Source organism: Tripterygium wilfordii, chromosome 3 (genome assembly GCF_013401445.1).
Source record: "Tripterygium wilfordii isolate XIE 37 chromosome 3, ASM1340144v1, whole genome shotgun sequence".
Taxonomy (NCBI): domain Eukaryota; kingdom Viridiplantae; phylum Streptophyta; class Magnoliopsida; order Celastrales; family Celastraceae; genus Tripterygium; species Tripterygium wilfordii.
The window spans coordinates 1,470,281-1,586,493 of record NC_052234.1 but is presented as its reverse complement, the minus strand read 5'-3'; the positions used below and the strand labels follow the sequence as shown (position 1 = coordinate 1,586,493).

Below are 116,213 nucleotides of genomic sequence, written 5' to 3'. Positions count from 1 at the left end.
TACTAGATATTGAAATTTATATAATTGACATTTTAATCAAATATGTTCACAACCCACTCCACCTATAAAAAGGAGAACCAGCCAAACAACAAACACCACCAACAAATAGTTTTTAACATAGACAGATAGTGTATACCACCAAACACATGGCCATGTCTTCTACCAACCTTGTCACTGTTCTTCTCCTCCTCATCTTCTCAGGTCTGTGTAATTTTGAAATTAAATTTTAGATTGATATATTAATTGTTTTTTTTTTATTTTCTAAAAATGGGTTTTTTTTGTTGTTGTTGTTGTTGTTGTGCTGTGCAGCTACATTGATGACAATGGTGCCTCAGTCAGATGCAAAAGAATGCATAGCAACAATCAATAATATGAAGAGCTGTGATGCTGAACTTTGCCATCAGAAGTGCCTGCAAGTTACCCATGGCGCTACCGATATCGAGTATCGGTGCGAGAAGACCTGGATTGATCATTACTGCTGGTGCCATTGGTTTGGATATTGTTCTTAATTACACCAACAACAACAGACCAAAACAAATTATCAATTTGTGAGACTTCATAATAATAATAATAATATTGTTTAGTGGATATTACTGTTTTACATATTATATTCCTGCTTATCCAAGTAAGACATATAATATATACCATATCGGTGAGACACAGATCTTCTGTCCAAATTGTATGTAATATATATGACACAAAACTCACCTTCAAACAATCAACCCGGTATTTTTCTAGGCTCAATGAGATGAGCTTAACTTAGTTGTTGGGCTTTAGAGAAATAAATCGTGAGAGTAATATGAAGAATTCACGGGAATCAGAATCAAAAAACGAACAATATGGTTGATTTTAGAGGGTGAAATTTTTAACATTATCAAAACAAAATATTATATTCCTAAAACACAACATACACCCAAATCGACCTATTTTGCATTTGAAACAAAGTGATTTGTAAGTTTGTGGAAACCAATTAGTGTTCTATATCCTTGTAAAGCTATTATGAAATTGAGTGTGGAAGTTTCACAATTTACAAAATGAAGTAATTTTTTTAAAAATACACTTGTCAAAGTTTAAAATTGACGTAATATAATGAGTATTTTTTTTTTATAGAAAAGAGGTCGTAGATTAGCTACATGACTCATTCAATATCATGTGATAAATAACTCCGCAACAATACATTTGTTACCACGCGCTGGGTTTTGACCCAATTTATCCAATCGTCATATGAACAATTTCCGTGTGTGTGGACATGTCAACCCGAGTTTAAACCTATATGGGATATTCAAAGATAAACTTGTATGGTATACTAAAAAAAAAACAAAAACTCCACAATCATCAAATGCAAGAGACCCAACAAAAGTACAGATGTGGGCTTCCTCATCATTTGGGCTTGTTTTGGAGATTTTGTAGCCCAAGAGAGTACTCATGGGCCAATCTATTGTGCGTGCGTAGAGGTAGAATGATTTGATTGGGCTTAATGACGGGTTCGGGTTCGGGTTTAGATCGACCACGCCTGCCTCTTACGTCCCCAGTCCTCGTTCTCTTCTTAAGTTTTTGTTCAACACTTCGACTTCCAAATTCTCAAAAACCACAGACGCGCTAATCATTCTCTCTCACGAATTCACGATGACTGACGAAGTATTGTAACTCTATTTCTCTTCACAGTCAGGTGCACCAGCCATTCTCTAATCCTCCTGTTTGTTTTCTTGGAAAAAAAGTTAGTTTTCCTGGCGAAGGGATAATGCTTAGTCCGCGGAGACCTAGGGTTTTAATCCGTCTCCGTTTCTACTGATTCGCGTGGACTCGTTATTTTGTTTGTTATTCATGTATACTCTGTTACGAATGCAATTATGTTTTTGTATTTTTCGTTTAAATTAGTAAGCAGTTGCCTAAAATTGAACTCTGTAGTTCTGGTTTGTTGGGCTGTAAAAGCGAAAAAAATTTCAATCTCGTGAAATTATTTCTTCGTATAGTGATATAAAACAACAATCAAAACCAACTAATGTAGGGTGTATACCTCTTTAAAAGGTTTGTCTTTTAAATCGCAGGCTTAGTTGTTGGCACGAGAGGATTTTTGGGGATGGGGACAAATTGTGGTGATGTGAGAGGGAGACTGGACTGATTTTGTAAGTGGGTTTTTGGTGTAATTGAATAATGTGGGCTAGGGGCTCTGTACAACTTGGATTGATGTTCAACTAGAAGTGGAGTGTGTGGACTTCATGGGACCAGCATGAAACCAGGACTCTATCAAATATTTTTGTTTTAATAGTTATTTTGTTAATTTTAAATATGAGGTTATTTGGATTTTGTCTTCTTTGAATATGTGTTACAGCTTTAACTTCTGATAACTAAATTTGATTCCCTGGCCTGGAGTTTGTTAGTATTCGCTTGGATTTTGGCTTGTCTTATAAAGATAGTGAATAGAACTAGGGATTAGGGAGCTATAAATTTATTTTCTTATACCAAGTCTATTCTTTCTAATTTGTGTAATTTAGATTCTTATATGAGTATATCCCACTATCACATGTAGATTGAATAGTGGCATCCCCTGCCTGGTTACCACAGAAATTGCAGTCTTCTTGAGTCTCCATGTCTGGTCCACCGCGAGGAGGACCCTCTAATGGTTCTTCAATGCCAACTGCTATTCCTAGTGGAAATGCACTCATATCGAATGGTTCAAGTGGTACCACTAATGATTCTATGCAAGAATCTGTGCAAGTGAAATTTCCTAATCCATCTGGTCATGTGGTTCCAGGACCTTCTTTCTCTTACAGCGTGACTCCAAGAGGCAACAGTGCCAGTGGAGGGTCTCAGCAGCCATCATCTTCTTCTGTCAGTACCGCTTTATATCGTTTATATTTTTAAATGTTGATACTTGATGGATCATGTGGTACTTATATCTAATCTTTGCTGGTATCTGTCTTCTTTAATATTGGTTGTTAACTCAAATCTGCAGGTGTCACCCATAATCATTTATCCTCAATCTTCTACCTCGACTTCTTCTACTGGGCCGTCTTTCTCATTCAATTTCCCACAAGCCAGTGTAGGTTTCACCAGTAACCCACAGTTCCAATCTATGATGGTAACGGTCAATTCTTGAGTGGGATTTATGTTTCATACTTTCATTTATTAAAGTTTTCTTCTTAAGAATTAGGAACATATGAAGGCATTGGACATCAAAAGATGCATCTTTTTTGTTAACTTATCTTTTGAATCTCTATGTTGATCACAGGATGCATCAACAGTTATTGCACATGCTAGCACTGTCTCATCAACATCAACCATCTTACCATTAACTGTTAATGCTTCTTCCAGCTCTACAGTGGCTGTATCGACGACTCCTAACTTGGGCTCTGCAACCTTATGGACACCAACTACCCTATCTTTTCCTGTTCCTCCTAGACCTTCTGGAACTCCTGGGATACTTGCCCCCGCTGGATTAGCCTTTTCTACAACAGTCACGGTTCCATCTGCAATTTCGGTTTCCTCCTCATCTGTCTTGAGGCCCAATATGCCAAATGTTCCTAACTCTTCTAATCCAGTTGTGCCGCAGCCTATATATCCTGCCTATCCATCTTTACCTGCTATGGGTGTTTCCCCTCAGGCACACTGGTCATATCCTCCTCAGATGGGTGGCGTTCCTAGGCCACCGTTTCTTTCGCATCCTGCTGTTTATCCTGGATCGTTCCCTTCACCGGTGCATGTCATACCTCTTCCTTGGGTTCCACCATCTGATTCTCAGCCGCCTGGTGTCACTTCTTTGGCGATTGCAGGTTCAACTACTGCTGCTGCTTCTGGAAATCAATTCGCAAGCCCATCAGGAATGCAGCTGCAGACAGAATTACCTCCAGGAATTGGTACGCTCAGGGTTTCATGCTAGATTACTGATCAACTAACAATGTAAGGGCTGCTTGTTCATCGCTAATATTTTGTGGATTTGATTTGTTCTTCACAAAATATTACTTTTTTGTCCCAGATAACAGGAAATTTGTCCATGATGCTGGCATTACGGACAGAGTTGTTGTAAATGAACAAGCAGAGGCCTGGACTGCCCACAAAGCTGACACTGGAGTTTTTTACTACTATAATGCTGTAACAGGACAATCAACTTATGAGAAGCCTCCTGGCTTTAAGGGGGAGGTATGCATTGTTAACATGTTATTCCGTTATGTTTTTTTTACTGTCAGATTGTGTTGCTTGTCATTGAGTTTGCAATTTCACTATAAGAGATTCCGTTACCTATGCTTGTATTCTTTCAGCCATATAGAGCCTTTTTGATGCAGACTCTATTGATGGTGCTTTTTTAATCATAATTAAACCTCAATTATTTTATATATTTTTTTTTTGGGATAACAGATGTTTTAGTTGTTTATAGCGTGAGAGAGGATTTGAACCTTCAACCTGTTTGCGAACCTAGGGAGTGGCTACCACTAGGCCAAGAGCTCATTGTTTTATTAGTTGATGTAACGATTTCTTTTCCCAAGTCAAATCACCATTTTGAAGATATCCAACAGATATGAAGATATGATTATTCATTTCGTGTACATGTAGGTCTCTTCGCCTCTTATAAATGGTGGGGAGAAAAAATTGTAGACTTTGTTCTATGTAGTGATGGTGTTGGCATGCAAATGGTGTCTGAGTTTATGTTATCCTTCTTTGGCGCCAACACTTGTGTTTAAAGCTTATGTTTTGCTTTTATTTCTTGTGCAGTCTGACAAGGTATCTGTGCAGCCAACTCCAGTTTCAATGTAAGTTTTTTGTTTTTTTTTTTTCCCCTTGTGTTATATATATGAGAATTCTCACATGCGCACCAACTTTACGCACTTGTTTTTCAATCATAGATGCGGCGGGTCCCACTGCAAATGTGTGGCCCCCACTTTTGTTGCGATTTATTACAGCCATTGGATTTCGAGTGCATAAAGTTGGTGTGCATGTGAGAATTCCTTTCTCTCTCTCTCTCTCTCTCTCTCTCTCTCTCTCTCTATATATATATATATATATATATATATATATATATAAAGCCCCTACCTTTTATCTGTTTGTTAGTCATGCAGTCAATTTGTTCTTCTTTGAGTTTATTTTCATATCTTCATGTGCTGTTGAAGGTTCTATATGCTTGTGTGTTTTTTTTTCCTCTTTTCGTTTTTTCCCAGGAAAATACCAAATTTACTATTTTTCTGGGAGCTGAAAGAGTTCTTAAGCCACAATTTCCTTTCATCTGTTGCTTGTGAAATACAGATGATCATGGGACTGATTAGACGCTGCTACCTATTGTACCTAAGGGAATTCCCTACCTTAAGAGGGGCCTAGCGAGAAGGCATGGAATCCAAGAGAATCACAACTAGACAAGAATCAGTCATGCAGTCAATTTGTTCTTTTTTTGAGTTTATTTACATATCTTCATGTGCTGTTGAAGGTTTTATTTTTGTGTGTGTTTGTTTGTTTTATTTTTTTGCTTTTTCCCCCCTTATTGGAATTTACTATTTTTCTGGGAGCCAAAAGAGTTCTTAAGCCAACTATCAAGGATGACTCTCACACTTGATTCTGGTTAAGGCTATCTTGTTTCTTTCTATCCAAACCCTCCAAGAAATGACTAAAGGAATAGTATTAAGCTTGTTTCTTTTCTTCCATGATTGAGGAAATGAAAACCAATCTCTGTGTTCCCTCTCTCTCTCTCTCTCTGTTATTATTGTTTTTGTTATTGTTGTTATCATCATTCCTGTTGTCGTCATAATATCCACCATTACTTGGCTGTTAAGACGTGATGCAGAAGTTCATTTCTATCTTGAAGTAATAAGTCCAATGTTTGCTTACTGAATTATGTCATGGGTTCTGATGTGCAGGGAGTACTTGGCTGGTACTGATTGGGCACTGGTTTCAACAAATGATGGAAAGAAATATTATTATAACAGCAAAACTAAGGTATTGTATTGAAAAACTTGAATTTGATCTGGTAGTCCATTCTATATAACTTGGCATGGAACTTCAAAAACTGTTTTTGTTGCAACTTGCAAAAGCCATCCCAATGTGTCGATACTATATAGGTTACATGGTTTATGCTGACTTGCTGTATATGCTTTTACTGTCTAGCATATATAAATGCATTATGAGTTTTTTTGTTGTTTTAAACTCAAAATCTTACTTCTTACATTTCCTAATCAGTGAGATTTTTTTTTTCCCAAAAGAAACAAAAAGAGTTCCAAGCCAGTGCAAAAGTAATTTAGTGCTTGAAAAATCTAAATGATCGAGAAAATCCTCCAAGTATACTAGTTGCGCCTAAGTAGAACCAAGGAAGCTATATCAGAAACTCCTTCCTGTCAAACAATCCCCCATTCTTTCCCCTCCACTCTGGCCAAAGAGCAGTGGAAGGGTATCTGTATATACCTTTCAAAGTCCACAATTCAACTTCAGTTGACCATTACTATAACACATGGAACTCCCATTATATTCACCCCATCTCCTGCAATCGTCTGATCCAACTACAATGCGGAAAAAAGATTCGCCTTCCAGCTCAAGCACTTGGGATAAATATTGTTTCAATTTGGCATTGCAGCCTTTGGCAAGTGCTAGTCCTTGGGTTTGAAACTCACCTCCCACCTAAAATATTAAATGAAATGTTGCACGTGTTAGGACTCGCAAGGTTAAGTCTTCCCCTCACACAGGAGGTGGCTTTTCAAAGTGATATGTATGTGTGTGTATGTGCATATGTGACTATATATATAAAGATAAAAATATAATCTGTTCGCTCAATTCTTTTTCCCTCTTTGAAGACTGTATATGTTGAAACTTTTCTACCATGTTTTTTTTCCATGGCAGAGTTCGACTTCAGTAGGGGTTAACACAAAAGGCACTTCTTGATCAACTTTGTCTACCTACTTTTGTCTTTCAATGATATTCTGTTGAAAATTTCTCCTGGTTTTGTAATCTTTTCAAGAATTATGGGGTATTATTGATCTAGCGTAAAAAGCCCTTTCTTTGGCATTGTTCGACATTTTCCTTTTTCTTTAAGCACATCCACGTCCATTATTATTCAAGTAAAAAAACTTGTGAATATCACCTGCTCCTCATCTTTAGAATTTCTCAGGCAATCTATATTCAACATCACACCTCTCATCTCTCATCGGGCACTTCTAAGCTTCCTCATGAAATCTACTTTTATGTAGATTGGAAAATGGTTATTGCTTTCATCCCTCATAATTTTTTGGTCTGCCATGGAGAAGGAAAGTAAGGAAATTTGAGTGGAAGAACTAGTTACCTATGTTGATTGCTAGAAAAAGTTGGCTTGATAATCTGTTTTTCTTGGTTTGATAATCACTTATTCGGAGATAAGCTAGAGATGTTATTGACTTAATAGACTTTTTGTCTGGAAAAGTGGTTTTTGTGCATGGGTTTGCAGCTGTGTTCCTGTTAGCATTTTATCAATAGAATAATCTTGTTTATTCACATGGTCATTACTTTTACTATTTTGACCTCTTGCATTTAAACAGATATGAGTACTAAAACTTAAATAAACTTCTGAAGTTACCACAACTATAACTATAAAGACGAATTGGATGTTTCTTGATTTTTTATTTTTTTTTTTGCTCTTGCTCAGTTAAGCAGCTGGCAGATTCCAGCTGAGGTGGCAGAATTGAGAAAGAAGCATGATGTTGAAGTATCTGGTGAGCATCCAGTGCCAGTGTCAAATACTAGTGAATCGACTGATAAGGTATCTGCTCCGCTCAGTTTGAGTGCTCCTGCTGTTAGCACTGGTGTTCGCGATCCCATAGCTCTCAGGAACCCAGGAGCACTGGGATCCTCCTCCGCACTGGACTTGGTAAAAAAGAAGTTGCAGGATTATGGAGCTCCTATTACTTCAGCTGCTCCATCTGTTCTAGCTCCAACTGCAGCATCAGAATTAAATGGCTCAAAGGGAGTTGAGGGTGCAGCTATGGGCTTGCAAAATGAGAATAGCAAAGATAAGCTCAAAGAAGCTAACGAGGATGGTAATTTGTCTAACTCCTCTTCAGAGTCAGAGGATACAGACAGTGGACCTACAAAGGAGGAGTGCATTATCCAATTCAAGGTATTTGTTTCTGTTGGCTCAATAGGAATTGATAAACTTGGATGTACTTGTTTGCTTTAGTCTCAGAAAAGATGAATCTATCCATTAAAAAAAGATGAATCTGAAATTCTTGTTATTCAAAATTTGGAAATTATTCAACATCGGTTGTTTGTCTCGTTTCTATCTAATTTTTTACTCCAAACTGCATGTTAAGAATGCATGGTCTATCCTTTTCATTAATTTATGAATACTGAGGGGCGTGATGATGCATGATCTATGTGTATAAAAAGGAAAAGAAGCAGAGGGAAAGGAAATTATCTTGGTATCTCCTCAAGTCTCAGGGACTTGAGATTTTTTTGTTTGAGTAGGAAAAAAAAGAGACTTGAATAATATTATAATGAGGCTTAGTATAAATTGTCTATTTGCATATATATGCAGTGCTTGTTTTTGAATGGTTCAGCTTGAACATTGAATTTTGCTGGCAATGTGCATCTTTAGGGGTGCTGGGTGAGGATACTAAGAGTGTGTTTGGTTAGACTTTTGAAAACAATTTTTAGTTTTTGAAAATTAAAGTGGATGTGAAAATTCATTTGGGTGTTGATTTTTAGAAATTGTTTTGTAAAATTGAAAACCAAAAGCCAAAAAACCAAAACTAGTATTTGATGTTTTCTAAAATTCTTCTCTCTTTCCTCTTTCCTCTCTCTCTGCAGAATCCTCTGCCAAATGAATTTTGTTTTCAGTTTTATTTCTTAAATTTGTTTTCAAAATCTAAACTTAAAATCAGTCTTTGGAAACATAAAAGCAAAAGCATTTCCAAACACAGCATAATGCTCTGGATTTTGTTTTTTGTTTTCATGCTAATGTAATGTATACAGGAGATGCTAAAAGAACGAGGAGTAGCACCATTCTCAAAATGGGAGAAGGAACTGCCAAAGATTGTCTTTGATCAACGTTTTAAGGTTTGTCAAAGTCTAAAAGGTTCTGGATTTTTGTATGAAATTATGGGGCCTGAATTTGTGGGTTCCCCCTTTTTTGTTTTGCATTCTAGTTTTCTTGTATTAAGGAGAACTATTTTTCACTCAATTCCTAGGCTGGTATTTGTCATGTGTCAGGCTATTCCAAGTCAAGCTGCTAGGAGGTCTATATTTGAGCACTATGTGAAGACACGTGCAGAAGAGGAAAGAAAGGAGAAGCGAGCTGCTCAGAAGGCTGTAATTGAAGGTTTCAAGCAGTTATTGGAAGAAGCATCAGAGGTCTTAGATTGTCTCAATATGGAGTGCCATTTATGTCATTCTTTTAGCTTTGAAACCATGTGGTCTTCGGATTGTCTTCTGATCAGACTTTTATTTCCAGGAGATTGATCAGAACACGGATTATCAAACATTCAGAAGGAAATGGGGAAGTGATCGACGGTTTGAAGCCCTGGACCGCAAAGATCGAGAGCATCTGTTGAATGAAAGGTATGCCTACAAGAGGGGAATATAGCTTGAGAATATAATCAGCATGCACATGTGATCTTTTTGCGGTAAGTCAGCCTTCACATAATGCATTTTGACCCATAATCACTGTAGGTGGTGATTAGTTCAGTCAGCTCATTGAATTCTCTGGTTAGACCATGGGCACTTGGTTCACAAACCTAGCAGGTGGTGTGGCTGCTAGGGCTTTTGTGAAGAGCACGTAGACATATGACTTCTACTAACTTATCAGTTCTTTTTCCATTTAGCTGTTAACATTCTCCACTGCTTCTTTACTTGGAGAACATCTGTTTAATAGGTTCCTTCCTCTTCCTCCTCCCATCCCTTGTGATTTCCTACCATAAAAACCTTTTGTTTTCTTATCCTTAATTTTTATAATAGATCATTGAGAAAGTTTTGCTACATGATCGCAGTTGATTTTTATCAGCTCATATTGTTTCTCTGAAGAGATGGGAGTTGATGCGTTTGTAAAACCTGAGTCGAGTTGTAATCATATCCATGCATGAGAATCCATTTTATATTGAATCCACTGGCTGCTATCTTGTCTGTACACTGTTGTAGATTTTGCACTCCCAGGTCAGTTGTCCCCTTTACCTTCCACATAAATATTCTTCCATTCCTCAAGGCATTTTCCCCATAATATTATAGCTCTATAATAAAGATTGTTCATCCTATATTTTCTTTGGGACAAGATGAAATTAATCATGCCTTGGGTATGAAAACTTTTTCAATCAGCTCATCAGTGCAGCATGGCAGAGAACTAGTGGAAAGATCTTTGTTCGCATTTATATGTACTGTTTGATGGACAAGAACTGATTGTACTTGGTCTTGGCTGCTTCCATTGTAGAGTCCTTCCATTGAAGAGGGCTGCTGAAGAAAAGGCTAAATCAATTCGTGCAGCTGCTGCCTCGGGCTTCATGTTAATGCTTCGTGAGAAAGGAGATATAACTGTTCATTCTCGATGGTCCAGGGTAAGTGCTATTAGACAAATCACTGTAAAGGAGATATAACTGTGATTCCCTTCTAGCACTCCTATTCAATAACGCCCAAGGCTCTCATCCATGGCATGGGTTTTAGTCGCTAAGACCGCAGTGTGGTTACAGATAGCTGGTTTAGAATAGTAGGGCTTAGAGAAGGTCGCCCCTTACTCCATTCCTTAATCAGGAATAGCGAATAGCCATCACTGAAAGGAGTAATTTAAGAGTTGAACCAGTGACTAACAGGGAAGACCTCATGTCGTATATCAAAAAGAAATGAATCAAGAAAGTCATCGCTTTTGCCCGCATTCAGTCTTAGTGGCGGTGCCCGCGCCATTTCCTATTGCTTGCTCCATTATTCCCTCACTGGCACATGCTCCTGCATTGCCTCTCACCCATCAACAAATGAATGTGTTGCGACTTACTTAATGAACGAATCTTTTCGATCGAAGCAGGAGCATCTTCTATGTTAGTGAACCTCCGAAATATCGTAAGTGCAATTCTGTGGGCAAAAAAAAAAAAAAAACAGGAATTACTGGTGGGGTGTCTTACGAAAAATGAAGAAAAGGGAATAAAGATAGAAGTGTTTATTAGCCATTTTAAGTTGCACAGGAGCTCTTTGGTGAGAGAATGTGTCAACATGAGAACTTTAGCTGACTTGTTATACTGCTATAGGCAAAGTTTTCCATTTCTTTTTGGTAGTACAATGCTGCTGAAGATTGTGATGATATCTTAGAAGTACTTGGTAATGTGATAATGAGGTGTCACTTTTTACTGCAGCTAGATGCACTGTGTGGTTAAAAGTTTATATTTGAAGGTTATGCACCAGAAGTTTGTGATGCTTTCATTTTTTTTTGACCTTTCTTACATACGATTATGTATTAGATCACCCATGGGGGTTCATGGTTTGTGCATTTGTAGGTGAAAGATGGCCTGAGGAATGATCCAAGATACAAATCTGTTAAACATGAGGATAGGGAGGTTTTATTTAACGAGTATATTTCCGAACTGAAAGCAGTGGAAGAGGAAGCAGAACGGAAGGCAAAAGTGAAAAGGGAGGAACAGGTAAATTTTTAATAATTAATCATGTCATTATCATGGCTCTTGCTGCTTTCTTTTGCTTGGGCAGTGGTTACAGTTGTTGTCACGACGTGTAACCACTGTAAATGTGGTGGATTATGTGACTAGAAAAATATCTATATAAATTATGAAGTCTTATGGTACTGATTATTTGCTTGTGTCTTGACTGATTTCTAGGAGAAACTGAAAGAAAGGGAGCGTGAGTTGCGGAAGCGGAAAGAAAGAGAAGAACAAGAAATGGAAAGGGTGCGACTGAAAGTCCGTAGGAAAGAGGCAGTTTCGACTTTTCAAGCTTTGCTCGTGGAAACAATTAAAGACCCTCAGGTACTATTTTGATTGCTAGCAATACCATTATGGGTATTATTAGACTGGGAGAAGTGTCATTTTTCCCTATGTGTTAATTCACATGAATTAGTTTCATCTGGAAGTTGATATTCATATGTGTGACGTAATTTGCTTGGCCAAAAAAGAATGTGGGACCAAAGTTTGTGTGGTTTGAGATGGCACAAATACTTGTTTATCTGGTGGTTCTGGCTAAATATTAAGATCATTAAACGCCTGCTACGGAGACAAGAAAGATATGGAAAGTTATTTTTTATTATCATGGGAGAAGCTTTTCTCTCCTCAGGAGCAGATCCTTAAATTTAACCTCACTGTGGCACAATTCAGAAATACTAAACTTAGAAAATTTCGGCACTGTGTATCCCCTGCCTTCTATATCCTAATTGCTAAACGATGGTACGTTTACAGATGTAGCAACACAGTTACCATTCTTACGCTTACTCTAATATCATAGTAAATAATATGCACAGTGTGCTCTCGTGCTTGGAAACATGTTATAAGCATCGTGGCCTTATTGGAAGTTAGTTCAGTTTATGTCTGTGGCCTTAATTTTTTTTTTGTTTCACACTCTTTTAATGGGAATTCAGCTTTGGTTCTACATAAAGCAACTGATGTGTTTGTTCACTAAATTAATATATGTATACATTTTGATATTTGGTAGGCCTCTTGGACCGAATCAAAGCCTAAACTTGAGAAGGATCCTCAAGGACGTGCAACCAACCCTGAATTAGATCCATCTGATATGGAGAAGATTTTCAGGGAACATGTAAAGATACTGCTTGAGGTAACTCTGACTTTCTCATGTTGTATGCCACTCAGCTACTGATTATGTAGCTTATGCTGCTTGTACACTGCAAATGTGGTTGGATATCATGCTCAAATCTTGTTGGGGAAGTACATCTTTAGTTTCTTATTGTGTTCGGCGCAGGAATTAGAAGCTTAGGATGCTAACCTATATGCTCTAGAAACAATTTATAGGCATAAAATGGACGTCTTATCACCTTCATGGATACTAGTCATACTACTCACAAGGGTAACGGATGAATTTTTCGGATTTGTTGGTTAAATTCATTTAAATAGTTAAATTTTCTGGGTACTTAATTTTTGGACTAGAATTTTACATATTTCATTAGTGAGTTTGGGATACTAGCAGATTTAGATTTAACTTTATGCTGCAGTTTTTTTTAAAAAAAAATTATTTTTGTGTATGCAGACAATTTCATTATACCGTATCAGTATAACGGGAGTCAAAACAAATAGAGCAGGGTATGGAGTTAAAGATTTGTGACCCAATTATTATCGAGGGTAAACAACAGAATTATGGCCAGTAATCTCTAAGATCACACACTGCACAATCAGTTGAAGGTCACTTGTGCTGCTGTCTGTAACTTCTGAACTCTTTTTTTTTGTTTGTTATGAGTATGAACTATGTTAATCGGTTCATATTTATCTTAAAGAGAGTTTATGTAATTATTAAAGGCAATGCCCAAAAGTTAAAGATCTATGACTCTAATTCTGAAAAATGTCCTGTTGACAGAAGGAATTTGCTCTGTGCTAAACCCATTTGAATATAACAATGTCTTGGTGGAATCAATTCTCTCCACTTGAAGCAATTTACATATTATAATACCATAATACTGCAAATGGATGTGTCACTTTTTGACTTGAATCTTCTCTTGGCATTTTTCCAGCGATGTGTACACGAGTTCAGAGCTCTACTAGCCGAAGTCATTTCAGAAGCAGCTGCCCAGGAGACTGGAGATGGAAAAACGGTTCTTAATTCATGGTCGACTGCTAAACGCCTCCTTAAACCTGATCCCAGGTATACCAAGATGCCAAGGAAAGAGCGGGAAGCTTTGTGGCGTCGGCACTCTGAGGTGCTGTTGCGTAAGCAAGAGTCAGCGGTTGATCAAAAAGAAGAGAAGCATTCAAATGCGAAAGTGAGAAGTTCTGTCGACTCTGGGAGGTTCCCCTCAGGGTCGAGGAGAACGAATCAGCGAAGATAGCTCGATTGCCCCAGAGATTTTGTTCTAGGTTCGTGTAGCATTTACAGAATTTTGCTTGTCATTGCTTTTTAATATCAAGTAGCTTGGCGCTGATTTACATATTTCTGAATGTTGTATTTTATCATGCATCATCAGATGCCACCATTGGCATTGTCATCTTTTAGAGCAAATCAATGGTTTCCATCGATCATTACATTTTCAGTAAAAATTCTCGCTGGACTTCTTGATCATGTATCAGCGATCTAGAACTGATGCATGGCTAGATTTTATCTAACTGATCTTTATTGTATAAATTTAAAATCTCTTCAAATCAAATTTTTAGTGGCCAAACAACTTTTTAATATTTTAGGTATCAGTTGGCGGGTAAATCCTACATTGAACATTACAAAAGAGGACAGAACAAACCCTAGTGAGATAAAGAAGATGTCCAACAGTCTAATAAACTGCAAAAGAAACTTTTGGTACATACAGTGATATATATACATAAGCAAACTAATAGATGCAAGATTTAATATAAAGAACTTGAAAGTCCGGAAGCAACATTTCAACATTCATTTGCTTAACAGAGATTTTCAAATCTCAATCTGCAAGGTATTCTAACCTTAAGCCCTGGTTGCTAAGATCTCACTGTTTTTGGAATCCATTACACGTAACAGTTCCTGAGGCTGATCAATTCTTTTAGTTTCTAATATTGTCTGAAAAATAGCGGTGTCATCAAATTCCCTTAGACTAAGTTGGGGTTCAGCATCTCTTATACTCTCTGGAGTTGACATTATGACGGACCTCTAAGTAAGGGAAGTATAAGCAGGTGAACGCCAGGTGGCGAGATAAACCAACAAACAACCTAGATTTACGGTGGTGCATCAGCATGGTTCTGCAGATGCCAAGAACCCTAATTCCTTGAGACCAAGATTTAAGACCGGTTTCTGGACCATGTTTCTCAACAAGAAAAGCCATAAACTTCTTAAGCAGCTCTAACAATCCATGAGGAGGTATTGTATCATTTTCGGCAATTCTATCAAATATTGGGAAAAGTAAGAAACTAATTTATAGTCTATTTTAACTTTTGGGAGCATACGCTCATCAATTATCTGAAGTAGGCGCTCTCCCAACCAGAACTGCTTTTGGCAGCATAACAAATGATAAATGAAGGCAACTACCACAGGTACAAGTCTCTGAAACTCTAATGTCAGATCCACCAGCATCCCCTGAACACCACATAAACTTTATCAGAGATTAAGGGGTTACCTCACACATAAAGTCATTTTCAGCACTGAAGTCTTGTATTTAAGCACTTTTGTACCAGTTTTAAATCACCCCAGGAAAGAGTTAAAATCTAGGGAATTGTCAGACAAGAGGAAAAAGTAGAAACAAGTGCTTAACTCATGATGAAAAGTCTATACGATAAGATGGCAAGGAATAGTCTCTTCATGAGATTAGAGCACATGGATTGCATGGAAAGAAAGGAACAGACTGGTCTCATGACGGAGAAAGAAAACATACATTGGAGGGATGAAGGAAGATGATTACATGGTTCATAGGCCTGGTTTAAAGATGCTTGTGAGATGGGAGAAAGATGAATTTTTTGATGCAACTGAATTGATATTTTCTAGAATCATACTGATGTACATAGGAAGCAACCATTCGTGCCCTTATTAACATACATTAGATATTTTTGAGTTACAAAAGATTTTGACGAAAGTTTTTTCACAACTGAGCCTTAGAAGTATGTCAACAGGTAATGTCATAAACTAGTTAATGAATTCACCTCCGAATTGGAAAGTTCTCCACAAGATACCAGCCACATAAATACAAGAGTTCAACAAGGAGCTCGTTCACTTGCAGAGTAATATCATAAGTGATCATTCCATGAATAGTTGAAGGTTTCCAGCAGTGTTGAGTGGAGTTGAAAAACCCTTCTTACGGCATTATTGTTGAATTGCATGCCTCAATGCAATGGTTTAGTGAAGTTATTGTACCAACATTTATGCACGAGATTTCTTTTGACTTCAACTCATCTAATAAGGATAATGTAGGGAGGGGATGGAATGGTGTGACGTCCATCGCCTTTGCCACCGCCGTGCTGGAAATCGTCGATCAATGCCTCCCAATCGAGCGAAGTCGTTGGCTTCGGAGGCGGTGGCTTATCGGTCATGATGTCGTAGTCTGATGCCATCAAAAGCTGCCATTCAATTCAAGTCATCACAGCGAGGCCCTAATTCAACCAAAGCCAAAATGCATCTTAAAATGAAACCTAGAAAGCACCACAAAATCAAACCTTCAAAAGCTTAAAAACCACACAACAGCGACGCACCTCTTTCTTCATATCACCTTTACGAGCCAATACAGCAGCAGAGAGAAGCCTCGGCAACCAATCAAACTCTGCGGTCTCGATTCTCATCGTTCTGGAAGCTTGCAGGGCGCCGCTGATGTGGGTAGGTGGGTCTGTAAGAAAACTGTCTAGAGGAGGCGGAAGAGGGGTTATTGGTGGCGGCGGAAACGGCGAAGGAGAGAGGGTCTTCTTTGTCTCTATTGCTGCTTGACATCATATTGGAAGTGAGAGAGAGTGTGAGTTCCAGCGGAATCAGAAGCGAAATGTGGTAGTGGGGAAGAGAGATTAAAGAGAGAGTGTGAGTGCCGTCGAGACAATGTGGTAGTGGAGGAGAGAGATGAAAGAGAGAGGGAAGAATAGTGGGGAAGGACGGAAAGAGTACATGTTCGCGCTGAGAGTGCCACTGCCATTAGCCCACACCGTCGGAGAGCGGTTAACAGTTACACAACGCGCCGTTTTAATGTTGCCAATTTTCATTCTTGTCCCTAATTTATATTCCCTGTACAATATGTCTCATTTTGTTCATTTCAGCCCTAAAACTTCCGGTTCCGCTACAACCATCGCCGAGCGCAAGATCCTTAAAATGGCGTCGTTTTGAAGGAACCATATGCTTCTGCCTCGCAAAGGCGTCGCCCAGATCAGCCATGGCGAACAATGAGATATCTGCTGAGGAGTTGGCGGTGGGGAGATGCGTGACTGGCACAAAGAAGCGTCAATGTATCATGGTGACGAACCGGCGGTAACACCCATGACGCTCTTCAATTCTTGACGCCAGTGAAACGTCTCCTGGGAGGGTCCCAACTGATTTCTTTAACGTAGGGACTGCCCGGTTCTCCTTTCGATTACCTTTCGGTCTCCAAGTCCCTGACGGGCGGGAAGCCGTCCGCATGAAGAACTTTGATAACGAGGCTACTGCTTGGCCCAGTTTTGAGCTTCCCAGGAGCAGGAGGCCCTAATGGTTTTGAGCTTGTTTCAAGATTCTGTTACAACAATGGCAAAATCTCAATCACAGTTTCAAATGTGTCACTACTCCATTGTGGTGCAGTCTTTCTGGGTATGATTGAAAAGGTCACAACTTGCAATCTCTTGCAACAAACAGAGTGAGTCTTTCTTTGCATATGCAGATTCAGTTGGTCTTATAGAAAAAGCTCATTTGTGCACTATTAGCAAAGATTGCCTAATATTCAGACACCAATTTGATTCCTTCTTCTTCCTCATCTTCATAATCTCCTGAAACTCCATGATGCAGCACACACCCAACCAAGCTCTAGCATGCATGACGTGGACAACACTGAACCAAGGGATGATTCTGGTAATAGGGGAAGGACCACGTGACCATCAAAGACTTTTGGTCCTCCTTTGGTCCTTTGCGTGAAGGATTGTCTATGTTTTGGCTTTCCTTCTTTTGTTCTCTGACACTAGTGTTTGTAGCCGTTACTTTACCTTTTGCTGTCTTTATCTTCTCATCTGTTTAATGGTTTCTCTTGTAGCCGTTGTGGCAGTTGATGAATCAGTAACAAATCTCACGAGAGATCGTAGTAGCAGAATTAATTATGTTTGTATGCAAAAATCCTTTAAGGTTATCTTGTATGGCTCTGTATGATCCTTTGTTGATCTGGTAGCTTGTATTCAGGGTCTTCTTTCTTCACTCAATTGGTTTGAGTTATTCAGTTCCTACGGGGGCTGCACCAAGTGGTATCAGAGGAATCGGATCCTCTATGTGCACTCGGAGTGGTCGGCCTTATTTGGCTTCCACCATGTCTGCTCAAGTCAACGACGAGGCTCTGCTGGAGCTTAGCCAGCAAATTCAAGCTTTAGGAGACCAATTCCAAACTTCAATCCAAAAGGTTTCGCAACGGCTCGATTTGTTGTCTGTCGGTGGGAGTGACAAACCTTCCACTTCACATGCGGGCCCTGGCAATACCTCTGCTGCAGGAGGCAGCCGCCTCACCTCTCTGGAGGAGCATACTCCCTCTTCCCATCGCAATACCGGCCGGACTGGTTCATACTACTTGGACACCACGTTCCAGCAGCGTCGAACTGACCCGGCAGACGATGTTAAGCGTCTCATCCGTGTGGACGTCCAAGAATTCTGGGGCGACCTTAACCCTACTACCTTTCACGACTGGCTTATCTCGGTTGAGGATTATTTTCGCTGGTACAAAATGCCTAATGAATGCAAGGTCGATTATGCAATCATGAAATTAAAGGGGAGCGCTCGTATGTGGTGGCTGAATATAGAGGAACAAGCTTTGCGTTTGGGACGGCCAACGATTTCTGAATGGGCTGAGATGAAATTTCGTCTCAAGGAGAAATATATGCCTACCGACTATGTTGATGCAATGCTACGTGAACTCTGGGGTTTCAAGCAGGGGTCCACTTCCGTTACTCTGTACACAGCCCATTGGCAAGAGCTCACCATTCGAAGCCAAATCATCGAGCCAGAAAGACAGGCAATCGCTCGCTATATTGCTGGCCTGCGTGAGGATATCCAACATGAACTTTTATCTCTGTCACCACCATCTGTTGATGCTGCCTATCAGGCCGCTCTTCGCATGGAAGCACACCTTGCTCGCCAGAAAAGGCCATGGGTGTTTCCCGCTTCATCATCCCCTCCGCCAGCCCGAGGTAATGGTGTCAATTCTGGTTTTTCTACTAATGGCTCTACACCTTTTACAGGCCAGTTAGCCCCGCGCACCGCCGCTCCAGCTGAAGGTCGCCGACGAACAAGTGACGCCAGTGCTGGTAGTTGTTTTCATTGTGGAGGGAAAGGTCACTTTGCTGTGGTTTGTCCCCACAAATCTACTAAATTAGGCCTAATCTGTGAAGGCGATTCCACATCCCCAGATAATTTGGCCGAGGTTCCCATCGTGGAACCTGAAATCTCTGTCACGGAGGAGGAAACATTAGAGGCCTCCCAGCTACCTAGTTGTGTTATTCAGCCCCTTCTCCTGGGGGCAGCTTCTGTTTTAGACAAAGGTTCTTGGCTACGCACATCTATTTTTCGTACTCGGTTTGAAGTTGGCACCAAGGCTCTTGATACGGTGATTGACAATGGAAGTGGCATGAATGCCATTGCAAGTGGGGTTGTGGATAAATTGGGTCTTGTCAAGGAACCCCATCCCCATCCTTATCAAGTTAGCTGGGTGGACTCTACCACCAAACCGGTGGACTCTCGTTGCCGTGTACGTTTTTCTTTGGGTCCAACTTATGTGGATGAGGCCTGGTGTGATATCATTCCTATGTCGGTGTGCCAACTCCTCCTTGGGCGGCCGTGGTTATTTGATAGAAGGGCGTTGTATGACGGCTTTCACAATTCTTATTCGTTTATCTTCAACGGACGACTCATCACCTTGAGTCCGCTACGACCGGTACCCACGACAAAGACAGATGTTCTCACTATTTCGCATCTCTCAGAGATTCCTCAGGATGTTCCTGCTCTATTTCTTCTGTTGGCCAAACCATGTCAACCTTCTTCTGAATTCGCTAATTCCACGACATCTGCAACTCTTCAGAACCTTCTTACTGAGTTTCAGGACCTCATGCCTGAGGATCTTCCGAACAACCTTCCGCCTTTACGTGAAGTGCAACATGTTATTGATTTAATTCCAGGCTCGTCCTTGCCTAATCTTCCAGCATATCGACTCACCCCAAATGAACACTCAGAGATGCAACGCCAGATATCACAACTGTTGTCAAAGGGTTTCATTCGTGAAAGCCTATCTCCTTGTGCTGTGCCAACTTTACTTATTCCCAAGCGCGATGGATCTTGGCGTCTTTGTGTCGACAGCCGAGCGATCAACCGCATCACTGTCAAATATCGCTTTCCCATACCCAACTTGGATGATGTACTAGACCAATTATCCGGTGCTTCTATCTTCTCTAAGATGGATCTACGCAGCGGTTACCATCAAGTTCGAATTAAACCGGGTGATGAATGGAAGACTGCCTTCCGCACAAAGGATGGGTTGTTTGAATGGCTGGTTATGCCTTTCGGTTTGACTAATGCACCTAGCACTTTCATGCGCATTATGACACAAACTTTCAAACCTTTTATGGGAAAATTTCTTGTGGTTTATTTTGACGATTTGTTGATTTACAGCCACAATGAGGAAGAACATTTTTGCCATCTACGTGTGGTGTTTGAGACTCTGCGATGTCATTCTTTTTTTATTCATAAAAAGAAATGTTCGTTCCTCCAAACTCGGATTAACTTTCTTGGTTTTGTTATTTCTCAGGAAGGACTTGAGGTGGACCCCGATAAAACCACGGCTATCTCATCTTGGCCTACGCCCACGTCCTTCACTGAAGCTAGGAGCTTCCATGGCTTAGCCTCATTTTATCGACGTTTCATCCGTAATTTTAGTGCCATCACAGCTCCTATTACAGACTGCCTTAAAGGAAGATCTTTCAAATGGACTTCAGCGGCCGCACGAGCGTTTGACCTTATCAAGAACAAACTCACATCAGCTCCTGTTCTTCATTTGGCCGACTTCACAAAGCCCTTTGAAGTTGCATGTGATGCCTCCATTATGGGCATTGGGGGGTTCTCAGCCAAGAGGGCCATCCCGTGGCTTTTTACAGTGAAAAGTTGTCGGACATTCGAAAACGGTACTCCACTTATGAACTTGAATTTTATGCTTTGGTCCAAACACTTAGACATTGGAGACCATATCTATTGCACAAGGAGTTCATATTATTCACTGATCATGCCTCATTGAAATATATAACCACTCAAAAAAATTTAAGTCATAAACAGGCTAGGTGGGTTGATTTCATTCAACAATTCACATTTGTGTTAAAGCATAAATCGGGTATCGAAAATAAGGTTGCTGACGCTTTGAGTAGGCGTGTGCATCTCTTGACTACTTTTTCTGTTTCCTCTACTGGTTTTGAATCGATTCGTGAGCACTATGCCTCCGATCCCGACTTTGCTACAATCTGGGCAGATCTCACTAATGTTGTGCCCAAGGACACATCTAGCTCTCTTTTTGTTTTGCAGGATGGCTATCTTTTCAAGGCCAATCATCTTTGCCTTCCTCAAGGCTCTTTTCGCGAGTTTGTGATCACGGAACTTCATGCCGGAGGGTTGGCAGGTCACTTAGGACGTGACAAGACCATAGCACTAGTGGTTGATCGTTTCTTTTGGCCGCAGCTCCGACGGGATGTTACTCGTTTGATCCAACGATGTCGTGTGTGTCAACTACAAAAGGGAACCAGGACAAACAGTGGGCTCTACACTCCTCTACCTATTCCCCAACGGCCATGGGATGATATTTGCATGGACTTTATTCTTGGGTTGCCTCGTACGATCCGCCATCATGATTCCATATTAGTTGTGGTTGATCGTTTCTCCAAGATGGCCCACTTCTTACCATGTGCGCGAACGTTTGACGCTTCGCATGTTGCCGCCCTCTTCTTTACTGAGGTAGTCCGTCTTCACGGCCTGCCCAAGTCTATCACCACTGATAGAGATGTCAAGTTCATGTCCTACTTCTGGAAAACCCTTTGGATGAAGTTGGGCACTAAGCTTCAATACTCCAGTGCTTTCCATCCCCAAACGGATGGCCAAACGGAGGTCACTAATCGTAGTGTCGGTAATCTCCTTCGATGCTTGGTGGTCGATCATGTTACCTCCTGGGATTTAATTCTTCCACAAGCTGAATTTGTTTTTAATAATTCTATTAATCGATCTACGGGTAGTTCTCCTTTTGAAATTGTTGCAGGGATTAAGCCTAGGACTCCCATTGACCTGCTGCCTTTGCCTTCTTTTCAACAACCCAGCGGTGAGGCTTTGGAATTCGCGTCTCATATCCACCAGATTCATGCTGAAGTCAAACGAAGATTAGCCATCAGCAATGAGGCTTACAGTACTTCGGCAAATGCACGTCGTCGCCATGTGGAATTCCAGCCGGGTGATCTGGTGTTCATTCGTGTCAACCCAGCTCGCTTTCCTTCCGGTTCAATTCACAAGCTTCATTCTCGTCGGGCAGGGCCTTTTGCTGTTCTCAAACGACTTGGCGCAAATGCTTACCTCATTAATTTACCTCCTGACCTTCGTTTCAGCCCTATCTTCAATGTGGTTGACCTTACCGCTTGTCATGAAGACTTCCCCAGTTCCCAGTCTAGTGATGCCAATGAACCCCCCACTGTCAATCCGACCATTCCAACCAACGATCACCACACATTACCTACTGCAGTTCTGCCTCCTCCTGTCCAATCCACTGCTCTAAATGACTCACCTTATGTGATTATACAGCGTGACTTTGTCCCCACTCGGCGTGGGGGTTATTGGCGATACCTTGTCCTGTTTCGTAATCGTCCGATTTCTGATGGCGTATGGCTTACTGAGTCTCATCTTCGCCACTTTTATCCCGAACTCCTCCAGCAATACCTTCAGATATACTCGACGGAGTCGAGTTCTGCGCAGGCCGAGGTAGTTGATGCAGCACACACCCAACCAAGCTCTAGCATGCATGACGTGGACAACACTGAACCAAGGGATGATTCTGGTAATAGGGGAAGGACCACGTGACCATCAAAGACTTTTGGTCCTCCTTTGGTCCTTTGCGTGAAGGATTGTCTATGTTTTGGCTTTCCTTCTTTTGTTCTCTGACACTAGTGTTTGTAGCCGTTACTTTACCTTTTGCTGTCTTTATCTTCTCATCTATTTAATGGTTTCTCTTGTAGCCGTTGTGGCAGTTGATGAATCAGTAACAAATCTCACGAGAGATCGTAGTAGCAGAATTAATTATGTTTGTATGCAAAAATCCTTTAAGGTTATCTTGTATGGCTCTGTATGATCCTTTGTTGATCTGGTAGCTTGTATTCAGGGTCTTCTTTCTTCACTCAATTGGTTTGAGTTATTCAGTTCCTACGGGGGCTGCACCACTCCATCTGGGTCTAGGTCTTCATCCTCAACCAAAACCACCCCTGAATCAATCAAAGCCAGTTTCATCCACATAACAGTGGACATTGATTATTGAAAAGGTCATCAAGATATTAGGGTCAAAGCAAAGGTGCCCTAAATTCAATGTCAGGGTACAGTGGCCTTGCGGACACAGCAGTTTATGGTGTAATTTGACATGTTTTCATAATATCCAGATAAAAATAGTTCTCATAACAATCCATGTATTTTGAGTTTGTTATTCATGTAAGAGGAAAACCTAACAGTTGCAACACTTGGTCATTGCTCATGCTCATGTTTCTGCAGAGCCAACTTTGGAGCAAGATAAGTAACAGCTGCAACAGCTTAGGATATCCTGATCGAACGAAGAAGAGAGCGAATAAGAACCCTATAGAAGAAGCAAATAAACAAAATTAGAACAAATTTCATTGATGGCCACAGCAGAAGAAAGAACAAGAAGAATATCGAAGGAAGAAAGAACAAGGGGGAAATCACCAGGAAAAGAAAGGAAAGGAAAAGATTACCTCAATAGCACAGCATTTCTGCTCTATCGTTTCAGCTCTTCGCGGATTCTTACCAGAACTGTGATAGCATCATAATACACCATTGAATATTCCCAGTTTCGTCTTACAATGTCATATAGACCCCAAATTGCAGCTAGAAAAGGTCCACAGTGACATGTTAGTAATTAAAAAAGAAAATGTGAAATGGCGCATGTATTTTCAAAATTTTCATTCATCCCATCAGGACAATCATGTTACCTTCTGCACTGGCTCTGAATTTTGATGGACTAAAGTCGACACAAACACCGATTCCACGCACAGCTTCCTAATAGAAGCAAAAAAAGAAAGGAAAGAGGAGTAAAGATGACTTTATGAGCATGAGATGTCATGGATAGAAAGCACCAAATTGATTCTAGACTTGAGAAACCTGTTGAAGGACTATGTTCTCGTTGTAGCAAGCTTTGAAGAGCTGCGGAAGATACAAATCATAGTACCTGTCAAAGGAGTACATTGAAGAAATATAAAAATCTATGTAAGGCAAATTTTGTGGGGGAAGGGAAGTACATACTTGTGTGCGAGGTCTTCATATTTCTGAATAACACTAGTAAAAATGCCAAAAGCAATCGCCCTCTCTTTCGCTGTTCTATCGTCACCCTGCATGAAGGATACCAAGAAAAAAGAAACATGAATCTACTTGAAGAGAAGATAAAAGTATTCGTAACAGTTTCTATACAGAACTTAGGATTCAGCGTGAACACTGATAAAATATTTGATATTCATAGTCTCTTTCGCCTGATGAACAGCTTTAATTTATAAGACTGTATCAGATTATCAAATATTTATTGCAGAACATTAGTCCATATACTGTGTAGAAGCGATCAGATGTACATAGTGCTAGTTTCTTTCTTTGTCCATTTTTTCCCTTTTCAGTGGCTAATGGTGCCTGCGATAAAATTTCCTTTATCATTCAAAAAAAGTATACGTAAAGAATCACGTACAGATGAAGGAGCTGGCATTGCAAAATCTTGATTAATCAACAAGGAGAGAAACTTAGTAAAACAAAGAAACATCTTCAGGCACAGAGATTGTTACTGACCCACAAGAGCATCATTTGTGACAGATTCTGATCTAGGAAAGGACGGATTTTATCGGTGAATCTGTCTATCAAAGTGCTCAAGCAAGTACCAATCTACATCAAAAAGAGGAACAAGATTAGTCATGCGTAAAGATGTAAAAGTACAAGCTGTACACAAAGCAACATGCTATGTTTTAGAGAAATAGGAGTTCCAAAAAACAAACTTGGACAATGTTGTCTTCTTCCGTATGTTTAGCTTCCCCATTAACATCCCTTATTTGTAAATTTCTCTGCAAATATGTGATCAATGCTTGCTCCATGGCTTCCAAAATCAATTTGAACTGTGCAATAGTGAAAAGCGATCCTGTGATCTGTAAAAGAAAACATATGAGCAATTACAATGACTCATAGTCATAATGCAGTATATAAACCCGGTAACATATGAGTTCTAAAAAGGGAATAAGGAAAAGTTAGGACACATGTTGAATGCAGTAAGAAAAGTCCTTTGAGTAACACAATTGGTCCGAAGCCCAGATAAAGATGAAAGACCATGGTTGGTTCGCAGCAGTATACAAAACTTTCCCAAACCGTATGAACGTGAATACAAACGGAAAAAATACTTCTTTTATTTTCCATTTGGATTCATGTATCTGCTACAAACTTTCCAAAATATTCAGTAGTAAGGATTTAGTGTGGTGTGCTGATATGGTAAGAAACACGATCACAAAACTTTCCGAAATATTCCGTAGTAAGAATTCTCAGCATTCAAGACCATGTACATTCCATTTACAATAATTTACTATTTTTTCTTCGGTCAAGAATATCGCATACCTCTATGCATTTGTTCAGTGACGTTAACATTACTGCAGAATTGTCTCTGTCTCGTTCCTGCAAGCGAATTGTAACTTCAACGCATAATAAGTTAACTACGTACATTTCACATATATTATACTGAAAAAGATAACACTAAGAATCATGGAAACGCCATAGAATGGTAAACTGTGAGTTGTCATAGTTGCAAGGTATACATTGCCTAGAGCTTCCACCAAAGCCGGAATAATGACGATGACAAACTTTTGAGTGTATGATGCTATTTTTCCTTGAGATTTGAATGAACTCAACAGCTCTGGCATAGCTGCAATGCATACATATATTTCATATGTTGTAATCAGCAAATAAGCTTTTGAAGACCACTTAATAAGGGCAACGGATAAATGAAAAATGAAGCTGACCTGATGCAGAAGCCTTCCTTATTTCAGGTTCTTGTCGAAACGTGAGCAGAGGAACCAATACGTTTCCAGCCTGGATCACATTCAACCTCATTGAACAAATTTCGTCGATTTTCAGCTAAATGTACCGAAAACAGTGAGGGAAGGAATTAACTGACCACACGGGCCCATGGGGAAAACATCTCCTTCAAATGAAATGCACAGGTGGATAATAGTATGCATGCCATGGTCTTCTCCCTTAAGCGATCCATGTGCACTCTAGAAGATATATATTGCCTTTAGTTAAAATTCAAATGTTCTACACATCAAAGACAAATCTGTTTTCCATACATCGCCGCCTTGGACCCGAAAATCCAAATATACACGTTCTTAGACTGATGGCATATATTTGTATACAGTCACTTACATACAGAAGTACAGATATAGAGAACACAAAAAAAAAAAAGAAGTTTTAAGTACAACTAATTTTACTTGGTCTTGAGTTGAGGGAAGATACGATCAGTCACTTTGTGTAAAGAAATCTTAGGAATTCACCCTACTAGGCAACATGTAGGTATTCACCGTAGCACAGTTACTTGGCAGCATCGAGAAATGAAACATAAACTAAAATTATTCACGAATACAGAGTTGATTGGAAGAACTAAACAATATGATATTATGGAATATCGATACTAACCTCGGACTAACTGACAATTCTTGAGGGTTTAGATGAGCAGAGTTAAGAACAACAGGCATCAAATCTTGAATATGAGAAGCGACATCCCGCTGTAAGCATTTACACAAGTGCACCCAGGCCTGTACCACAAAATTAAGGATTTTTCACATAGACGAATATAAGGTAGAGGAGCTGGTTATATTAGTCATTTAATTTCACATACTTTGAAGATGTAGAATCTGGTCACATAATGTGTCTGCTTCATTGATTTCTGCACTGAGATAACAACTCTGATAACCTAGCATAAACAGAAATTAAATGAAGCTATTAAACGTTAATAACATTTTAGCTCAAGAAAAGTCCCCGTTCTGAAAAAATTTTGGTCTTGGGTAAAAAATAGAAGTTACAATCATTTTCATTCTGTAGAATTTGACCAATACAACATGATAACATTGAAAAGTAATGTGAATGTAAAAGAAAGAATGCTTAGTTTAAGCTGTTTTCCTAACTACCCTTAAGGATTCCTAAAAGAATGCTTAGTTTAAGCTGTTTTCCTAACTACCCTTAAGGATTCCTTTAAGCTTTTGTTTCCATTTCCATTGAACCTGAAATGAGAACTTATTCTTCAGTCTTACAAATAAAAAATCGCACTCAGAAATCATCTTCGTTTAAGGATAGTTTCGTTATTTGATTTAATACGTATTATTCTACGTCAAGACCTAAATTCATACCTCCTTAGGAATTAAAAAGTGTATTTATTACTCAATTATAAGATATCTAACTAATTTGTTCACTGGAAAAATATGACTTGTAAATAATGATATGATACCAATGCCACATCGATAACTAACTCTTATGACTTATGAGATTAGAACAGGATTCGGAACTATAATAATCTGACTGAATGGAAAACATTTCAAGGAAAACAGTAGAAGGGGAATGTAAAGGTTATGTCATTGTAAGAACTTCTTGAAAACAACCACGTCTAAATATTTCATTTCCAGGCTTACCAATATATAACAAAAAGAATATATTTGACAAAAGAGAGCTGACCAACTGAAAGAAATTGCAATACCTTCCCTCTTAAGGACTTGAAAGTTGAAACTACAAGATAATTTCTTGGTATGAAGTATGTTGAAAAGGTTATTGACTGGTTCAATATGAGAGGTTATTAATTCACTACAACAGAATACTTGTGCGCCCGTGGTCAAAACTGCGTTCAACAAAGAAAGAACAGCAAGCGGCCACACAACCAAGCTAAGTAGGCGAGGCTAATTGATTGAGCGAGAAAGAAGAAAAAAGATGATGGAAGTGTTAAATGCATCAACAAGTGGGGAGTGATATATGCTTAAGTAATGCAAAGATTGTATCCCTTTATGTCGATGGTGTTCTAAGTCAACTTCTCTCTAATGCCGGCAAAGAACATTGAATGATAACGGAGGGGAATTTCATATACCATAGAGGTACTCCAAGAGGTATCTTAAATTTTGACATTAATGAAATTTTACTCAATGACTTACACATATGCAAATATTATTGGACATGCGGAGATTTGTTGTCTTGTTTATTCTAGGAAACTAGATGATTTTTGGTGGAGAGTAATGTCATGGCAATCTAGGTTGCAGAAATGTATTACTTTTATCTCACATTGAGGCCAAGTCTATGGCAAAGACAGAAACTTGTAATGGAAGCTCCTCGTTCAAAAAAAAATCCCAACAACAACTAAGATTATGGAAGAAAGGTTATAATCTATTTTGAAACTCTAAGTGTCAACTTATGAAACCATCCAACATTCCATTCAAGATCCAAGCACATTGATGAGCGATACCATTTGACTCAATATATTGTACATGAAGTTGTAAAGATGAAAAGATCCACACTAATGAGAACGGGGGAAATAAGATGACAGAAGAAAGTTCTTGGATGGAGGAAGACCGTGAGCTTGTTAGAGTCTCCCACACAAGATTGGAAGAGGTGATTTGCCATTTGTGTCCATCCCGTGTTGCGTGTTAGAAACAAAATTCTAACTCATCAAACCAATAAAGTACTTAAAAGGAAAGAGAGTAAGTGTTTTCATCATGAAAATGTCTAAAACATGTAGTTGGTTTTCAAGAATAAAGAAAATAGAAAGGCTCGGTTATGTGGCATGTGAAAAGAAAAAAAGAGGATGAAAGAAGAAAAAGTAAATAGAGATTGACAGAGTTTTGTTTGAGGTTCAGAAGAAGTACTCAACTCCGTTCGAGCTCCAGATTCCTAGGTCATCTCCAAAGAGTTGGTTCTCCAATTGCGCTGACTGGTTTATCAATGTTCGTAAACGTACTACGTTTATTATATACGTTGAGTGGTGGATTTCATTGAATTTGAACGACAATCTCGTGGTTTTTCAATCAGAAGGTCTTGCACATTAGAAAAAAATCTGATGCTTGTGGTTTGTATCTGTATGTTTGATTAATTGGATATTCTTTTTCTAGTCCCACAAAGAGAAGAACTTGAAAAATAACTTAATCCATTTGGTTATTGTGTTCTTGGTTACATATTTTTCTAACACCACCATCCATCCATCCCAATGACAACAAAACAATAGAATGTGATTAAAAAAAAATGTCACCTCCTTAGCAAAAATCTTGAATTTTTCCTTCCCAATTGCAACTGCTATGCACCCAATGCAATCGGCGTTCTTGGCAAGGAGCACCCCAGTGCGAACACCAGTTAAGTTAAACAAAAGCAACCGACGCATAACAGTCTTGTAATGCTTCTGGAAGTAGGCCTGCGTATACAGTTATGTGTAAATAGTAGGCCAAAAAAATAAATTAAAACAGCAGATGGATTACTATGATCCATATGAAAAAGCACCTGTGACGAGCTGGCAACAGATGCTAGCGCTTCAAGTGTCGTTTCATGCAATTTCTTGTCCTCATTCTGGAAAATGCAGATTGCCAAAGTCAACCAAATAAAATATTGGATAGAACTATGATCCTTTTACCCATTAGCTCTGTCTTTGGCGATTTGATCGAATAGGCATGCATTTTAGCAATGCTAAAATAAATAGTTACATAAAGAACCAAGGAATGTTTCATATGCACTGATATGGAATCATGATATCAATGATTACCTTCAGAAGTGCAAGTAGATTCTTCACTGTGTCACCCAAGTAAGGAGATAAATCATCAGGTGTAGATTTCAGACAGAAAGTACGGATGGCCTGAGCAGCTCTCACCTGTACATATATATGTTTTTAATGGTAAGTTACTAAATGAAACATGTTGTGATAGCATATATATATTGGAAGAGATATTATTTCATAATGAAGACAGTGAATAATTTTACGATGTAAAAAAGCCCTCTTTGGAGAATCACCTGAAATGAAGACCACTGAAAATTACTGACAGTTGCAAACCTCAACTTCCATAGCATCATTAATCACATTTAATGCGTTGGCCACTTTTCAGCGGAAAAGATGACTATAGCCTATAAATTCATACCTTTGCCCATTATCTGTGTTAAAATGAATGCAGAGCTAAAAATGGACAGTACCTACTACAATACAATACTTTCCATGATGCAGTGCACACGATGCTCAAGATTTACGTCAACTCATTGAAGCATGTTAATCATAAAATAAAGAATAAACTTAAGTTGTACATATGAAGCATTGAATCCTAAGATCCTATTGTTCTGAACAAATAAGCAGCTGCACCTACATTGAAGTATCATCGTGGAAAAAGAAAGGCAGTGGAGAGAAATATTCATACGATATTTATGGATGTAATGCATGAAAAATGAATATCATAAATGTAATCGGACTTGGAAATGAATCAAGGATAAGAAAAATAGTGCTCAAAGTTGTTTGCATTTTCTACATAATCTACAGCAATAGAAACACGTATACCTGCAGATGTGGATTCTGGCTATCCTTTGTTACTGCAGAAAGTGCTGGCAGAATTCTGTGATGGTTTTGAACATGAAATTTCCGTCTAAGGTTCAGTAATGCCTCGGTGGCATTTATTGAAGCCAAGCATACTTGAGGATGGAGATCTCGTAATGATCTCAAAACCACTGTCCTAGCTTGCTCCACATCAAGGTGATCAGTGATTGCCTGACAAAAAAAATGCTAGAGATAAAGAGCATTGCCACAAGAACAAAGAGGATATCTGGATAAATCATTTTCCAGAAGTATGACGGCTCAACCAGTTTAAACCCTTGTCAGGTGGCAGGAATCGACAATTAAGCCTGTACAAGACCCTCCCACTTAATAATGATATTCAATTCGGCATGGCTAGGCAAGCATGTTTAATATAGAGCCAATAATGTATTTACAAATTTGTTCTTGTGTACCTAAAATCGAAAAATCAAGAGACAACAAAAACTGTTCTAACAAGAGCAATTTAAGTAGAGAGGCAGCTGGCTACCTCTCCATTTTCGTATGAACGATTTTTCCTGAGGTTGTTCATATAAATAGAAACTCTTTTTCCTCATCAATGCATGGAGATATAGTTCTATCTCATCAGAACTTCTCAAAACCTACATCTCTTCTAACGAAGTGGAGGAGTAAAGAACTAGAGTTGAGCAACGGTAACTCTTAAGATTTGGAATCCACCAGAGAAACAGAAAAAATTCTATAAAGAAAAAACTGATAGCTTTATTGAATAGCAGAAATTGTCTCTGGAAAGGCCTAACCATTCCTTTATATAACACAACAATCCTAGTAAAAACGAGGAAAGCAACCTGTGGCATCTTAACATTACGATTGCCTGTGTTGTATTCTTGAAAATTGCAGTCACTCAATGACACTAAACGGTATAGCGAAAAGGTTTAGATAACTTACATAGTGAAGAAATTTAAGAAAATAAACCTTATAAGTGGACAACAATCGAATGTGCAACCATGTTGGAGGATTTCAATCCTCTTATGTATCTTAACTAGACTCTTACTGTTTCATATCTAAACAGATAAGACAAGAACCTTTTAACCATTATTTTTATGTTAAGGATCTAGTAGGTTGGGTAGCTTTCACCATCTTTTTTTCCCATTTGGATTTTCTATGCTTCAAATCCGATAGGATCATAAATTTCTCTATACACCGATCACTCACTATAGCAGATTTTTGATTTCCAACATCTACTTCAAGTTTTGGCTAGACCAAATTAAGACTGTGGCCACCTCTCTCAAAATAAATTAGATTATTAACTGCACAACAATAGAGCTCATATAGTAAACTAATAAGAAGCTAATCTACTTTAAAGGAAGAAAAAAAAAACCGATAACATTACCTCTGAAAGTAGTTGAATAGAAGTAATTCCAGCATGACGCCTTTTCCAGTCCGGGGAAGCTACAAACTGAGCTATCAGCTCAAGAGCAACAGGCACACTTTCATGCTTACTCACTGCAAAAGTAACTTGCTCCAAGCAGGCAGTCCCAACCCTATAACTTTCTTCATCAAAAAATTCCTCACCCTTCTCCGCCTCAAGATCATTTCCATTGTGGTCATCCGAGATATTTGATATCATTTCAATCAATGTAACAAGAAATCTGTTGAATTTATCAGTAGTCAAGCTGTTCAGCATTTCATTTATCTCATGCCTCCATTCTTCAGTAAGCAACAAAAAAATATCCAGAGCCACGGTCGGAGCCCCCTCTCCTATGCTATCCATTTCTGTGACCCCAAGAACCAACTCAAAAAGAGAATTCACTTGTGTTTCATAGATTTCCTGTTCATCCTTCACCAAGTCAACCAACTTCTTAAGACTCATTTGTATCATGTCTCTAAAATCTTCATTTATTGGTCCAGATAATGACTTCCTCATTGAAATCAAGAGGTTACTGATCCAAAAATGGTCATCAGGCTTTTTCAGTTGATGCATGAAAGTTACCGATGCACCAAATGCCAGTGTTCTAATTTCAGCATTCATTGAATTCAAGCATCGCAATATTGACAAATATATAGTGCCAAGATAAGGATTAATAAAACCGACTAGGTTCTTGAACAATTCATGGAACATCAAAAGCCCCAATCCTTGTTCTTCTGGAGTCTCTGAGCCGAGGCGCGAAACTATAAAATCAAGCAGCTCACGCCTACCATCATTTCTGGTCTTAAAGTGACGAAAGGCTATCTCAGAGATGATCTTGCACAAAATGCGGAAAACGGGTTTTGAGTCCTCTTTTGCAAGTAAAGGAAAAGCATCTGATTTAAGCTCAGAGAGGATCATGTTGGAGATGGAAGGCCAAGAGGAAAAGTGATGGTGAGGGGGAAGGTCTTGAAGGAGTGAGGCTGCAAAGATTCTGGTATGAAATTTAAAAGAGAAATGAGAGATGTGTAAGAGCTTTAAGGACAAAGCACTCGGGTAGTTTTGCCTGCAATATTTCAGCAGGGTTTCTTGTTGTTTGTCCTGTGGAGGGATAATAACGTTGTTGACAAAAGTCTCCATTGAAGAATTATCAGAGGATTGCAGAAGCTCTCTCGCTTCCTTTTGGAGATTCTCATCTGAATTCTTTTGGAGATTCTCAGTTGGATTCCTATCTGGGATTTTCCGTTTCTTTCTAGGAGGACAAGGGGGTCTTCCCCCTCTTGGACGAGAAGAGGGTTCTACTGCCATTTTCTCAAGAATTTGTTCAGAGAAAAAGAAACGATTTTTCCAAGAAAACTGAAATGGGTGCTCCCAAGAAAGGATTTTTTCTGGAGGGTCTGTGGTTTGGGGTTGGTGGGTGTGATATGGGTTTTTTGAAAGAGAGGGAGATTTAAGGAAGTTAAGACAGTTGTTGTTTGAATACGAGGAGACTTTGAACCTTTGCGGACAAATTTCAGACATTTAACTATTTAAGAAACCAAGAGGGGTATGACTGTAATTTCCACTCTGCCACAAATGATAATCCAGCAAAGCAAACCGAACGTTATCAACCCGGTCTTTCCTTTCCAGTGCACAAATTGAATGCCCAAATACAAAGCACACAACAGTCAAATATCTACAAATTAAGAAGGAACATAATATGGCTGATCCTTCAATGCATTTGGGCATCATTGGATTTAGGGTTTCTATTGCAAGAAAAAGTTGCTAGAGCCATGAACCTTGCACCCAATTCAGTTCTTGTTGCGATTGAAAAATGGGTTTTCCAATTCTGTCAAAATTTATGGGAGCTACACTGAAATTCTTGATGACCCATTTGTTGATGTTGTTTATATTCCATTACCCACTACTTTATATGTTCAATGGAAAGAAGAAGAAAGCGTTTGTTGCTAGAGAAACCAACTGCTCTTGATGTGCGTTTTGAAATTCTGGGCCCTTGTAATAATTACTTTTGTTTTTGTTGATACTGATCAAACAATCGAACATGAAACATGTGAAGAGACTGTATTATCTGTGTGGTTTGGCATATATACTAGGTCTATTAACTGCTGAATGAAGATTTAACTTTACAAGGTAAGTTATCCAATACCAGGTTTATTTGATTTTTTTAAAAAAATAAATTCATGTTATTTTCATAATTTAGATATGGAAGAATATGTGCTTTTAATTATAATACTTGGCAAATCATCCCCTGTTACTGTTTTGTTTTGTTGAAACTTAGCAAACCATCAGAGATTCAGAGCATGAAACATGTGAAGAAGCTGTGTTTTCTGTGTGTGTTTTGGCATTATGTAAGAAGATATAACTTTACTAGGAAAGTTATCCAAGGTTTTCTTTCTAAATCCTTAGTAGTATTTAGTTTAATAGACAACAAATTCCTTCTAGTATATTGACTTACATTTCTATACCATTTTATTGATAGGCCAGTTACAAAGTTGAGGGATCATAATTTAGAACTACTGTTATTGTATTAGAATCATTGTTGTCCAACTATTGATTGCTAATGATGCTGGTTAATTGCTGCAATCTTGCTTCACAGATTCACAGCACATCAACTACTGCATCAACCTTTGAACTTTTCGAGAACGACGTAAGAGTGAAGCCGGATATGGACCAGTCTTGGAGCACTTGGTGTTCTGGCATGGTATTGCAATGGAGCCATTTTGTGCCAACATCAGTAACTGTTTTGTTTTACCTGATATAGTCAAAAACTCAGCTGGAGTAATCTTATCTTATCTTGCACTGCCTCCTTCCATTATTACCAAGTGGACAAAAATACATTTGCAACAATTGATTGTTCTTTCCTTTCCCACAGGTCCATGGACTTGGCCATATCTGGTTCGAGTTGATCGCTGTATCTCCATGACTATACAAAATCCCATTTCAAGAGAATTCTGCTTCGTTCGAGTTCACAGTAGGGAAGGTTGAAGTCGTTAATGAGCTGCCTCAAGAGGCTTTGATGGTGCAAGAGCTGGAAAGGATTGTCCAGAACATCAAGAATTCCGGCGGCCGTCCTGATACCAAATGGCCAGAGATCAGCACAAAGACTCAATTAGTACTTGGTGCAGTAAAAAGATCTACAACTGTTTGTTTGTAACCATTTGGCTTATGAGCTTATTGTAAGAGAATTCAGCATATATATATATAACACTCGTATCATTTGTAGTTTTGTAGTATAACTTGGTACCTGGTTTTCATTCTTTATGTAAAAATTTCTGCTTGTTATTTCCATTAATAAGAGTTTGTAACTATCATTACAAATGTACTTACACAAATAAACACTTGTACTATATTTGTTCTGCCACCCAAGGTGACTTTATGACATTGTGGATTTTCTCTGGCATTCTCAAAACAGATTTTTTTTTGACAGTTATGGGTGTGAACATTTCAATACTCAAGAAAATCATTGAATTCTAAGTAAAAATCACAAGAATTACCCAAAAAGTGACATGTTTGTTAACATCTATTCACTTATTTTTGGTCAAAAACTCTATCACAAAAATCAGGGGTTTTACATACTTACCCAAAGATTACATCTTCTACCTAGGGTATGATGTTTTTTGGGGTGGGATTTGGAAAATTCCCTATTCCATGCTGAAGAAGCAGCCAAGGACTTCTTAATTGGAGATGAACTGGGCTGTGTTTTTGAAGGATGCCTATGATGAGAATGGAGTTTTGATTAACAAAGGCCCGCATGTAGTTTTCAATGAGAAGTATGCTGATAATCTGACTTATCATGTTGTTATAGTTTGAATGTACAATCTATAATTCTATTATATTATATTCTATTATTTTATTTAACATGCTTGATCATGTTAAAATTTAGCATCCTAATAATATACCTTTATATAGATGATTTATAATGTTATTACTGTAATTAACTTCTTTAATTAAATAGGTTGAGTACCCCTAAACCCAACATCAAAAACCAAACTTGATTCTATATTGTAATGAGTTTGAAAATCAAAACCAAAACCGTTTCCAAACCATATAGGATCAGTTTTTGGATTTTAAATGAATCGGGTATCATATGGATAATGCTCGGATTGGTTTTTTATATAATCCCTAAGATAACTCTTGTTGATGCATAATTTATTGCTCTACAACTAAACCAAAAACTCTTGATTGATCTAGTGACTACCTACTCTTTGAGATTTGAGGTGGGTTCCCGGGGTCTACTGTAAAAATATTACAGCAGCCCACACTGTAAAATGAATCAAGGGTCGGATGTTGTCTATAATAATCCAACGGCTCATATTTTAAAAGTCCAGAAATAATATATTTCTTTTTCTCTCTCTTCCCAATTCCCACAAACCAATTTCTCTCTCTCATCACGGATCTCTCCCATTCATCGACGGCCAGAGGAAGAGTCGAAGATCCCTCTTCTCCCTCATCGAGATGACTCGTGCCAAGGAAACCAAGCGAAATCGACAAGGAAATCGAGGAGAAATGACGATCTTCTACATCATGTTCGTCTCCCTCAATCTCTTCGTGCAGTGGTGGGGGACTGCCATGAGAGTGATGGTGGCCTTCTAAAGCATGATGCAAGGGGGAGGTGATCTTGTTTTGATCTCGGTAATACATCTATCTCTTTTATTTTCTTGTCAAAGTTTTTTTTGAATTTCCTGAAAGATACCAAATCAGTTTCTGCAAAATTGGTTGATCTATGGATTTTGCGAACATGGAGTAATTAGGGATATTTTTAGACTCTCTCTTTAAAGCCCCAAAAAATAAATCAAACACTTTTTTTCCCTCTTCAAATATAATGAGAAAAAAAAAACTGGGAAAATATTTCCACTTCCCTCTTTAATAACTCTTTATATTCTCTTTGTATGAATGTGAGATGTTTTAGCATTCCCATCTCAAACGAAATTGCTAAGAAATTGCAATATCTGTTTCTAGCATTAGTCACCTCTCGTTGTCGCGATATTGATTCAAGATACTGGAACAGAGTCTCTGTTATTAATTTTCAGGTTCATAACCACAACAACGACCTTTCTTATTTGCTCATACATGTTCTAAAATTGTTTTTGTTTGTAGCAAATATTTTAGTTGCATTTGTTTTACCCAATTTTTTGTTATTATTGTAGTATGGATTGTTCGGAGAATGGTCTTGAGGATGCTGATATAAACAGTGCTTGCTATTTCACTAGATAGTGGAAGCAAATAGTTTATATGGAAGCAAAGTAGTTTATCTGAGGGGAAGCAAATTCCTCTGTAGCATCACCAATGCATATCAAAATTTTCCAGCTTCAGAACATTATTTGGCCATGATATCTTTACATGGAAGTTTTGGTAAGCTAAGAGAAGCAATGGAGCATATTCACAATATGAATGGGTTGGGTCTTATAGATGTTTTCAGATGCTTGTGCCTCTCCATTATACCTATGCATATTATTTAGATTTCTGATTCTAAAGGAATGTAAAATATCTGATAAGTTAACAAACTACTCCATTTGGACTGCCGTGCTAACTGCATTGGAATGTTTGCTTGAATTGGAACCTGGGAATACTTGTGCTGGCAATCCATGCATTGAGAATTTTGTGCTTAAAAAGTGACTAAGCTTGACAAACTCAACCCAATGCAAAGTCTTATCTGGATGCTCGTAAGTTCTGTTTAGCCAGGAAATGAACAAACTACAGAGCTTATAGTATTCACCAACAAAAGGGAATTCATTGTTAATACAGTTTAGTATAAATGGAAAATTATTCAGAAATCAAATACAGTTTAACCCCCAATTACTCCATGTTTGCAAACCTGGAAACAAAATCAAACTCAAAAATCAAATCAACCCTATAAACAAATTAAACAAAATCAAACTCAGAAATCAAATCATTCCTGGAAACAAATTAAACAAAATCAAACCTAGAAATCAAATCAACCCCATCAACTAAATCAATCCCATAAGAAGATGATGCAGAGGGCCAAGAGATCAAGGGAGATGAAGATGATTTGGAAGGCCACCATCACTCTTATGGCAGTCCCCCACCACTGCACGAAGAGATTGAGGGAGACGAATATGATGTAGAAGATCGCCTTTTCTCCTCGATTTCTTTGTCGATTTCACTTGGTTTCCTTGGCACGAGTCATCTCGATGAGGGAGAAGAGGGATCTTCGACTCTTCCTCTAGCCGTCGATGAAAGGGAGAAGCCGTCGATGAAAGGGAGAGATCCGTGATGAGAGAGAGAAATTGGTTTGTGGGAATTGGGAAGAGAGAGAAAAAGAAATATATTATTTTTGAAAGGGAGAGATCCGTGATGAGAGAGAGAAATTGGTTTGTGGGAATTGGGAAGAGAGAGAAAAAGAAATATATTATTTTTGGACTTTTAAAATATGAGCTATTGGATTATTATAGACAACATCCGACCCTTGATTCATTTTACAGTGTGGGCTGCTGTAATTTACATATAAAAAAGGGAAAAAAAACCAAATGAAAATCCGACCTGCCGGATTCGAACCAGCGACCTAAGGATATCTTTCAGGCTTATGACCCACTACAGTCCTCCGCTCTACCAACTGAGCTAAGGTCGGTTGTACTAGAGCGATGAAGAATATTGCTTAAGTATTATAATGATAAGTATTGTAGTATTGGGAACCAACCTCTGTAATTGCAATGGGCTACAAGATGGTAAAAATCACAAGCAACAAACCGTAATACTTTGTAATTGTTACTCTTTCGATCAAAGCCTAATATTACTATAAGTCAAACATGAGGGGACTCGACTATGTTTTTTTTTTTTTTTAAAAATACTACATAAAAATATGTTTACGGTGGAAATCAAATTTTGGACACATATATACATAACCCAATCGATTGTCAATCAAGTCATCTTAATAGTTAATATTAGCAGAAGTCGAGAATGGGAGATAGCCTGGTTGGTCAGATTGTCTGCCCAGGACCTTGAGGTCCAGGGTTCTATTCTCACCAGGGGGTTTGGGATTTGAGTAGTTTTCCATCCGCTGTGTGTGGCCTGTGGGCCTTTCAAAAAAAAAAACGGACTCTTGGCAGTAAGAGCACTTTAGACAACTTAATTGTAAAAAGGTCATGGACATTTTTAAAATTGTAAAAAAGTGCAATTTAAGGGTAATTTGGTCATCTGACTTAAGATATTTTTTAGTTTATACCTATAATACCCTCCTCTTTCTTCTTCTTCTTCTTCTTCTCCCTCCAACTATCCAACTCTAGTGTGTCCTCTCTTTCTCTCATTCTTCTCTACTAAAAGTTATCTCCTTCTTTCTCTCCTTCTTCTTCTTCTTCTTCTTCTTCTTCTTCTGGTTCTCGATCTGGTTCTTCGTTGTCTTCTTCTCCGTTTTTGGCCGAGTTCCTCCTCTCTTCATCTCCTTCTTCGTCGTTGCTCAATCTGGACTGCGTCGAGTTGCTCTGCTTCGTTTTTGACAGATCTGGACTATGCTTCGTTGTTCAATCTGGGTTGTGCTTTGTTTTTTTGCAGATCTGGACTCTGGTTCGTTTTTTGCAGAGATGTATCGCTATAGTATCACTATAGTATCAATATAGTATCACCAACACCAAAAAACCACTAAAATGATGAAACTAGTATGCATACTTCATCTTCCTAACTACTTTTCCTTTCTTGATTTTCTTTTCTTGGTTACCTCTCTTGTTCGTTTTGAAAAAACATTTACAAGTGCAGAGATGTATCACTATAGTATCACGAACACAAAAAATTCATTAAAATGATACAATTGAACCAATATGCATACTTCTTCTTCCTAATTACTTTTCATTTCTTGGTTTTCTTTTCTTGGTTTGTACATCTCTTGCTCGTTTTGGAAAAACATTTACAGCTGCAGAGATGTATCACTATAGTATCACGAACATCAAAAATCCACTAAAATGACATAATTGAACCAGAAAGACATGTAATGCTATCAAATTTACATTCTAACATTTATATCATCATTTTATGAGCCAAAAATATAAATTGAACACTAAATTGGATCTTCTATTTAAAAGTATCACTATTGTATCACAATTCGTGGAGAGAGAAAATCAAAATTGAGGTTACTTTGGTAAAAGATGATCCCCAGTGTACTTTTTTAAAAGGATATTTTAGTGATTGTACTTTTTTACAATTAAGTATAATCTAGTGTACCGGCCTCCAAAAGTCCCAAAAAAAAATATTAGCAGAAGTCTAATTCATATGATAATTTGCCGGATATCAATATCACAAAAATATTAGCAGAAGTCTAATTCATATGATAATTTGCCGGATATCAATATCACCAAAATATTAGCAGAAGTCTAATTCATATGATAATTTGCCGGATATCAATATCACCTTTAAAAAAAAAAAATATTAGCAGAAGTCTAATTCATATGATAATTTGCCGGATATCAATATCACCTCCGGCATGGCTTAACGTGTGTGACCTGTGGGTCTTTCAAAAAAAAAAAATTTAGAAGAAGTCTAATTCATATGATAATTTGCCGGATATCAATATCATATAAGATACTCGGGTTGGACCACCTTTGGCCAGGGCGGGTCCTCAAAAAATTGTTTCCATCATTATCTGACCTGGAGTGCGCGCTCTCTCTCTCTTATATGTTTATCCGCCTCTCGTCGGAGCTCTGGCTACGTTTGCCGGAACCCGGCGATTGCAAGCCCTAATTCAGTTCTGGTGTCAGTTTCCTCGAAATGGAATTCTTGTAGGTTTTCTCTTGCTCGAGAGCGAGGAGAGAAAGCCAGTCATTAGGATTTCAAGGAGAAGGAGAAATGTCTCGCCAAATGACATCTTCTCCCTTTCACCAATCCAAGAGACTCGACAACAAATACGTGAGCCGATATCTTTTTCTGTTCTCGGAATTGTAACTTTTCTTGTGGTTTTGTTTGGTTGACTTGAAAATCGAGGGAAATAGAAGAGGAAATGGAGATTTCCCTTACTGTTTTCTGATACTTTTATTGTTCTTATTTTTCGTGTTTTCTTAGCAATTGCGGGAAAACACGAAAAATGGAAAAAAGTCCAACAGCTTTTGTTTTTGTTTTTCCCCTTTCAATGTCCCCACTTCTTAGTTCCAAGTAGCAAGAAGCCTATACATTATTGTTTAAGTGACTTCCTTGAGTGTGGTTTTGTATTTACACATGATAACTTGTCGTAGATACTTGGAGATGAGATTGGGAAAGGGGCATATGGTCGAGTTTACATAGGCTTGGATTTGGAGAATGGAGATTTTGTTGCGATCAAACAAGTGTCATTGGAGAATATTGCTCAAGAGGACCTCAATGTCATCATGGTTCAGTTTCGACATCTTTTTTAATTTTGTTATACTTTCATCTTAGTTTAATTTTATGCTTTTTTATCACTTGAATCATGGAAACACATTCGTATTGCTGTTTCCTAATTGTGAGATATAAGAATAGAAGAAACGACATTTAATAATTTCGTGAGATGATATTTCACATGAACAACTGTGCACAAGGCTCCCATAGTGGGCGGGGTTGAAGACAAACAAGATGTACGCAGACTTTACCCCACATAATATGTGGAGGGATTGTTTTCTGGAATTGAACATGTAACCTCTAGGTTGCACTTCTACAACTTTACCACTGGGCCACACATTTTTTTTCTCTTGTACGATATTTCACATATTTAAGAAAATATTAATCCATGGGCTACTTTAACCTTTATTTTAAATATGCTTTTAGTTGTAACTGAAGGTGCGCAACTCAAGATTGAATAATTTATTTGTTGGTTTAGGTCAAGTGTTATTGGATAACTTACTGGAGTAGCAAAGACATATCGTCAGGTGAACCATTGGACTCGAAGTTGAATTATTGCTTCGAGAATTGCTGTTTTGTCTCATGTAGAATGTGTGGGGGAAAGTGCAAGGTTAGGTTATGTAGGGGATAGGCCCTTAGTTGATGAACTTAAAGTTATGATCATGGGGACCTTTTCGTTATGGTGAATTCTTTATCTTTTCTGTTTCCCTTTTTCTTGAGATTTATAGGTCTATTGAAGTGCTAATTCCCAAGACTCGGTTCTTCTGATTTTAGATTGGGTTAGTCAGGTAGAATTATGTAGAGATAGTTTGTATCGGATATATATGGATATTTGGGTGAAAGTAGGGAAAACCCAAGCTCGATTAGGGTTTAATGTGGGAGTTGAGTTGCAAAACGATTTTTTTTGGAATGCAAAGAAGATTTTATTAAGGCTTCAAGGAGGTGCAACCGGAGATAGAGCTCCAAAAGGATTGATCAGAGAAATCAACTCTTTAACAATTTCAACAATCCAAAACTTATACTTGCTCTCATGATGATAGAGTAAGTGAGTAACTCTGTCGGAAGTGGGTAACCCCATAAAAAGGAAGCTCTTTCTATTTATTTGTATTTAGTTACTATCGCGCTCCTCTCTAGTACTTCCTTTAGTAAATGCCAATCTTACTGTCTTGGGAGTTGGGTCATTCAGGTGTCGACTTAGGGTCTTGAAAATGTTGACTCTTATATTGTGTAATGTACAACAAAGACTATAAATATTTAAATCTCGTATTACATTTTTTTCCTAGAAACAACGCTTCGCATTGCAGGGTAAGGCTGCGTATGTTTTCCCTTTGTTGACCTCACCTCCATTGCGGGAGCCTTGTTCATGGGAGTTGTTTACCTTTTACCTTCATTACCTATTTGTCATGCTGTTTCTGTTCTTATTTTTTTGACTGAAAATTTATGTTATTAGATTATGATCTAAGTACATCAGATATTTTGGGATATACCAGTGTTTTTCCCCATTTAGTCAGATCTATTTTTATGTTTGCTGGTAAAATTCAATTTTTATCGACCCTATCTAAATATAGGTTAGATTCTAGTATTGAAGTTACAGGCGTTGCGAATTCAGATGAGAATGTTATCATGTTTGAACCAGATCTGTCATAGTCTTATTTTGTAGGAATACTATCTTATAAAAATGTACTTTTACAGTTTTACTTCCATAGGAAAAAGAACTTATTTTTTACTTTTACTGTGTAAGTTTTGACTCACCAGTTACCGTTTCCCTTTTGCATACACATATATACCCATTTGTTTAATACTGAAGTACTATCTTATAAGAAGGAATTTTACTTGACTGTATAAGTTTGACTGACAAATGGCTATTTTCTTTTGCATACACGATCTATGGCTGGATGCTTAACGTTTCAGCAAGAAATTGACTTATTGAAGGTAGCCATTTCCATTTCTGATCACATTTCCATTTCTATTTTGTTTCCGTTTTATGCTGTTGATGTACTTAGCTGATGCTTTACCTGGAGTTGGGTTATATCTTAATCAGGGACCTCTTTGGGATAATCTAACATTGTTTTACTGTTGGGCTTTACCCGCCCTTATCCATCCATGTTCGATCATTTCCCAATTCGTCATATTTTGGAATTTATAATTTCTGCCCCTGGAAAGTGGTTAACTTCAAATCTTTGACAAAGTTAACAATATATACATAATAATTGGGATGGAATTTACTGATCAAATATTGATTGTACCTTCCTGTTGTCGCCATGCCTTTGTTTTGATGTGCTATTATTTGACAACCCTCTTGACTGTTGATGTCAATAAATTTAGACAACTTTGGAATACTATCGCGGCTTTAAAAACTTTATTTTATGCCATTTGAATGCAGAATTTGAACCACAAAAATATTGTGAAGTATCTTGGATCACTGAAGACGAAAACTCACCTTCACATTATTCTAGAGTGAGTGAACTGACATAGTTTCACAATGTGCAATTTGGCTTTGGTGCAACACGGAACTATGCTTTGATTACTCATTCTTTTTTTTTTTTCCTGTAAATTTATTCTGTAGGTACGTGGAGAATGGTTCACTTGCAAATATAATAAAACCGAATAGGTTTGGTCCTTTTCCGGAATCATTGGTTGCCGTGTACATATCTCAGGTATGATCATTTTGTTTTTTCTCCCCTGCTTTGTTCGAGGGCTCACTTTTATTAGTTCATGCTAATTACTTATGGAGCAGGTTTTGGAAGGCTTAGTTTATCTGCATGAACAAGGTGTCATCCATCGGGATATCAAAGGTGCAAACATTCTTACAACCAAAGAGGTATGCTAGTCGAGCATTTTTTTCATCTTTCTTTTTAAAATGTTTTTTGGTGGTAGCTTGTGGAACTACTCTTGCAAGTGACATTCTAAAATGGAGGGGACTGGTTCATGTTAGCTAGTGTTACATGTGCAAGAACAGTCGGGAAGATGATCATCATCCCTTAATTCACTGGGCAGTAGGCTTGAAACTATTATTGAGGGTCATGCCAGAGTACATTGAAAACCTTCTACTTTACCAGAACTCTGGTTGCCCAAGCAAAAGCAAGAGGAAAACTTGAATGGCAGCAATTCATAATGTGTTATGGACCATTTGGAAGGACAGAAACAGGAGATGCTTCAACAACTTAGAATCACATCATTGTAAAAAACATTGTTGTTGAAACTTTAGTTTTTTGGCTCGACAAAGAAAATTTATCTAGTGAAGCATTATTAAAACATTTCCCTATCCTTATTTCTGCTGTTTCTTGTTTTCTCCTGTGCATCTTTCAATAAAATTGCTTATTATCTATCGAGAAAAAAGTCATCTCTACCATCATGTGTGCTCGTTTGTACCTTAGCTTGTTTGAAAAGCATCATCCTGATGTTCCATGCATGGTCAATTCTCCTTGTTAATCTATTATGATGGTTGTTTTAGGTTGTGCATCAACGGTTTTCTTTTGGCTGGTCTCCATGAATTACTGGTTGAATTTTTTTCAGGGTCTCGTAAAACTTGCTGATTTTGGTGTTGCGACAAAATTAAATGAGGCTGATATTAATACTCATTCAGTTGTTGGGACACCATACTGGATGGCACCAGAGGTAAGTGTTCATAGTTGTTTGTTGGTATAGTCGCTAATTTTGTTTTGACAATTGGCATTTGTATGAGGTGGACCAATCATTTTTAGCAGTTTTTTTTATGCAAGGTCTTTCAAACTATACTGATTGGTTGTAACATAGATTTAGGTAGTGTCTTATGAGTGGTGATTTACTGTGCCTTCTTTTGGTTTTTGAAAGCAAATATGTAGTTATAGGTTTTTTAAATGTCTGGAGAAGTTGCACCTGGTGTAGAAGGCTCTCATGGTGGTTGTGGGGTCTAAGAAGGGAAATCATATGCATTCCTACTCATTTGTCCTGCATTTGAGAGAGGTTGTCCATGTGGTTGGAAACTGTGATGCCTAGACTACGGAGTGGACTTACTTTAGCTGTGATATAAAGTGCCATCATTTGTATTTGAGTTTACATGAAAATGGATTTCTATTTCATTTAACTCCCTAATTATTTGGCCTTTTTTCTTTTTCTGTTTCCTGAAATTTAAATGTAACTTTACCATTTCTCATTTTAATAATATATTGAGCCAGGCATAATGAAATCATAAGGTTTTACTATCACATCCCTTCTTTGCCTGGGCATGGATTATGCGTCTTTGCATCCTCATTACCTGGGCATGGATTATGTGTGCATGACTAAGGTATATGTAAAAAACAATTAACTATTCTGGAAATATGAGATGTGGGAGATGTTTATGATGCGTTTTGTCTGGTATCCACATGGCCTTATGTTTATGAAACTGATTTTCAGATTATCGAATTGTCTGGGGTTTGTGCTGCTTCTGACATTTGGAGTGTTGGGTGCACAGTGATTGAACTTCTGACGTGTGTGCCTCCTTATTATGATCTTCAACCTATGCCGGCTCTCTTTCGTATTGTTCAGGTTTGCTCACATTCTTCTCTGTTACTGTGCCTCATGTAAATTACAATAAGTTATTTTGACTTTTTTCCACCATTATTTCTTGCTTATGTGGTCATTGGTCAATGTTCCTTAGTGCTGGAACTTCTGGAATCGTCAGAATGTGCTTGATTTTCTTTCTGGACTCTGGAATAAATTGTTGGGCTGGTTGAATTTAATTTGAGAAAATATAATAATATGTTATATGTGTAATACAAAGTCTAGATGGCCCTGATCAATAATATTTTATATTTCTTTCATTTCCGGAGTACTGATAATTGTAACACTTTTGGGATGAAGAGGAATGTCTCTTGCAGATCCTACAATTCTATTTTGAAAAGTTTTCACCATTTTCTCTTGCTTGTGTTGCTCAATGTTTAACTTTTTTTTTTCCTGAGGGGGATAGAACCGCAGTATGTTCTGTTTCATTAAAATTGTTTGGTCTATTGAATACAATAGGAAAATTTGTGAGAATTTATGCTATAAAAATTCTAGATGACCATGATGAATAACTTTCTTTTTTCTTTTTCTTTTCTACCATTGTGTCTTTATATGCCTGCTAAACGAGTTGACCCCTACGTTGTTTGTCATAAGAGCTTCGATGATTCTGGTGATTTCAAAAATTATTATTTTTTATTCAGGATTTGCATCCTCCACTACCTGACAGCTTATCTCCAGACATTACAGATTTCTTGCGCCAGTGCTTCAAGAAGGTAACGTGGATAGGTTCTTTTCTCAGTGTACGCCTATGGCATTCAACAAAAACGAGGAAGTATTTATGATTGAATTTAACTTTAAATGATAACTGTCTCGTCTCACAAACTACTCTATGGCAGTTGAAAAGGAAGGTCAAGATGGATGGAAATGAATTGTATAGTATTTTATGAATGCAATGTGATTAAAAGCTAGAAAACAACCAAACCTTTTAGTATTTTATTCTTCATTATTTATCTTTCCTACATAGCTTTGTATGTTCAGTTGTGTGGATTCAAACCTAAACAAGTAGGTATAAGATTTCGTTTTGCTTTTGCTTTAGAACCACCCATGCGAACCTTCGTAGGGTAGTATTGTGAGAGATTTCAAATACTCAAGTAATTGTGTTAAGTGTGAGCTGTGAGTTCGATGTTTAAATGTGAGTAGATAACCTTGTTGACACCTGATGAGAATTATGCAGTTTGATAACGTTACGACTTCCATATTTCAGGATGCTAGGCAGAGGCCTGATGCAAAAACTCTGCTGTCTCACCCGTGGATACAAAATTGTAGGCGTGCTTTGCAGTCACCTCTTCGGCATAGTGGAACTCTGAGGTCGATATATGATAAGTATCATTTTCTTATTTTGGTTCTTGATGTCGGGCAATTCTACATAAAAAAAATTATTCTTCTTTTGATTTTTTGATCTTGTTCATCTGCTCAAACCTGGCTCTCAGTCTCTCTCTCTGTCACGTTAGTTTTTGAAAGTTGGTCGTTTTTTCCTCTCTTATTTTAATTGACCTGACTCTTCTCTGATATGGCACTCTAAGAGTTTTGTAAGCCTCTTTGACACCACAGAGTTTCTTTTGTTTCTTCAAGGCATTTTCAGTTAGCTGCCTGACATGGTTCCTTTTAAGATTGTAGTATAAGTGATTTAGAAGATGCATTTCCTTTCTTTTGAATCTATTTGGCAGAAACATAGAGGAAGATGTTCCTCTGGATGAAGAAACCTCAAATGGAGATAACCGGAGCACTGGTGGAAGCCCTCAAATGGAGAAAGCTGAAGAATCGCCCTTGAATTTTGAAACTGTGAGAGGATATTACCGTCTTTTCATGTCTCAGAATTTGTCTTTGCATTGCTCTACTTATTGGGAAATCTCCATTTCAGGTTTCAAACACAAACTTATTGTCAACAAAGGTTACTGATGTGATTGAGTCTACTAAGGATGAAGTTTGTAATGGTGATCTTACTGAGGAAAATACCAATAATTTAGAAACTGATCTTCAGTCGGATCAAGTTCCCACCTTGGCTATCCATAAAAAGTCGTCTTTACATGACTCTAGTATATCTGACAATGAAGTGGTGGCTTCTCGTGATCGGATTGAGCTTCAAAAGGCAACACACAGAGATGATCAGGTTGAAGTTCTTATGAATGTTGAGGTGGAATCTTCTAATGCAGGAAGGAATAAGGTTGCTGTAAAGCATGGGGGAAAAGGAAGTTCTATAGAAAATAGCGGATCATTTGGTTTCAGAACAAGAATTGAAGACGATAGCTTTCAAAAGGTAATTCAGGGTTTTTGATGGTACATTCTGTTGATATGTGGTGAATGTTTGTGTAATTCTGGGTTTTTGAGATTATTCACTTGTAATCTCTATGCTATCTGCTGTTGCATCTTTGCACAATGCACATGTGTTTGCACGTGGCCTGCATCCATCTTGTTGTGTTACTAGGAGCTTAATTGTCAATTATCATGACATTATCATGTGCATTTTGACAATCTCTTATGTTGTGCATTGTTGTGTTTCATTTATCTTTGAGCACATAAAATTTTTTTTTCCTTTATTTTTTCATTCAAAGGTTGGGAAAAAAGCTTGTTTCTCGATTTGTGTTGTGATATAAGGTGTTTTTCTGGGGCGTTTGTCGATTTCTCTATTGAATATGGGCTTTTGTGGAAGCTTTATATGTAAATCATCTATGAGAGGTAGCAAATAGCCAAGGGTCCTATTTGCTTTCTTGAAGTTTTCAAAATAGAGTGAGAGTCTTTACTTGGGTAAACTTCCATTTTAGAAGGTGGAAGGCATAGCATACAGGAATATGGCGGCTAAAGTATAATCCCTGATGAAAATGTCAGATTTTAATGAATTTAGAATCTTGAATGGAGCATGACACTCAACTGTGATTTGGCCTCCTTGTTGTACATAAGAAAGTGATATTAAGGTGAAGGATTTTGCTAGAGTGCAATGCCTGCATCTCTAATTTTTCAGTGAATTTTGAGCAGATTGCAGTTTCTGGCCTTGGTAGCCTGCCAAAGCTGAGTTGCAATATCACTTTCTTATAGTTTTACATGTTTACAAAAATTTTGCACAACGCACCAATTCTATGTGTAAAATTTTTTTTAAAAAACTTCAACTGCAATCTTTCGGTGACGAAAATTGTTTGGATTTGTTAAATTTGGCTCATAAGTCGCACATACACTCTATCTAAAAGGACCTATTAGAGAGAGGAGAGGGTACCACAGTAATGCACATATTATTCACCCAAACTAGATGATTATCTCTTAACACTCTCCTCATTTGTGGCCATGGCCCAAGAAATGGGTAGAGGTAAAGCCATCTATAGAATTAAAATGACATTTAGATATTTTTCTATCCGTCTTACCCTATTTTTGGTGTTTTCCCTATACTTTTTGCTTGTGGTACTTCTTACGTTAATTTATGTTTGTTGATTTTTACCTATCACTAAGTATGATTTATGTGAGTCTATCTTTGAAGACGGCGAAGGCAACAGTGACCTTGGGAGGAAATGGTTTGAGTAGATTCAGCGACACTCCTGGAGATTCTTCGCTGGATGACTTGTTTTGTCTGTCGGGTAAGAACCTGGGCAATCGAGCAGCTGAAGCTTCAACTTCTGCAGCAACATCAAATGTGAACCAAGCTAATGCTAGTGTTGCTGAAGCTGACAAAAATGATTTAGCGACAAAGTTGAGGGCTACAATTGCGCAAAAGCAAATGGAGAATGAATTGGGTAAGACAAATGATGGTGGCAATTTGTTGCGGCTAATGATGGGTGTTCTGAAGGATGATGTGATTGATATTGATGGTTTGGTAGGTTAAGATATGATGTGTCAAATTGTGAAGTGTGTGCTTATTTGTTTGCTGTTCTTAACATTGATCTGTAAGAGCATTGCTTTGTTTCACAGGTTTTTGATGAAAAAATGCCTGCAGAAAGCCTATTTCCTCTGCAGGTAACATGGCTTTCTTCTCCTTTTTTATGGGCGATCTTTAGTGATTCATTTTTGTCAGTATATGCATTTTGGACTTGCACTTGTGATTTGTATTATGATTGTTATTTGCTTTTCCTACAGAAATTTATGTGATGCTTGTTGAGAAGGATGGATTTTCAGACTCATTAAGTTGTTTTTAGGCTGATAGTAGTTTGCTTTGTTACACGCACGAATTTGATGGTGTCATAATTTCTTCTTGAATATTATTTGTGGTTGACTGTAAATTCACTACAAAGCAGCCTCATGCATGTTTAATCATATGGGTTCTATGTTTTAGCTGTTAGCTACAGTTGTGTGTACAAACTGTTTTGATCTGTGAAAATTGTCCATGCTTGATTGCATACATGGTTTTATTTGCCATCTCCTTTCAACTGAAATGAAATCTACCCGCTTTTCTTTTTCGTATCCTAATCTCTTGGCCTTATTGACAAGAATTAGGACTGACCTACTTCTAACATGCAAAAACAAAATGTCTTACCGATCTTCACTCACTCTTCCAGTTGATATGATGCTCCAGGTTCCCGCCTTGCATAAATCGTACAGATCTGTATCTGGAATATTGATTAGTCATGTTTATGTTTTGACACACTTTTTTTTGTGGTGCTGCTGTCCATTTGTGCAAAACAAGATCTTAGACATTCTCGCGTGGACAACTGCAAGGAAATGTGGTTTTTATTTTTTATTTTTTTAATGATCTCAAGAGGCAAACATCATGTTGTAAGCAATAGATTACCTTAAGAGTTCATAGACTTTTTTGTCTTGTTCATGAATCATTCGCTCTTTCTAAGTGGGTTGGCACAATGACACTGTCTTGGAGATCCTAGGCAAAATTTTGCACATTTAATATCTGAAAGGGACCACATTTAATCTCCTTGAACATTGGGGAATCTGGCATTTTGTTCATCAAATCAATGGAAAATAAAGTGCTGTGGGTTCTTATAATGGTTAAGGAAAGAGAACGTAGGTTTTGCGCACTTTTTGTTACGTTTGTACCATGTTCTCTAGAAGTTCGCTCATGTATGTGCCTTCATTGCCTTGCAAGTTGCAACACCATAGGCGCGTTTTGTGAGTTTAATCGTCACTCTTTCCATTCTGGGATGTCATAATTTTCATTGCGAAGAAAGTTAAAGTCATTACTTTTCTGTGTAGCCCTTTTGGAAAAAAACATTAAACATAAGATTCATTGAAATCATTTATCTTAAGTTGTTTGCATAAAAGATCATTATGGTATATGATCGATATCCATGTCTTTGTGGAAATTGAACTACTCGAATGCCAATGCGATTCAGAGGAGGATTATTTTTTTAACTGAATGGTGATCAATATAAAATAGACTTTAAAATGTGGTAAATTATTCAATTGGAACTTGAGGATAATATCTTCTTGCTCCATTGCACTAGTAATCTGATAATTATACAGTAACGAATAGTCAAATGCGTGCATGCTTGTCGTTTCTGGTATCTGCAGATTGTTGTAGCGTCGGTGTGTTGGTGAGGTAGAATGTCGGTGAAGTAGGTGGTGTATTTACAATAGTGTCTCTATTATAATGATGTGTTGTTGTAATAATATGTGTACTATTCTATATATGGCTGTATTATGTGCAGCGATAAGAGACAAGGAAATAACCCAACTGAAACACTCAGTTCACTCCCGTGCTCTCTCTCTCTCTTCCTCTCTCTCCCTCCCTCCCCTTTCTTTTCTTCTATTTCATCTCTGTCTGCAAATCAACTCAGACGATTTCAAGAAAATCTGGTACCATACTATGGACTATTCTAGCAAATACTGGAAACAGTTGTTTTAATTAGCGTACCATGTGCTTTCTCTTTTCTTTGCTTGCTATATTTATTTCTTACTACTAGGAGATCTTAATCTATGGGGTTTTCTTCACTGCCTTTTGCTAGTTTTTGTTTGATATCTTTTTTGCTTTTCTTATCAGGGCTTAATGATGTTCTGAAACCAAAACTACTAAGTAATTTTTGTACTTCATAAATGTTTTCTTTAATACATACTGTTAAGCGTATGGCTGCCCAGTGTCTATTGTATGGATCAAAAAGATTTTGGAAAGTAACTGTGGGAATGATTAGTTAGAGCCCGATAATTTATCGTTGTTGTTAATTAACTTGGAAAAGTTGTAGCATTATTTTGTTTTTGCTTGTTAGGCTGTTGAATTCAGCAGGGTGGTTGGTTCACTAAGACCCGAGGAATCAGAGGATACTATCGTGTCTGCATGTCATAAGCTAATTACTATCTTTAACCAGCGCCCTGAACAGAAAATGGTTTTCATTACCCAGCATGGTTTGCTTCCTCTAATGGAATTGCTTGAGGTTCCTAAAACAGGTGTAAGTCATTCAATAGGTCTTTTTTCCTATAAGTAAATTGCTTACATCATTATTAGCTTTAGCATGAAACATTTTAGCAGCATATTATGAGAACTGAAATATTTCTAATGCAGGTAATGTGTTCTGTGCTTCAACTTATAAATAAGCTCGTAAAAGATAACACTGATTTCCAGCAAAATGCTTGTCTTGTTGGCTTGGTAAGTTTTATGTGTACTCAATTTTATTTTTTTTTGTAACGTCAAAGAATGCTTAACATTCTGTGGCGACTGCTATATTTTCTTTCCTCTTTCACTTGCTTACTGCATTACTGGATGTTACCTGGGAAATTTGTCCTAATTATTAGAAGATTCGTTCCTGGAGGAAAGCTCTATTTTAAACTATTAGGTTGTACAGTAGGTCAACTTTTTCTTTTTTGCCTCATATTTGATGAACATGGTAATACTGGGCAGTGGCTTGGAGCTCTGTCTCCGTTTTTTTTTAGTACAGTGATTGAGTTACACTTGCATGGATGTCTTTTTATTTATTTATTTATTTATTCCCTTTTTTCCTTCTTTTGGTCACTAAGTAACATGTTTTGTCTTTGTTTTCTTTGTACTCTGCATTTTTTTTGTTTAATACTCGTGTCCTTCAATTGATGTCCCTTCAGCTTAAGGACACAATTGTCATTTCTATTGATGTGCCTTTGACGTGATAACATGATTATAATCTATGTTCTATATAGTTTTGTTTATTTGCAAGTTACATGACAGATTCCTGTGGTGATGAGCTTTGCGGTACCAGATCGTCCCCGTGAAGTTCGTATGGAGGCAGCTAATTTTCTGCAGCAGCTTTGCCAGTCTAGGTTAAGAGTTTGTTCCATATGTTACCTTCTCTCCAGTACAATAGCAAAAGATGGATTTGGACTTAAAAAGGTGTATTTTTCCATGCAGCTCCTTGACGTTACAGATGTTCATTGCATGCCGTGGGATACCTGTCTTGGTTGGCTTTCTGGAGGCTGATTATGCAAAGTTCAGGTTTGTAGTTCTCTGATCTATGAAAGGGACATATTTTGTTAAGGGTGTGAAAAATTCCTCATGTGTGTCATTTTGGTTGGCCATACAATACAAGCAAAAGTTCGCTAAAAAGTAAAATCATAGCTGTTTTAAGCTTGCTTTAAAAAGGAAAATTCCCTTACATGTATTGATAGGCTTATTCTTAATTGTCATGAAAAGAGAAATATGTCAACATGTTTGAATACTTGTATGTGGTGGCAGATAGTAGATGCTGTAGATGTTCGTAACTTCGTAGAAACAAAAGGTGGTTAGCTTTTACAAGAAGTAAACATGACATATTTCTTTCAGCGTGAAATTAGTAGCAGACTGTATTCATTACTGAAGGATAAGATTGTGAATCTGGCATTAAAGGGCAATTCTTACTCTGGAAATTAGGTCTTGTATTATTAAGATTCTTAACTGAAGTAAATGTTTGTAAGAAACTTTCACATTTGTAGCGCCACTTCAGTGGTTAGCCTGTGCTTCTGGCACATCATTTAGAAACTCATCTCTAATATTTCTTTGTGTTGTTCCTTCTAAGATATCCTCCTTTCAGTTTCCTTTATTTTTAATGTGTGTGATGATTCAAATTTCACATCCAGAGAAATGGTTCACCTTGCTATTGACGGCATGTGGCAAGTCTTTAAGCATCAGGGATCAACTCCGAGAAATGATTTTTGTCGAATAGCTGCAAAGAATGGGATATTGCTTAGGCTTATAAATACTCTTTATAGCTTGAATGAGGCTACTCGATTAGCATCAATATCAGTTGGTGGTGGATTTGCCGTTGATGGTCCTGTACAACGACCACATTCAGGTCAATTGGATTCCAACCTTCCTATTTTCGATCAGAATGAGACAACTCTTTCTGCTTCCGATCAGTCTGATGTTCTTAAAATCAGGAAAGGAATAATTGATCCAAATGGTATACTGGAACCTTCACGGACTTCGACTTCAAGTTTGCAAAGGTTGGATGCCAATCAAACAGAGTCCCGACATCTTCCCATGGACACTGATAGGTCTCAATCTAGCAATGCAACGTTGGAAACTTCAGCTGCCAAAGAAGTTCCAGACCCATCACCTTTGGATCAGACTGTGAGTTTAGGAACTAAGGAACTGTCAGCTCCTATATTTAAAGAGCGGGATACTGTAGATCGTTGGAAAGTTGACCCTTCTCGAGCAGAAGTTGACCTTAGATTGCAGCGAGTCCCTAACTCTGGTAGTAGAACATCTATAGATAGACCACCAAAATTGACAGAAAGTGCATCAAATGGCTTTCCTTCTAGAGTAGCGACTCAACCAGAACAAGTGCGGCCTCTCCTAAGCTTGTTGGAAAAGGAACCCCCTTCTCGACGTTTTTCTGGGCAGCTCGAGTATGTACGCCAGCTACCAGGAATGGAGAGGCATGAAACTATACTCCCTCTACTTCATGCATCTAATGAAAAGAAAACTAATGGTGAATTGGACTTTCTGATGGCAGAATTTGCAGGTATTTTGAATGCTGCCCCATTATTTTCTTTCTGGAATTGGTGGAAATGTTAATATATATTGCCCTCATTTTCTGATCAATTTTGTTTGCTGTTGGGATTGCAATTTTCTTGGAACCTGTGTTTAAGTTTTTCTATTATTTGGATCTTGTTAAGATTAGTTGAATGACAACCCGATAAGTTAACTTGTTGGGTTGGGGCATTTCATATTATTATATACATATTCTAACACTCCTCATGTGTGAGTTGGGCAATCCGATGACCCTACATGTGCATAACAAATGAGGCCCAACACTATGACTACTCTCACACAAGGCCCGTACATGGTGCAACAACAAACACACATAAAGGCCACACTTGGGGCAACAACAAATGGGGTTTAAATTGCGGAAGCTAAGTTTTGAACCCAAGACCTTCTGCTCCGATACCATAATAAGATTAGTTATTTTGCCATTCAACCCAATAAGTTAACTTTTTGGATTGGGGCATTTGACATTATTATACATATTTTAACAGATCTCTTTTCCCCTAACTGTTTTAGTGTTTTACACCATTCGATTTATGATGGTTTCTCTTTTTCTCCATGGTCTGTTATGGTTTATTGATTCGAGTGTTGCAGACTTCAGATCCAATTTCATTGAGGATTCTGAATCTATTTTTTTTCCATTTTTACTCCTTACCTAAATAAAGAAAAAACACCTTTTTACAAAATTTTCTAATTTTTTTTCTCTGTTCTGTATTTGTGTTGTATTTCTCGAGGTCAATGACATCTTTGTATGGTTGCACAGAGGTATCTGGACATGGAAGGGAAAATGGAAATTTTGATTATGCATCCAGAATTTTACACAAAACAGTGAATAAGAAGGTTGGACCACTGGCTTCTGGTGATGCTGCTGCCTCCACACCTGGTATTGCATCACAAACAGCGTCAGGGGTGCTCTCTGGTTCAGGTGTACTGAATGCCAGACCAGGGAGTGCAACATCATCAGGATTACTTTCGCACATGGTAGCAACAATGAATGCAGATGTTGCCAGGGAATACTTGGGAAAAGTAGCTGATCTTCTATTTGAGTTTGCTCAAGCAGATACAACTGTAAAATCGTACATGTGTAGCCAAAGCTTACTTAGCCGACTTTTCCAGATGTTCAATAGAATAGAACCCTCTATTCTGTTAAAGGTGGGGGAATCTATTTTGCTGAGTTTATCCAAATCTTATTATAACTCACTGCTCTTTTTAATCATGTTGCTGCTTATCAATTTACAGATACTAAAGTGTATCAATCATTTGTCAACTGATCCAAACTGCTTGGAGAATCTTCAGCGTGCAGATGCTATCAAATATCTTATCCCAAACCTTGAACTCAAAGATGGGCCTCTGATATCCCAAATACATACTGAGGTCAGCCTTCATAGCTTACCTGCTTTAACAGTATATTGCATGGCACCATACCATATGGCTTGGTTAATGCCTCCTCTTTCTTCCTGTGGGGGACAGATCCATAAGTTGAATACCCTGAACCAGTGGTTTAAAAAAATCATTGCATAGTCACATTCTCTTGATGTGTTATATGTTTGGGTTTACTTGTTTAAGCATATGACTATGTTTATTAAAAACTGTTAGAATATATTAGTATTTGGCCCACCCCACTTGATGTAATACCATTAGGGTTTGTCTATGATGCTATAAATAAACAACTCTCACGGTTGTGAGAGTAAGACCTATTCACTATTACAACAAAAACATATGGCTGGTTTGAGAATGTTTTTTTTCTTTCCATATCCTGATCTACAATTGAGACTTTTATGTTTGTGTAGATTCCCTTTTATGATTAATTATCACCTTTTTCTCTTTGTGATAATGGATAACTTTATTGGTTTATTTTTCAACTCACTAAACCGATGATGACTTCATGTTACTATTTTCTTTTGTAAGTTTGTGCTGAATTTCAGTTCTTGTTTTGTTCAGTTATATTCATTTGCTAGAATAACTGTACAGAAAACATTGTCTGCATTTATAATAAGTTTTGTTGACATATGCTTTTCTTAAACTGATGTGAATTTAATTAACCTTTTTTTCCTCCTTAGCATGTATTTCCTTAGTTTTGTAATATGTTGTATTGATCTCATGGACACTGTAAAGTCTGTTTTTTATTCATTAGTGAGTAAATTTTTCTTGAACAGAATTCTACTTTCAGCATATTTAGACCATTCAGTTGATATCAGAACAATTTTTATCCTTCTGGTGGAAAAGGAAAACTATTGTAGCGTAGAGGATACAACTGGCACTCTGCTATGAAAACTTTCGCTCTACCATTATCCACTGTATTGTGTTAGAAATTTTCTTTGTTTCACGAAAAAACATATGTACACAATAGCTGTAAAGCAAAAGCTATGGTAAATCCTGCTAGATTAATCTGCATTGAATGTGCTGATTGCTGAATAGTTGATCTTTTACATGTATAATATGTTGTTTCATTTTATTTTCTGTAGTTTTGTTCTGTGAGTAAATTCTTATATTGTTGCATAATTTTTGTGCTCTGAAGGTCCTCAATGCGCTATTTAATCTATGCAAGATTAATAAGAGGAGACAGGAACAAGCAGCTGAAAATGGAATTATACCACACTTGATGAATTTTATTATGTCTGATTCTCCATTGAAACATTGTGCATTGCCTCTACTGTGTGACATGGCTCATGCATCTCGTAATTCAAGAGAGCAATTAAGGGCTCATGGTGGTCTAGATGTGTACTTGAGCCTGCTTGATGATGAGCTTTGGTCTGTAACAGCATTGGATTCAATTGCTGTTTGTTTGGCTCACGACAATGACAACCGCAAAGTGGAACAAGCTTTGCTGAAGAAGGATGCAGTTCTGAAGTTAGTGAAGTTTTTCCAGTGCTGTCCCGAACAACATTTTGTGCATATATTGGAGTCATTCCTGAAAATTATTACGTATGTACCCTCGTTGCCCTTTATATCTTTCACTATACAGGATGTAGGTCTACGTTAGAATCAGTGTACTGGTTGATCTCTGCATTCATGGTTATATGCCAATTACTGAGCATATAAGATACCAAGACCACTAATTTTGAGTGATTGTCGTTCTTGCTTGTTCCCCTGTATCTTTCTCACTTGTTACCCTACATCAGGCACCCAGCCTTCTTGCAACCCACTGGTTTCATCTAATAAATCAGGTGCTTTCTTTAGAAAAGTTGTTGACTCATGCAATTTTTAGATACCCTTAGATATCCTATAATCCATCATTTTATGATATAGGGAACAGGTATCATCGTCTCATTTTTGGTTTATGTACTTGCCTTTTGGCATTCATCTTGGAATGCTTTGTACTACTCACTCCTCAGTAGTATTTACTTTGTGTTTAAACTTGTTACTTTGTCAGCTTGTTGTTCTCTTTTCCCTCTTGGCTTGGGGATCAGACTGAATCTTTTGTATGCAGGAAATCATCTCGGATAAACACAACTCTAGCTGTTAATGGGTTGACACCATTACTCATCTCGAGGCTAGACCATCAGGACGCCATAGCTCGTCTTAATTTGCTGAAGCTTATTAAGGTGAGAGATTATGTTCATCTTGGATTTCCGTTTTCTTTATTTTGTATGTTGTACTTTTTTTTGTGTTTTTTTTTTTTTTTTTAATTTCATCTGGAAACTATAATGCAGTAATGCGGTCCAGTATTACCATTTAATACTTCGCCAATGTTGTTATACTCATTGGATGGTATCATATTGATTGACGCTTACTTTTCAAGGGTTGAGAAGCTTCTTTAGGTCGCCTAAGTTATTTCATTTAGGAAGTGAACTTGAGAAGTTCAGCTAGTTCTATGGAATTGTTGGTGGTTGAGTTTGTTGTGGGAAAATGTTCTTTATCTCTGTCTCTGTCTGTCTGTCTCATTCACAAGTTCATTACACTGATTTGGGTTTGTCTTCTGTTTTATTATCTGTCTTCTGGGCTACGATTGATGACTTCGGTTGGACTTCCATGTCAAACGAGTTCTTTTAAACGTATTTGGAAAACATATTATGCTTCTTGTTGTTTTTTTTATCAGTTCATTTTAAAATATTTTTAATTGTTTATTCTTGTCCCTGCCATATTTTATTCAATTTCGCATTGAAAGTTGGGTAGAATCTTTTCCTTTTTCCTTGCATAATCGTAGGTGAGAAGTGTTGTGATGAAATTTTTTTATGGCAGGCTGTTTATGAGCACCATCCTCGACCAAAGCAGTTGATAGTAGAAAACGATTTGCCTCTGAAACTTCAATGTTTAATTGAAGAACGCAGAGATGGGCAACGATCTGGGGGCCAAGTGTTGGTTAAACAAATGGCTACTTCGCTTCTTAAAGCACTTCACATTAATACTGTTCTGTAAATTGATGTGTTAAATTTTCTTCTTCCCAGTGTGTGTATATGCTTTTGTTTTGATGCTCCCCACCCAGGAAAGAAAAGGAAAAAAAGAAAGCCCAAACAAAATGCGTAAAGCATTGCATATATATAGTTCTTTTGGAAGAAATGCTCAAGTTTTGCAGATGTACTCTCTCTCTCTTTTCGCTTTTTTATTTGGGGTTTATATAATTTGCTTCACTTGTTTTTTATTCCCCGCTAAGTGAAGGATGCATCAGCAACAGCATTCGGCAGCCTGAAACTGGTTTGTTTTGGGTTTTAGAGTTTAGAGTTTATAAATAGTATTTCATGGCTTGGAACCTTATTTTTTCCTTGTCATAGCTTTTTGTGGTTTCTGCTGCTTCTCACACCCCTTCTTAATTCTGGTGGACATTCTTTGCAAGAAAATATATCATGTAACTTTTGTTGACGGCCTTACATAGGAAACCCAATTCAGTGTTGTCCTAATCGCTTTTTGAAATGGGGAGGGGATCGGAAAGGTCTTTTGGTTGTCCTAATCGTTATTTGAAATGGGGGAGAGGATTGGAAACTTGATCATCAAGGTGATATAGATCATGTTATCAATTCAATAAGTGGTTCGGATTTGGTTGTTCGAGTCAAAGCAACAAGAGATAATGTACGAGGTTGTAACGTATTAAAAAAAATAATCTAGCTACTCTGTTCCTTTATCTACATGGTAATAAGAAATAAAAAAAAAAGAAATAATCTAGATACTCTGTTAATCTCTGTACATGCAAGAAATAAATTTATATTTTTTAAAAACATACATATAAATGAATTCAACTATATATTTGTTTAAAATAAAAATTAAATTCATACACACGAAAAAAAAATCTGTGAACGTGTTAACAGACTTGCAGATAGGAGGTACGCGACACAACACAGGGGTTCGCGAATCGTGGGTTTTTTTCGGAGGTCAGACAGAGACAACGGCTCTTGCGTAGGGAAACCCTAATTCCGATGGCGGCTGCAGCGACAGCGAACGTGGTGCCCGCGGGGAGGGCGGCACGGAGGACGATGGAGGATGACAAGTTGGTCTTTGAGACGTCGCCTGGTGTAGACCCGATTATGAGCTTCGATAAGATGGGAATCAAGGATGATTTGCTTCGTGGAATCTATGCATACGGCTTTGAGAAGCCCTCCGCAATCCAGCAGAGGGCCGTCATGCCTATTATTCAGGGCCGAGACGTCATCGCACAGGCACAGTCCGGTACTGGCAAGACCTCCATGATTGCCCTAACTGTTTGCCAGACGGTCGATACAGCTAACCGAGAGTAATTTTCCTCTCTAGTATTTTGTTCCTTTTCCTTTATGGTTGTGAAACCCTAATTTGTTGTTTGTACTTTAAGTTTGATGTTTGTTAATTGCATGGTCCTTACTTTATTAACTCAAAATCAAAATTATGTGGGGTTTTACTGTGAGCGTTTCCTCCGAATATTATTATGTTGTAGTTGTGAGAAATTCAGTTAGAATGGCACCAAGGTTGTGCAATGCAATTATAACCATCTATATAATCCACTCAATTACAATAAATTAGGCCCCTGCCCCTTGGCTCATCCCTACGATGCTACGACAAACCCAGTACATTCTGTCCTGTCAGTTTGAATAACTTTTTCTAAAATGTGCTAGTAAAGCAATGTCTTTGGAGGGGCTCTTGCCCAACTTGATTACGGGGCTTCTAGTGGAGAACCTGATTTTGATAACCTTAAATGTATTCCTTCTGCTTTTATGACTTTTTAAACCTGGTTTAAGTATTTTACAATTTGTACCCTTCAGAAAAGTAATTTAGAATTTGAGGTTTTGGCATGGTTTAGTCTGTAGAGAACAGGGATGAACAGAGGATGTAACAATATTTTGGGTCATGCAGCTTAATGTTAAATATGTTTACATGTCTAGTAGGCTCAATGTGAAGGTTCTTGCAAAAATAGGTGGAGAAGGGCTTCCATATTCCTTTGTTGTTATTTTATGATTTATCACTCAAAGTATGTCAGTCATTTTTTAAGCAGGTCTGAGTATGCCAAGAAAGTAGAAGCAAGTCCTTATGGTCCCGTGTTTTGCTAAATTATGCAGGGTCCAGGCCTTGATAGTGTCACCCACTAGGGAACTGGCATCTCAGACAGAGAAGGTAATATTGGCGATTGGCGATTATATTAACATACAAGCACATGCGTGTATTGGTGGAAAAAGTGTGGGTGAGGACATTAGAAAGCTAGAACATGGAGTTCATGTGGTATCCGGAACTCCAGGCAGGGTATGTGACATGATCAAGCGGAGAACTCTACGAACCAGAGCCATTAAATTATTAGTTCTGGTGAGTTCACGATTTCCTTAGTCTCTCTTTCACAGAGTCTTTTTCGTTCTGTTTAGACATCTGAATCACTTTCAGAAAATTGTGCATTTTTGTTCTGTTAAGACGTGATTTATATGTTCGTTTTTGGAAGACTGGGCTCAATCTATCCTTAATACTTTGTAATTTGGATTTTCTGACAGGATGAGTCTGATGAAATGTTGAGCAGAGGTTTCAAGGACCAAATTTATGATGTATATAGATACCTTCCCCCAGAGCTTCAGGTGCTCTCTCTCTCTCTGATTTAATTTTTGGTTGAATTGGTGGCTTGTGTCATTATTTTTTTAAATCACTGCCCTGTTTTAATTAAAATGAGGAAAGCATCCGAGGTTATTTATTGCTTTTCTGTCCATTGTGCTTCTGTGTTTAAGGAATAATGATGCTTTTGCCACTACATTCGACTTATCTATGTGTGAATATCATATTATTTTAGTTTGTTGGTTACTTGGTTTGTTTTCTTGTTTGCTATTTTCTTACTTTGTGCTGATCGAAAAAGCAGACTTTTCAATGGTTTAAATTAAAATTTTCTTTCCGAGGAAGTGTGTGTTTTACTGGTTTTGTTTTCTGTTTATATATTGTGCTCTTCAATCAACCTTTCCCATTGTACTTGTGCTTAGAGGTTTTAACAGAGCATGGGAGTTCGTAGGTTGATTCTTTTCTGAGCTGGTGATTTTGTGCAATGAAATTAAGTTATTTTTTATTTACATGCTTCTGTATAAAGTAGTTTTGATGTTTTTGACAGCTGAAAGTTGTGTGAAACTTTGTTCTGCATGTGGTGACTGTTGATTTAAAAAATTTGGAGCCTTTGTCACAGGTTGTCTTGATCTCGGCTACCCTTCCACATGAAATTTTGGAGATGACAACCAAGTTCATGACAGACCCTGTAAAGATCCTTGTGAAACGTGATGAGTTGACTTTGGAGGTAATTAATGATTTGAACATATGTTCTATAAGCTTACTTTGAATGCAAATCTGAGATCCAAGATAAACTTTTCTTTACTTCTGTTTTATTGATGACAGGGCATCAAGCAATTTTTTGTTGCCGTGGAGAGAGAGGAGTGGAAGTTTGATACTCTCTGCGACCTTTATGATACCCTTACAATCACCCAAGCTGTTATTTTTTGCAATACCAAGCGTAAGGTAATAATACTCTTTGCTATTATTATCTTCTTAACTCTTTAGTAATGGCATGGATAAATAGAAAACATCTTCCATATGGTATTGAAGACATTCTGATTGAGATTTAATGTACCTAATTGAAATTTGGTACTAAATTTACATATTGGATGGAGTAGAAACTATATGTCAAAGAATTCACATGTTTTGCGTATTGTAAAGTATTCATTAGAAGTGTTATATAATATATTTGACTTAGAAAAGAGTGCTTGAGATTTTTTTTCTCTTTCTTGATGTATTGTCTTGAGAGTAGCTATGTGTTGCTTGTATGCACACGGTTCAATATCTTCCTTTGAGCTTGAGCAAGATTCCGGTATACGATGTGACATTACTTATATTTAGGAAATAGAAGATATTGACTTGCTAACTGGGCTATGGTTGGAAAACTGAGAGAAAAAGTTTACGTTAGTGAAGCAAGTGTTCTTTTGTTGAGGATATAATGTTGCACGGCCGCACGGGTTAGGGAAGGCAATATTTTTCATGGATTTCTTTGACATCCCGTTGTCATAGTTTTAATTTTTGGTTTTGTGTTGCAATGATCTTGGATTTGATTTTGTATTCTAATCTTTGAATTATTAAAATTCCCACTGGTGATACAGGTGGATTGGTTAACTGAGAAGATGCGTAGCTATAACTTTACCGTATCATCAATGCATGGGGACATGCCACAGAAGGAGAGAGATGCCATTATGCAAGAGTTTCGGTCTGGGGCAACCCGTGTCTTGATCACCACTGATGTTTGGGCTCGGGGTCTGGATGTCCAACAGGTTAGTCATTTTTCCCCCCTTTTATTTTGCCCTCTTTCCTTTTTTCTTCTACTCCTTAGTTGCACCTTAAAAGAATTTCCTGATGGCCTCTGCCAATCTGCCTTCTTTTGCGATAACTGGTGTTGATTGGCCTTGTCCTGATAAGGGTGGCCTTCAGCCGTTCAAGGTTTTTCAATTGATTGAATTTCTTAAGAAAAGTGGTGTAACTTGTAAGCCTTGAGAAGTCTCGTGAAGAAGCACAAAATTTATGCGCTCCAGGAAGCTCTATTTTACTGATGTTAATAACAATTATTCAATTATATAATATTGTATCATTGAAGTTGGATTAGGTGGAATTCTTTCAGCAGTGGATTTGTTTTCTAGATATATTTGATTATGAATCTCAATTTTATGACTTTGTGCTTTGCACGTGCAGAGGTGTTTATTTGTGCTCGTGTAGGCTTCTAGAGGTTTAAAGCATTTCCAATATAAGGAGGATGTATTAGGATGGTGATGTCTAAGCATGGTTCTTACTTCTGTGAACTTCTCTTTGTTGTACTGTTCAGGTTTCTCTGGTGATCAATTATGACCTTCCCAACAATCGTGAGCTTTACATTCACCGGATTGGTCGTTCTGGTCGTTTTGGACGCAAGGTATGTATTATCGTTTTTAATTCTTTTGAAATGGTTCTCGCACTTGTGAGTTGCTTCATGTGCTCCTGTCACCTATAAAATCTATGGGCTGATTTTTCTTTCATGATTGGGGAATTGTGGCTTTTACAATGTTTTGCAGGGTGTGGCTATTAATTTCGTTAAGACTGATGATATCAAGATCCTAAGAGATATAGAGCAGTACTACAGTACCCAGATTGATGAGATGCCAATGAATGTTGCTGATCTGATATAAATGTTGCTGGTGATCACTTATAACTGTTAAGTAGATCGAGGGTGATGAAGATTTGTGTGGTTGATGTTTGCGGTTGCATCATCGTTTTTCTTCATTTGAAAGCATGGAACCTTTTTTATGTGAACTTGTGATCATATAATGGTCTACCAACTTCCACAATTGTCTGCTAGCTTCACTTTAATACTCTTCTTATCAGTGCCTCAGAGGTTAATGCCGCATTGTTTGCTAAATTAGTAAATACGAGTGTCATAGCTCATGTAAAGGTACTTCCACTTCTTTAGTTGGATGTTATTTTTGGCAATGTGATTAGAGTTGCACGTAGTGTGTTCCTGTTCCTGCTTATCCAGAAACAATGTTACTGTTTTGATTCGTCTAATTTCCAGTACGTTGAAAATAGAATAATGTAAGTTACACTTCTCAAACAGTCTATAACGGATGTTGTCTTTGGATAATAATACATGAACATCATATCTAAGAATCATCACAAGCAATAAGATTGTCCTCATGATTAATTATGTAAATCTAGATTTGATTAAGCCACACTTCATTTTGTAGTTTATGTCAACATTTTTGCCAAGGATTGAAAGTAAGATACATACGCTCACATATGAATAATCATAAGCAAACACAAACAAAAATGTATGATATCCTTCATCATCATCAAAGCCTTTATCCCAAAAGTTTAGGATCGACTACATGAGTTTGGATGATCTCCTTCAAAAAGTGGAAAAAAAAGTCGTGATGAATTAAAATACCTGTTGAGAATTCTGGAAATTGGAATCAGCCAGCCAATGCTTTAATATTTTCCCACAGCTTTCTTGACCTTATTACCACTAAACACATACACTACACTACTAGTAGTAAGTAGCAGTAACAAGTTCAAGAAAGCCGTGGAAAAGCATGCAAGCACCACCACCCTCACCACCTCCTCCTTCTCTTCATCTTCTTCTTCTTCATGAGAGAGAGAGCTAGTTTCCATCATCAAACAAACTAAAGAAGTTTCATTTTTATTTTTTTGTTGGTCTTGAAAATTGTTTGTTTGTGGTTGATTTTGTTTTCCATAGAATGAGGGAAGAGAGGGACAAAAAGGGTGCTCTGATATTGGGATATTGACTAACTGACTGAAATCATGGATTGGCGAACACGTTTGAACTGAATTGAATAGGATCGCGCGGCTGCTACAGTTCCCCATGACTGGACTTTTTAGTTCCGATGACAATGCGCACCGTTTCCGGCCTACCCGCCGCGTTTTACGCTTGACGATTCCTCGACTCAGTCTTTGCAGTGCAGGTGGTTCCGAGTTTCGCTGCTTACTCTTATCCTCCAACCACCCCTTTCTTTTCCTTCAAAAATAATAATCTTTTTTGTTTTTTACTTTCATTTTCTTTAAAATTTGATTTCATTATCTTTTTCTTCGGATTTTTGAAGAGTTCGTAAGAAGGTTTGTTAGGTAAGGTTCAAGAGTGTGGAACATGTGAAGTCCACAAATCCCAACTATTGAGTAATGATAGGGATCCCCACAACTCTATTAAGTAATGATAAAGATCCTAACAGCTAATATTTCAATTATCCCAATTGCTGAGTTGTACGAGCATGATTTCACGTGACATCATGTGAGACATGTGAACTCCGCGAATTCAATTGAATCTTATGTGTCCAACTCAATAGTTGGGATAACTAGGATCCACGAATTCAATTGGATCATATGCGTATAACTTAACAGTTGGGATAACTAGGATACCAAACTATTGGATGTTTATCATTTTTCTCTTCTTTTTTTTAATCGAGAACAACACTATAGTTTGTCATTTGTATATTCGAGATGAGTCTAAACTCGGGCAGTCAAAGCTTGCGTGCATAAAAGTTTTTCAGTTGAACATTGTTTTTAGTGAGAATTGAACGAAGTATCTCCCAAGTATATAGTTTTCCCCCGACCACTAACTAATGAGTTGGCTGGAAATTATGTTTCTCTTAAAGACTTGCCAAAACATTTGGAAGGAGTGTTCACCTGCAGTTCCTAGTAATGAATTCAATTCTTATGGTAAATTTTTGTGGGCAAACTTTTGAGGGGTTAAATGGTTGTAGATAGGGATGAACAAAGAAAATTTTCAGAAAGACAGAATCCAGAGATATAAATAATTCTTTGGCATTGACAAAAGCATCACAAACTATGAAATTAGATGAAGAGTGTGAAGGAAAACCAACTGATTTACAACTTCTTGAACATAAATAAACTTTCCTGCTATCAATCCTTCATTTTAAGCAAACCCAGAAAATCCAATACATAGAAGCAAACAACAGCAGAAGAAACCATAAGCTGTATTTTACAAAAACCATACCAAACCAAGAGTAGCAGTATTACTAATTAACCACTCAAGAAGCCATCAACCTTGGCGTTAACCGATCGAGATAAGAACTTCATGCAGAGAGGAGGCTGAATATTTAACAGGGAGAGTACAGCAGCAGGAATTCCCCACAAAGAATCACCACAAATCAGCCCCGACGCCACCGCTGGTGCAAAGTCAGTGGCCTTCTGTTTGTTCTTATACTCCCACAGAAATAGAATCAGACTCCCAACACACATGTCAATGGCAAAGTACCCACCAAGGTAGAATGGAATAGCCAAACACATAGGACTAGGAACAAACCTATAGAGCTTGTATTTGGTTTCATAGCGCTGTAAAATATCGCGAACAAGGTTGATAACAATGGCACCAAAGAAGAATCCAATCGATAGTGCAAGGCAATTCTTTGGAAGCTTTGAGACACCCTCTACTCCAAGAAGGGCAATGCCACGATAAATTTGTCCGTAGGGTGCTGGATAGGTACCGTTGGGGTCTCCAATCGGATAAGCTTTGTAGAATATCCAGAAGACTATAGGTGTTTGAATAACACCCATTGCAGTACCACAAACTTGGCTAAAGAACATAGAGCGAGGGGACGAAAGGGTTAGATATCCTGTCTTGAAGTCTTGCATTAGATCAGATGCTGTGGAAACAATGCTCATCATCACACCACAAGCAGCGAGACCAGCAAGAACACCACCATGCTCGAGTCCAACCCAAGCACTGAAAATGATGATTGCAAACTTTCCATAGTTGGAGGCGAGAGACCAATCAGAGAGGCCACATCCATAGGCATTGCAGAAGGCTAGAACTGGAGCAATTGCATAAGCAACCAATATGTGATACCATTTTAATCCAGGGAAAATTGTCGGCACAACGAATACGCAAATCAAAACAAGAACAAGGTACCCTAGACCAGCTGCCCATATTGGTATCTGGTCCTTCAAGAAGTACTCAGTTCTTCTTTGTTCATCATAGTTTACTATCTCAGTGCTATGGTCTGAAAATTGAGGATTAACGGTATTCTCACTGGATTTTTGAGTTGCAAGACTGAATAATGTTTTGATTAACATCGATACTGCATGGTATAGACCATCACCAAGCATCGTAGCAATAGCGATAAAAACCTGTAAGACGAAAGAATTTGATAAACGGTTAGGGAATCATAAGGAAGGTTGAGAAAAGGTGTTTATTGTGATCAGGAAAGGCAATTACCCTGTATCCTTGGATGCCATGGAGACTGCTACCACCTAAGCCAGCTTTATACCAGCTACCTTCCTTTTTCTGAATCAATGGCCACATGATTCCCCATGAGATAACAGCTCCAAGAAGCAAAGAAACGTTTACCATGTAAGGGCATATCATTCCAACCCCAACATATGTTGATGAGAAATCAAAGTAGAACCTGTTGAATGAAATCAATCAATCAATCATAACACATTGATTATCAATAACATATGCAGCTGTGTGGTCTAGCATGAGAATATCAACTCTTAGTATGAAAACAGAAATTTCAATACAATTCAACTGGGAAAAGAAAAGTCGCTAGCAAAGAGGAAAATGAGGGAAGAAAAGACTTACCTATGGGCATAAGCTTGTAGACCAAAAGTAGGGAAGCTAGCAAATCCACAGTCATCGCTAGCCGTAAAGAACCATTGGAAAAACGCAAACAGAAAGCTAATAGCAAAGGTCTTAAACAGCATAAACACTTGCTTCCTGTATCCATCACATTAAGGAATTACATAAGTACAGTAGATGAAAATAAGAATTAACACAATTTACACTATGAATTAATAAAAGGAATGCATATATACTTTGCTAGCTTGGCTCCTTTGGGTGTATGGAAACTGTTGATTAGGTATGCAGTTGCTGTTCCACTAGGATAAGTCAACTTGTACTTGAGGATCATCATCTGCAATTCATTTCAATTCATGCATTGAAATTAAATTATAGTGTAATTATCTCAAAGAGATGTTAATTGACACAAATATATACATATATTTATTTTCATGTATCTATTCTCACCTTTCTGAGGGGCACAATGGAAAACAAGCCAACAAAGCTGACAACAGCCAGAAATCCATACATCCAACCAAGGGAGAGTGCCTTCACATTATTTGGGGTGTTTCCTTCATCCAATTGCGCCGCGACCTTTGGACTCATGCCCAGCAAGTAAGAAGCAGTACCACCTATAATTCAACAAGCTAGGGTTAGCACTTGGATGGACAAGCAGAATATACCAATATAAGTACTCAATTGAAATAGTATCATATTTTTTGGCAATTAAGATTTTATTTCTTAGTTTTAGAAAACCAGTAAGAAAAATTTATAAACTCCTACATGCAATGTCATAGCTTATAATTTACAGATTATAAGTAAATAATCCACAAATAATATCAAAAAGGTCTCTACTTGCTCTCCTCGTCTATACATTTTTCGACTATTTGTTTCAGTTTGAGTGATAATTTGGGATTGATTTATGAGTGTATATTGTGATGTTGCAAAAAACCACCAAATTTGTGCACAACATTCGATAAGAAAATCCATCAACATTCAAAACCCAGAAAATTTATACAGAAAACAAGATCAAAGTGACAGAAAACATACTGCTAAAAGCAATCCCAGAAGAGGCAACGACACATGTTTGGATGACAGTGTTTTCCTGCCTTGTGAAGGGCTGTTTCAAGAACCCAACTTTCCCAAGAAAAGTAGTCCAAGACTTGAGGATTGCGAAACCCAATAGACCAGCAGCAACGTTGAGAGAGGGTATAACACCAGTTGTCAGATTAAGCTTACACACAATGAAATTGAACACAATGCTTAACACAAAGCTTGTGACCATTGCCCTTAAAGTGATCTGCTTTGTCCATGAAGGAATCTCTGTGCCCTTAAACGCATCCTCCACCATTATCCGCCCTCCTTTTCCTCCTCCTCCTCCTCCATCGATTCCATCCACCGTGTTTCTCTCCAAATCTTGTTCTCCATGCCTCCTCCTCTCCATAGCTCTCTCTCTCTCTCTCTCTCTCTCAGTTTTTGGATCTCTCTGTGAAACTCTTGATCTTCTCAACCTTGTTATGAGGTATTTGTACTCGGTCTCTCTCCGAATCCGAATCCCTCGAGGATCCTAGCAGTTGCTGACTTGCTTAAAAAGGGTACCAATAAATTGCCAGCTATTACTGATTCACAAAAACCCAAATATATGGGGTATCATTCAAAAGTTGAAAACTTTTTATTTAAGGATTGAGAGAGTTTTTAGTGCAAAGTGTGCAACTGTTTCATACAATTTCACAGGGTCTCAACTACTATATATAAGACAGAATTCGACTTTATTAGGGAAACTCAATAGCTGTCGTATGGAATTCTTCTTGGATCACAGTTGTCATATATGATACAGAATTTATTAGTGTTTATCTCCCTATTTTTGGTCATTCTATTTCTATCTAAATTCTAAACAAGAAGGAAATTAAAATTACAAAAATAAAGATAGAATTCAATTTGAATTTTGAAATATTGTTTCCATGTGTATTTCAACAATTGCAATACTAATTCACTCCATGAATAAAATAAATAATATATTTATCTTATTATGAAATAGTTAATTATTTAAAACTTGTCGTTAGTCATTACAAAAACGTTTTTCTTTTTATTGCATGGTTAATTGAATCTTAATTATGTGCAAACTATAAGGCAACCAGCTGTCTACAATATTAGTCCATACAATTAAATTAAGCTACTAAATACTAATATATGATACCATAATTAATGGCTTAATTGCTACACATTGCTTTAATTATGGTTTATCAGCTTATTTTTGGATGTATTTGATTATGTGATTATGCCAAATGACTAATGACAATGAAGAACCCACCTGAATCTATAAAAAGAAGGTCTTGAATTCAATGGTTTTTGGGTGGGTTGATTTTCATTATGGTCAATGTACGTAGTGCAATTGTAAGTTTGTAACATGTGTCTATTATGCGTTATCAAAATACTAAGTTTTGACGGGTATTATGATTATAGAAATTTTACAATATATGTCAAGTATTGGTAATAGTGATTAGTAAAAATAAATAAATAAATAAAAACTAAACTAAATATTATCATATAATGTGAATATAATTATTAATTATTAAACTATAAGGGTAACCAATCCGGTCATATGTAAGATATTATTTATTTTGTTTTTTGGTTACATACTTTTTTGTTAGCTGGAAATATTGCCCTTAATTATGTTCCCATGACAGCAGTGTGAATTGAAACCATATCTTCTGAGAAGGAGAACTTAATCAATCAATAAATAATTACCTAATTAGTATGGATTGAAATTCACAGACATAGGTAAACATTTGTAAAGAATATATATATATATGTATGTATGTATGTATGTATGTATGTACATGTATATGTATATGTATAAGGAAACTGTATGGGACAGACTACAGAGAGTTATTGTGTTTCTACTTTCTACAGTTCATGCATGTAAAGCTTTACGGTTTATATGACAAACGACAAATTCTGAATTGGTCATGTTCATTGCATGGCGTGTGCATGGTGTGTTCCAAAATATTGGGTAAATATCTTTTAAATTCATAGTGTCTTGTGCTGGGCCATATCTTTTAGCCCAAACCTAATATACCTGTATTCAAAGGGTAAACTTTATTTGCACCTCATTAAGTTATAGACGGTAGCACTACACGTCCATAAAGAATTCATCCATAAACTTACATAATTGATGTGGCATGCCACATATGCAAGCTGACATGTCAATTTCAAAGAAGAGAAACAATACCTAATTTCACTTGTAACTATGCGTGACAGAGACATCATTTCAAATTTCGAGAACCCTCACCTCCCAAATCTTTTTGATGAAGCTCGAAATCCACTTCCCAGATCAAAAATCCGTGTTTCGCGAGTGATTGAACTTCAAATCGGAGGCAACATTGAAGAGAATATTTCGACAATCCGTACTTGTTCAAGCGACCTACGTGAGGAATTTGGTTATCTTCAACCCATGAACCAATAGCAACTTGATTGGTTCAAAGAAGCAAGTTTAGGGAAAACCATTACATTGCGCTCTTCTATGGATCCTATTTTGAGCGTTTATTGATTTGCATGCTAGTGTGATGACGTTTTTCTTATTAATAGGTTTTTGATATCAAATATTTTTGTGATTTTCATTTCTTAAAAATGATATTACGAATATTTCAACATTCTTATTTTGCTTAGTGCAATCAAAATGATATGATTACATTGTGACCATTTGCATCATATTAGATAGGCTCTCTGGCCAATCAAAATGATATATTACATTGTAACCATTTGCATCATATTATGTTGTGCCTTGTTCAAATGGGACAATGTAACTAGTTATAATGTCCAATAGAAACAGCGTAATAAGACATTGCCTCCACTTGACACAAAACATCTCAAAAAGGGATTGTCTTATTACATTGTCAAGTTGCAACAGTGTAACTAAATATCAATTTTCAATTGAGACATTGTACTACGACACTTTTTCCATTTTGGACGACTCAAACAAACTTGACAGTGGCTTATTACACTGTCAAATTAGACAATGTAACTATTTACACTGTCCAATTGAAATAGCGTAATAAGACTCTATCTCCACTTGGGACAGAACATCCCATAAGGGGATTGTCTTATTACATTGTCTAGTTGCAAATAGCATAACTAAATATCAATTTTCAATTGGGACATCGTACTAAGGCACTTATTTCCATTTTGGACGACTCAAACAAACTTGATAGTAGTTTATTACATAGTCAAATTGGACAATGTAATTATTTACATTGTCCAATTGGAATAGCGTAATAAGACATTATCTCCACTTGGGACAAAGCATCACAAAAGGGGATTGCTTTATTGCATTGTCTAATTGCAAATAGCGTAACTAAATATCAATTTTCAATTGGGACATCGTACTAAGACACTTTCTACATGTTGGACGATGCAAACAAATTTGACAGTGGCTTATTACACTGTCAAATTAGACAATGTAACTATTTACACTGTCCAATTAGGACAGTGTAATAAGACACTATCTCCACTTGAGACAAAACATCCCAAAAAGGGGTTGCCCTATTACATTGTTTAGTTGTAAATAGTGTAACTACATATCATTTTTCAATTGGGTCATCGTACTAAGACACTTTCTCCATTTTGTATGATGCAAACAAATTTGATAGTGGTTTATTACATTGTCAAATTAGACAATGTAACTAGTTACACTATCCAATTGGGAGTGGTCTTTCATGTGCAGCAAATCAATGACCATAACCCAAGGTGCTCGTTAGTCTTGTCTCTTGCACCACCCCTCACACAAACCTAACAACCGGTGGTGGGCTCATCCATCCATCTCAAAATCAACTGCACACCCCTCCACCCACTTTAAGCCAACCCAACCCTAGCATCATTCAATGATGTCTTAAACATCACCAACCACCCCATCACCTTCTCCTCCTTCTCCACCACTTCCTCTCCCCCTCTTTTTTCTCCTTTGCTATCGTGTGCCACCTACTTTATATTCCAACCTGGACCATTACTACCTCCACCGCAATCACTTAGTTCTTTCCTTATCTTTGTCAAACAACTTCGCCATCCTCCACCTCTCATTACCCTACTCAGTTATTGTGTGGTGCTAATGTGAGAGAGAAGAAAGAGAGAGTTGTAAAAGTAAAAGCATAACATGATGAGAGAGAAGGGAAAAAAGTGGTTAAGCTTTTTAAATTTTTATAATTCAATCTAGGTGGCATCCTGAGTTGGCTTGCCACCTAGATTATGTAAATTTATGGACGGAAAATTTATGAACATATATCATTTTAGATTTATAAATACACTCCAACTTTGGTCAACTTACTTTTGACCATATATTTTTCTAGGTATTGTATTTCTCACACCTTACCCCAAACGAAACCTTAGTGAGCTGAGACTTGTGACATTCAATTCTTGATCTAAACCTTCCCCGATGTCCTTTGCCTAAGGAAACTCGTATGGATTCTATCGAAAACAACAAATCAATATTTTTTTGGGGATAGACTTGGAGCGTTTCATCTGAAGCATGAACATAATCACCTTTGTTCCGAAGGCCTAGAGAGTTCCTTTTTTTTTTCCAAATGCATATCTTTAAGTGACCAAAATGAAATCTTTGGTATTTTTCAGTGACCAAAAGTTTAATTAACACTTAGTTTATTTAATGTAGGAGTCACTTAAATTTTATTAAACTTGGACATTTAAAAATTTTCTAAAAATAATAAATAGAAAGTATGTAAGATTTTGATAATTGGATCATGTACTTTACTATTGAATATGTTTTTTTAAAAATAACATGTTACATATTTTACATCCAACGGGTTAGAATCACTCGAATTTTTTTAATTAATTTGATTTTTTATTCAAAAAAATGCAACATTAGATTCAAAATCTTTGATATTTATTATTTTTTAAATTTTTTTAAATACAACATGATCAATGGCTCAATGCCACGTACATAGGTAAATATTTATAGAGAATATATATATATAAATTCTCTTATGTGGACAATCACAAGTTATATTAACTTACGCACCTCAATTTCAACATTGATTTGGAAAATGTGAGACCCAAAGCAATGATTTTCACTTGTCATTTCACTCATCTACACCCTCAAAAAAATATACGTGAGTTAATATAACTTGTGGACCAAGCCTCTGTATCAACAGCCCACAAGCTCACCACAATCAAATAGCAGAAAACTCAACAATTATCAGGTCCAAGCCCAAAGTTGCAATCCCAGGGCCAAGTTATTAGGCCTAGGCCCATGTAAACAATTGGATCATGGCCCAAACTATTAGGCCCAGGACCACCCAAGTTTACAGACCCGGGGCCTGCAACGACGTTACCACTCACCAGGTTATAAAAAAAAAAGGGCATGGACTTGATGAATAGATTGGGTCCACTTCCAAACAAGATCAAATTGCTTGCATTTTTATTAATTATCTTTTCAATTCTAGCTATATATATATATATATAGCTAGTACAAAAGGGTATTATTCTACATGACTTGCATGAATGCATGCATATGATCATGGCAATTATATTACTTTTTTCCGGAAGTCCCACAGATGAAAGTGATGAGGAGGAACAACGTCGTCTGTGATGATTTTCATGTTTAATTCAGTCTGTCAATCGATCAATCTCTTCTTTGTTTATTTGTTTTTTTGGTATGTATATAACTAATTAATTTGGAGATGTATGTCTTTAGTCCTAATTAACATGGTATTTATACATAATACTGATGAATAATATTGGGCTTACTTACGTGGAAGCATTATCCATCCAACTAAGGTTTGCCTTTTTGGGATGCCATGCCTTCATTAACTTTCCTTTAGTTAAATTATGTACATATTTCTAACTACTATATATATATACGCTATATATGTAATCTTCTCCAAATTACTTTATATGCAAAATTTACCATCAGTGAATATGCACATATAGCTAGTACTACTTCCCTTTTTTTTTAAAAAAAAATTAATTCTTATTTGCGAGACAAGGCCCAAACTATTACAATCTTGTAATGATAATGGGCCTGATACAATACAAGGCCCAACAAAAACATAAATCTTTTGAGGATCCAGTTTATCCTCTTTTATGCCGGTGTAATGAGAATGGGCGTTATATGCCGGTACATCTGTATAAGTGATCGAGGTGGCAGAATAGACACGGTAGACGCATAGTTTGATCTGCACTGCTATCAAGGTAACGTAGTAGATATGGTAGACCTAAGAAGCACGGACACTTCCCATATGAAGCCATCTGGGTGTCGGACACTTTTCGGATACCGACACGCCTTGGACACGACTCGGACAAATATGATGCGAACATATATGATCGATAAATCAATGAGGATTGGGCATACGAGGGCAGTTACTTTATGGGCTGGTGGCTGTTTGAGCTTATTAGGCGTACTTGGGCTTTTCAGGGCAGGCCAAGTTGTACTTGGGACCACGGGTTTGTGGTTATGGAAGATTGGAGAGTTCCGCAATTCTCTATAGTTTACAATTTTCATTTAATGGTGGCGAAAAAAGTCAAACAAGTTTTAAAAATTAAAAAAAAAAAAAATGGTGTGATAATGTGGTAGACCTCCCAAACCAAAATAATTTGATTCAAATTGTAAACTCTAGAATTTTAAACAAATTACGGAGCTCTCAAATCCGATTATGAGGAATATAATATAGTCTTGCCAAGGGTTAGTTGATTCGCCAGCTATGGGCTTATGAGTAATGGCTTTTATATTTGTGATTTGGGTTGGGCTTCCTTGTGCTGTAGCTGTTTCACTGGGCTGAGAATTAGGGCCTGGGGTGGAATACAGGCTTCCTGGGCATGTACTACAGTACTACGTAGTCTTGATTTGCTAGATTTGGGCTTTTAAGTTTGGATTTGGGCTGTAAGTCCTTTGAGCTGGGCCGTCCATCTTCCTTCTGTTTATTTCCAAGAGGCTCTGCATATGTCCTACCTTTTGGATATTAATTCCTGAAAACAATTCAATCACAGACTACTACAGATTGCTGATAATTACTCAACCAAATCTGAATAAATATTTCATATTAGTGCTAATATACATAGCATAATCTAAGCTCCTTTAAATAGGAAAAAAAATTATGCTACATAACACCCTACACCAAGAGGTCCGTCTCGCTATCTGGAAAGGGTTGAGATGATTTTTCGACCCCTTTTACACTAATTTTTTCCCTAAAGAATTAATTAATAGCTTGCGAGATCAGTTTCAGAAGCCAAATGGTGCACTTCTCCGGCTTCCACCTTCTCCATATCGCTCATTCCATTTCCTCAATTCATTCACGCTTGTCGCATCATAAGACACTGATGGACCAACCTGTAAGGGGAAAAAGGAAAACGGAAATTAATGAGCTTCTACACTGCCTCAAACAACACAGCAGAAAAAAAGTTGTTAGGAGCACCAGGAAAAGAAACGGATGGTGCAAAAACAAAAACAAAAACAAGAACAAGAACAAGAACAAGATAAACACCAAAAGTTGAATCATAAGATTTTAAATGCAGTAAGGGTTTGTGACAAACACATTAACTAAAGCATCACTAACTTGTCTAATGCATTCGAGTCGGAACTATTCCACTAAAGATGGGATCCAAAGTAGGGTTAAAAAAAATTAATTACCTTGGCTTTTGACTGAATGAAATCATCCACATTCAGAGCCCTTAATGCTTGTGATACATTTTGGCCTCCCTGTGGTGTAAAATAAACAGATTAAAAAAGCGGCAACTAATGAGACAGAATGATTGATATAGCCATATGGTGACTCAAGACAAATCAAGCAGCCGCATGGTACAAGAAATCTAAAGTTCAACCCTCTTCATGAAGGTGGATGGACATTCTCATAAGCACATCGTGATTTTGAGTTGACAACTATAGTTTGAAATGAGGACCTGAGTTAGGTACCCAATGAACCAGACATGGATTGAAATGAATGACGTAAAAAACTTAAGGACTATCAGGAATTGAAGTAGTGCTTCACTACCCACTAACACATGCAAAAGAACTTAGATTGGACATTCAAAAAATTACCGAATACAATTACGTCTAAGATCCAAAAACGTACCTTGTCTTCTTCCTCTAAAAGTTCTTGAACTGGTCTATAAGCTGCAGCAATACAGAGGTTCTGCAAAACAGAAGTATCAAAAAGCATGAGAAATTGAATATGTAACATTTCATATTTGACATAAAACACCAGGTCATTACCTTCAAATCACTACCAGAATATCCCTCGGTTGCATTTGCTAGTTTTTCATACTGAAACTCAGTGCCTAAATTCTCTTGTGCAAGAAGTATTTTCAGAATCTTCATACGATTTTCAGCATCCGGTAAATCCACATAAATCCTAAAAGAGAGCCCAGCATAACCCATCAGAGACACCATCCATCTCTATATAATAGATATGCTGAATGAGGCATTATTAATGTTTAAAAACAATATATATACGGCCAATTTATGTTAATCCAACCCGCGGAGGTAAAAAGAAAGGGGTAAAGAACACTCAAGCACATGGCTCCTGCAGTGGACTGGCTCGGGAAAAAACACTTCCTTTGGAATATTACCTTCTCGGTAAGCGACGAATGACAGCATCATCAAGATCAAATGGTCTATTTGTAGCACCCAGGATGAGGATTCTTTCACTGTCTTTTGACCTTAATCCATCCCAAGCTGCCATGAATTCATTCCTCATTCTTCTAGTAGCCTCGTGCTCAAAAGCACCACCACGAGCACCAAGCAAACTATCAACCTATAAGCATAACTCAACATAGAAAACAAAATTCACTTAACAAGGCATAATATTTAAATTGGAATCAACTCCAGGTGATAGGCACAGAAGAAAAAAATGATAAGAGGACAGTACTATCACTGATATATATAGACGTATATAGAACTTTAAGCATGGTAAAGAGAAGGCCAAATGGGGATAATGTCAGTAAGTTCTCAACTGTTCCCCAAAGTTTACTAGCATCTCTAACAAATATTAGTTTTAAGCTCAGCAATATGAAAGTGTTCAATAATCACATTATGCTAATATTTCATCTGCCAATGATGAACAGTTCTGAACAAGTCAAAAAAAATTCTGAAGAATAGAGTGGCCAGATTGCAGAAATTTCCATAGAACACCATCAAAATATTTCACCAGGACACGAAAACTTATTCAGCAATCGTTGCATTTCTAAATTGCATTAAAATGTGGAGGAAAATTTACACGATAGACAGAAGTTTGCGAACAATCTTATGATATTCTATGAACATCGTATCTAGTCACAAAGCATATAAGCTTTTCAAATCTATTGCTCGAGTGAAGGATCACACCAATATCCTAGCATAACATCATCTGTATAATGTTGAAGTTTGTTAAGGAAAAAATATTAAGCCAAGAATATGATCTTGTTAGGGGCCCTTTGAGTGCCAATAATCAAATGCTAAAAAAATTTCAATATGTAGGACATTATGAAATTTCACCAATATAAGTTCGGCCAATCCTATTTATATTTAGTCAATTTCTAGAAGGAAGAAGAAACTGCAACTTCTCCCAAATTAGTATAAGGAGAATGTTAGATCAAATAAATAATGATTTCCCCTCTGTTGGACCCAAAATAAAATTTTCCCTGTATTTATTTATTACCTTACCGGTCTTCAATGCTTTCACAAATAACATAAATATTGGACCTAGAGATTAAACATTTTTTTCCAAATAAAAGAAGCTCACCTCGTCAACAAATACAATGACAGGGGCCAGCTTACTAGCAAAGGAAAATAGAGCCTTGGTAAGCTTTTCCGCATCTCCAAACCACTGCATCAGGAAAAAAGAAAGTGAATTTACGTCCACAACAGAACAAAAGAAAAAACTGCCTTGATGCGCACCAAGGGGGTGCCACCTGAAACAGTACAAGAAGAAGAAAACAAAACAAAACAAAACAAAAATCCATGACATTGCAGACAACATTATCTTGATATGAAAATTGAACCCAGCCATATCATCATTCCAAATTCCTAATTTTCGTAGAGTCTAGAAAGGTTTTAAGTTCTTGCTCTAATTTGCAGGAAATGTGAAATTCCCCACAAAGGCTGTGAATGTGTGTGCACTCCAGACAGGCAGACAGCATAGCCAAAAATGTTCAGATAATCAGAGTAAAAAATTGATTCCTCAACACGAATCTGGTGTAGAGTAAAAATACAGGCACATTTTTTCGGGTAAGAAAAAGATCTTAAAGACATCAAGGACCATTTCTATAACTTCAGTCTGAAAGCCAAACATTTTTATAAAAAATGGATATTTTTCTGCCCACCTTAGATGTAAGAGTTGAACCAGTTATACTGATGAAGTTTGCCCCTGCTTCTGCAGCAAGAGCCTTTGCAAGAAGGGTCTTCCCTGTTCCTGGAGGTCCAAAAAGTAAAACTCCTTTGGAAGGCTGCAAAATACATTAAAACAATCACACACATAAAATGCAAAGAATGAATTAAGTATATTTTGCAACATCATCTGTAGAAAGATCAAAAATTGTACCCGCAACAAATTCCCACGAGAAAAGAGCTCGGGTCTCTTCATTGGAAGAATAACAAGTTCATTCAAAGCCTTCTTTACATCTTCAAGTGCACCTACATCAGCAAATCTGACACCAGTTTCACCAGGAGGCACAACTGCAGAGAGAAAGTTGCTCTCATATTCGCCTTTTGCAAGGTTCTGTCAAAGTAATACATTGGTCAGTGTAGGGAAAAAGACTTGAAAATGTTACAGGCATTTATAAAGAATAATATATCACAAACCTTTAAACCATGTGAGGGTTTCCGAGAAACTGTTTCTTGCTCCTTCAGCCTCAAAATTGCAATTTCAAGGCTAAATAAGATAAAAAATCTCAATCAACTCCAAGATCATATAAATTCGACCAATAGCATAAAAGAGTGCACACACATGTAAATACCTTGCACGAGGCAGAAACAATCTTCCCCCCTTTATAGACGGAAGGAGGCAAGATGATAAGTAATGGTTTTTTGCCCATCCAACAACTTTCTCAGCTTCTGGAAAAATACATACACAGGAAATTTTAATGGCAAATGGCAATCAAAGAAAAAAAATTTGCATCACCAACTTTATAGAATGCTTTAAATCTCATGAGAGTGAAAATTTTAAAGAGGATACTCATGCTTTTCAAAAATAACCATCAAACAAATGCCAAGAAGCGTAAAACCCAACAATCGATATTTTATGATTGTAGCATGTTAAAACCATCAAAGAAACTTCCATACATGAAGTTTCTTATTTTTGATTGAAGATTATGTGAAGTAATACAATAAAGGGAAAAATTTATCAAACACCCTAACTTCATAGAACATTACTTCGTTTTGTCAATATAACGCCATCTGAATTTACATATAACAGGTCCATGCATGACAGCTCATGTTCCTCCAGTACCTGTATTAAATAACTACTTGTCATGAATCTCAAAGAAATTGAAGTCTGATAACATGCTGTTATTAATGAAATACAAGACCCAAAAGCATAGTAAACACAAGGTTGAAAAGAATAATGTAAGTCCAAGATTTGTTAAGAAGTAAAGCTACCAAAAAAAATGCAATTAGAGAAGCTTAACTCGATACCTTATGTAGTTCATTTAAGTTGCTCCGTGATATCACAATTCTCCTGTCTTCTTCAAGTTGTTTATTAAATGTTCTGAGCAGATGATCTTCCTGCAAGAAGCAAATATGTTGTGTCAACTGTTACAGAAGTTGCCAGGTAGCAACTTTCGAAGGATTTGTCTTTTGACAATTTCAGTATAAGAAGGGCTCATGAGATGATAATTGACTAGGCAGTGAAGAACTGGCAAGTTGAAGTTCGCACCAACAAATCCATTAAATGAGATGGGGGTGGCACGGATCACAGAAAATGTCAGGACAAAGACAGTTAGCATAAGTTAGAAGGGAATTTACCTTTGGGGGGTAAACGCACAAAACATTGGTAAAGAGACTGTATAATTCATTGTCATCAGATCTCTTTGTTTCTTTGAATCCCTCGGTAAGGCGCTTCAATGAGAGAGGCTGGAAAGTAAAAGCAAGATATACTCAACCCATTCAATAATGACATATGACAAACAAGAATGAACACTGTAGTAAAAAAATATATACTACAAGTGAAATGCACCAAAAAATTTTTCCCAAATGCATCCAATGGTAAGAAAATCCACAAGCGTTACCAGCTTAGCAATGCGACTGAAATTCGGGAGTATCATTGTCTGCTGAACAACAAAAAAGAAGAAGGAAAAAAGAAAATTGGTTACATGGAAAGCGAGGAGGTGGTGGAAAATAGGCATCAAGATTTCAAAATGTGAAAGGCTGTATGCACAAAGTTCTAGAAGCTTACGAAGTTCTCTTTCTGCTTTGATTCTGTATCAATCTTATTCTCACCACAAATTAAAACAACAGGACCAGACAAGCGGTCAAATATTTCCTGCACTTTGTGAACAAAATCCCTACGATTCGACTTAGGAACTGCCCTGGACAACCATTGTGAAGAATCCGGAAAATAGACAATAAGAGGTTGCATGGTTTCCACAACCTGCAAGCAATGAAGAAGACAGTATGACAACAGCTAACTTAAGTATCACAGCCAGGTGTAATAGGAGATGAAACGCAACTACGCAAGTAGAAAGACACATACTACAGGAAATTTCACATCAAACCAGAGAAGGCAATTTGCATTATACCTCGCAAAGAGCTTCCATGGCGATATAGCAATCTTCTTCCTGAGTGTCAAGATCACGATCAATATCCTTAACTGTAGATGAGAAAAGATGATAAGCTCATCTTTATCATATTGAATTTCGTGAAAAAAGCATTGCATAATGTCAACAATTAAAATGAGAATTCAGATGAGCAGATTTTTTTAATTTTCTTTTCTTGTTTCTATCTGGGGTAAAAAAAAGAAACCTGTACCACTTTCACAAAGTTCTGACACAAAATAAAATTCACACTTTTTTCAGTTATATTGAAAGAGTACATTTTCCATTTTCCAAATGGCACAATAAAACCAGAAACCTTGCTTCAACAAAGCACTAGAAACCCTTTTAGATAATAAATAGATAAAGCTAGAAATTGATGCGGTCAAGGATAATGGTACCACATGCTAACTTACAATCGTCTCCAAGAAACACACAGAATAGCATCTTAAACAATAATCACAAAGCAGAAGCTAAGAATGCATCAGAGAAAAATGACAGAAACATTGAGAAATCAATTACAGCTAAATAAAGGGAAAGATAGAAAATACTTTCTCTAGTATTAATTTCACATGCAACATACATAGATTAATATTAAAAGACCACACAAAATGAAAAATGCATTTCATGCCATAGTTTGGCACAAGCACGTATTTACTTGAGTTGAAGCATTATTCCACTGTCCACACCGATGACAATTGACAACCTCAAACAGATTCTGGACTTCTCAAACATTCTTTAACCATGTAACCAAGTTATGAATAATAAACATGCAATTACTCTGAAGACACGGATCTTAAATAGTGTTCAAAAATAGACAAGGGAACCTATAGCAAAACATCAAAGCAAAAGAAGAGGGTAATCTTCATTTAAAATGAAATAGGCATTTCATTTTTTTCCAAATGAGAAGTATACCATCTATCCAATAAGCTGATGCTTTTGCAACATGCTTCTTGGTTTTCTCATCCCCTTCTTCATTAGCTTTGCTCTCATCATCAGTATCCAAAATAACAGCAACTCGGTCTTCCTTAACCTCATACACCTCCCCTCTCTGTCCACTAGATAAGCATCTGCAAATGTGCCAAATGTTATAAGAGAAACTCTTGAGAGGTACAACCTAGTTCAAGTGATTAACAGAAAGTTGTTCAAGAGCTGTCATGAAAGGCACATCGAGTTCCATGGCATCCTAGATTACAGGATAAAAGTTAACACCACACATCATTCATACAACCTTTTTCATTTGGACTACCCAGAGTTAGATGCAATCTGAAAAACATAATAGAACCAATAATTTTCCAGAGCGGTTGAGCCTAGCAGTAATCAACTTACAATACTGATCCGGGATAATGCATTGCAATTTTTATTAGATGGCCGTTGATGAGAATCCACAATGTGCCATGTCATACTATAAATTCTGGTACTCTTGATGCATAATATTGCACTCAGGTTGCTCTGTTAATTGTACCGTGATTTTGCATCAGTAAACTAACAAACATGTATTGGTTTCTTCCCAATTAAACTTTTCAAACAATTAAAATCATGATAAACTGTTCACCCCCAACTTTGTATTGTCAAGATAAAATACACACCAATTAGCATGTTGAGATCAGATACATAGAGGAAAAGACGCCAAGTAAGATTGTAAATGGCAACAAGAAAAAAAAGACACTCACTTTTGACACCCATGCATCTAACAAAATAGTGACCAACTAAAAGCAGGGTTTTCTTGTTGAACAACACCAATATCATATATAATATCATATATAACATCAAAGTTACAATCAACGGAAAGAGCTCATCAAATCGAAGAACTTGCCATTTGCTTTCTTTGTAAAATGCAAGTGATTCGCTAACTATCAATAAGCCGTCTAAGTCTACCAAAAAAAAAAAACAAAATGAGAAGAAAAGGATCCCTCAAGTCATCCAAACTGTCGGTGAAAAACTAAGAAGGTTATGTCATAAATTTATTCTAAACATATCAAAGATAAAAATAATTTACAGAGACCCTTTTAGCAGAAAATTTTGGAAAAGCTGTCCATGAAGTGCTCTAGGTTATTGAGATGCACACCATACCTTGGCACTTACAGAAAAATGTGCATAGAGTAAAAAAAATTATTGACTTTAAACAAACGTGTATATCGTATAAATTATTGTCTTCCCAATCATCAGGTTTCCAAAGGAGGCATTAGATTCATACTTCGTAATCTCTGCATATGTATGTTCATGACCACTAATTTCATACACACTTGAAGTAAAATTGGAAAGAGGTCTTTTTTTTTGTTAAGAAAATGCCACCACTTAAGAGTCTGAGTGTAGTCATAGCCTCAAGTTCAGATTAATAGGTTGAGCATAATTAAAGGTCATACCTTTCCCCAGAAATCTAAACTCAGAAGAACATGAATCATCAATGCTGATCTGAAAGGGACAGTGAAGTAGGATGGACTCATCCCCAAAGGAGTCCTATTGTAGCTTTTCTTATAACTAAATATGACGGACGTGTAGAATAAAGAGGTTTCAAGAATGGAAGGTGCTTATGGTTTTTAAAACAAGAAGCCCCCAAAAATCGGATATAGTTAGATAGAGATGGGGCCACTTAAGGTTTTCTTGCAGCATGGTAATGAATGGTTTCGAGAGTTGTTTGGAGGGATTACTCAACTGAAAATGAGAGACAATATGTGAAGACTAGGGTGTGTATTTTGGCATACGAATAAGAAACGGATTTGGAGTGGATATGGAAGAAAAGTTATTGAATGGTCACGAACACTAGTAATCTGACACCATAGCACACTAAGACCTAAAGAAGAGAAGAAAAAGAACAGTAAGAACAGTAAATACCAATAGCTTCAGTTTTCTGAACAAAATTAGGCACTCAAATTCTTACTCAAAGTATAACTTGTCAGAAAAAAACATAAATATCCAAAAGCTCCCAGAGCTATTGTTGACTCTAAGAGCACAAGTGATTCTTAAAGAAGCTCAGTTACTAAGCAATATAGACTCCTAAGCTAGCAAAAGTATAAAATTCGGAAACTCCTGAAAAACACTCAACACCACTAAGTTACTAAAATGTACACAACACATGTTGGCAGGTTTGCAAAGAGGCCGAAAAGCTAACGAAATATATATATACCCATCCCGGATGAAACAAGGAATTAGTTAAGAAGTTAATGTTGATGTCAATTATGCGGTCATCTAGCTTTTAGGAAAAAAGGTAGGACCGTAGGACATATGTCACAGGAATCGTACTGATAGAAATACATGTATGTAAAAGTTACGAAATGCTAACCATGATTACTCATCCACTCCCAGATGGACCAGAACCAAAATTCAGGGAACAAAAAATTCTTAAACAGAACTACATGGTGGGGAAAGCCCAGACATGACAATCTTTTCAACATTTAAACTATATGATCCACCAGCCAGGAATATGGAATAAAAAGGAATCCATTAGGAAAATCGTGAAGAAAATGAACTCAAAGTTTCTCTTAAAAAGAAAAAGGTATGAACCAACAATGAAATCTGGGGTTTGGAGAAATGCCAAGAGACAGAAAGGCATTCAAGAGTTTCTCTTCCATGCATACAAACCCACCTGCCATGAATGATACTATAAGCATTTCTTGGACCATCAGACGTTGGTATCTTCCGCAAAGCGACCCTGTGATGCATTGTGTGTATGAATATTACCAAGCGTGAAGTTTAAGTGCACTGGGAGGATGAGTTATGCTAGAGGGATCTAAGAAGAAAGCTGGCAATTATGACCATCCTAAGAGCATGCTTATCATTTCCTACAAATACTCAAGACCAAATCAAAAGAGTAGCTTACCCTCAACCCCACCAAATAGAAAATATACATAATAATGACCAAAATCAGTAACTTTGCATAATCGAATTTCCAGTGTTTCCCAAATAAGAAATAACCGCTTGGCAAGTGAAATGCGCATGACACTAGAACAGAATTTGTAAGAATACACATAAAACTCAAGAAAGCAAAAAGAAACAAAGTACACTCCTACAATGCCATTCAAAATCTGAAAGAGCACAGCGAAAATAGAAGTAACAAGGCATAAATATAAAAAAAACTTGAACAAAATGATTTAGCAATCAGCAACAAGAAACAAGCAACCCCATAAGATTATCTTGTAACAGGTGAAGAAGTATGTAATTTTCTAAACAAAAATTACTCCAAAACAAGATATATCTAATATCTATTAAGAAGAAGAAAGAGAAGAAAAAGAAAATAAATCCGGAAACCTGTGATCTAAATGTTTGACTCAGGGGAGGGGTCAAATGATGATGATGCAAAATTATACTGCTAATCTCAGTTAAACAAAGAGTTTCCGTTTATGTTTCTTTGTGATAAATAAATCCAGAAACATCTGATCTAAATGTTGAACTCAGTGGTGGTGTCAACTAATGATGATGCAAAATTATACTACTAATCTCAGTTAAACAAGAAGTTTCCGTTTATGTTTCTTTGTGATAAAATTTAAATATAAGATTTTCCATATATACGACGAGATGGCTTATTCCCCAACGAAAAATTGGATTTACAGCAATTTTATTTACCTAGTGCGTATAGGGAAAAATAGAAAAAATAAATAGCAAACCCATCAAAAAAGGATGAAAGGAAAGCCTTTCAGATTCATATTTAAATTAAAATTTCATGATTCATCAACAGACATGATCATGTACACTGCACACAGATATTCCTTGAAGGAAATTCCCGTAACACATATACCTCAGAAAGGATTACCTATGGAAAAAAAAAAGTAAACAATAATGTAAATAAAATAGTACCATAATTATAAAATCGGAAGATTAACGTTCTCAGTATAGTCACATCAATATGATCACTGAATATTAACAATCCGTCATTCACTTGGCACATATTGTCCATGAAAGCCCATAGTAGAAAAATGAACAGAGCTCAACTTCTTCAATTCAGACTACTCATTTGATGAATTTATACGATTAATATCTATTTTTTTCTATTCTTAAAATTATTACATCATAAGTTTCCAGATAGATTCTATGCATGCCCCCCTCTCCCCTTCATTTTTTTATAACATGTGTTGAGAGGCCAAATATACTAAGTACATCAGATATAGACAAGATTATTAGTACCTGTTATCCGCTTCAATACGTAAAGAAGGCCCAATGTATTTCACACGATCTCCTGCAAAAGATTATAAAACTATTAATTAGGAGACAAAGTGTGAAGGAAAAAAGATAAGTGTAACAGTAGTATAGACTGATATCCAAAAACCAAAATCATTACAAGCAAGCAAGCAGTTATCAGACCATACCATGCTGCCAAAAACAAACCAAATGCGCCTTGGTTTGAAAAATGTTTCCTGTTTCATCTTCTGTTTTTAGATAGTGAAAAAAAAATCTTTTTATCATTAAACTGATTTTATTTTCTAATGGAAAATAATTTATTCAAAAGGCATCATGGAGGCAATACAAATAGCCTGAAGAAGATTGCTAGTAGAACACCAAATCCTTAAAGTGGAACAATTAGTATCAGTAAGGAAAACTGCATTAGATTCCTCTTTCTCAAAGGCTCTCCTATTCCGCTCCTTCCATAAGCACCAAAAAATGGCCATAGGACCAGCTGCAGATTCTTCATTTATCATGAGAATCATTTTCTTCTGAAGAATGTTTTCCAATGAAATGGCTTAGCAGAAACAAGGAGGAAGAGTTGTTTTAACTTTTAAGTATCTTTTCATTTTTCAGGGAATTGAAAACAGAGAACAATTGTACTTTTTAAAACCAAATGAACTCCAACTCTCCGAAACTTTCCTGAGCATTTTTTTTATCCTCGCTAAGTAACTTAAAATGACATGTACAAGCATGTAACCAATTGAAACTACTGCAAAACGGTAACTGCCACTTCTCTCCCGAACCACACAAACATCTCACAAGCGCCTAAATCACCACAATAAAACACACTCACAGCTGCAAAAAATTATACTTCCATGACAACTACCCCACCCAAAAAAAAGGTAGCAGAAATTAGGTTAAAGGATATTTTACGCCAGATATCAATGATTGGGGGTGAGAAATGAAATAAAATAATATAACCAACTAAAACAAAACAAATTACCCACATTCCAATACTTCTGAACAAGCCAAAACCTCATATTCATGCTTTCTCTTTAACTAGTGCCAAATAAAACAAACAGTAAAATGTCCTCCACATAAATTTCGCTTTTCCTTCCAGATTTTAGCTGAATAAAGATGTCTTCACCAGGAACAATCATATTCCCAAGACACAAGTTCGCTAGAGAATGAAGGTGAAAAAAGACATAGGTAGTCATATTTCACCTTTCCTCAGTGGCCGCTTGGGGTTGTTTGAAGCCTCAACAGTCTCTGACTTGGTGGATTCAGAATTCTCAGGTTCCCCAGAGACCCTCTGCCATAAAAGTAGTTTCAGAATACAAAATTAGGTCATGGTTTATGGTCAATCTCAGGAAATTATCCCTATGAACTAACATGAGTGTCAAGCCTGTTAACATTACAAATTTACAATAAGAAAAAAAAAAACACTCTGAACTTGGGTTGGAAAATGTTATGTCTCATATATGTTATGTTTAAGCTTATTGACAATAATTAACAGCACATATGCCACAAATCATTTCAACTCAAGGATACTGAATGACAAGTATATCCAAAGCATGTACTATTCCTTTATGGCCCCTCAAAATGCTACTGAAGGCCAGCACATTTAGTTTTTGTTATCCGCCAAACAACTACCAACCCAGAATTCCCATAAACTTGACAGCCAAATCAAAAGATTTTGAACTGTCTCCTCTGCAGCTATGCAGTGGCAACTGTCAACCATAGTTTCCCCCTCCTTTAAAGGTTCTCAAGAGTCAAAATTCTATCCAAACTAGCTTCAGATGCAAAAAAGAAACTATAACAGAGGCAATATTTTTCCAATCAGCTTGCAATGGAAACGACCCCTCCCCACTAGCCCTTTTCTTGAGGGTGTCCTGATAAACTATTTGATATCAGAGAAACATCATTAGCAAATTCAGTCTAACTGTCTAACTTCAATGGGATGCCCCACCATACATCATGCCAGAACAAAATGGTATCTTCATTGCATGTTTTAAATTACAGGACAGAAAGAAATAAGCCATTCTTTCTCATCCTTTTCCACAAAACCACCCATACAGATCTCCAACCTAATCTTATCACATGATAAGATAAAAATAACTACATCATCCATCATTAAATTCAAAATAGGGAAGGTAAATAATCCATCATTCTGCTACTACTGCTAGTGTATGGAGTTCGAAATTTCATTGAGAACTGAAGATGTAAGCGTAAGGAAAACTTTATTGTATTATGGAAGTACAAAGAGCAAAGAGGAGTGCTGTTGCAGCCAAACATGATACTAAAAAATCTGTAGGCAAGCAATTTTGTCTACATAATGCCCCACTACCTCCCTCCCACTTCATTGTTGATGCAGAATGGAAGTAGAAGGATTTCCAAAGCTAATTTGGATTTAATAGAATTTCAACAATATCGTAATCGTAGACTCTACGGTTATTGTTCTTTCTTTTCATCCATCCATAAACACCCAAAACCCCAAAATCGCTATTCACATCACTGTTCACAGCAATTTGAAGAGTAATTTTCTGATTGTACAGAAACTTCAAAAGTTGTCATGCATCAATTTGGCATCAGAGAGGTTGAACCCGCATTGAAGTGCATAAAATTGAGAGGTTGATCCTAGCATCAGATTACATGAAACAAAGGTATGGAAAGATTAAGGCTTTTTGAGTATGTTAAATCCAGGATGTTAGGGTTTGAGTATGTTAGTGATTTCCATGGAAGAGTAAACCCAATAGATTTTCTTCTGTGGCTCAAGTCTGTGAATGATGTTTTTATTAATGATTCTATTCCTGAAAATATAAGAGTGCGCTTGGCGAAGTATAAGCTTAAAGGGACAGCTCAGCGTGTTGGTACAGTGTTGAAGAAACACTACATAGAACTGAACAATCACTGATTGATACATGGGATGCAATGAAAGTTACGAAACAAAAGATAAAAGAGCAAAATCGGTCTGGTTTTAAACGAGAGCAAGTACTCCAGTTTAGACCTCAAAGCTGTTTGATTCCTCAAGCCAACAGTTCTTGCTTCCCTGCAACAGAATATATGCATAATATATCCTAATAATGAGAACAGCAACTATTGTATTGGCAATTTGACCAAGAAAGAAGTTGCCAAAGCTAAAATTTCCATCAAGGATACCGAGGGAATCCATCTAACTTTGATTGTCTTAATGGCAAAGAAAGAAGGATAAAAGTTCTGGAGTTGATTTCAAAAATTCCTACCAACAACAACATAATAAAGGCTGAAAGTGCTACAAAGGTTGAGTCTAAATAGGTCAATGAAAAGCAAAGTCTGCCAACTAAGCTCCCTGAGGAAGAGTTGCCACTTAAAGTTCTTATAGTAGAAGAGTTTGACATGCAAAGTAAGGACACCAGTGAATTTCCTACCTTAGCAGTAAGGAATGGGGTTGGATCTGAGAAGGAGAGAGTTTCTGCTCAGTCAAGTACAGATGCAGTTCAAAGCCCGTTTAACAACACATCTATTATACAATTTACTTCAATTGAGTTCTTAGTTCCCACAGGACTCAAGACAATGCAACTACTTGATCTAATTTCCCATTATTAATATTGATGTTTCCAAAGCAGCAAGAGCACTCCAAGCATGTTCTTTCAGAGCAACTAGTGAAAGTCCGACGTGAAAGTCTTCCACCACTTCGACAATTTAAAACTCGAGGAAGAGTTTTTCAAATTGGGGGAGAATATGCAAAATGGAAGTAGAAGGATTTCCAAAGCTAATTTGTATTTACTTGTATTTCAACAATACTGGTATAATAGACTCTAAAGGTTATTGTACTTTCTTTTCATCCGTCCGTAAAAACCCAAAGCCCCTAAATCACCGTTCACAGCGATTTGAAGAGTGACTTTCAGATTGTATAACAGCTTCAAAGTTGTCCTACATCAATTGTAGCTCTGGATATATTAAATAAGAAACACATAGTTGACATACCTCATTCAAGCCAAATAAGCATCGCCACAAGTCCTACAGAGTTCTCAGTACTTCAAACAAACCTACCTTCTCAAAATCTTCAGGTTTGTAAGGTAGCACAAGCTTTTTAAGAGCTGCTTCAGCAGTTTCAACATCTACTTCATCATCATCACTGCAATCTGTTCTTCCCTCATTACTGCTTGTCAGTTCCTCTTCGTTGCTTGCATCATTCTCATCATCAACCTCCGACTCTGAAGTACATTCCTCCCCAGACACAACATTTTCATCATCTGATTCACCCTCAGCTGTGCAATCCTCACCAAAATCCTGTACCAATGTTTTAGAACTTGATCAAATAAATTTATATTGTGCATCATAAGTAAGAAAGTCTATAAAGTAGTAAATGTGATAAAAGTATCAAAATCTTACATATGGAGCAAGGACATTGCTGTCAAGCACCAGCAAAGGAACTTTTAGATCTCGAGCAAGTGCTCTAACTAATCTCTCCCGATAAAGTTCACTGCCTACAAGTGGCATCATCATACAACTAATTAACTCAGAAGTCATATGCAATTATTCATGTTTGGAGTTAAATCCACCATCTATATTCATTGCTTTGATCACAGACAAACAGGGATTAAGATGGCGGGTCAATGACTAACCAGGACAGCTCTGAAGCAATATCCGTCCACTTGAAGATGCCAAACGAGCACCATAGGAAGTAGTAAACTTCTTATGTTTCAAGTGCGAAGAGGTGCATTCTACCAAAAGACTTTTGGCGTGTTCACTGTAAAAATAAAATGACAGAAATTAAGTTTAACGACAGGAAGAAAAAAAAAAGGAAAGGGACAACAGAGTTAGATAACAAATACTGTACTGGTAATTACTTAATATAGTAAGGGAACGATTCCCAGGAAACATGTATTTTCTCCCACGGAACAACACTGCGCAAGAACTCGTTTTTGAATTTTTCACGTCGAGTAAGAAAAGGAGATTCTTTCTTTTTCCTTTCAATGGTGAGCTTTTCATTATTCAGCCATTCCTTCTGATCCTGTTCCCCAAGTTGAGCATGGGAATTGCAATTCCTCGAACTCTCCCCCCCATCTGTCTCCCGCCAAGTCTTTCCTTTGTCAAAGTTAGCCCCTTCTTTCACAGGCGTATGCTTATCCTCACTTGCATTCCGTCCATCCCCTTCCGAGCTATAGAAACATAACTGGCTATTCTTCAACCCCTTATCCAATCTTCCTTGCAAGATAGCATAATTACTTCTTGAAGCAGTGGTTTGAGAAGAAAAGGCAGTCAATATGTGCCTGCGGATCAAACCACCCCGAGAAGAGAAATTTCTTTCGGCTATAGTTGCATGCCTTAAAGATCGAGAGCAATCATGGTCCACAATATTTGGCCGAATCGAATATTTAGATTGTTGAAACACTGAACTCCATCTTTGATCTTTACCCCTTATTCTCCTTGCATACATTGCAGCTTGCTATTCCAATCCCCACTGCATCAATAAGTAGTCATATGTTAGTTCAAGAATCAGTTTCATAAAATTCAGACTGCAGGAATGAAAAATATAGTTTCAGCTACTGATTTATGTTTCTTGCACAGACAACAGATTGTTATCAAAGAATTTGCACCCGGGACTCGATTACTAACATCAAAGTGGGAATCCTTAAAACAATCTAAGCATACTTCAACCTAGGTGGATAATTAAGCTTATCAAGCCTAAGGCAGACAACGATACAATAATATCCCTTCCAATCAGTTTTCAACAATAACTCATATCTAAAAAACCTAAATTTCATTCCCTGAGTGGAATAGCTATCGTGTTGCAGACAGAAATCATTGGTGCCACATCAAAAATTTCATAATGAATTGTTTAAACACACACATGATCATGCATAGCAGTCAACCTCTGTCTCTGTTACCTTCCTCTACTTTGACAGCAACCACGCACAGAGAACCCAATTATAACTAAACCCTCCGATTTCACACACAAAAAATCGTTCTTGTACAAAGCATTGGAAGGATACAGACCTCTTCCTAGAAACGATTGCAAGAGCTAGTGCCTGTCCATGGGTATCAGAGAGAACCAAGACGAGAATTTCGAATGAGAGAGATTTTAAAGTGGGAACGATAGATGGCGGAAGACAAGCTCTTCGCAGGACAAACAGAGAGAGATAAGAGATCTGGGATGTTCTTAAGCTTAAGAGTGCACGCGAGCGACAATAGGGCGGTTTCAGTTCTGCGTTTTCCGCAACGTTTGTGGATGGTCTCTGTTGTTCGTCGAGATTGAATGTGGGTTGGATTATTCGGCCCAAAATTGAGTACAGGCCCAATAATTTTAGTGAAAATTTAGTCACACCCCATTATTTACCATACATACCCCGACTTTAATTGACTTTGCATTGACCGGGTCTTTTTTAAGAGCTCCACTCCTCACACCTCAAAAACACAAAGAAGAAAATAGAGTCCACGCCTCCTTCACCATGAGAAAGCTAGGGTTCAAAGTCGTATCAAATCTCACATCCCTTATCGCGTGTCCCACTCGTGTCGCCGTCCCTGGACCATCCTCCTTCACCGCTCTATTGAACACCATTGGTGGCTGCGCCTTTTCCCATCGTGTTATTCGGATGCGGGGAGAACTGGGTGTACTTGTTGAGGGAGACGAGTGCCTTAGAGTTATCTAGAGGAGGCTTCTTCGGTGAAGTGATTGGAGATGCATGGGGAGCGGTCTCAATCTCCTAGTCATATTGAACCATCTGGAGGTACTGTTAACAAGGGGTGTCTTTATAAAAAAAAGGGGGTTGAGACTAAAGCTCTCCATAATTTTAATAGCTCAACCCAAAATTCTCAGATTGGCTTATGCTTGGTAACTCTTTAGGTGACACATGTTGTCTCCTCATTAGAGGCGTACTTTTAGTATTATCAAAGTCGAACGAGTAACTAATAATCTATTTATATGACGACTCATATAGTCCAGTGATTTCATCGAATAATATGGGTATCAAATGAATTGTAATTGCAATGGAAACAATCAAAACATATATATCTGTTAATATGTGCTCCAAAGCAAAAAATACCATAATAGAAAAAGAAAGGGTCGGCATGATTCTATAAAAACCAATTCAAATAATCAAATTGAATTCATTTGTACCGAGATGTTCTAACACTGCTTACTAAGAGTTGCGTGTCTACCACTTCATCATAACGGCATGCTATAAATCATAATAACCAATCGTCTTCTGTCTTTGAGTCTAATCACGCGTGCATTCATTGCTTGCTTACGTCAAATCTTCATCCTTTGAATCAACGACGCTTTGATCTTCCATTTTTCAGGTTCGTTTTTGTCGAATCACGCATATATTCACTTTTCTTGCGTCGTATCTTTGCTAATCTACAGAGCGAGTGTTACTATCTTTTGGTGTTCAAGGTTTAGATTTTCATAGGTTTTGTCTGTTTCAAATTTGGAGGAGCTCATACAATCGAAGATGATGTTAACCGATTCCAATAGAAGAATACATCATGTTCATCTTCATTCCAACAGGTATGATGTCTCTGACTTCACACTGGAGTGAACTTCCTGACAAGGGTTATTGGGATTTTGTGCTCATGCACATTACTTGAATCAGCCATGTACCAAAATTGGATTATTTTATGAGTGTTGCTTATGTCCTTTCGGAATATATAGGATTGAATTCAGTGACATTGAATTTTCTAAGATTCATAATTGAATTTTCTTCCTCCATCTGTTGTTTCATAAATTTATTTATAGTAATATTATGTATTACCCATGACCTTCCATTGGCTATACTTCATTAGGCTTCTATTTACATTATTGAAGGTCAGCACTGTAAGAAGTTTTTGCACCAATAGAGCATGAAATTCTTTTCCCTTTTGTTCTCCTTCTCTGTGGTCAATATAAATATAACAATCGCTAATCCTCTGCAGGAAATCATATTGTCAACTATATATTTTATGAGTCATTTTTACTGCCTCATGTTTCTATTCAATGTTATTAAGCAAAACCTTCTAAAAATAGCCAACTTGAATTTTTCTAATGTGAAATTACGTTTAACAAAAAAGATAAAACCAAGCTTAAATATAGAAATAGATGGTTGACAGTCTAATTTTTTTATCCCAATTAGAAAATTTTCATTATAAAATATAAAACATCTTAAAAACGAACAAAATTTTTTTTTTTTTAGATTTTTTGTCTAATTATTATTTTAGGATTCTACAAAAACTTAATAATTAGATAATTAAATAGATAATTAACTATGAAAAGTTCAGGGTGACTTTTTGTATAAAGTTTTTCTTAATAATATTGAATAGGGACATAGAAATTTTGAATCCTCTTAATGTAGATATGTATATAAAATGCTTCGATGAGTATCTTGTTTCATAATAGACAATTTTTTATTATGCTCCGTTTGTTTGGAGTAAAATTAATATCTCATGGAAAATATATCTCAATGAAATAATTATCATGGAAAAACAACTAGTTAGGTTATAGTGTTTGGACAACAAATTTGTTAATATTTTCTATTGTTTATTTGGTGAAAAACATAAATTTGAGGTACAACATATCAAACACATGGTGTTCACTCTAGAAGAACCGAAATTAATAGTAAAACTTTTATTAATTACATAAATAATGAAGTCGGAAAACCCAATAAGAGGACTAATTGGTAATTAGAAGGTTTTAGGCCGTCTAAAGTCATAAAACTGTGATTTTTGCGAGTCAGAAGTAAAACCATTAAATTAACGGCGTTAAAAAAGTTGGTTTCTTTTTTTCCAAGTCTCAATTTTATTAAACTTCAAGCGTCGTTGCTCTCTCTAGCTCAAAATCGCCTCCGTCGCTGTTCTCTCCGGTCACGGCAACACAACCCGTCTTTGTTTCTTGTAAGTTTCAGTATACTTAGATCTGGAACAAAATTCATTGTGGGAAAAGTTTTTGATACGTTCGCTAATACTCGATTAGGTTCGATTTGTTTCGAGTTCAATTTTATATTTCAATGTCTTCGTGGATGTATGAAGGTTTTTAATTTGCTTGTTCTTGTTTCTCCTTCCACTTCTTCGGAGCCGAGATAGAAACTTAGGTTTATGATCGTCCTTAATAATATTTCGATTTTTTGATGCATTATGTCATTAGCCTGACCCACCATTGCAGATTTTTTTTTCCTGGTGATTTAAATTAGGTTAAGTTTGTAAATAGATGCCATATTAACCCGATGTTACTTCTTAGTACACTATTCTTGTAGTCTTTGGCTTATTAACTTAGTGTTTGTGTTAAATCATATACCTTATGAGTCGCTTTCTTCCATTCTGTTTGTAGATATGTTTGATATTAAAGTACCGCTGCTATGGGGCTCCCTCCCAAGGGTGGATTCAGCTTTGACTTTTGCAGAAGGAATGATATGCTTGCCCAAAAGGGTGTCAAGCCTCCTTCTTTTAGGAAGACTGGAACGACAATTGTTGGTCTCATTTTTCAGGTGTTTATCCTGCTTGCTTAACAGTAAATATTGTTGCCGTTTGGATTTTCTTTTATTGAAGTTGATTGGTTGGGCATCCACTTTAAAGTGCAGTGGTCCTTCCCTTCCACACCTCTCTGGGTACGGACCCTGTAAAAGGAGAGCTTCGCGAAACTGGCTCGTCTCTCCACATCCTCTTTCAATCCGAAACCCAACTTCAAACCAACCATAACTCTCGCAATCCTAGAGACCCACTTGCGCCAATGCCAAAGTTTCAAGCTTTTCCATCAGATTCTCTCTCAGACAATCCTTACTGGCTTCATCAAAGACACTTACGCTGCAAGCAGAGTCCTCAAGTTCTCCACTGACTTACCTTTCATTCCCATCGACCACTCTCTCCAAGTCTTTACTCACATCGAGAACCCAAATAGCTTCATCTATAACACCCTCGCCAGAGCGTATATTCGGAGAAACTCACCTCAAGAAGCTATGTATTTGTATAAATTGATGATGAAGAATAATGTGGGTCCTGATAACCATACATACCCAATTCTAGCTAAAGCTTGTGCTCTTCGGTTTGCCGAGTTTGAAGGAAAATTGATACATGGTCATGTTTTGAAAACTGGTTTTGAATCGGATGTTTATGCACAGAACACATTGATTAGCATGTATTCTGTTTGTGGGAATGTGATTGATGCTCTTAAATTGTTTGATGAAAGTCCTGTGCTGGACTTGGTTTCATGGAATTCCATATTGGCTGGGTATGTTCATGTTGGAGATGTGGATGAGGCCAAGTATATATATGATCGGATGCCTGAAAGAAATGTTATTGCTTCTAATTCGATGATTGGTTTGTTTGGTAGCAGTGGTTATGTTACCGAGGCTTGCAGGTTATTCGAGAACATGCCTAAGAAAGATTTGGTTTCATGGAGTGCTATGATTTCTTGTTTTAAGAAAAATGAAAAATATGATGCAGCGTTGGTTAAGTTTATTGAAATGATTGGTAATGGAATTACAGCGGATGAGGTGGTGGTTGTCAGTGTTCTTTCAGCATGTGAACATTTGAAGGCTGCTGAGGCAGGGAAGTTGATCCATGGTTTAGCTGTGAAAGTTGGGGTTGATTCATATGTTAGTCTTCAAAATGCTTTAATTAAAATGTATTCAAGTTGTGGGGAAATAATGGCTGCTGAATGTTTGTTTAACGGAGGTTACCTTTTGGACCAAATATCTTGGAATTCTTTGATCTCTGGGTACATGAAATGCGGGTCAGTTGAGAAAGCCAAGGCATTATTTGATTCAATGCCTGTAAAGGACATTGTGTCTTGGAGTGCAATTATGTCTGGTTACTCTCAACATACTCGATTTTCGGAGACTTTGTCTTTGTTCCAAGAGATGCAAGTCAACCGAATCAGTCCGGATGAAACAACTTTGGTCAGTGTGATATCAGCTTGTACCCACTTGGCTGCTCTTGATCAAGGTAAATGGATACATGTTTATTTAAGGAAATATGGCCTAAAGATTAATGTCAAGCTGGGTACAACCCTCATAGACATGTATATGAAATGCGGCTGTGTGGAAAATGCATTGGATGTTTTTGATGGGATGGAGGAAAAGGGGATTTCTACTTGGAATACTCTTATTCGTGGCTTGGCCATGAATGGATTGGTATACAAGTCACTCCATTTGTTTTCTGAGATGAAGAAGCATGCCATAGTGCCTAATGAGATAACCTTCGTGGCGGTACTTAGTGCTTGTCAACAAATGGGATTAGTTGACGAGGGGCGTCGTCATTTTAAGTCCATGATTGAAGAGTTGGGGATGAAACCTAATGTTAAGCACTATGGATGCATGGTTGATCTGCTAGGACGTGCAGGCTTCCTAAAGGAAGCAGAACAACTCATTGAGCGTATGCCTATGTCGCCAGATGTGGAAACTTGGGGTGCACTCCTTGGGGCTTGTAGAAAACATGGTGATAATGAGATGGGGGAGAGGGTTGGAAGAAAACTTGTGGAGCTTCATCCAGATCATGATGGCTTCCATGTTTCATTATCCAATATATGTGCTTCAAAAGGTAATTGGAATGATGTACTCGAGATTAGGGGCACGATGATGCAAAATATGGTGAAGACACCAGGTTGTAGCATGATTGAAGTGAATGGAACAATTCATGAGTTCCTTGCTCGAGATAAGACTCATCCTCATATAAAGAAAATAGAGCATATATTGGATGAGATAGCTAGCAGATTGAAAATGGAAGGTTATGCTCCAGACACATGAAATTTCCCTTGACATTGATGAAGAAGAGAAAGAAACTACTCTCTTTAGGCACAGTGAAAAGCTCGCCATTGCGTTTGGGCTTATCACTCTTGCACCGCCTACCCCAATAAGAATAATGAAGAATCTACGAATCTGTAATGATTGTCATATAGTGGCGAAATTCGTTTCTAGGGTTTATAATCGTGACATTGTGGTGAGAGATCAACATCTCTTTCACCACTTCAAGTAGGGTTTTTGTTCATGTGTGGATTATTGGTAACAACATGAAATAAAATTAAGAGACAATTAGTTTTATTTTCAATTCTTTGGTATTCTTAGAACCAACAAAGTATTGAACTCGTAATTATGATATTTGTTTGTCGAATCAACAAATTTAAGTATACTTGCTCCTAATATTCGTGTGTCGAATCAACATATCCAAGTAGCAAATCTTGCATCACGCTACTTTGCGTCACGGACTTTGGCCCTTTTTCTGGCAAATATGCGTCACGGACTCTGGCCCTTTTTCTGGCAAATATTTTCAATGAGTTGGTCTTCCATGAAATGTCTTTGATTTACTTGTGTGATGACTTAATCGAGAGTGCCTTTGAAATTAACTTTTTAGATGGGAAGTACCTCCGTTATCTCATTGGGTGAAATATGGTAAGAAATTTATTTAACGCCCGTAAGATGCAATTTCTTAGTGAATTCCGACTTCCAAGACACTCATATATGAGAACAGTGACTTGGTTGTCAGAATTTTGGCTGACTCCCATATTAGTTAACCCCTGTGAGTCACGAATATGTTGTTTGCCTGTTTCTTTTCAAGTTGCAGACATGCAAAAGCTATCCGCCTGAAGAAAATATTGGCATTTTTCAATGAGAATATGCTCTTGCAACATTTTACCCACTGATAGAATTTTACTTTTTTGTCTAACTTTTGCAGTTTAATTTAGTCAAACTATGCGTGTAGAACTTTTGGGGTTAGTAGTTTATAGCAGCACAGAGAACTGTCACTTGTAATGCCTTTGTTGAGCTATTATAAGTGGTATAGAAATGATTCAGGATTTACTTTGGTAAAGTCTATTTCAATACATGGAAAAATGATTGAAAGTATGGTATAGAAATGACTCGACTGTTATAGATTCAGCAATGGGTATGTATATATGAATATATGACCGAAAATGTGTTCTAGAAATGATCTTTAACTAATTTATGGACTCAGTATTGTGTGTTTTCCAATTTTTACTACAGATAGTTATGATTCAATGTGGCAAATGACTCAAAATGCTGTGCAGAAATATTTCAAATATGACTAAATGATCTGAAATGTTATAGAGTAACTAGAGTTTTCCCTAAACAAGTTCACATCCACCTTTCAGTAGAAATGAAACTCTTGGCAGCGAAAAGGAGCATTGCATGTTACAGTAGCAATTGAGAAGAAAATTTTAATAATGGGTGGCACTAGATTCATTGGGGTGTTTTTGTCAGGACTCCTTGTCAAAGAGGGTCATCACTCATCAGGTATCACCTGTCTCTCTTTAACATTGGTGCATTAATTTTTCAGATGTCAATGCTCAATGATTTTGTACCTGGAATAAGTCTGCATGTACGTTACTAATGTATTCTGGCAGGTAACCTTGTTTACTAGAGGTAAACCACTGGTCACTCAACAGTTGCATGGCGAATGAGAATCCGAATTTGCTGAATTTTCTTCCAAGGTATTACGCTATTGCCAAATAGTTGTGTCTAGTTCAACATGCTTTCTTGAAATTCAGCTTCTTCTAGTTGACGTAGTTTTTCCAGTGAGGAAAAAAAAAGTACTACCATGTGCCTATTAGGCTAATGTTGGTTATTTGTTATGGGTTGCTAGATCTTGTATTTGAAGGGAGACGGGAAGGACTTTGATTTTGTGAAATCCAGTCTCTCGGCTGAAGGGTTTGATGTTGTTTATGACATTAACGGTGTGTGTAATTTATCTGCCAATTTTTCTGAACATTAGCTAGGTTTTCGTTGTTATTTTAGGATGAGAGGCAGTTGAAGTTGAACCCATGCCCACAGCCCACCAAATCTGGAACAGTAAGACCTTAGTATAATCATTCCCTTTTTGATATTTGAGTCCTCTGGCTATCTCATGAAATCTAATATTCTGTTAAATACCAGGTTCTTGTTAGTTGGATTAAAATCGTTGATATTAACCTGAGTACCTGATACTGATAGTAGTATACGACTTTATAATTGAATGCTTGCAGCATTTGTTTGCATCCGTTGACAAAGCAAAGCACCTGCTCGGATGGAAACCAGAACTTAACCTGGTGGAAGGTCTTGCCGACTCTTATAAATGGATTTAAGGTACATACAGGAGAGAAGCTGATTTCTCTACAGATGACATGATTCTTGGCAAAAGCCTTGTTCTTCAGACCTAAAACTTCTGTTCTCCTCCTTTTGTATTAACTGTCACTCAAGTTGCCAGTTCTTGACATACTCCCGCAAGTGTGGATGTATCTATATCATATGATTTTTGTTTCATAAGCCATAAACAGACAAAAAACTACTTCCATTCCACCTACAGAGCTTCAACAGGTTATTGAGGTTTTTCTGCCCCGACTCTTGCAATTTGTCCTGTAGTTCAATGGTGGTACAAGTTGTGGTACATGTACGTTCATTGGTCGACTTACTGATGCATGCACCTTCATGTTTTTCTATTTTGGCACTCCTCTTTGTATTTGAATCCATTGCTCAAATCCGGTCCAATCTCCAAATGCACACTCCGGCCCAAGACGAAGTCAGGTCCGGTCCCAAGTGGGATTAAGCCCAGTCCAAGAATCAAACACAAACACAATGGGAGCAAACGTGAACCATCAGTAAAAGATTAATAAACACAAACACAGTTTTGAGTTGTACATAGCAACTGGATATGGCAAACGAAACCATGAAGTTTCAATCATCACCAGCAACCAGCAAGCAAAACATGGAATCCTTATACTAATTTCACTCCAAAGATCAATTCAAATAACTGGCAACTAGCACCCAACTCACGGAATCAGCACAACAACCAAATCAAACAAAAGAATAAACTACAGCTAGCTACCAGCAATCAATAAAAGCTCAACGTGCATATCCTAATTCATTTCATTATGGTCAATCTCTCATGGCAGAACACCAACTAATAATCGCATATATACACATAAATCCAGACTCAAATAGTAAGCTAACAAAGCTCATGCTAAGGACACCATCACCGGATATTAGAATAGCAAACAATTCAACCAAGAACATCACAAAACCAGCAACCGAAACCCAAAACATCACACCCATAAACCATAAGCCAAGAACATCACACACCCAGAAACCAAAATCAGGAAGAAATCCCAGAACATGAACCATAAGATTCAAAGATACAATACCGGAAATCAAACTAGAAACAATATCGAAAAATAACAAAGAAATTGCCGATTATTACCTCTCCTTTTCTTATCTCACGAATCTATCAATGCTCTAATGCTCTGATTCCGATTCCGCCCGATTCCTTGTGCAACGCCTTCTTTCTCTCCGTTTTTCTCCTCTTCCAGCGGCTGCTCCCTTTCTTCTCTTGGCTTTTTCCTGTGTTGCGACCCCCTCTCCTTTCTCTTTCCCTCACGCCACCTTTCTTCTTTCTTTTTCTTCACCCACTCTCCCCTCCTCCATCTCTTTCCCTCCCGCCACCTTTTTTCTTTCTTTTTCTCCACCCACTCTCCCCATGCCGCCTGCTCCACTTGCTTTTTCTTTTTCTTTGTTTTTCCTTTTTGTCTCCCACGCCTTCTCTCCTTTTTTGTCCTTTTGTCTCTTGTTTTTCCACCCACCTCTTTTCTCTCTCTTTTATCCTCTTTTTATGATGTGTTGTCCCCTCTTTTTATTGGTGGATCATGGGTCAAAATTTGGACTCATGGATCAAAGAAATGAATTTGGAATATTTATGAGTTCATGGGTTAAGGAAATGAGTTTTGTAAGCTTGTGGGTCCAAAAATGGGCTTTCGAATATTTGTATTTTTTTGGTCGGACGAAAACCGGTTACTACACATTATTTCTTCATTTCAGCGAGAATACGGAGACCACTAAGTTGCCATTTGCATTCAAATATGTATTCCTTTCCACACGATAATGTTGGCTGCTTTTACTGTGCTTCAAGTTTGAAGATTCTCATGCTTTGATTCTTTTAATGAATCAAAACATATGAAAAATTTGTAGTTACTCCATATTTGGAGTGTTTCTTGATTCATGAATGGTGAAGAGAGATGATGAAAAAGAAGAGAGAGGTGATAGAAAGTGAGAGAGATGATGAAAAGGAAGAGAGAAAAAAGAGTATTGAATGTCGGCTCAAGTATGTCCATTGTGGGTGTATTGAAATGTAATACTTGTTAAATTGATAGTTGCACAAAAATTGATGTATTTAGAGTGTGAGCATAAGTGTGCCCACTTTTGATGCTCTATATACGTTGAATAGAATGAAAGAATCCGGATCGTTCCTTAACTAAAAAGTTGATGTGAAATACCTTCTACCCACTAGCTGCCTACTAGCGTACTACTATCTCTATAATAAATGTGCAAACCACTGTGAATGATACTTTATCAGTTATGGAGATACCAAGTTAATTAGCATGTCACCCATCAAACTTTTTATAGGTAACAAATGGAAGGAAAATGTGCATGGGTGAGGTTACCTCTTAGAGAACCAGAGAGAGAGAGAGAGCATTTTCATCATCCTTTTCATGAATTTGGCACTACCCAACTGCAGATTGCATGAGTGTGGTTGCTTGCTTTTCCTTCTTCAAGACTTTAGCTAGTAAGAGGTAATCAAGGGAATACCACCACAAAGAAAGGGATCGCAAGTGGCAGAGACAAAATGGGGAAAAGGTGGGTGAGGTTACCTCTTATAGAGAAACACAGAGAAAGCAATTTCATCATGTTTGATGAATGTACGCATTGTCCTTCACACGGCCAACTACAGAGCATGAACATAAGTAGTTGCTTGCTTTTTCTTGTTTGAGATGTTTTTCTGCATTGAGATTGTAGTGGTTCTCTTAGCAATTTTGAAAACAAGACCCTCCATGAGCGTTGTCGCGCTTACTTTTTCTTCTTTTTCTGCATTAAAGGTTAGCAATTCTGGATGAAAACATAAATGGTGGGTATAGAACGAAGAAAGCGACCACCTGCCCAGTGGCAGCCATCCATTCAAAAATCAAAATAGTGGAGTGATTTTATGATTTCTTTTACTAATTTCTCGTTATGACAAATAAAAAAAGATGCTAGAGTGGGCCCAAAAGAAAACAAAGATGAGCCTAGTGGACAAATTAAGAGAGCTTTTATAGGAGGCCAAACAAGACCCTGCGTCAGACTGCTTAGGCATGAGTGTTTTAACTGTTTATGAAAATGTAGCCTCATTTTCTTTTTTCTTATGGTGTTAATGGTCGGTTTTTTGGCATAAATTTAACAAATCAAAAGATCAGTTTTTTTCGATATTTGATACCATTTTTTAGTTCGGTTATGTTTTCAATGGAGAAATGTGTAAAAAAATCTTTTAAAAAAACCAACCAATCGGTTTCAACGATTTTTTTCACAGCCTTAAAAATTAACAGAGCATGTGCAATTTCCACAACCCTTCCAAGCATCAGTTATTATCCACCCTCTGTATGCTATTGCTAACCATTCCTAGATATTAGAAAGGGATGCGCACTACATACATTGATACTGTACATATAATACACATGGCCTCATTACTTAATTTCTTGTTTGTTTTCCGAGAATTAAAATAATGAACATGAAGCAGCGCTAGCTACAAAAACAAAAAGGTCGAATAAATTTAAGAAGGTTTTGATTGGACCATTTGCTCACACCATACAATGGAGAAGGTGGCATCTTCTAGTTGATCACTTAAGCTTTTAGCTTAAAGGACTGATCTTTGCTTGAACTTAGCCCGAGTAAGGCCGACTTAAATAAAGATAACTAGGTAGGTGCCTTCACCTTTTTTTCTAGACTTTCTGGTTATGAATTTGTTTTCCAATCGTTCGATAGTGAAAGAAAGCAGAAGGAGAACGAAAGCTATATATGCAAGAAATGGAAGGTACTGCTTTTATGGTTGTAGCTCCATTGAATCCTACATCAAATTTTGCTTTTTAAAATAAAATCATAAATATGTAGTATTAGACCTAACGAATCCAGTAATATAAGCAGCGTATTTTTTTTTGTTCGGAACAAAAATCAAATTCAACAATAAAAAAACATAACAATTATAAATCGTCAGATATAAACCAAAAAATATTCAATATTTCAATCGTGATAAATTTGATTTTTGTTTTTAACATAAGAAATATCGTTGGATTCTTTAGGTTGAATACTACACATTTATAATTTTTACAAAAAAAATTAGAGCCCAAAAAGGGCTACAGTGGGATGATCACGACAGCAAACCTCATATACTCATCCTATACAGAGAGTGAGGGAGGGAAGGAGGATATGACAATGCAAATGGTGTTATATTTCAAAAAATAAAATGGTATTATATTTTCTTTGAATTACTCAATAGGGCAAACGAAACAAAATAGGGAAATGGTGTTATAATTTTAAATATCAATATAGCACTGGTTTGTAAATTTTTTAATTGAAACAACACTTCACGTTATTACATGTGGCATCATTATTTGTCATTTGACGTTAATGCTACTAGGAATAGCGTCATTAATATTAAGTTTGTAAAAAAAAATAATGACACTGGTAGAATCAACATCAACAATTCAATAAGAAAATCTAATAAGCAAAAAAAAAAAAATATATATATATATATATATATGAATAGGGTGTTGTTGTTGAGGTTTTTATTCGCCCCAACAACGTCTCCGTGGCTCGTACCCTTGACCTAGTTGGTGTGGGAGAGCTTGATGTAATGGTAGTGGCTCTCCCCCACACGAACAAGGTCAATGGTACGAGCCACGGAGGCGTTGTTGGGGCGAACAAAAACCTCAATAACAAGTGTCGTTTGGTAACAAGGACAAAACGGCATAGAAGAAGCGGTTCTAGCGAATGAAAAGTATAACCTGGAAGTAGATCATTCATTTCTAGCGAATGAAAAGTAAAATGAACACAATAATAACAAAAAGGAAGGGCTCTTTAATCGTTACACACATGGCTCCCACCATGACTAAATGAACATATCAATTCGACAACACATCAATATAGGAAATTGAAATGGAATTGCATGTGCGGTACCCACACTTATCTTTTTCCAAAAAAGGAAAATTGATAATGAAATTGTACTTTGCCCACTCCTGATTTCAAGTGCTTGAAACAACAAAAGTTAAATGGGTTAGTAAAATATGTGTTCACCGAAAAATTGGTCGTGTTTCATTTTGATCACTGATCGTCAAAATATATCAATTCAATCATCTAAAATTAAATTTGTGTCAATTTGATCAACCTGATCAAAATTTATCAATTACAATCAATCAACTTGTTGACAGAGGTGGACCTAGTGTATTAGGGCAAATGCAATGGGAATTAATTTGCTAGGCCAACATTTTTGTTGGCCCGGTCCCACCTCTATTACACAAAAAGTCAAGTCAAACACGAATTCTAATACAGCCACATCAGCAAAACACAAATTTCTATAAACGTTTTCTTCACACACACTTTCTCTTTCCACCCAACCCAACAACATTCCATTCCTCCATATTATCCACAACAAAACTACATCAAAACATCAAATATCAATACATCCACATCAGCAAAACACTTATCCCAATACAGTCACATAAGCAAAACACATTTTACAATACAACCACATCAGTAAAAGACAATATCTTTGTTGGCCCAATACCACTTCACCATTGCATTTACCCTTACCACTGGGAACACATGCCCCCAGTGGCCCAAAAAAAAACATAAATATATTAAATTATTTAGCATTTTTTGGGTAGGCCCCTCACTCAAGAAATTGAGGCCCCATTAAAGTGAATTTAACCCACAAGACCACAAGGCCACTACTTAAAAGTTAGAAGTTGGAGTCCATAAGTGAGAAAATACCACAAAATCACTTGTTTGCGGTGTGCCCTAAAAGCTAACATTTGATTAGACTAATCGTATGTACAATGAAGCATTCTTTCGAAGCATCCGAATCCGAACTCGACAAAAAATTTCATTTTTTTTTTCAGTTGGAGTCTTGGAGAGTTTTTGTTATCTGGTTGTTGAGTGTGTTTTCCAGGCCAACCAATAGCCATAGTGAGTTGTTGTAAATTGCTCTGAATAGAATTTTATTGTGAACAGAAGTTAAATTGAAGTCCAATTTTTCTAAGTTAAATTGAAGTCCAATTTTTCTGTGAATTTTGTTGTAAAGTATTATTAATGTGTAATTGTATTTGTGGTATATATTCATTAATTGTGAAACCATGACATAAAGAACTCAGGAAAAAAAACACTCCGAAGGCAACGCCCTCGAAACCCTGCAACACTTTTTATGTGCCCCAGTGATCCCAAGTCCTGGGTCCGCCACTGCTCGCTGATGTGGCAGATTGACTACTAAACAATATTATATTTCAATAATATGACAAACGACATTTCTTAGGTGTCAAACAATCAACAGACCAAAATACTCTCAAATCCCTAATATCCCAAGTTCACTCATGCTTTCAAACAAAAGTCTCTTTCTCTACTCTCGAATAAGCGCAATTCCTCAACTTTGAGTCTCCACATTAAAGTAAACAATATATCTGTCATTTGCCTTTCTTATTTCAAAGCTTTTTTCTCTCCAACTTTACACACGTGAATTTTATATCTATTATTAACTAACTTTCCCTCTTAGGGGGCATTATTCGTTATGCCAAGTTACGTGTTTGAAAGGATTTAGATGAGAGGTGGTGCATAACGGGCGTACATTATAAAAAAAACATATATATCAGATACAATATATTAAGAAGTTTAACCTTGATTTGACAAGATTCTGGCTCATATGTACTACCAATTTTCTTTAATAAATTTAGTTATTTTTCAAAAATTAATAATTACATTATTATCTTCATAATGATAAACACATATGAGCCAGAATCTTGTGAGTCTGCTCCTGTCTAACCAAGTTGGCACCCATTGATAATTGATTGATTCCACTTTATACTCACTATGGACCTTGCCCATGTCCTAACCATGCAAGTTGGAGAGTACTGTTTTTAACTATAAATACCAGACGCCCACTACTACCAACATTCATCGAAATTATGTCTTGATTTCTATATCATCTACCTCCCACTACTCCTCTTGATTGGCAGACCCATCAAACCACATTGCAACCCTCCATCCTTTCTCACTTCGACTCGTCATAAAATTCCTCTGATCTCGCACTTTGCAGCATTCTGCTCTTGCCAGTCCTCTCTTGCTCGCTCGCTCGCTCGCTCACTCACTCACTCTCTGCTTAATTGAATCATTCACTCTCCGGCAAGGTAAATTCTTGCTCCTTTGCTCGCTCGCTCACTCGCTGTTGTTTGACGCATCTATACTGTATTGATATGAGTGTTAACTGTTGAGTGATTTATTTATGTATATATGCCTACGGCTCTCATATTTTCAATCGGATTGAACCTTCTTTTGTTGTCAGCTTCGCTTCATCACTTTGTCTATGTGGATTGCTTTCCAATATTAGAATGCTCTGTTCTTGAATTACAGTTTGTTTATCTATGTTTGGAGCATATATAATACATATGGCAGGGATTCAGTTTGACTGCTCTTCATCTAAACAATATTGTCTCCTGCATGTACAGAGATCATATTAATTTCCTTTCCCTTTTATTCACTATCTTTTTAATCTGATTATGTAATCCCTGCACATTCCAATTTACAGTTCTTTTTGGCATGCATGGAAGATTTGCTCTCCTTCTTGCTTTTATAGGTACAATAGCAAGAATGAGAGCAGTCTTCGTAATCACCACCCATTGTCTGTTGTCCTCTCCTCTTGGTCCTTCTTTCTACTTTCCAATCTCCTTCAACGGAGCCAAAGTTTCTTTCTCCATACCATATAGTAAATAGTAATTGATTCCATTGATTTTTAATTGGACTTGTGCTCTGTTGAAGAATATTTTGGGTGGGAAGTGGCAGAGGTTGTTGTTCTGAGTTCTGACATTTTTACTTGTATCCCGGCCGGTTTCTCTGGTGGAATTTTGAACTGAAATCCCTTTTCGTTTCAATAACAGTGATCATGGGCCTCATAGCAAACGTTTGGTCCCTCCTATTGGCTCTCCTGGCCATCGCTGCACCATATTTGGATGAAAACACTTTGTCAGCGCAACAAGCTGACAAAGTCACGAACTTGCCAGGGCAGCCTCCGGTCAAGTTTGAGCATTACGCGGGGAGTATCAAACTCTATCCGAACGACACTAAAGCTATGTTCTACTGGTTCTTGGAAGCAGCAACCGATGCCGCTGAAAAACCCGTCGTGGTCTGGCTTAATGGAGGTGTGTTACTATTTCATATGTTTCATTATTATTTTTGTAAATTTGAGAATCTAACTAGCTCTGAAATGTGGTTGATCAGGACCCGGATGCTCCTCTGTAGCTGAAGGTGCTGCACTAGAGATAGGGCCCTTCCTTCTCGACGGGTCGCAGTTTCAGCTCAACCCATTTTCATGGAACAAAGGTATAATCATGATTATTGCATTATAAGCTGATTAGAGCCGAAATCCATTCTAATCAATCATGTGTTTGTGTCGATATATATTTGTAGTGGCAAACATGTTGTTCCTGGAGACCCCGGTGGGAGTGGGGTTTTCATATAGCAACAACTCTCAGGATTATGACTTGGTCGGAGATCATTCGACCGCCCTTGACAACTTAGCCTTTCTAGTCAATTGGTATAAGAAGTTTCCAAACTTCAAGACCAAGCAACTCTACATCAGTGGGGAGAGCTATGCCGGTAAGAGTAGAACCTTAATTTTGGATTATGATTTTTTATCACTGTAGCTACAGGTTAATTATTACTTACATATTCTACTGTCTTTGTGATCAGGCCATTTTGCTCCACAACTTGCTGATCTAATCATGGACTGGAATAAAGGAGCTGCTAAAGACTCCATCAATCTCAAAGGCATCATGGTATGATTATTTTTTTTTTCTTGCGGTTAAATTTTTGGTGAACAAATATTTAAAGAAAACATAATGAAATGACAATGGTGATTGAAAAACAGATGGGGAACGTTGTGATCAACGATCCTACTGATGCTGATGGCATAGTCGATTATGCACACAGCCACGGGGTTATCTCGGGTGAAACATACCGAGATATCGAAAAAGAATGCAACTTCAACAACTTCAATCAAACTGAAGAATGTGTTGTTGCTTTCGAAGGCCTCGCTGAAGCTTATGCTGAGATCGACATGTTCAACATTCATAGGCCAGTCTGTCAGAATATTGGCAACATCTCTCCGTCAAGTTTTGTTGTGAACGCCTTTCATCATGTAAGTAATTATACTCTGTTTTACAAAATAAAAATTAGAATGCTTATAAAAAGTACTGATAGTTTTTGTTAAATGTTGATTTTCAGGATGTATTGCGGGGTAAGGGAGTGCCGCATAAACGTGATATGTGCAGTGACTATGCGACGCCATATTTCAACAGGCCGGACGTCCAGCTCGCCCTGCACGCCAATGTCACTGGATTGCCCTATCCGTTCTGGATATGCAGGTATCTTACAATGCCAAATTTCCACCTTCTCAGTTTAATGAAATTAATTACTACAGAATTCATATGAAAGGAAATGGATAAATTTGTGGAATTTTTTTGGCTTGTGCAGTCCTATAATTAGGAGGTGGATTGACTCTCCTACTAGTGTACTGCCCACCATTCGGAAGCTCCTGGACGCCGGCCAGCGCATTTGGATCTTTAGGTAAGATACACAATTCAGGAATCAAAATTTTGCTTTGTCAAAGAAAGAGTACAATATTTTTCTCACTACTGAGAGTTTTAATAAGAATGGTAATTGATTGTGGAACAGTGGGGAGTTCGATGGGAGAGTGCCAGTGACCTCCACAAATTATAGCATTGCTATAATGGGGTTAAAAGTGGAGGAGGAATGGAGACACTGGTTCAAGAATGGTGAGGTGGCCGGGCAGGTGCAAACCTACAAAGAGGGGATCACATTTGTCACTGTGACCGGAGCAGGACACCAAGTCCCGGTTGACAAGCCCGGAGAATCGCTTTTTGTATTTAGTCATTTCCTCGCAAACAGAAGGTTGCCCCGCTTCTAGTTAAATTATCAGTTGGTGTATTTAACGTCTCTCTGTTAAAAAATAATTAAAACAACAGTATTTTAATTAATCAGGATCTTCTCTTCTTTTTGGGGTAATCAGTAGTATTAGCATTAATCTCAGTCATGTCCATACCGAGTGTAGATTAGCTTAATGAGTTAGGCCCTGCTTAATTTCACATTTCACAATCAACTAAACAAAATCCAATCGAAATTGAATCTTCTTCTTCTTCTTTTTTATATCAGAAAGTCTACTATCAAACACACCTAATTGTAGACAGTCCAAATTGTCCTTGTAATGAATGAATCCCCTTTGTTTAGGCATTAATTGTCTTATCAAATCATTCAAATTGAAAAACACGAGTCCAAAATGAGTTCGAACTTTGGGATCAAGATTACATATGACCTAACTAACCAACTGAGCTACCCGTCGGGGTCCCATTACAAACAAAGGGGCAAGCCCATGACAAAATGGCCCGATTCATAGGTAAAGTGTGCTACTGCAGAATCTTTCATGAGTTTTAGTTTGTTTTTTATTTTTCAAGATTTGTAAATAATGTGATTTTGTACTTGGGCATCTATGGACTTTTACGTTCTTATTGTTCTGTTTATTGTGAAACCCATCAAAAAAAAAACACTCATGGCAAAGTTTATAGAAAGAAAATAGGATACTAACAATGTTTATTCATATAATATTAAGATAATATGGTTTCTTTCTCATCACCCTTGCTTTTCAACTGGATTCTCAGATAAATGAGAGTTAGAGACCTCTTTCACGACATGATCAGGAGGACAAAGACAAAGATGAGCAACACAATCACATAGAAGGGGTTGTGGGCAATCATAATGTGTCACACATGGACCTTTTACTTTTGACCTTTGAGCAGCACCCATCTTCAATCCTAACAAAAAAATGAATAGTAATAAATATTAAATATATTGTTTGATAAATATGAATGAACAATAAAAGGATAAGAGGTAGAGAGGTTACCAGATAAACAAATCAAAAGCAAAATGCACAATGAAAGCTTGAGTGGTGATGACCTCTCCATATTGTTGTGTGTTTTGATGAGAGTTAGTGTTGTATGTGGATATGTAGAATGGTCATCATATAACCGCCATTTATATGCATGGTTTACCCTATTTATTACCATACGATTTCTTGCACAATTTACATGATTTTCTTGAAAATCCCTTTTAATAAATGGGGGTCAACAATTTGGGATATCATTTTGCAAGTAAATATTCCTAATTAATTAAATGAGATCTACAATTATCAAATATTATAGCATAATAACATATACAGAAACCAAAAAATAAATCACTTTAATTAATTATAGATCAAACAAATTTTTTAAGGTAAAGGTTATGTGAGCAACCCATCACAATCCACAAGTGAGATGCAAATATTGACAGCAAATCAAGACAATAAAAGTCTTATGAAAAAAAATATCAAGACAATTAAAGTCAATGGAAAAAATCAAGACCATAAAAGCAAAGCAAAACAACACCTGAGAGAAACGTCAATATTGAGAGGAAATCAAGGATTTATTTTTTTTTGAAAGTTTGACAACAAATTTTTTTATAACCATTAATTCTCTATCATTGAATTTATAAAAAAAAATTTAATATTATTAACCATTAATTATGACAATATTTTTTTTTACTTTTTGTCACTTTCAAAATTAATTTGAAATCTAACGATTGAAATCACTTATATTTTAACTTGTCAATTTTTCCCCAAAATTGTGCACCTATTGGTAGTTCGATGATAAATTACTGCACTGGAGCTACTCTTAATCCCAAGAAATATGCAAAGTTCGATTATTCATGATTGTATGCACTGGCTATTGTAAAGAGATCCGGAAATGAGACCCGGATTCTCTTAATATCCACCCAATCGCATACTAGACAATTGATTGGTAAACTTCGGACCACATGGAAGACTCTCCCTGAAAACAATCGTGAGACATGAACTTTTTTTAACTACAGCTGTATGTACCCGAGATAAGGCCGCTAAAACGAGTTGTATTGTCTGTTAAATTAGTGTGGAACTTTGATGGGATAGTGCATAAGTGCATTGAATTCTGTATTTTTGAAGAGAGAATATATGCCTTTTTTTGGTTAACCGTTTGGAGAAGACAATGATAAAAGTAGTTTTAGTTTAGGCTTGGGCTTTTCTAATGATTAACATTATTTGCACCCCATTTTTTACTAAATACACCCCACTCTAATGCGTTTTTAAAAGATTAATAAGGTGTATTTAATAAAAAAAATAGGATGCAAATAATGTTCATCGCGAATTAGGTTGGGGTGGGTGTGGCTAGAATCATTCCAGCCAATTCCACCCATCACAGCCATTACATCATCATTAATTACACTTCATGACATTATGAAGCAAATATCATCAACGGCTGTGATGGATGGAATTGGCTGGAATGATTCCAGCCCCTCCCATCCCAATTAGGTTTGTCTTCAGACAAGTCCCATTTTGGATGGATCATCTGGGCCAACAATGGTTCTTATTTCGCCTAGTGGGCTTCTATTGGACTCATATCATTGGATCCGATGTTCTCTGCCCTTGTAATTGGTAGGCGAGATTCTTGCTACCTCATTGGTTAATTGTGACAAATAGTATTGTGATGGAATTTATCTACTTAGATGATAAATTTCTCCAGGAACCGCTATTCACATACGGATTTCGACTCAAATGCACACAGCTATTAAATATACCCTAATTATTTTCGAATACACACATTGAATTTCCTAAAAAACCCTTCATATATATTAAGGATATAACATTAGATATCTTAAACTACCCTTCCCATCCATATATATCTCAACTACTTTTCATAACCAATAAAAAATTATCTTTTTACTAAATCAACTTAAATGTTATAAGTTAAAGGAAAAAGTCAATCCTATCAGATCATGGAAACAATGATTTTAACTTCCACTGATGCAGGAACTTCCTCCGTCCAAATCTTTCTCTATATGATTCTCAATAGTATTAGATCTCATAATCTTATTCATGTTATCCATTGAATATCTTATACTAGGAGAAATTGTGAGACTAAGAGAAGACGGGGGAGAGAGATTACGTGAAGATTATATTAGGGTTAGAGAGTTTAATTTTTAATGTAATTGTATTGAGTATAAAATATGGGTGAAAAGAGTACATAGGTTTTAAGGTAATTTCATATAAACATATTTTGGTGAACTTATATTTTTTTTTAAAAAAAGGTGTGTGCATTGAGTCATACCTGTCTGCTAATAGCGGCTCCCTTTGACCTAATGGGATACTCAATTTTTATTCATCTATTAATGTGGGCCCAGCATTATTGGTCATTCTATTTGTTGTGCAGAAATAAGGGACAAACCCATGACAAAAAGTTGGCCGATTCATAGGTAAAGTGTGCTACTGCAGAATCTCTCATGAGTTTTGGTTTGTTTTTTAAAATAATGTGATTTTGGACCTGGGCATCTATGGATTTTTACGTTCTTATTGTTCTGTTCATTGTGAAACCCATCAAAAAAAAAAAAAAACTCATGGCAAAGTTTATAGAAAGAAAATAGGATACTAACAATGTTTATTCATATAATATTAAGATAATATGGTTTCTTTCTCATCACCCTTGCTTTCCAACTGGATTCTCAGATACATGAGAGTTAGAGATCTCTTTCACAACATGATCAGGAGGACAAAGACAAAGATGAGCAACACAATCGCATAGAAGGGGTTGTGGGCAATCATAGTGTGTCACACATGGACCTTTCACTTTTGACCTTTGAGCAGCACCCATCTCCAATCCTAAGGTAAAAAAAAATGAATAATAATGAATATTAAATATATTGTTTGATATATATGAATGAACAATAAAAGGATAAGAGGTAGAGAGGTTACCAGATAAACAAATCAAAAGCAAAATGCACAATGAAAGCTTGAGTGGTGATGACCTCTCCATATTGTTGTTGTTTTGATGAGAGTTAGTGTTGTGTGTGGATATGTAGAATGGTCATCACATAACCGCTATTTATATGCATGGTTTACCCTATTTATTACCATACGATTTCTTGCACAATTTACAAGATTTTCTTGAAAATCCCTTTTAATAAATGGGGTCAACATTTTGGGATATCATTTTGCAAGTAAATATTCGTAAAAGGAAAGCAAATCATCACAAAAGCTAGAAACGTAAATATTGATAGGAAATCAAGGAAAAATTTGATATTTTGACAACAAATCAAGAGCAAGAAAATTTGAAAGTTTGACAATAATTTTTTTTTGACCGTTTATTCTGTATCATTTATTTCATAAAAGTATGATATTATTGACCATTAATTATCTACCATTTATGTACATCCACAATTTTTTGTTTAACCATTTTGGCGCACCATTTTTTTTAGATTTTGAAAAAAAAACCACATTCTCAAGATAGATGCACTTTACATTGTGAGTATAATCATGTAGTATTTTTTTTCCTTGAAATATAATCAAATTCATCAAAAACAAAATATCAGTAACAAATAAGAAATGTCGGATGAAATAAACTATGGAATTGACAATTTTTTCAATTTTTTGTAACTTTCCAAATGAATTTAATATCTAATAATTGAAAATATTTATATGGCTGCTTTTTATTCAAATTTTGGAGTTAATTTGAAATCTAGTAAGTAGGGATGTTCCCGGAAGTTTTGAAGACTGATAGTTTTTGGTGGCTACCAGGGATCATTGCAATGAAGAATCTTCTTGAGCTACAAGTTGAGCAATTCAAAATAGCCACCGTTATGACTCAATCCCATATCGATTGGGACAAAGTCAATTATGGGCAAAACCCACCCTTGACATGCAATAAGGACTACTTATAAAAAAAAAAACATGCAACAAAGACTTTCCTTATCCTGATAAGTTGGGTTTTGACCCATGTGCTTTGGCTCTTACTAGCTAGGCTAAGAATGAACAAAGTCGTGCAGGCCCCGTGAATTCGTGCGAATCGAACAATCAAAGGTGGACAATATTGTTGACATGTATGGAGTGTGGATTTCTGATAACCACAACATATTAGTGTATAAATTTTCCTTGATTCTTCAGAGTTAGATTAGTGAAGAACTTTGCTAAGGATTAACAAAGTCGTGCGGGCTCCGTGAATCCACAGGAACCGGACAACCAAATGTGGGTAATATTGTTGACATATATGTGAGTGTGGATTTTTGATAACCACAACATATTAGTGTAGAAATTTTCCTTGATTCTTCAGAGTTATATTAGTGTAGAACTTTGGTGGGTCACTGAATTCTGTATTTTTGAAGGTTAACAAAAGTCTAGAAACAAATCATATTTTAAGGATAGGTTTGAAATTATAGATTGAATGAAAAATGACATATTAATACCACTT

The 116,213-nt window shown here is 37.1% G+C and overlaps 9 protein-coding genes, 1 non-coding gene and 1 pseudogene across 19 annotated transcripts; 7 read left to right on the top strand and 4 right to left on the bottom strand.

Annotated features, from left to right (window-relative positions):
- Positions 1-1,549: 1,549 nt before the first annotated feature.
- LOC119995495 (pre-mRNA-processing protein 40C-like) lies at positions 1,550-14,114 on the top strand. Of its 5 annotated transcripts, none has more exons than XM_038842014.1 (16): positions 1,550-1,669; positions 2,531-2,832; positions 2,957-3,082; positions 3,233-3,857; positions 3,977-4,140; positions 4,711-4,748; positions 5,844-5,922; positions 7,595-8,065; positions 8,920-9,003; positions 9,157-9,297; positions 9,398-9,504; positions 10,367-10,490; positions 11,418-11,561; positions 11,754-11,900; positions 12,580-12,702; positions 13,132-13,508. In XM_038842014.1, exons 2-16 carry the CDS (start codon positions 2,590-2,592, stop codon positions 13,204-13,206), a joined length of 2,691 nt encoding a protein of 896 aa, XP_038697942.1. In that variant the 5' UTR covers positions 1,550-1,669; positions 2,531-2,589; the 3' UTR covers positions 13,207-13,508. The 5 variants fall into 5 exon arrangements, with proteins under 5 accessions (XP_038697942.1, XP_038697940.1, XP_038697944.1 ...); XM_038842012.1 differs by lacking the exon at positions 13,132-13,508 and adding an exon at positions 13,610-14,114 and having other exon boundaries at positions 1,551-1,669; XM_038842016.1 differs by lacking the exon at positions 13,132-13,508 and adding an exon at positions 13,610-14,114 and having other exon boundaries at positions 1,555-1,669; positions 2,756-2,832; positions 3,316-3,857.
- Positions 14,115-16,900: 2,786 nt separating this feature from the next.
- Positions 16,901-23,242, top strand: LOC119993050. Its single transcript, XM_038839961.1, has 6 exons — positions 16,901-16,973; positions 17,747-17,835; positions 17,879-20,839; positions 21,061-22,768; positions 22,947-23,035; positions 23,090-23,242. Exons 1-6 carry the CDS (start codon positions 16,901-16,903, stop codon positions 23,240-23,242), a joined length of 5,073 nt encoding a protein of 1,690 aa, XP_038695889.1.
- A 213-nt stretch (positions 23,243-23,455) lies between these two features.
- Positions 23,456-33,218, bottom strand: LOC119993042 (importin-5-like). The gene is made up of 20 exons (XM_038839951.1): positions 31,896-33,218; positions 30,515-30,721; positions 29,738-29,842; positions 29,479-29,544; positions 29,234-29,392; positions 27,701-27,775; positions 26,849-26,923; positions 26,647-26,765; positions 26,129-26,228; positions 25,974-26,043; positions 25,770-25,876; positions 25,573-25,629; positions 24,966-25,112; positions 24,763-24,855; positions 24,532-24,609; positions 24,235-24,320; positions 24,094-24,160; positions 23,925-23,991; positions 23,741-23,820; positions 23,456-23,551 (listed from the first exon to the last, which is right to left on the bottom strand). The coding sequence occupies exons 1-20, from the start codon at positions 33,216-33,218 to the stop codon at positions 23,456-23,458; spliced, it is 3,177 nt and encodes a 1,058-aa protein (XP_038695879.1).
- Positions 33,219-33,271: 53 nt separating this feature from the next.
- Positions 33,272-35,236, top strand: LOC119993036 (annotated as a pseudogene).
- Positions 35,237-38,405: 3,169 nt separating this feature from the next.
- On the bottom strand, positions 38,406-38,499 carry TRNAY-GUA. Its single transcript has 2 exons — positions 38,463-38,499; positions 38,406-38,441 (listed from the first exon to the last, which is right to left on the bottom strand). It is a non-coding gene; the product is annotated as a tRNA-Tyr (tRNA).
- Positions 38,500-40,482: 1,983 nt separating this feature from the next.
- LOC119989580 (MAP3K epsilon protein kinase 1-like) lies at positions 40,483-59,153 on the top strand. 2 transcript variants are annotated; one of them, XM_038835198.1, is made up of 24 exons: positions 40,483-40,763; positions 41,087-41,221; positions 43,119-43,139; positions 43,591-43,664; positions 43,774-43,864; positions 43,945-44,028; positions 44,724-44,825; positions 45,585-45,716; positions 46,373-46,444; positions 46,936-47,039; positions 47,399-47,513; positions 47,593-47,988; positions 49,198-49,530; positions 49,626-49,670; positions 51,869-52,048; positions 52,162-52,245; positions 52,798-52,889; positions 52,978-53,061; positions 53,682-54,568; positions 55,355-55,743; positions 55,831-55,965; positions 57,110-57,516; positions 58,022-58,136; positions 58,774-59,153. In XM_038835198.1, exons 1-24 carry the CDS (start codon positions 40,704-40,706, stop codon positions 58,948-58,950), a joined length of 4,314 nt encoding a protein of 1,437 aa, XP_038691126.1. In that variant the 5' UTR covers positions 40,483-40,703; the 3' UTR covers positions 58,951-59,153. The 2 variants fall into 2 exon arrangements, with proteins under 2 accessions (XP_038691126.1, XP_038691135.1); XM_038835207.1 differs by lacking the exons at positions 40,483-40,763; positions 41,087-41,221; positions 43,119-43,139; ... (1 more) ...; positions 43,774-43,864; positions 43,945-44,028 and having other exon boundaries at positions 44,744-44,825; positions 45,643-45,716; positions 58,774-58,950.
- A 789-nt stretch (positions 59,154-59,942) lies between these two features.
- On the top strand, positions 59,943-64,492 carry LOC119995684 (eukaryotic initiation factor 4A-3-like). Its single transcript, XM_038842188.1, has 8 exons — positions 59,943-60,256; positions 61,053-61,293; positions 61,473-61,553; positions 62,144-62,251; positions 62,350-62,469; positions 63,105-63,272; positions 63,818-63,904; positions 64,044-64,492. The coding sequence occupies exons 1-8, from the start codon at positions 59,943-59,945 to the stop codon at positions 64,155-64,157; spliced, it is 1,233 nt and encodes a 410-aa protein (XP_038698116.1). The 3' UTR covers positions 64,158-64,492.
- Positions 64,493-66,287: 1,795 nt separating this feature from the next.
- LOC119986608 (probable metal-nicotianamine transporter YSL7) lies at positions 66,288-69,784 on the bottom strand. Its single transcript, XM_038831247.1, has 6 exons — positions 69,110-69,784; positions 68,528-68,691; positions 68,317-68,414; positions 68,084-68,218; positions 67,718-67,907; positions 66,288-67,629 (listed from the first exon to the last, which is right to left on the bottom strand). The coding sequence occupies exons 1-6, from the start codon at positions 69,501-69,503 to the stop codon at positions 66,523-66,525; spliced, it is 2,088 nt and encodes a 695-aa protein (XP_038687175.1). The 5' UTR covers positions 69,504-69,784; the 3' UTR covers positions 66,288-66,522.
- A 6,224-nt stretch (positions 69,785-76,008) lies between these two features.
- On the bottom strand, positions 76,009-93,093 carry LOC119994148. Of its 3 annotated transcripts, none has more exons than XM_038841207.1 (24): positions 92,870-93,093; positions 91,720-92,333; positions 91,495-91,619; positions 91,262-91,356; positions 90,920-91,159; positions 88,112-88,199; positions 86,909-86,960; positions 82,703-82,857; positions 81,776-81,846; positions 81,433-81,627; positions 81,266-81,307; positions 81,003-81,110; positions 80,673-80,762; positions 80,412-80,487; positions 79,997-80,093; positions 79,842-79,911; positions 79,582-79,758; positions 79,364-79,486; positions 78,784-78,867; positions 77,633-77,817; positions 77,277-77,415; positions 77,137-77,196; positions 76,695-76,763; positions 76,009-76,394 (listed from the first exon to the last, which is right to left on the bottom strand). In XM_038841207.1, the coding sequence occupies exons 2-24, from the start codon at positions 92,307-92,309 to the stop codon at positions 76,287-76,289; spliced, it is 3,039 nt and encodes a 1,012-aa protein (XP_038697135.1). In that variant the 5' UTR covers positions 92,310-92,333; positions 92,870-93,093; the 3' UTR covers positions 76,009-76,286. The 3 variants fall into 3 exon arrangements, with proteins under 3 accessions (XP_038697135.1, XP_038697137.1, XP_038697136.1); XM_038841209.1 differs by having other exon boundaries at positions 81,266-81,304; XM_038841208.1 differs by having other exon boundaries at positions 91,720-92,318.
- A 2,539-nt stretch (positions 93,094-95,632) lies between these two features.
- On the top strand, positions 95,633-100,995 carry LOC119993800 (pentatricopeptide repeat-containing protein At1g08070, chloroplastic-like). Of its 3 annotated transcripts, XR_005466570.1 has the most exons (5): positions 95,633-95,737; positions 96,171-96,327; positions 99,945-100,086; positions 100,197-100,283; positions 100,815-100,995. XR_005466570.1 is itself a non-coding variant. In XM_038841069.1 (3 exons), exon 3 carries the CDS (start codon positions 96,796-96,798, stop codon positions 98,581-98,583), a length of 1,788 nt encoding a protein of 595 aa, XP_038696997.1. In that variant the 5' UTR covers positions 95,633-95,737; positions 96,171-96,327; positions 96,421-96,795; the 3' UTR covers positions 98,584-98,884. The 3 variants fall into 3 exon arrangements, 1 of the variants encoding a protein (XP_038696997.1); XR_005466571.1 differs by lacking the exon at positions 96,171-96,327 and having other exon boundaries at positions 95,641-95,737; XM_038841069.1 differs by lacking the exons at positions 99,945-100,086; positions 100,197-100,283; positions 100,815-100,995 and adding an exon at positions 96,421-98,884.
- A 6,832-nt stretch (positions 100,996-107,827) lies between these two features.
- On the top strand, positions 107,828-110,891 carry LOC119995473 (serine carboxypeptidase-like 35). Its single transcript, XM_038841985.1, has 9 exons — positions 107,828-108,023; positions 108,771-109,031; positions 109,111-109,212; positions 109,300-109,488; positions 109,582-109,667; positions 109,760-110,029; positions 110,116-110,255; positions 110,365-110,457; positions 110,566-110,891. The coding sequence occupies exons 2-9, from the start codon at positions 108,776-108,778 to the stop codon at positions 110,816-110,818; spliced, it is 1,389 nt and encodes a 462-aa protein (XP_038697913.1). The 5' UTR covers positions 107,828-108,023; positions 108,771-108,775; the 3' UTR covers positions 110,819-110,891.
- Positions 110,892-116,213: the final 5,322 nt, after the last annotated feature.

What these genes read in the sequence shown, in the direction of transcription:
- LOC119995495 (XM_038842012.1), top strand. Translation starts at nt 2,590, where the DNA reads ATGTCTGGTCCACCGCGAGGAGGACCCTCTAATGGTTCTTCAATGCCA. An exon ending in CACAGTTCCAATCTATGATG is followed by an intron (nt 3,083 to 3,232) that starts GTAACGGTCAAT and finishes TGTTGATCACAG; the next exon opens with GATGCATCAACAGTTATTGC. An exon ending in GAGCATCTGTTGAATGAAAG is followed by an intron (nt 9,505 to 10,366) that starts GTATGCCTACAA and finishes CTTCCATTGTAG; the next exon opens with AGTCCTTCCATTGAAGAGGG.
- LOC119993050 (XM_038839961.1), top strand. Translation starts at nt 16,901, where the DNA reads ATGGCGAACAATGAGATATCTGCTGAGGAGTTGGCGGTGGGGAGATGC. An exon ending in TGGCACAAAGAAGCGTCAAT is followed by an intron (nt 16,974 to 17,746) that starts GTATCATGGTGA and finishes TTTCTCTTGTAG; the next exon opens with CCGTTGTGGCAGTTGATGAA. An exon ending in CCATCCCGTGGCTTTTTACA is followed by an intron (nt 20,840 to 21,060) that starts GTGAAAAGTTGT and finishes TTTGTGTTAAAG; the next exon opens with CATAAATCGGGTATCGAAAA.
- LOC119993042 (XM_038839951.1), bottom strand. Translation starts at nt 33,218, where the DNA reads ATGGCAGTAGAACCCTCTTCTCGTCCAAGAGGGGGAAGACCCCCTTGT. An exon ending in TCAAGTCCTTAAGAGGGAAG is followed by an intron (nt 26,924 to 27,700) that starts GTATTGCAATTT and finishes TGTTTATGCTAG; the next exon opens with GTTATCAGAGTTGTTATCTC. An exon ending in AAGAAGACAACATTGTCCAA is followed by an intron (nt 24,856 to 24,965) that starts GTTTGTTTTTTG and finishes TTTTTGATGTAG; the next exon opens with ATTGGTACTTGCTTGAGCAC.
- LOC119989580 (XM_038835198.1), top strand. Translation starts at nt 40,704, where the DNA reads ATGTCTCGCCAAATGACATCTTCTCCCTTTCACCAATCCAAGAGACTC. An exon ending in CGGCATAGTGGAACTCTGAG is followed by an intron (nt 47,040 to 47,398) that starts GTCGATATATGA and finishes TCTATTTGGCAG; the next exon opens with AAACATAGAGGAAGATGTTC. An exon ending in TTGAGGTTCCTAAAACAGGT is followed by an intron (nt 52,049 to 52,161) that starts GTAAGTCATTCA and finishes TTTCTAATGCAG; the next exon opens with GTAATGTGTTCTGTGCTTCA.
- LOC119995684 (XM_038842188.1), top strand. Translation starts at nt 59,943, where the DNA reads ATGGCGGCTGCAGCGACAGCGAACGTGGTGCCCGCGGGGAGGGCGGCA. An exon ending in GTCGATACAGCTAACCGAGA is followed by an intron (nt 60,257 to 61,052) that starts GTAATTTTCCTC and finishes TAAATTATGCAG; the next exon opens with GGTCCAGGCCTTGATAGTGT. An exon ending in GTGATGAGTTGACTTTGGAG is followed by an intron (nt 62,252 to 62,349) that starts GTAATTAATGAT and finishes TATTGATGACAG; the next exon opens with GGCATCAAGCAATTTTTTGT.
- LOC119986608 (XM_038831247.1), bottom strand. Translation starts at nt 69,503, where the DNA reads ATGGAGAGGAGGAGGCATGGAGAACAAGATTTGGAGAGAAACACGGTG. An exon ending in TTCTGGGATTGCTTTTAGCA is followed by an intron (nt 68,692 to 69,109) that starts GTATGTTTTCTG and finishes GTTGAATTATAG; the next exon opens with GTGGTACTGCTTCTTACTTG. An exon ending in CCATTGTGCCCCTCAGAAAG is followed by an intron (nt 68,415 to 68,527) that starts GTGAGAATAGAT and finishes AATGAATTGCAG; the next exon opens with ATGATGATCCTCAAGTACAA.
- LOC119994148 (XM_038841207.1), bottom strand. Translation starts at nt 92,309, where the DNA reads ATGTATGCAAGGAGAATAAGGGGTAAAGATCAAAGATGGAGTTCAGTG. An exon ending in CGTATTGAAGCGGATAACAG is followed by an intron (nt 82,858 to 86,908) that starts GTACTAATAATC and finishes GCACATTTGCAG; the next exon opens with ATGCTTATCTAGTGGACAGA. An exon ending in TCATTCAGTCAAAAGCCAAG is followed by an intron (nt 76,395 to 76,694) that starts GTAATTAATTTT and finishes TTCCCCTTACAG; the next exon opens with GTTGGTCCATCAGTGTCTTA.
- LOC119993800 (XM_038841069.1), top strand. Translation starts at nt 96,796, where the DNA reads ATGTATTTGTATAAATTGATGATGAAGAATAATGTGGGTCCTGATAAC.
- LOC119995473 (XM_038841985.1), top strand. Translation starts at nt 108,776, where the DNA reads ATGGGCCTCATAGCAAACGTTTGGTCCCTCCTATTGGCTCTCCTGGCC. An exon ending in CAGTGGGGAGAGCTATGCCG is followed by an intron (nt 109,489 to 109,581) that starts GTAAGAGTAGAA and finishes CTTTGTGATCAG; the next exon opens with GCCATTTTGCTCCACAACTT. An exon ending in TTGTGAACGCCTTTCATCAT is followed by an intron (nt 110,030 to 110,115) that starts GTAAGTAATTAT and finishes GTTGATTTTCAG; the next exon opens with GATGTATTGCGGGGTAAGGG.